At 41.2% G+C, this 121,896-nt stretch overlaps 1 protein-coding gene across 1 annotated transcript; it reads right to left on the bottom strand.

The window, feature by feature from the left end:
- Positions 1 to 3,748: 3,748 nt before the first annotated feature.
- EIF3E (eukaryotic translation initiation factor 3 subunit E) lies at positions 3,749 to 61,693 on the bottom strand. The gene is made up of 13 exons (XM_084618360.1): positions 61,534 to 61,693; positions 55,183 to 55,297; positions 49,842 to 49,959; positions 40,082 to 40,124; positions 39,451 to 39,555; positions 36,422 to 36,547; positions 32,232 to 32,356; positions 24,677 to 24,803; positions 21,931 to 22,032; positions 19,108 to 19,217; positions 7,692 to 7,794; positions 5,862 to 5,996; positions 3,749 to 3,921 (listed from the first exon to the last, which is right to left on the bottom strand). The coding sequence occupies exons 1-13, from the start codon at positions 61,621 to 61,623 to the stop codon at positions 3,883 to 3,885; spliced, it is 1,338 nt and encodes a 445-aa protein (XP_084474486.1). The 5' UTR covers positions 61,624 to 61,693; the 3' UTR covers positions 3,749 to 3,882.
- Between the last annotated feature and the right edge of the window lie 60,203 nt (positions 61,694 to 121,896).

Below are 121,896 nucleotides of genomic sequence, written 5' to 3'. Positions count from 1 at the left end.
TCTCCAGGTGCACGTGTACCAGCAGTTCAGTGGCGGTTTGTATCCCAGCCATATCAACGTAGTGACTAGGGACGTGCACCAAGAGCAGGAATTACTCAAGAATCAGCATCTCCAGCATGGTATTGACATCATGTGACCAGAACAACCTTGCTAGCTCAGTGTGTGAATATATTTAGGTTGGCATAAATCCACCCTTTTCATGCTACATGGCTGCTTCTGTAAGGCTACATCAGTAATCAGTTTAATGAGCTGTCTATTCACCTATACAGTTACTTTAATATTTACTTTATTACTGCAGTAGAAGTAGGTATACGCATATTATTTCCTCTTCTGCAGAACGATCTAATTAGAATATAAGACTAGCAACATGTGCTTTGAGATTCTTATATATAAGGTGTTACCATAGTGTAATATTAGGACCTCAAGACCCTGTCTTTATCCCACTCCTTCAGGGTCCATGGCTTCTAAAACTTTGCAGAAGATACCTCTCTCCGATCACATTCTGATTCCTCTATCTTCCTGTTTTCACTTGTGCCTCCTGTGTCTCAGGAAAGCAGTTTACTTTACTCATTTACATTTACTCATTACTTTACTCATTTGCTCATGCTCAAATAAATTGGTTAGTCTCTAAGGTGCCACAAGTACTCCTTTTCAGTTTACTTTGGTTCATCAAGAATATATTTTTAAATGTTCCAAATGATGTGGCCCCAGAAGCAGGGGAGAAGGCTGTATTCGAATATAAGCCAGGCCGTATGGCTCTCTCTCCCTCCTTTTAGTTGACAGTCCACCTAAAGAGATTTGCGTCTGCTGTAAACTTGAGCTACTGAACTTGGTATTTTTTAGCTCAGGCACTATGAGCTCATACTTTTAGATCCAGAAGTCCTGACTGAATGCCTGCTGCAGCCAACCCTCCCAGGGCATACAGGTCCCACCTGTAACAATCATTCCTGGATCAGGAAGTGGCAGCAGGGATTGAACCGATGCAGGACATCTGGATTGAAAAACAGGAAATTCTGCTGCCTGAGCTAAAGCTCAACAGTCGCAGCAGACAAGCTTCTGTATGTGATCTAGTCACCAGAAGGCGACAGACCCACACTATTTGCCTGGATTACATTTAGCACATTTCAGTTAAGTTTGCAGAGATCTCCATGTCTTCCACTTCTTCTGGCAGCATCAGAAAAGGGACAAACCCGTGTCCATGACTGAAGCAAAAATCAGGAATAGGCCCCAGAGAAAGAAATGTTTACACCTCATTAAAAAAATAAAGGACAGAAATTATGCACACAAACACTGGTTTCAACCATCAATATCTGATTCCTAACGAAGACAGGATGTTAAACTGTTTACTCTTCAGCCATCCGAAATTTCCACTAAGCTTACAGGTAGAATATGGCTGCAATGGATTAGGGAAGAAGATGCGACTCCTGAAAAGGTCCATTTTAGGCAGGTGTACATATGACTAGCAGGACAGGGATCAGAAGCAAAGAGCAGCCTCATTACACAAGCAGGAGGTGAGACTGGCAACTGGGTGAAGAGCAGGAACTAAGTAGATCAGCAGTGGGCAAGCCTGCGGCTCGCATGCGGCTGATCACGGTAATCTGATTGCAGGCTGAGACACATTTTGCTGACATTGACCATCCACAGGCACAGCCCCCCGCAGCTCCCAGTGGCCGCGGTTCACTGTTCTCAGCCAATGGGAGCTGCGGGAAGCAGCAGCCAGCATGTCCCAGTGTCCCTCTGCTTCCATTGGCCAGGAACGGCAAACCGCGGCCACTGGGAGCTACGGAGGGCTGTGCCTGCAGACGGTCAACATCAGCAAAATGTCTCGCAGCCCGCTATCAGATTACTCTGATGGACCGCACTCGGCCTGTGACTGTAGGTTGCCCACCACTGAAGTAGAGGGTCCATGCAGCAAGCACAGGCTAATGAGATGGCTGCACGTCTTTCACGGAGGTCACTGATTCCGTGACTTTCTGGGACCTCTGGTGCAGCTGATCCCACAGCTGCCTGAGAGGCACTGGTAGGGCCCAGGGTGGCTACCCTTGCCCCGCAAGCACCTAAGATTTAGTCAGGGGTATTTATAGTACAAGTCATGGACAGGTCACAAGCCATGAATTTTTGTTTATTGCCCATGACCTATCCATGACTTCTAATAAAAATACCCATGAATAAACTGTAGCCTTACTAATGAGTGTATCACTTTGCTTTGCTCACTAGCTACTCTCCGAGCGAATTTATGATTTTGATATTTGAAGCTCTTGATTGTGACCTACATAGACAATTCCAAGAGATAAATTAATTCAAAAACATGGATGAGATTACGGACACATGAAAAATTTTAGAAATTGAGGTAGAGCGTAAAAGCATATTTGACAATACCAAAATGTTCTGTGATTCTAAGTTTTGCCAAATTGTTTTGGCCAAAAAGCTAGAACTTTTCAGAAAACATCCAAATGCTTTGGCATATTTGAAATAAACTTTTTTAGTTCAAAACAAATTGTTTTAGGAATTGCTTTCAGTTTTAACAATTCAAAAATATTTGAAAAAATGCTTGAAATCAAAATCAAATGTTTTGTTTTGAAATATCTGTTCAATCTGAAATAATTTCTTTTTTAATTCACCAAAAATTAAAAAAAAATTTTCAATTTGACCCAAAACACTTTTTTCCCATTTTTTAGAATGGCCAATAGGGGTGGGGGGGAATCAATTATTTCCACAGCTCGAACTTAGCCCATTTTGCATTTACGTTATGTAAGACTAATACTACTCACTAGAGTATAAAGAAATCTAGATAGTCAAGCCATGCATATGGAAAGCTGCAAGCATGAAAACCATATCCAACCCAGGGAAGAAGGGTAGAGCACAAGAAAACAGACGACGACTCCAGGTTGAGGCAGCCATAAAAGCATTCCAAGAGATAATAGCTCCCTGCCCGTCACACACACCAAGGGGCAAACTGGTATTGCTGTGAAGAGGGACAATAGGTGACGAGACAGAAAACATGTTATTTGCTTCAAGTGGTGCTTACTCTCCCCCTTCAGAACTGAAAGATTCTCTTCTTGCTTCATATTAGAAGCTAGAGCAAATTAACAGGATTCAGCACATTACATGTGCAGGAAGTAAGATGACAGAGCAGAGTGGGTAGAGCTTATGTTTACATTGGGAAGTGTGACAGAGGTCTTCCCTCCTCTTTTCAGGTAAGTAGAATCATAGCATAACAATGCTGCTTTTATTCTAGAAGGCAGAGAACTGATAATTTATCTTTAAATTACTCCTAGAAGTATTACTGAGTTTAACTCAAATCCAGTTCCATGATCCCCCAGAAATTTCACTGTACCTTCCAATATAATATGAACCCTCAGTCAACATTCTGCCTAAAAGCGTCATGTCAGGTATGGAATATAGGCAATGTACTCTAAGGTTGTCCAACAGTTTGTACCATTCAGGAACGTGCTTCTAACATTCTCTCGTCTTGGACCCATAATCTACAACTTTATCTGATGATGTGGCTGTTGGCAATATACAAAGAAATAAATAGCTAGAAATAGAATTCCCATGTTTCCAAGCAGAGATGGATGCAAAAACAGACTTGATCTTGGACCAAGTGGAACTTGTGGCCTATTGTAAAAATGCAGTCAACATTTAAATTTTAATTTAAAAATATGGAGAATTGAACTATATTGTAGCAAATTTTATCTTGTAGCAAATTTTTTAAATGTGTAACTACTCAAATTATAAAGCTACACAGTTAAAAGTACCCAATTTTATTCAACTCATCATGTATTACAAATTCCCAGAATTAGCTCTTTGAGAAAAGGTACACAATATATTTATCTTCTCCTCTCAAATGAAAATTTGATATTTCTCCCCCTCAGAACTGTTTCAGTAGAAGCCGGAGTCTTGAGTAGCCCAGTTAGGTGCCTAAAAATATATAAAACAAAAAAATAAGGATCAGCAGGAAAAAAGAAAGCCATTTGTTTATGTTAGCCACTGAAATGTTAACAGCATATACCACATTATTATTTGTAATAACTTTTTAAAATAACCTATTCGTAAAGTTAGATGGCTGCTTCTGTAAATACCACGCAACAGGAATCAGTTTAATAATCAATCAAGTCATAATACATGGATAAATGAACTGCTTAAACATTTATCAGCATCAGAGTGTTTAATAGTGATTCATTCCCACATACCATATTTTTAAAGTTAAAGTAAACTTGTTGTGACATCCTTGTTCTATTAACAAAGCTACATTGCCACAAAGATTTTCCCTCGGTTCAGAAAGGCAGGAAACAAAGTATTTTTGAACAGTCCTGAAGTGTCTCAAAGTAACACTATTTCCAAATTTTGTTACTTGACCTTTACATGATTTTCTACTGTGTTAAAAACTTATCTACCTTAGTTTGTCAGAATGGTCCCTTCAGCCTTAGTGATAAATGCCAATTAAAATTTTATTTTGTATTTTTTTTAAACTTTAGTAGAAATTTTCAAAAAATCTGTTTTATCTATGGGTTTTCCCCAGAACATAACCATATCATGTAAGAATGTCTCAGGTAAATTAAATCAATATAGCACGATCCCTGGTGGACTTCATTGAGTCTTCTGCTTTTCTCTCTTCCTTCAATGTAAGAGACTTGGGAGCTTAGACACTGGCTTCCTCTTTTCCCCGGGGGTGCTCAACCCCACTCGTCCCCCAAGCGTGCCCTGTCCCCGCTCCTCCCTAGCGTCTCTTATATGCCAGGGAACAGTGGGCGGGATGAAGATGGGAAGAAAGCTGGTGGGTGCTAATTTTTTTCTGTGGGCTGGAGCACCCATGGAGTCGAGGCCTATGCTTGGGAGGCCAAGAGAGTCTCTCTCTCTCTATGTATATGTATTATGTTGGAGCAGAAGACGTTTCCTTCCTTTTAAACTAATCATTTATTTTCACTCTGGTTATACTGAAAACCATGTAGTTAAGCTCATCAATACAGCCTCTAGTCCTTAAACAAACTGATTCAGACAGTCTTAGAATTTTACACAACCATTCAATTTCCACGTTTTAACGTCAGTCTCATTTTTTCTTCAGGTGCATGGCTGCCCATAGATTAAGGGAGGTTTGTATTCTAACTATATCAACTTAGGGTATGTCTACACACTGCAGTCTGACACCCGTGGCTGGCCCGCGACAGCTGACTTGACCCTCCCACCTTGCAAGGTCCTAGAGCACAGGCTCCAACCCGAGTCTGGACTTCTATACCGCAAATAAACAGACCCCTAGCCTGAGCCAGCTAGCACGGGCTAGCTGTGGATTTTTAACTGCAGTGTAGACATCCTCTGAGTGACATGACTTCAAAGGCATGACTTACTAAAGAACTGGCATCTCCAGTATGGTAGCAAATAATATCTCACAACCAGGATGACCTTGCTAACTCAGTGTATAAATATATTTAGGTTAGCATATATCCATCCCTTTTCATGTTAGATAGATGCTTCTGTAATGCCACATCAGGAATCAGTTTAATGAATTGCCTATACCCCTATAAAGTACAAGAGGGCATTGTTAAAGGAGGACGAGAACCAAAACAGAGAATGGAAAGAGGGATATGGAACTATGTGAGGGGTGAAAGGAAGAGCTAGAAGAATAAAGTAGGAATATAAGAGATGAAAGAAAGCAGGAACTATTGCCCACTTGTAAACTCATGGCAACAAAATAAATCCTTTTCAATTTAATTCCAGTGCCACACAGCAGTTAAAAATGTCACTGAGGGAGTGAGAAGCAAAGAATACACAGTGTATGTTTAGTGACAATAACAAAAGTCTGTAGTTTTCTCTCCAAGTTAGAAGAGGATATGGAAATACAGACTCGTGTAACTGGTACTTACCTCAGCCCTACTGCTCTGGTTCAATTTTTTCTCAGTGTTCATAGCCAGCATCTGACTCCGGAAAGACAGGCTTTTGGTCTTTTCTATCACTTGTTGGTAGGGTGAGACTGCATTGTTACCCATAACTACGTGGCCCTAGAAATTAAATAGAAAACACTCATGAGGGATCATACTTTAATTTACCAAATATGCAAAAACATTTAACCACTCAAAAGTGATAAGAAATGCCAAAATTAAGGTTGTAAACAACTAACTCTGCCCTTAACACACACATATTCAAGTGGAGAGTATTTCTAAGATCCAAAGCAGTCTTCATTCAATTGTGTATATCATTTTTTGTTCTTGCATACTTATACTAGAGAGCTGTACAATCCACTGCTTATGTAGGCCAAGCTCATTGCACACATCAGGTACTACTTACACCATTCTATTCTACACACAAGCCCTTTTGTCCCACTCTCACCCATCCCCCTCTGTTTCAGAGCTGCTGGCATGAGGGTAGATGTATGTGGGGGAGGGAGAAATGGAGACAGCGCCCCTCCCATGGAGAGCAGGGTTTGCAAGGAGTCGCCACAATAGAAGTGAATAAGGAGGTAGGCCAAAAATCTCTGGGCCAGCTTTTCAAATCCTCAGCATCCACAATAATTGTCACCAGATTAGCAAAAGACCTCAGCTCCCATTTAGGCACTCAAATAAGGGCCAGATTTTCAAAGTCACTCAGCATTCAGAAGCTTCTTAGCGGGATTGTGACATCAAAGGCAAGTCAGCCAATTAGCCTGAGTTTAGCGGAAATCAGCTTTTTCCGTTTTTACCAAAAAAATCAAAAAGGGATGGAAACCCATTGATATCAAATTCTGGAACTGATCAGATGTGTTTTACACAAATTATCACATTACAACAGACAAACAGAGAAATGCCATTAAGTGCAGGACCGTACTTCACTTGACCAACTACACCTCTACTCGATATAATGTGGTCCTCGGGAGCCAAAAAAATCTCACCGCATTATATCGAACTTGCTATGGAGGGCCGGGCAGGGAAGGCTGTGCCTCCCCAAACAGCCTGGCCCCGCCCCCATCCGACCCCCACCTACTTCCCGCCCCCTGACTGACCCCTCAGAACTCCTGACCCATCCAACCCCCCTGCTCCCGTCCCGAGACCCTCTACCTCTTATCCAACCCCTTGAACCCGGCCCAGCCCCCTTAACACATGCTCAGAGCACCCATGGAGAAAAATTGGTGGGTGCAGAGCACCCACCAGCAGCTCCCCGCCCCAGCTCACCTCCGCTCTGCCTCCTCCCCGCTTCTCCCTACCTCCCTCCAAGGCTTGCTGCAAATCAGCTGTTTGGCACAGCAAGCCTCGGGGGGATGGGACGGAGGGGGGGAGGAGAAATGCTGTACTGCATTATATCCGAATTCGTGTTATATCGGATCACGTTATATGGGGGCTAGAGGTGTATTTTAAAATTTCACTCATAGTCCAGTTAACTATAAAGGATTAAAAAATATTACAAGCCACTGTGAGTATATCCAAGATTACAAAAAAGTATGATTTACAACTGAGACAATGTAACTTTAACCATACCATGACAAACAGGCTTAACTCCTGCTCTCAGAACTAGTATTAATGACCTCTATACCTGTTACAACAACAACTGTCTGTGCAGTGCCAAAATTGGTAAAGGAAGAACACCATACTTCAGAATCAATAGAATAAAAAATATGTAAAGATATATTAGTATTACAAACACTGTTAGCAACAAGTATGAAAGAAAATTATGATAAAACAAATCAAGCTGGACTCTTCTACACAATGAAGTACAAAACTTACCAATTTTGAATCTAACTTGGCATCAAGTCTTGCATTTCGAATTAGATTGACAATCCATCGTTCAGCTTCTTCAGGGGTCATATTTAGTTTATCTGCCAGCATACTGACGAAAGGAAAAAACAGACTGCTCTCAAAAGACAGAAATAATCATCATCTCTCGTGTTAGTGTAATACTTGTCATGTCAAGCACCAGGGGTCACTTAACAGTGATCACGTAAGCTGACAATTTCAGTAACAACAAGAAGATGCAAATTAGCAAAAACATTTATCATGTGCTAAATTGTGTGTGTTTGGGAATCATGTTTTCATTTGACTTTGAAATAATTTCATATACCACAGGTTTTGTCATAAGAGTATAGTCATAACTTTCTATAGCATGCACAAGCAATTACACGAAGTCTAAGCAGGAGTATACTCAATCAGATGCAAGCAAGATGCAAGCACAGTCCTATGAATTAAACTATACTATTTTACATGTTTGTCTCTAGATAATTAATTTTCAGCATACTGGCATGAAACTGAAAATTATCTAAGATTTATTTGTACTTTTATGTGGACACCTACTGGATCCAATTTCTGAAATAGTGTGGAATATATTATTGTGTAGAAATAAAAAATGCTAGAACAGTTTTGTTTGTTTGTTTTAAACTTTTAGCCATGCATCTCCCTCTCAATGGCACAAAAGTTAGAGCAGATCAAAGGCTGAATTTGCACCAGCTGCCTATGGCCCCAAAGAGCCTTCTTAGGAGCTGGGGATTGCTATAGACTATAGATGCTCTGGCCACATTGTTATGCCAGTCGCAGGGGAAGGAGCAGTGTAGCAGCTACAGCAGGTCTATGGCATATAAGCAACTTGCTACCAGGTAAATCAGTTTTGCGGCAACTCTATCCCATAGAATGACATAAAATTGCTCCAAAATAGCTGAGAAGATGGCTCATAGTATGCAAAACTAACCACTAAATTATAGCCACATTCTTAATGAAGAGGGCCTCTTCTTCAGGAGCCAATCAGCATACAGTAGCCAAGAGCGTGAACCTGAACGATTTGAAAATCTTGATTGGCTTGTGAGGTTTCTGGTTGACAGCAATCAAATATTGCATATGACAGTGTGTGTGCAATCCAAAAATAATCTAAACAGTACGTTCAACAAAAATACAGATATACCTACCACAAACCCTCCTTCATGAAATAAAATAATGATTTTTAACAGATTAAGACACACGCAGGGCTAAGACTCCTTTGCTTTATGGTTCCATCACTCATACCATTCAGGACACAGTCAGTCGTACTCAGTTGTAGGAATGGAAATAAATACACAGGAAAAAAATTTATAGTAGACTACCCCATACAACCAACCCAACACTTACTGACATGCTACAATTACTGCCAACACACTCACTGTAAGATGAAAGCCCCTAAGTTTGTTTGACACTTAAAAAGCCAAGAATGATACATGCTGTAATAAATAATTTAATATATTATTTAAAATCTGATTTTACATTCCACATGCTTAGTCATCCAAATGTCATTTCATAAATGGAAAAGGTTCAATGTTGATGAACAGTTACAAAATTTTATTATATCATGACTATATATTCCAGAAACCAAAGGTATTAAATAAGATTAGGCGCCTAAGTAATCTCACCACAACATAAAACGGCAACTAACACTATAAAGAGACCATCTGAGCTGCTTTTCCTTTTCTTGAAGGCTGGCTGGATTTAAATACAGTTTAGATAATTGGTTCAGGGAAGTGTTTCACATTAACTCAATTAGCAGTAAAGCACCACACAGCTGGCAGTTCACTTTGATGTGCTGTGTCATGACACTTGTTCCTGAACTTCAGAGGATTTCTAATATAGAAGATTCGTGACAATTTCATCACCCTCTTGAGGACGATACACTTTATCCCAAAAAGAAAAGGAGTACTTGTGGCACCATAGAGACTAACCAATTTATTTGAGCAATCCCCAGATTTCTTGCAATTTCTCATTCTTCAAGGAAAAACGCAAGTGGGGATGTGTGTCATTTTATTTAGTGGAACAGGCACTGTTTTGACCAGCCATAATTCCTCCAGCTGGTGTTTCCTGTGGCTTTCCAATAAACTCCCTGCATTTCCTGCTGGAGCTTGGCTCATTTTGGAGGCTTATAAATCTCATGCTTCTATCAGTTTCCAGACTTGGCTAATGTCTGATGCTTTTACCTGACATTTCTGACCCAAAAGCAAATGGGTAACAAAGTTATAGAACAGCCCCTCCCCCCTCTTTGTTTTACCACTTCCTGTTGCAAGCAATTCATCTTTTAATTGCCAAAAGAGTAGTCAGTAACTTTCTATCCAAGCCAGTTAATAGAACTCACACTAAACATATTAACTTAAGCACAAAAGAAAAAGACAAACATGATGATGGCATTCACTTTTGACATGCAGTTTTTAGAAAACTTAAGAGGGTAAAATATGCAGTGTATTAAGTAACTTACTTTGGGCCACAGTAATATAATTCATTTTTATTTAAAAAAAGCTTCTGCTGTGGAACAGATCATCAATTCACACTGACTAGGTATCTGCAATGCAGATTACCAAATATTTCAAATTTTAGAGTAGCAGCCGTGTTAGTCTGTATCCACAAAAAGAAAAGGAGGACTTGTGGCACCTTAGAGACTAACACATTTATCTGAACATAAGCTTTCGTGAGCTACAGCTCACTTCATTGGATGCATTAGGTGGAAAATACAGTGGGGAGATTTATATACACAGAGAACATGAAACAATGGGTGTTACCATACACACTGTAATGAGAGTGATCAGGTAAGGAAATTTTCCCACTGTATTTTCCACTGAATGCATCCGATGAAGTAAGCTGTAGCTCACGAAAGCTTATGCTCAAATAAATTGGTTAGTCTCTAAGGTGCCACAAGTCCTCCTTTTCTTTTTGCAAATATTTCAAGTTAGCAAATAACTAAAATAAAATGTCAAGGATAATGCACCACAAAGAACTTTATTTTTGTAAGTACTTGGATATATGTACTGTAGCATAGTTTAAAAGTTAGTGACATTTAGCAACGAAACCTCACTATAGCTCATATTCTGCAGACTGAAAATACTATTAAAAGTGGCAACACCACTCTCACCACCTTTTAGCAAAGATCTAATAGCAAACAGAATTAAAAAGATTGTACTGCATAAGGCCCTGATTCAGGAAAGCACTTAACTTTAAGCACAAGCTGAAGTCTTTTCTTGAATTAAGATCTATATGGCAAGCAAACTGTGTGTACTTATTGTAATACAAGTTTTCTTATAAGGTCTCTTCCAGTCTTGGAATGACTATTTCTTTGGAATCTCAGTCACTGTCCTAATACAGCAAGCAAACAACCACACTTCAGTGAAATCAGGATATTTGTGCTTAAAAATAAAAAACAAAAACACACTTCAGACCTTATCTACTACAATTTGACACTGTTCTTTTAACAAAAAGAAAAGGAGTACTTGTGGCACCTCAGAGACTAACCAATTTATTTGAGCATAAGCTTTCGTGAGCTACACTTCATCGATGAAGTGAGCTGTAGCTCACGAAAGCTTATGCTCAAATAAATTGGTTAGTCTCTGAGGTGCCACAAGTCCTCCCTTTCTTTTTGCGAATACAGACTAACACGGCTGTTACTCTGAAACCTGTTCTTTTAACAGAGCAGTGCTCTTAACATGTGTGCTAGCTATCTTAGTTTTTTCTATAGCTCCCACATGCATAGTACTTAAGCTATAATTTGCATTTTGCACTTCATATGATAGGTGGATTTTACAAAAACACAAACAAAAACCTTTTTGAATTTGTCAATATCCAGCTCTACCCTGCTCTAAGTGCCGGTGTCAACAATAGTCAAAGGAAGAGGTTTAAGGCACATAATAGTGTATATTTTCAAACACTACATGCCAAAGAGTAAAAAAAATATTTTAAGACAAGCTCTGAGAGATTTTCCAGTATCTTAATGACATCTTAATATTTACATTCCTCAGGTAAGGTCCAGGCTTTTCAATGGAGTTTCCTGATTTATGATACATTCTGTCTGTAGCTGGCTTTACTCAGAGCAGGTGTTGTCTATCTACAGTAGGCCTACCTGCTAAAGGCCCAAAACAAGATTTTTTTTTTACTTACATGCTCAATGTTGTTCTTACACTACTTATTTGAGACATTTACAAAATATATCTGATGTTGTCTTTTTGTTGTTGAAATATATTTGCAGGTCACATTTAAAAATTAAAGCTCAAAATGATATGTTCTTTTGAAGCCTGTTGCTAAATGCAAAAAAAAATTAAGTTTTCTTTAAAACACTAGTTTCAAAGTGTGCTTTAATGAGGAACATGCAGAAAAAGTTTCATTTCAAGAATGAAATGTATATGATTACAAATCAACATTTATATTTGATTTTCCATTAACTGCATTATGATAATAGAAAACACATTTGACTGCAGAATGGCTGCAAAAAACATCTAATTAGTCCAAGTGGCAAAGAGTCCTGTGGCACCTTATAGACTAACAGACGTATTGGAGCATAAGCTTTCATGGGTGAATACCCACTTCGTCAGCCACGAAAGCTTATGCTCCACTAAGTCTGTTAGTCTATAAGGTGCCACAGGACTGCTGCTTTTACAGATCCAGAATAACATGGCTACCACTCTGATACTTAATTAGTCCACGTCTTTTTTAAGCTTTATATCACACTGCACTTCTAACCTTGTCCACAGTCATTTTACATTGAGTATTTTCAAATGTGATGTAAATTTGTAGTCAGTGTTCTAGTTTACAACTTTCCAGGCATCTGGCTCAGCAGCCTCTAAGAGAAAACAATTTGCAAGCTGCTCCTAAATAAACATCAAGAAACCATAGTAAGTTAAATTCAGTGTTCTTAAAACACACATACAATTTAAGCAAACAAGAAGATTTGCTAACAAAACAAAGTATTCAAACTGATTTTTTATTTAATAATTTCTCAAGCCAAAAGCACAGAATTCCTGCCCATTGGGCACACCTCAGCACCAGCTGCAAATGCTGGTTGTAAAAGGATGATCATTGTGAAAGACTAAGCATATTTTTAAAGGTAAACTTGAAAATTAAGATTAGCAAAAGAGGTCAGTTTTATGGCTTTCCTGAATGTGTGGCTAGAGCCAATAATTCAACGGTAACTACAGAGAATAAAGATGAAATGAAACTAAACTACTGACAATAATACACCTTGCTCAATAAAAGTGCCCAGAGATTCAAAGGGGGTATTTTTCTTGATATGATCAACTGAATTAATTCACAATTATAAGCCATCCCTGCTCTAATAAAGAGCAGAACTGAAACTAATGTGGGTTCTAGATCATCATTTTTAAAAGTGCCCACAGTTGCAAGTGCTAATAAAAGTTTTATTATAGTAAGTAACTTAATACTTAGAAAATGTAAATTCATATTCTCTGTCTCTTTTGTCTCAAACAAAAACTTTGACTTTGACTAAAACAGCTTCAAGATGCAACTCTTCAGATCATTTTGCCTAAGTTAAGTGTCTTACAACCTCAACTCCATTTGTTCATTTTACACTGAAGGCTTTCCCCCTATTTAAACAGTTTACAGAATTGCAGATATAGAATTAAGGATTCAAGATATTTAAAATACACAGATCAATTGAAACAGGTTTCTTTTGCACGAAGTTTATAGTGGGGCCTGGAGAGAACACGGGGGACTAAATCACTAGTATTCAGCTCCTCTACTAAATAAAGACATACGTTTTAAGCTAACCCACCCACATTTTGAATTAATTTAATCCATTGTTCACCATTAGGCATGATTGCAGGATGATTTAGGAAGTAAAATTTAAGTTACAACTAACAAAGTAATTGCATCCTTTGGAAATGTCAGCTGCCCAACAGATGGAAATAACAGTTAATTTTTTAAGTAAGACATCTATTTTTCTCTAACATATGGAAAAACAGATTTCCCACTAATTGTTTTCAAATTTGCTCTGTATAATTAAGCAATACTACCAAGCAATATGGTGTGGGTAAGTAGTTCTCAGGTCCAGGAACAGCACTGGGATTCACTTGGAGTCATCGTCTTTGGACTCCAAAATAAAATGGTCAGCCTTTCAATAAAAAAAATCCCTTAGCTGACCAATCCACGGAACTATGGAGTCTGCTATACATGAAACACTTACATATTTCTGTAAGAAGCCCACAATCAGTTTTGTTATGCTGTACGCAGAGTTGAGATTTGGGCTTCAAAATGGGAGTAGGACTAACAAATGATTACCTACTGAACAAAGCAGTGAGGTGTGTGAAGAGGTGACTGCCTGGGTCAACACGTGACAAGGAAATCCACGTCCAGACTCCAAAATAAAAAACTGAGTAGACCCAATTAGTCTATCTCCTCCAGCCAATAAAGGCTGCTGGACAACATAACAAAAATGATCCTCTCTAGTTAAATTCTGAAAGTTTCTCACCCTTAAGACAGCAAAATGCTAGTCTTCCAGTATAAACACACGCACTCATATATATACACATACACACATCACAACCAATACAAAGAACTTAAGACTCATCTACTCACATCAAGCAGAGTCAACCACGTGCCTGTTAACTACAAGCTCAGTTTTGGTAGTATTCTACTCAATACAGGTTTTTATACAATGCTCATCACTATAGTATCTGAGCACCTTCCAATAGTGCATTAATAACGTGACTACATGTCACGTTTGTTCTCTCAGCCCCTTCCTGAGGGGGAGAAGTATGTGCAGTGGAGCATCATGTTTTGGTAGGGATTTAGGAGGTTTGGTTTTAAATACATCTACTGCTGTGTATTTGTTAGAGAAGACATGGTCAAAGAAATGTGCCTTGCACTTGGAGTGCAAAGTGGTGAGGTTTGTGATGGTCCACAGTTTTCGGGTGAGTTCATTTTACAGTCTCAAAGCAGCCCCGAGGAAGTTCTGTCTCTTGCAAAGACAAGCTTTACCCTTCTGGAGAGCTCCATTGTGCTACAGAAATCTTCAACCATGGTTTTCAACCCAGAGTTTATGTGATCTTCTGGATATCCTGGGCCTGAGCCATGAGCAGCTCTTAAGACCTTGAACTTGATTTGAAAGTCTATGGGAAGCAGGCATAGAGAGAAGAGGACATGTCTAATAACCTTGCAGTAGCCTATGTTGCTAAGGAAAAAACTGCAGCATTCTGTACTAGCTAGAATTTCCTAAATGCTGAAGACTTTGTGACCAGGTAATCCAGCCAAGAGATAACATAAGCATGAATGACTGAAGACAGGTCTGCCAGGATGGGAAGGAGCCTCTAGGTCAACTGAGGATACTGCCATGTAAAAGCTTAGTGTTAGCAAGAAATCCAAGAGTACATCTGAATTACAAACCAAACTGACTAATTGTGTATGTGTACTTTTAACCAAAGGAGACTGCACTGTGGCTGCAAACTCTTCAAATGCTTTCTTCTGCCCACCATACCTCTGTCTTGCCTAGATTAGCTTCAACCAGCTGTTCTTCACTAATGAGCTGATCTTGTCCAAGCACTGATCCATCTTGGTACCAGTGGCACGGCCAAACGCAGGCTTGGAAGGATTAGATTTGTATCGATATAGGTCAGTAAACTTCAATTTCATTGCCATACACAAACCGATGAAAAAAATATTTCCATCAATAATTGAAATTTAGACAGGCAAAGAAAGAAAAGTGCTGCTTGAGAACTTACTAGTTTGATTTAAGGATGTTTACACTTTGTATATTTGTATATTTTGATATGTGATGACGGCAATGTCTTTATTGATTTATTGTTATAAAGCTTTAACTTTTTGAATCTCAATGTCTACTATCATTAAATAAATTATGGTCTGATCCCTCCCATAATTTTGTGCAACTAAAAAAAATCTGAATATACAAAAAATCGAAAAAAAGCTTAAAAACAAACCGATATTATCCATCTAAATTATAAAAAAATTCCAATTCTGCCAAGTCCAGTCTTATGTGGAGAAGGAAAGGTAAAGCTGTGTCTCATCTGTATGTTGTGGCACTTGAGTCCATGTCATCTGCCAAGTTCATCTAGTGGCTACATGTAGATACTGAAAAAGACTGGAGAGAGAATTGACCCTTGAAAGGTCCAGAGGTAGAGGTGCAATTTCCAGTCACTAGCCATTGGGTACGCCTTCCAGCACTGAAACACTTTGGCACACTTCCCTGGATCCCTGCCACCTCTCAGGTGAGACATCATCTCATGATCAGTGTCAAATGTTGCAGAAGGTCCAGGAGGATGAGAATGGATGTTTGCCCTCTATCTGCTGACAAGAGGAGATCATCCATCAGTGCCCCTAAAACAGTTTCAGTTCTATGTCTTGGCCAGAATTCAGATTGTATCAGGTCTAAACTTTTATCTTCAATCAGTTGAGCTTGTAGTTAAGACTGGCTATCTTTTCCATAAGCTTGCTCAGGTTTGACACCAGGTGGTAATGGACTAGAATGAACAGAGTGGGTTTCTTCAATGTTGGTTGGACTATTGTGTTTGAGAAGGAGAAAGGGAAGATTCCTTAACTCACTGATGCACTGGCTATTTTGGTCAGGATGGCACTAGAGTGGAACTACACTTTATAGAAGACATTTCTTTTGCTTCTCCAAATAGAAAAGCGGCATATGAAGAACGAACACTTTAAAATGTGAATATACAAGAGAACATAAATGCTAGATTAAATATGACCAGCATATCATAAAACTAACTGATTCATCAAGTGAAACCTTCAGCTACTTTTGCACGAGTGATCAATAGTTAAATCCTTTTTATAAACGTAAATATTAAAATTCTTTGAAGTATGCTAAATAAAATGTTCTGTAGAGTATCTTTAATGAGAAGAGACTCTTTGCTTAGTCCTTGAACTCTGAGCTAACTTGATCCTACTAATAATCATTAACATTTAGATATAAGTAGGCTCTCTAAAGTCATCAAGAGAGCTCAACTGACACCAACATTCCGGAATAGGATTTTAAGAAATACAAAGCTAAGATCTGTCAAATGTACAACTTTTACAGTACTGAAAATTTGCAGCCACTAGCAGAGCCCCATAAACCATCCTATATTTAGCAGGAGCTAATCCTTAAGAGTGTAGTACTTTACAACAAATTATTTTATTTATTTTTTCACTTGAAGGAATTTTAAGCATTCATTAAAAACTTTTATACTCCTATATCAGCCATAACTGATGTAAAAATACTGAAGCGAAATAAAAATCCTAACTTGATACATAGCATCTAGTGCAGTTTAATAGCATTACAACTTTGCAATTAATATATGCATCATTAAGTAGGGCTGATTAAAATTCTTATGCCTAATTTATAGGCAAATGAAAACAACAGTATCCCCACTAATCTTCACATTCTTAATTTTAAACTTTCATCACAATCTGTTAAAGACTTCATTCAATCTGACTAATAAGGAATCCATATAAAATAAATACTAAAGGCAGCAATTATCTGGTAAACATGAATTCCAGACATTTAAAAACACTTTCAAAATCAGTTTATGAAGACAAATTATGCTGAATAATGAAAAATAGGTGATGAAAAGCATTTAGGCAGAGATTGCTGGAATAAAAGTTACTTTTTGTCCTGTTATCTACTATAACTACAAGAATAGGAAAATGAACTTTTTGCTGACTTCATAACATACTAAAAAGAGTCTTTTGCCAATTCCATCTCTGTTGAAGTTAAACATCTTAACTGTTTCTTTAACAGAGTGACACAAAGGGATGCAGAAGCATATTTTCAGATAAGCGCTTAAATACCACTTCCATATTCTGTCTTTATCTGCAGTTGAGAATTCTTCCAAGTTTCATTTTAGAGCTGCTTTTACATTTCAAAAACACATGATATATCTCAAAGTAGTCAGCTTCACTATCATTGTACCACTACATTAATAATTTCTGGCAAACATTTCCCTAACAATAAACTGATTTCTAATTTATCCTGAAAATATGCTACATAAAAAATACTTGCTAGAATACATTTTGATGAAAATCTGTATATCCTAAACACCATCAGTCTATGGATGTTGGTCCACTAGTACATATAGTTCCAATTTCCATCACTGGTGCTGGGAACCACATGATATTCAAAATACAGAGATTACTGGTAACATCAAACAGGGCTCAACATTTGTTTCTTTTTTAAATCAGTTTCCCTACTATTCCCCCTCCCCCCCAAACAAACAAACTGTTCAAAAGCCTTGAACTACAGAGGATTTTTAAATGGTTATGGGGTACATGGTTAGGTTCCAACTACACAACAACTTAACCATACTGGCCATGACCTGGTTACAACTATGTCTAACCCCAGCCTTGTGCCTCAACATTAGTTGGAGAGTAAACTAGGGGCTAAGATTAGATTCAAACCAGGAACTGTGTGCTAGAGATACTAGTATCACTTGAGACCCTCAAGGGAGGTTATACAATTGATATGATATGGAATGTTGCTGATGGTGGCAAGAGGATTTAGTGATCGTGTTTATAATAAACTCCATCAGCTCAGTGCTACAATCTACCTGGTAATATACTACATAAAAATTAATCCACTCAGAACTGTGCTGGAATAAACAGATCTGTTTTGCTGTGAAAGAAGTTACCTTGGTTATAACAGAGTATGGGAAATATAGTTGAGGTATTACTACCTCCAAAAGCCGAAAACAAAGATTTCATTAGATGAACTAATAAAAAGCTAGGCGCAGTGTGTATGTAGACAGGGAAGTGAAGACAGTCAGCAGCAGGCCAGATAGTGTGTGTATATCTCCAAGACTTCTGTGGTGATGCCAAGCAGCACAACTTCATTAGGATCTGGCAAATCAGAAGATGTCTACAGGGCATGCTCAGTGGTTCTTCCCCCCCCCCCCCCGCCCACAACAAACTGAGCAAAAAGGCTACTCCACATGTAGCTAGACCGCTAAGTTTTAAAAACTTTCTTTAAAAAAAAAATACAAAAAAAAAATAAAATAAAATACAAAGAATGCATAGCTTTCATACAGTGACTTTCAGATCAAATTTGTTCCACTAATGAGTAAAAGTTGGTTCCAGCTGCCAGCCCTACCAGTTCAATATGGGCTCTGAAAGCTTCCATACTGCCAAAAAAAATTATTTACCTTTAGGCAGAGACCAGCTTTATAGGAAAGTTTTTCAAAAAAAGATAAATGCATGTAAAAACAGGGAATTATAAATATTTAAATATAAATGCAAAACTTATTGCAAACTAGAAGTGAATTTTTCATTTGTATTTATTTTAGATAATGCTTTTCCTTTTCTCTGACAATGGTGGACTCTTATTGGAACACAAACAGACCTCAATTGCCTGAAACATAAATTAATGGGTTAAATTTAAAAAAAGTTCATTACTACGTGTTTATGGTTTTCTTACCTAATGCTGATACATTGATGAATACGACAGAAAGTCTCAAATATAAAAAGACGAGCATTCTCAATGAAGTCTTCAAGACATGCTACCAAGAAAAAGTCATTCACAAGCACCTGTAAGAACAGGGGAAAAGAGAATAATGATGGAAACAATATCTAAAGTAAACGTACTCATGCAGATAGCCTCAGTAACTAAAACCAGTGATTAGTATCTTCTGAAGCAGTTTCTGGAATATTTTAAAACATACCCAGAGTTTTACAGATTAACAAATTTGCAGAACATAATCTGCTAAAACCCAATTATCCTGTCCACTGTATATGTGCAATTTCTATCCAAGTCTTCTTCCAGTGAGGGGACAATTAGTCCTCCAAGTCTCAAGATTTTAATAAAAGCTTTCTACAGCAGTAAAAACAATGTATTTATTTCCACTTCCACTTTTGCAATTCTGGGACAATATTGAGTGGACAGTGACCTCAACAATTCTGCTAATGTGCATGCCAAAACAGACTCTAGCTCATTCTCCCACAGCTATATTGACTCTAGTGCCATCAAGAGGCAGTTCACAATTGCACGAACACAATATTCCATTCTCTATTACACGAGCCTTAGATTTTCCATCAGATAATTATGGTAATAGATTAAATTTGTAACTATAGGAATTTTCATCCCATCCATGTATCAACACTGAAATTTAAGTACATTGTTTCAGGAGTTATAACCTCTACTGACAAAGCAGATTACTCTGCAGAGCAAATGAGGTTATTTTGCAGCTACATATTAAAATTACTAATACCAAGTTTGGAGGAACCAAGGTAAAATAACATAGTTACAGAATCTATACCTATTTCTCTTAACTTAAAATATTTATAACTATGCTATTCCACGGCAACCAAAGTTTCAGAACTGTAAACTCAATCACAGATGATTCATTACAAAATCTCTCTGATCTATGAATAATCTGCTTCAGTTCTTTCTACAGACAATATAAAATTTACTTTTTTGCAATAAGCTTAGCAGATACATATGTGAAAATATGCCACACACTATGTAGCACAAAAATTACAAAAACATAACATGTACTAAATACTAATACCTACACATTAAAATAGCGGAGAAATTTCACAGTTCAGTTTTAGCAACTAGCCACAAATCCCAAAAGAACACAAAATTTAAATTACCCTGTGTGACAGGGTGTTGAACAGCAAGACTGCAGAATCAGCCCCCTGCCACACCAGCCCCATTTAGGTGAATAAAGTGGAGCTGGCTGGAAAGACCCTGCCCTAATTGGGGAATGAGAGTCAGTTGCCAGACCAATTAGCCCAGATCTATATAAGAGGCTAGGAAGAAGGAAGCCAGGATGGTGAGACAGAGCAGAGCGAGGGAGTGCAGGCAGGGAAAAAGCCCTTCCTTCCTGGGTTCAGACACAGAACTGTGTATGGTGAGAAGGTGGTGAAAGCACAAACATGTAAATAAAAACACCAGTGGTTGCAGAACCCAAGGGTCTCTGAGTGACTTTATCTGAGCCTAGCAGAGGCAGGAGCCAGGAGGGCCAGCTGCACTCTGTTAAACCCTGGTATACTTGAGTCATATGAAATTGCAAACTTATGAACTTTTGCTTATCCTTTTAGTAAAAATGACAGTCTTTACAGGTGAAAAGCCCACAGCCCATCTCTTCTCTCTGCAATCACCACAGATTTCTGATCATGCTCAGTAGTACACTTCCTCCTGATAAGCCCACCTGACAATGCATTACTTGTGTGGTTGATATCATCTAAGCCCTTTCTCCTATCATAGAGGCTGTTTATAAATTGGAAAATGCATTGGGCTAGAAAATGTATTATAAATATTTTAACTAACATTAAACATAAGTCTTCCTTTATTGTTTGCAAGGGCAGCTGTGTTTAAAAATGTTAGCTAGCTGTAGTTAACGCTACACAATTATCTTTGTCTACACTCAAGGCAAAAATCACATTTTCTAATACAAAGCACGTTCCATATATAGACAAGGCTTGAGTGGAATCTTTGTTCTATTCATATGTTCTCTTCCCTCCACATGTCAAGCTCAGTGCTGTTTTGCTCCATCAACTGCTCTCAGGCTCCTCTGATGTCCGTGTTTGGTGGTCAGGAAATTTGTCAATAACTTGATCAGATTGTACTTCATGTTCTGAGAAAAAGGATTTTTTCCCAGCCTGACCAATTTGGCAGCTAAACTTACTACCTTTCAGTATTTTTCTTCTTTTGGAAGGTTTTATATGATCTATAGAGAGTGAGAAGCTAAGATAGTCATCTTTGCGGCTGATAACCAGCTTGAAAACCCCAGAGTAGTGCAAAAAAAACAAAAGCAGAGACATTATTGTTGTGGAAATATATATTTTGCATTATTTAAATATTTTAAATTCTTCTGAAAGAAAATCATTCCTTGTTTATGGAAAGCAGACATTCATACCAGAGTGCCCAAAACTGCATGGGATAGTGGCCCTATTGCGCAGGGGGGGGGGGGGGGGAAGGGAGGAGAGAGAGAGAGAGAGACACGCGCTAGCTTCCTCTCAAAGTGGCAGACCCATGTTTCTCTCAACCTGTACTATCTAGCAGACCTGGATGGCCTCTCACCCCATGACAAAAACAGTTGTATCTGTGATAGCTGCTTCAAAAAGTGTGAAAAAATGGGTCCAAATTAGTCACAGGAGTTTTCATTTAAGAAAGGTGAAAGATTATTTACCACCAGATTCACTGAAAGAATTTTTGTAAGACTATGTTTAGTATATTTATGTTGCCAACATCTGAAACTTACAAAATTGTTAAGTTTACACAAGCTAAAAATCTTACCGCTTCACACTCCCTCAGTTTTTTCTGGGCACCATCGAAGTCAAAATTAACATACAAGCATTCTACAAATTCTGTAATGGGGTCCTTGTATGTGTAGGATTCCTGTCAAAGTCATTCAAGAATATTAGATATTTCAAGAAATAAACATCATAATATTCACAAAATCAATTAAGAGTATATTTTACATTTCTTAAATGAACCAGCACTGACAATTTCCAATTTATTTCCAATTAAGATAAATATTTAAATATCTTATTTAAAAGAATACTTGTCAATTTAAAATCATTAAACAATTTTATTTAACTTAGTAACTAAGTCCACCTAAGATTATTAGAAATGGAAGAACTGTTACTATTGATGCCACGTTTATTTTTTGCAGCTATCACACCTTGGACAATGAAAATTAATCAGTTTTACAACCAGTGCTGCAATATTTGGGCTGGTAATACTTCAGTTGAAATGTTCATTAAAAAAACACTATGTATTTTGTTTCATTTCAAAATACGTAGTTTCTTCAAAATCTAAGTTTGGGGACAAATCTGAATTGGCTGTATTTTCATTTCAGACCATAGTTTGATACAGGATATTTGATTAGGAATGATCTCCCATTTTACAAATGAGATGGTGTCTAAATGTTAATCAAAACCATTTTGTATTTTTAATAAACTAAATATTTAGAATTACTTTTCATATTGAAACATTACAAAAATAATTTCTTTAATTACAAGGAAAATAACCTGATGATAGTAGCCCTGAAATTAAATCCATGACTTTCATAATTCAATTACGAAACACTTTCAAGTACTTCTCAAATAAGAAGTTTAACTTTTAACATAGAAAGGCACCATGCAACTTGTTTACTTGAAAAACGATACTTAAGTATTACAGACAACTGGCAGTTTAAGTGAGCAGTAACTAAGATGTACAACTTGTAATACTAAATAAATAAAACTTTCCTTCTTTGAAAGGAAGCTACATAAATTCTCAATACTGGATGTAACAAATTATAAATCTTCTCATTTACAATCCTGTTTCGCAACTATTAAATTTTGTGAAGTACTACATTTGTTAATCAATTTATTGATGCCCATCATGTAATTAGCAAAGCTTAGAGTCCTGTGGTATTGCAATCTAAGGAAGTACAACAGTTGGAGGCCAATATATCAGTTTCTGAAAATTCTATAACCTTCAAGTTTAGTCCACCAGTTAGAGGTCTTCCCCATCTGTCAAAGCAGGATAACTGCTTTGAAATCTATATATGAAAAGTATTACTTCAGAGCTAATATTATAAACACAGAAGTGACTTAACAGCATAAAAAGACTGTTGGAATACTTATTCCCTGAATGGTACTGAGAGGTTTCGTTATGTATCCTACATATTTTGGTTTGGTAACATAAAATATGTTCTACTAATGTATTTTACGTCAATCTTTATTTAGTTTGAATAAGAAATATAGATAAAAAATTTCCATGCATAAAAAATTGTTCCAAACAATGTCAGAATTCTTAACGCTTGTAAAATTCAATGCTGATCCTACTGCTTCATTTCTTTATGTTGTCTTTCATTACTGCATCAAGATTTCAAAGATTTTATGTACTGGAACCCAAGGTAGAAGTTGGTTCTTAATGTATAGTATTAACATTTCAAATTGATAGAAATTAAGTTCTCTAGGCACTAATATCAAATGTTTTGAAAACCTGTAGCAATACTTCAATTTTTACATTTTGTTGTGCATAGTTAACTAAGCTTATGTTTTAGATTTAGAAAAATCAGTTATATGTCCCCTATTGATTTCATTAGTATGTGTAGCACAACTATCAGACATATTAACATTATTTTCAAACATGTCTAAAAGACAAAGGTTTGTTTAACAATCAGTCATGTGGATTTGAGGTGCCATCTTTCCTACGAAAGACACAAAGGACTCCAACAATGGATCAAAACGTTCCTTCAGTAAGTATCTTGATTCTTTCATTATAAACATGGACTAAAAATATCTTGAAATAGCCACTTTGGTGCAAGTGTTGTTAGGGAAGAAGCTTGTTACAAGGGATATAATGCTTTTTAGGTCAGTGTATATTGACTCACGGCTTGTCTACTCTTGAAAATCTATAGCTGTACTGCTGTAGTGCTTTAGGGTAGACACTAATTATGCCAGGAGGAGGGGTTCCATGGGCACAGGTAATTCACCTCCCTGAGAGGTGGTGGCTAGGTCGATGGAAGAATATGTTTAACACCAGAGATTAAGTTAGTTTAACCACGTTGGTTTTGGGGGAGGATTTTTTCACACCCTTGACTGACATAGCTGGGTTGATCTAACTTTATAGTGTAGACCAGGCCTCGATGGCTTAAAAATTCCCTAAACTTGTTGGGTAAGCAAAGTTTCCTGTTCACTTTAACAAGAGTTGTAGTACAGGATATGTGAGAGGGAGCAACAGAGTTGGGTCCAAAATATTTTCATGTTTATTTTTTGTCCCCTAATCTCTCAGTAAAGCCTTTCATCTTTATTTGGGAAATGGGGGATTGAGAGAAAATATAATTATTCTTTCTTCTTGCAATTCATCCCACTTGATTTTTAAAGAGAAAATAGAACCCCAAAAGAGAAGAGGTGCACTGGAAGCAGCAAAAAGTAAAAGCACAGGATTCAAGTGTATTTTCAGAAAAATTTACACACCAAGAAAAACATGAAACTGAAAATTTTTTTCTAGTAAGATCGAACATATAAAAAGGGGTTTTATTTCTTACCTGCTGGATAACCTTGACTAAATCTTTCAGCACTTGCCTACGTTTTCGAACATCCTTGTTTGTTATGACTGCTGTAGTCAGATATCGAAGGATATGGGGGCACATAGTCTGTATTGCGTTAAGATACCTGAAGAAAATATTTCACTTGTAATTTTTATATATTTAATAATTAATTTTAATGGTGCAGTTTTACATCTAAGTGACATCAGAAGATAAAAACAGTTGACAACTTTATATAATGTTGTACTATTTCCTAAATGTGTGTAGATATACCAATAAAGTAGACATTTCTTTTTATTATTTAGGTTAACTGAATTCTCAGTTATAAAATGTTTTCAGAGAATTATGCTAAATTGGACTTCATTTCATATCATCATCACACATGCTTGCAATTTTTCTCACTCCAAACACCCAGTGAATAAACCCATAGAAGGGATTTATAAAATGGAAAGCATCCAACATACCATATGATTAACTTTGTAAGAATATTTATTCAAAAAAACAAAAAAAGAAAAAAAACAACAACAAAAACAAAAAACCCTGGACAATAAAAGAAATCCCAGTCTACTAATGAGTTAAGTCTACTCCTCATCTACACTTTCACACCAATATACCTTTACCAGTTTGTTTTTTCTGAACGTTATTATGAAGTTTTGGCCAAGCTAATCTTAATAAACCCAAAACGTGCTCTGTTGATACTGAACTGGATGGACAGAAATGCAGGTGTTAACTCAACAATCCAACCACTTTGTCTTCTGATTCTTCCTCTATTTTTCACCATTATGATGCAAACTGACAACCTCCTTCGCATAAACATTTGCACTAGAAATGTGCCTCTTCAATTTTAAATGACAGGAAAGAGTAAAGAACCTAACTTTATGATCCATCAGGCATTTTCCAGCCTCATATTCCTGTTCCCGGCTCAGCCTATTAGGTTAGATAATTGAGATCACTCATGTGCGCCAGTGTCTGAAAATGTCCATAGCACCTTGATTTTCAACCTTCTTGCGTAGTTCCAGTTTTGTTATTATCAGATCAAGCTAGAACTCCAATAAGACAAGAATAGCATCACCACATCTCTAATCTGTAGCTTCTCCAAAGCTTCCTTTACGTTATTTTGGTAAATTTAGAGCCCATCTGTAGAGTTCCTTCTACAAACAGCACACTATTTTTTCACCAAAAGTACTCCTCGTGTTTAGTGCAAACTTCAACATACTGCTGGTAATTGCATGTAAATGTAGAGAATATCTTCCTTTCAGTGCTTAGAGTCTTCAGAAAGCTGGAACATCAATCCTTTTTTAAAGGAGGAACCCTTAAAGATGACTGCAAAAGGTTTTTTTGTTTGTTTGCTTTTTTAAACTTCACAGTGTATTTTAGGACTGCTAGTTTTTACTACCAATTCAAAAAGCTTTAGCATGCTGAAAACCTACACAACAGAAGTTTAGGGTGACTGCTCCTAGCAGCAGTTTCATTTTATGTTAGTTGTCTGATCAAAAGGCAAAGATGATCAAATTCCATGGGATGGGCATGATATACAAAAACCGAAAAGGAATACTTTCTCTGAACTCTTGGAATACACCTTCAGCAACCTGGACACAATATTCTGAAATCTTCTTTTCATATTTAGAACAGAAGGCTCTAAATTAAGACCACACTTTTCCCTGAATAAATGTTTGTAGCCATTATTGGGTCATTTTGCATCAGTGTTAACAGTGACTTTCAGTTCTTCCTTTAATTTTGCCTGTATTTCTTTATTTGCAGTACCTAGAAGTAGAGCTTAAATCTTTCAGGACAAATACATCCAAGGCAAAGTACTTCTGCAATTTCTTAAAATTGATTATTTTGTGCTACAGTGAAGGCAATGATGTAAACAAAGTTGAATGCTGATCAAGTTCAAGTCTGTGCCATTTAGTTTTTACAATACCATTGCCAGTTATCTGATTTTTGGGGGTTGACAAATGCAGACTTGAATCAAGTGACTATTAAGAGCTGTAAGAGGCCTGGAATAGCAAATCATTATCATGGCTACACTTCTTTTACAAATGTAATGAAAATGACTCACTTACAGGATTAATCCCAATGCTCTGCTCTTTTATTTCAATAAAGTTTAATTCAATGGTACATTTGATTTTTCAGCACTTTCAGCACTTTTAGAGACGGCACGTATCTGTGCTAGCTTGCTATTTTTTACCTCGACAACATTTACACGCTTCAGAATTGTTTATAATTTCAGTCCATTCAACTGCTGGTTTCCTACCACTTTCTTTTAATTTTAGGCATGCTAAGAAAGACAGATCCTCACCAAACATCAGTGTATGAATTTAACACCCATTCATCAGTAGCTTTCACATTTACAACGGTTAGAATAAGGGCCTGTCTACACTTAAAACGCTACAGTGGTGCAGCTGTAGCACTTCAGGGTAGATATTACCTATACCAACAGGAGGAATTCTCATAACATAACTAACTCACCACCCCAAGAAGTGGAAGCTGTGTTGATGGCAGGATGCTTCTGTCAACACAGCACTGTCTTCATAGGGACTTAGGTCGGCTTAACTATGCAGCTTAGAGCCCTGAGCAATGAGGTTATGCTGAACTAATTTTCTAGTGTAGACCAGGTCTAAGAAACTACCTGAAGAAAATTCAGCTCTTTGAAGAATGAAAAATAGGGTGAGTGTTATATAGCTTTACATGGAACCGCTTTATTAAATGATCTGCATGCCTTCCAGAAGTTTCTAAAATTCAGCAAACCAAGACCCCTGAATAATTCACAACTCTTCCAATTTTCCTTCAATTTCAGGGTTCAAGACTGTTCTATAACTTTTGTTTCCTAATAGGAATAACATACTGATATAACAATTTGATACTTTCATTTACCTTTTAAGTTTTAAGAATAGGTAATATTTTTAGCCTCAAAAAGCCTTTCAAATATATTTTAATATTTATATTTCAGTTACAAGCTCAAAATATGTAAATACACTCAGTTTTCTCTCCAAAAAACTGTTTCCCCCCCACAACCCTCACATATTAACTAGTTCTCCTAGGAAGATGTACTCATGTATGCACTCCAGAAGTACATTCGTTGCTTGAAATCAAACAAGTAAAACTTCTCTAATACTAAATCCAAAACATATAATGCAATTTAAAACAATCTAGTCAGATCTGAACATGCAGGGAAAACCGTGAAAGTGATTATGCTCAAAGCTCTACCAAATAAAATAAAATTGAAAAAAATATATATAAAATTTCTCTAGTCGTTCAGTTATAGTAATCTTAGATGTTACTTGTAATAAAGCAAAAGAAAACTCTGTAAGCTGAGGCTGGCGTGCTGATGAATGCATCATATTAGATAGGGAGACTGGCCAACCAAAGCATTTAAGGCTGTGACTAGATTCCCCAAAATAAATTTGTTTTAATGATGTTCTGGAATGCCCAGTTTAATTTAGCTATTAGGGAAAATAAGTAAACATTAGCAAAGACATAGCAATTTCTTTTTTTAACTTTTTCAAGTCACCTATGAAATAAAATTAGATAAATAGGATCAAAACTCCTCTAAATATTTAAAGCTTTGAAAATGACACCATTCTCATCAACCACTGATGTGTAAGACACCCACCCAAAGTCAGGAGAATGAACATAATGTGTTTAATGTTTTCAGTGTGAGAATTTAAGAGTGTCTTATTTTTTGTTTGAGATGAAAATGTGGCTTGCAAACAGATGTTCAAAAACTGGAGGCTCCAAGACAGAAACTACTTATTATAAAAAAAGCTTTTGATGTGCAGCTGTCTTTTCTAAGCAGCATTTTAATTATACTTTATTGGACCTTGATCAGGTAGAAGAAAATTAAAGATTTAAAAGATTAATTAATTCAAGACTACCTTCTTTTACTGTTTAACAAACTGAAAAGCTTTAAATGCTCCTGTAACCCAAAGAACTTCATATGAAAAGAGTTAATGGAAAACTTTCTAGAAAACTAAGTCCATTTCTTATAATGCTGTTACAAGGAAAAAGGATTAAAAATCCAATTGCTAAATAAAAAAATTTGATTGCATTGCTATGACTCAGAAAAGTAATATCCAAAGAATTATGTTACAAATGCATTCTTTCAATAGCACCTGTATCTTAAGTCACTGAGGCAATGTTTCATCTCTAATTGCATCTATTTACTTGATAGCCTACATATTGTTTTACATCTTGACGAGATTCAAAAGCACAAGCTCTCTCCATTTACGAATTCAAAGTGAAATCAGGCAATGTTATCAGTGCATATGATGTAACCAATTTAAAAGTGCATTGTCATTCTATATTTATATTACAGTAGCAAATATGATACTTATTAGCTTTATTTGTTATCCACAGAAAAGGAATTCTTCCTAAATTAACTATCCCTTTGTTGCTTAATGCTCGTTTACAGTAATATTAGATTAATAAGTAACTAAGTGCATAAAACTAGTAAACTTCACAACTGTGGAAATCTTAGGCATCTCCTTACACTCTTCTGATCTCTTTACATTAGTTCCTTTCATGGCTGTACAACACAATGTAACATTATTACTAATTTACACATTTTAGTGGAACATTGAGTACTATGGTAATATAAATATTAAAATAGATATAGACAATAAAAAACACACAAAATTACTCTAACATCAGGAAATACTGTAAATCACAAGACCAAAAGATAAAAATAATGTAATTGTATTTGAAAGCATCAATTCAAGTCCTCCTTATCGGTAGTGACTGAAAAATGTTACCATATGATGGTTGTTTCATGGCTATAAGAGAAGTTAGCTGGAGGTCTGCAGTTCATAATGGACAGCTGTCCACATCATAAAGCCCAAATACAATTAACACGACACAATCTCTTTTCATGGTATATTTTCTGCAATTTAAATTTTTTGTTGTAATTGTTTGAGATGGAAACAAACACGCTGATATGGAGAGTAAAAGGGTTAATTTAATGGTCACTGATTAGATTAAGCCAAATAAGGGTTTGGGATGATTCACCTGGAGTTAAATTAGTTGACAACACCATGTTTAATTATCCCAGCTAGATTACTCCAAGACATTAAATCTGCATTCTACATGTAAGAATGAAAACTAACAAAAGCCATCTCTAAAGCCTCCTCCACAGAGCTGGTGGTTAAAATGCTGGCAGTAGGTCTATATTAGCTCTCCCAAAATTGCTACCACCGCTGATACACCAATGATGGGAAATTTTAAGAAAAATGTTAATTAGATTTAGCCAAAGAGCAACAGTTTGGAGGGCCTGCTGGATAAACAATACTCCCAGCACTTGGAGAGCCAGACATTTAAGTTAATAGGTAAAGGATTTTTCATCAACCTATTAGATTGGCTGACAAAGTGCAGCCTCATTTTTTCTCAGAGAGGAATGAGATAGTCCTACATAAGGGACAGCAGAATGCATTGGTCCATGTGCTTAGAAAAGCAGGCCCATGTAAGCTCATTATGCCTGTGTCAATTCGCTTCAATGGGTTCCCATCAGCTCCTGGGTGCAATTCAAGGTACTGGATTTAATCTGTAAAGTGATACAGACCTTGGAAACAGGTTACACCCCCCTTGCTCTACTACACATTCATGACATCCAAGATTACCAGAGGTGTACCAGAGCCCTTTTTTCAGAAATATATCAAAATAAGTCCACACCTAAAACCAGCAATCATCACAGTTTTTACTTGCACTGATATAAGTTGTATCAGCTTTATTATGTAACCAAGATTTCATTTTATGATTTTTTAAATGATTTTTATTGTACCAAATATGGTTACAATCTGGCAGACTGTACTAACGCTAACAACAAATAAAACAGCATTCATTGATTCACACTGCCGCTTTGGGGACGAAACCAATTCTTTCCAATATATTATGAGTCTTTAATACTATTGACCATTAAAGTGATGTTGATTCTCACGTTCTCTCAGAGATCCCAGATAGTTCATCTATTAAGAGGGCTTTCATGTGGACTTCCTTGGGTATGTCTACATTGCAATAAAAGACCCATGGTTGGGCTGGTCAGCTGACTTGGGCTCATGGGGCTTGGATTGCAGGGCTATAACACTGCAGTGCACATGTCCAGACTCGGACTGGAGTTCGGGCTCTGAGACGCCGCAAGCAAGCAGGGAGGGGGCCAGCCCGAGCCCAAACGTCTACACTGCAATTTTATAGTCCCGCAGCCCAAGATCTGAGAGCCTGAGTCAGCTAACCCAAGCCAGCTGTCGGTCTTTTACTGCAGGGTAGACATACCTCTAAGGACTAAGTTTTTTTCACCAGTTCTTTTTTAACCTGTACATGAGCTGCTGAGGGACTTACTGAGACTCCTTGGCTTGTGATGCTTTTTACTGTGCAGAAGAGAATTATCCAACCTAGGGAATTGAGGAGGGTATAGATTCTGCCTTCCCTGTGCCTAGCTGAAGAAATAACATGTGTGGGGATCAGCTGGACTGCCACAGCAATTCCGTATATCCCCCAGTCTATATTCTTCCCTGCTAGGCTCTCCTGGCTCACTTGAAGCTCTTTGACAACAAGTCTCAGAAGAGGCGCAGAGTGGCATCTGTGCTACGGAGGCTAACTCCTCCCCAAACTGACCACTGAGCGTTTCAGGAACGGTTGGAGTGATATGAAGGCATTCTCCAAATCCACAATTAGCTTTCCAGCTCCACCTCAATGATGTGGAATACGTGCCAAGACTCATCAGCAGCACGTAGTGCTGTGTGCTACCTATTACCGCTTTCTTCTGTGGCTCAGAGCAAATGGAAGGACATCACATTGGTCAGATGCCTCTCCCTGATGGCAAACCAGGGGAAGCTTGCCAGCAGGAGAAGCTGCCTCAAGTCAGAGGCCTGTTACTTTAAAATAAATAACTAAACTCATTCAGGAGGCTTTATGTCCAAGTTAGCAAATATTTCTCTACAAAACTAAGCACATAAGTACATGTTTAAACATTACATCTAATAACAGTGTCTATATTAAATATTGCATTCTTCAGCTCAGACACACATTATGATCCTAAAGCAACTGTATCCAACTTGTGGCTCAGGGGCAACTGTGGCCCTTGACAAGGACCATCAAGAAAATATGTACATAATTATGAACTGAAAGTGAACCATACCATGAAATTGTTAATCAGGCCTATAGTTACAGCAGGGAAGGAGGGAAGCAGAAGATACCACATCTTCAGCAGCCCTAGCAGAAGGTTTGGGTGAAATAAGAGTGCTATGAATGGCTGCTGTCCCTTCCCTACTGGCAACCTGTTGTATCAAAGGGGAGGGAAAACGGAAGGAAGCAGCATAGTTTTCTTGCTGCTCCATTGCTGGCTTCCCTGTTGGGCTGTCAGTCTTAAGAAAAGCAAGTTAGGCATTCAAAAAGCTCTGATGGAACCTAGGCAAATAAAGTGTTTAATGCAGCCTCTGGATCTTTTTGAAATATGTTTGGCCCTTCGGCTGAAAAGGCTGAACATACCATTGTTAAATATTTTTGTCCTACACCCACTTTCTGCCTCAGTACAAGGTTAATGTCTACACTACAAGCAACTTACTGTGGTTGATAGAGAAAGAGATCAATGATGTTGTCTCTGCCTTTTGGGTGGTTGAAGAACACGAACAAAGACCAATGGATTAGCCATGTTCTCTGCTGAAGAGACTGGAGTGGGGAGCTGACTGACTGAAAACAAGACAAAATAAAATTTTAAACTGGTGCAGATAAGATGCAATGAAAACATGACAATACTATGGAAGTTCTCCTTGGATCATGATGGTAATGTCTAGAACGCTCCATCTCCCCTCTATCATTCTGAATTTGGTTCATGGCCCTCTTTTATAGGGGTTGATGGTGTAGAACAAGTGTTTCCCATACTGTTAGCCTTGTTCCCCACTACGCCATTTACATACTTTGTTTAGCTCTGCAATACTCTTAGAGGGTGATAATACAACATTATCACCCTACCCCAGGAATAAAATAAAAATTGTTAAACTTAAGTAACAGATCTGCCAGAGGAAGGGATTCAACTCCCCCACCTGCAAAAAATAATGAGTTTCAGCTCCCACCATCAGCACCACTTCATTGGCTGGTTAACTCAACAACCTCCAGCAGACTGGCAAACAATGGAAGCTGCAAGGTTATGACCATGCACAGTAGACCAGTGATCCTAGCATTAAAAAGTATGATCACAGTACTAGAATGGATATTCTTCCTTATGAAATTTCCCCTAGCTACCAAAGTCTAGCACAACCTGCTGTAACCATGTAGATTCAGAAGCTTTAAAAGGGGGGGGGGGAGGGGTTAGAAGATGAGGAAGAGGAACCTGCCTGGCATCAGCTGCCACCCACCTAGACAATGAATAACACATTTAAAAATGTACTAAAACCTTCAAGATTTCCATTTAGAGGGTAAATCACTTAAAAAATAGCCAGCTCTGAAATAGTTTCTCTCTCAGAATCACAGAAAGGACACCGTAAATCAACCCACTCTTCTCAGGTCATTTTTTGGCAATCAGTGCCACTGTCAGAAACTGAAGTAGTAGATATCTGACAAACAGTCCAGCAGCCAGATTTTCCCTCAGACTAACAATGGTAGTCACCAGAATCATGAGTGAATACTGCTCACTTCAAGAGTGAATGTTGTGGTGGCATAGTTGTAGAAACATAGCAAACTTTGTGTAGTGTCATTTCACCATCTACATACTTACACACACACACACACACTTATGACCACTCCACATTACTAAGTTACTATAGAGAAAACTACAATTTTTTCCATATTTCTCCTAACAAATACTTTAAACAAGTTTCCTGTACTCTGTCACAATTTTCATATATTTTTAGTTACCACTGTTAATTAATTTCTTAAAGGAATGTTTCAGAGTAACAGCCGTGTTAGTCTGTATTCGCAAAAAGAAAAGGAGTACTTGTGGCACCTTAAAGACTAACCAATTTATTTGAGCATGAGCTTTCGTGAGCTACAGCTCACTTCATCGGATGCATACCGTGGAAACTGCAGCAGACTTTATATACACACAGAGAATATGAAACAATACCTCCTCCCACCCCACTGTCCTGCTGGTAATAGCTTATCTAAAGTGATCATCAAGTTGGGCCATTTCCAGCACAAATCCAGGTTTTCTCACCCTCCAGCCCCCCACACACAAATTCACTCTCCTGCTGGTAATAGCCCATCCAAAGTGACAACTCTCTACACAATGACAGGTTTCAGAGTGACAGCCGTGTTAGTCTGTATTCGCAAAAAGAAAAGGAGTACTTGTGGCACCTTAGAGACTAACCAATTTATTAGAGCATAAGCTTTCGTGAGCTACAGCTCACTTCATCAGATGCATATCGTGGAAACTGCAGCAGACTTTATATATACACAGAGAATATGAAACAATGTGCATGATAATCAAGTTGGGCCATTTCCTGCACAAATCCAGGTTCTCTCACCCCCTCACCCCCCTCCCAAAAACCACACACACAAACTCACTCTCCTGCTGGTAATAGCTCATCCAAAGTGACCACTCTCCCTACAATGTGCATGGTAATCAAGGTGGGCCATGTCCAGCACAAATCCAGGCTCTCTTACCCCTCCCCCCTTTTTTTTTTCCAGGGACACACACACACAAACTCACTCTCCTGCTGGCAATAGCTCATCCAAACTGACCACTCTCCAAGTTTAAATCCAAGTTAAACCAGAACGCCTGGGGGGGGGTAGGAAAAAACAAGGGGAAATAGGCTACCTTGCATAATGACTTAGCCACTCCCAGTCTCTATTTAAGCCTAAATTAATAGTATCCAATTTGCAAATGAATTCCAATTCAGCAGTTTCTCGCTGGAGTCTGGATTTGAAGTTTTTTTGTTTTAAGATAGCGACCTTCATGTCTGTGATTGCGTGACCAGAGAGATCGAAGTGTTCTCCGACTGGTTTATGAATGTTATAATTCTTGACATCTGATTTGTGTCCATTTATTCTTTTACGTAGAGACTGTCCAGTTTGACCAATGTATATGGCAGAGGGGCACTGCTGGCACATGATGGCATATATCACATTGGTGGATGTGCAGGTGAACGAGCCTCTGATAGTGTGGCTGATGTTATTAGGCCCTGTGATGGTGTCCCCTGAATAGATATGTGGGCACAGTTGGAGAGTGAATTTGTGTGTGTGTGTGTGGGGAGGAGGGGGGGGTGGAGGGTGAGAAAACCTGGATTTGTGCTGGAAATGGCCCAACTTGATGATCACTTTAGATAAGCTATTACCAGCAGGACAGTGGGGTGGGAGGAGGTATTGTTTCATATTCTCTGTGTGTATATAAAGTCTGCTGCAGTTTCCATGGTATGCATCCGATGAAGTGAGCTGTAGCTCACGAAAGCTCATGCTCAAATAAATTGGTTAGTCTCTAAGGTGCCACAAGTACTCTTTTTCTTTTAAAGGAATGTGTTACCGAAGTGTTAACTGTGTTGTAGTGGAAGTCAAATTATGCTGTAAGAATAGTAGAGCTATTCTTCCATGCTATGACATATAAATGCAACTCTGACTTAAGGAAAAATCCAAGCCCCTTTGAAGTTGCCCAATCAATCCTATCTCTTAAGACAAGATGGACAGCATATTCCCAATAGCAAATCAAATACAACAGATATCCTTGTGACAATTCAAACATAACAGTGATGGATACCCACAAACTACAGGTAACATAGGTAAAATTAAGTGCCAGATTTCCCAATCTGCTGAACTACACTATATTTTTGTCATCATTTGCAGAAATAGCACTTCCAGATAGCTCTTGAAATATTAGTGTTAGAACTATTGATTGACTTCCTTAAAGCCCAGTCTCTTAGGGAGATTACAACAGCTACTTAGATGCTAACGCCAGGATCCCCTTTCTTCAAAAGACAGAAGAAACTAACTGAACAAAGTTATGACAAATACTGAAAACAAAAATAAAGAAATTTTCTCAAATCTTTATCAGGTAGTGAACACAGATTAGTTTATACTGTTTTCAGACAGATGTTATTTTTGTGCCCAAAGTGGCCTTGAAAATTGTAATGCATCGTCATGCCTTATGGAGACAGGAAATAGTAATACTATTCAGTACTCAACCAGAAAACAACTTCTACATGCTGTGATGCCCCAGCATGTAGACGATACCCCACGCTTAATTTAATCCTTCTGGAGGCTGCAGACAGGCCTGTACGATAGGGATTTATCTTAATTTTAGTTTAAGGGAAGCATCTTTCAAATTCACAAACATTTTCAAATTGGATGAAAGGGAAGCGTGAACAATTTTAAGGAGTAAGATTTTTACTTATATGACAATTCAAATAAAATATTTTATTGCACTAATTTCAATAAATCAGTGTCTATACAAACAATCTCCTGAAATTCATTTATTTCCTCCTTGTGGCTTAGATTTTGTACTAAAATCCCACGTATGTCTGAATCGCTACAGTCTCTTCTCAAGGAGTCTTCCAGGACCCTCTTTAACTCCTTTTGCTCTTTTCCCCTTTTCTACTGCCCCAAAAAAGCCCACACTTGTGATCTTCTCTTCAACAGAAGAGGATTGGACAAGGCTCACGATGCAAATACTTCTTGGCAATGTCAACCATAGCTTCTCCTCAGAGCAAAGTATGAGAAAGCTCAAAAAAAGAGATAGTGTTTTTAAATAGCAAAATTTCTTCATGTTTTTCTTAGCCTGTCCGTCCTTCACCTTAAATTTACTAATATGCTCAAATTTTAACTCACATTATTATCTACAGTCTCTTTCAATCTTGTAAGATCTTCCATGGCTGCATCCCAGTTCTGCATTAAAATTTCAGATGCCAGTTTTCCCCAGAGTGAGCTCAAAGCATTTCTATCTGTTGATGGAACCTGTTCAAAGTAGTAAACAAAGTTACAATAAGCACAATAATTTAACACTTTTACTTGGTCAAATGTATTAGATACCTGCTGGTACAATTTTTTAAAATATCAAATTCCACACACTCACTTGGCCTAAGTTTTTCTAAATAACAAAACTGGTTAATAAAAAATATCGCGCCATTCATGGGGGTGCAACTGGGGGCTAGGCCAGCCCCCAATGGGGCGGACAGCGAGCTCCACTGAGCTCTACTCCTAGCCCTGCACCCAGGGCCCCACCCCCAGCTGTGGCCCCAGCCTGAGCCCCCCTCACCCTAGCCACATCCCGCCCTCCTGGAGTCATGACCCCACTCCTGGCCCTGGCTTCAGGGAAGGGCAGGGCGCGAGGTAAAAAGTTTGGGGACCACTGATCTAAAACCATTTCAGGACTAACAAAACTATTAACTATATTAGAACTGCTCCTTATAAAACAAAAAAGTCTGGTAAAAAAAAAAACACAAAAAGCAAGATTCCAGGCACACAGTGATGGTACCCAAAATGACAGCAAACCAGAAAAAGAACTGAAATGGTTGGTGACCACTTGGCACTTTAATAACTTTAGCTCCGAATGTTTGGTGCCATACAGAGCTGCTCATGCAGCCTTAACAAGCAATGCTTTTAGAAGAGGTTCCCAAAACTCAATGGCCCTTAGAGAACCACATCCCCCAAGTGAGAATATGCAAAGACCACCAGAAAGAAGTAGAAAATCCTTTCAGATAAAATCATGTGGCAAAAGAAACATGTCCTACTAAATTAGGCAGTATGTCCCTGGCCATATCCAACCCCCCTGAAAGCTATTTTTCTCAGAGCAGTTCACCAAGTTTGTTTCAAGTAAGGGTAGTTCTCGGGTCAATCAGGTTTAGTTTATACAATACTGAACTACACTAGGTCATTCAGAGTGTCAAATTCTAATCTCAGATCATAGTTACAATGGTTCTTTCATGGCTTATGTTTCACTAACTATTACTTTAAATGAATCTTCTCCCACCAAAAGGAGTAACATAAGTATCCACTCAAGACTTAACCAGAAGCACACATTATTTTTACTAAAACTGCTTTCAAGACTAATTTTTAAGAACAAATTATAGCATTTTATTTTTAACATGCTCAAATTCTGAAACACAAAGGAGAGGATTTAGGACAACTGCCCATGAAATAGCATCTCTATCCGAAACAAAACACAAAAAATAGTTCTCTGCAAACACATAAAATGTACATTTCATTGAACAGGTTATTGTATAAAAAGGTTTGATGAGTAATGGGTCACAAGATTCCTCCTGTCAAAAGCTATCTCAATACTGAAATATGTTCTCCCTACTCTTTCAGCCTTATTTTGATAAATGAACATTGTATTATTGTTGTGAAAACTATTAGTTATTTGCTTTGGAACCCACTTAACATCTAATTGTAACCAATTAACAGAATAAGTAGTGTCTGATTTATTCCAGAACCACTGAATTTAATCCAAAAGATTAAATAAAATATAGAATATAATAAAACAGAAATATAGATTAACGGCAAGAAATAAAATACAGTAAATATACACAATTACTACGAATTACTTTGCAAATACCATTCATACATTCTAGAAAGGGACATGTTATTAGAACTACACATGCTCCAAGTGACAATGTGAAAAGCTTTTTGCTGCACTTTAGCAGGAATTTTTTGCTGCTAAGGTTCATGTGCACTATTTGGCTCAACTCCAGGTCATTACAGTTGGCTCTTCATAGAGAACGGCTTTCAGTGATGGATATGCTAGAATAGTTTCAATATCTGGATTTTCCAGCAGTTACCTTAAATTTCCATTTGCTAGCAAAACAGCACAGTCACTCACTGACCAGCAACAATAAATTTACTGTGCTGGGATTCTAACAAGACACTAAATCTTCATTCTCAAAATTCACTCCCAGCATTAACAAATGATATGAATAACCAACTCTTTTCATGTAGTTGTAATGAAACCATGGCTCTGGTTCTACAATCCTTGTTTAAGCTGTTAACATTTCTAAAGCACAACTTTTACTCTTCTAAATCCTCCATAATATTCAAGGGAAGACAGATGGAATTCTCGATAGGAAGCTGTAATCACTGATTACTTTCAATTTACCTGTAAACCTTTCACCACCACTTTTTGTGCACAGGAATTAGATTGCAAATGCTTATGCTTAGTTGTTACAGTTTATAATACTCTTCCAGTTTAGATTTATAGGAAGAAACAGGAAGAATCTAATACAGTTAGTTACAACTTTTAAAATTTTAAAACTTAAATTAGAACAAAAATTAGCACTTGAAAATTTTGCTAATTGTTCATTTTTAACATTGCAATTCTCAAGATCATAGTGAGGTGTGATAAGACTTAAACATACAAACTAGGTGTTGGTCTATTCATGCATATGACATACTGAGAAACGTTTCTGTTTCACTTTTCCATTCTTGAAATTAGGCAGGTGTTTTACATTTACTTCTAGCAGAGCAGAATTCTTGTAAATAGAATGTGCTATCTGATCTCAAGAACAGAACCGATGAACGTGACTTAGTGACTGAAAAGTTATTTCCCAACAGTTACTACACAGTATCATATTATTTGTGCTCTTGGCATTGTGCAAGATGCAAATGAAGACATGTCCCCTGACAAAAGGATCTTGCAATCTAAATAGATTACTTACACAGACCAGAGTTTCCCCCTATAATCACAAACAGAATACGAAACTGTTAGCAAATAACTAATTAGAATCACTAATTCTGAGCTTGTGTATCTTTTCAGTATTCCTCTTGTACTGAATAATTGTCTCAGGAAGTTTATAATCAGGATATTTAGAATTTTTACAGAAAACAAAGTGGCCTAAATACTTAAGAAAAAAACAACTACTTACCAAAACCCTAAAAAAGTAGAGATATTCTGCAGCTCCTGAATAGTTGCCACATTCATACTGGAACTTTGCATACCTGTAGAGAGTGTCTAGGTACTCCTGTCTAAACTGAGAAAGAATACAAAATGTTTGTCTTCATTATGAAAGAGATGTAATGGCAATGGGTTGTGAAATGACTCAATAGTGGGTAGTCACATTTAATTACAAATACGTAAGTAGCCTGTAAAGAGCTTCAGGGTCTTTGGATGATAAGTGCAATGATAGCAGTGACCAGAGAAACTAAAACACTGAAACTGAAATAATTACTTCATCCTTTATCCATTCTGCCGAATACAGTAATAACACTAATGTTAGAAGAAGGTACTACAATAATTAAGCATAACCACAAGTTTTAAGGATGCAATTAATATCCAGATTTCCTTGCTTTTATAAGTTTGTAACACATTTAGTTCAATTTAAGCTTTTAAACATTTTCATGCAAGAAGTTTTGCACATCAGCTACATTTAAGCTAGAGAGATAGGCCAGGATGCCATGTTCTTGATATTGCAGGACTGTTGGATTGAATATAATTTAGCCTGTTACTCTTACGTATTTAAAAATGTAAAAATAAAATAATAATAAAAAAAAACTTACACCATGCTTGTCAGCTAGATAATCAAAGAGCATTCGACCATCCCTGTAACAAAAATAAAGATCTGTAAAACAGGTTTAAGCTGATCATCACAAGTTAATGTGTAATACTAAATAAAGCTATTAAAAGGAACACACAACAGTCTCTTTTTTAAACTTCTCCTGAGTATCCCTATAATCTGTTGCTGTGTGAAAGGCCCACACAAACCCAGGGGACTGAGTATACGGAATAAATTGTGAATCTGAATAGCCATGATGTGCTGTCAAACGAACTAAAAGAATTTCACATTCACCATAACAACTCTGGATATTCTTGTTCTCCATATAAACGTCCAATCCCTCCAAATATTGATAAGTTCTTGGGATGATGTCCCAGACCCACTGAACTCAGTGGCAAAACTACCATGGACTACAGCGGAGCCATTCGCCTTTGGACTCAAATTACATTCTAAGTCAACTGAGTTCTATCTAATTATGCAGCTGGTGAAAAAATATTTCCCTTTGGTCAGTTCTGAATTTGCACCTTTCCATTTCACTGAGTGTCCCCTTGTTATGCAACAAAGAGAAGAGAAGCACCCAAGCTTCATTCTCTACCACTCATGACTTTATAAGCTTTTATCATGTCCCCTCTTATTAATCTGATTTCTTAGGTAAACAACCCCAATCTTTTCAACTGTTCTATACAGGAGAGTTTTCCATGTCCCTACTCTTATCTTTCTCATCACCTTTCTCGGAACTCCCTTGTTTCCATCAATTTACCAAGAAGAGATGCAAGGCTTACTGGTCTTCCCCAGATCACCCCTAGAACTTTTTTTTTTAATATACAGGTACAACATTTGGTACCCTCCAATACAGTAGCTCTTCTTAATGGGATTGTACATTTTTGCTAGCTGGTCATGTTTCAGATTTTTCAGAACTCTTTAATATATACCTTCTGGGTCTGGCAACTCGTTAAATCATCAATTTGTTCCAGCACTTCTACTTCCGACACCTCAATCTCTGGCAGCACTTCATCTTTATTACCAGAAAGAGAGCAGGTCCAATGTAGACAGCTCCCTAATATCCACTGCAGTAAAGAGTGATGCAGAGAAACAGCTTAGCTTCTCAGCAAGTTATTAGAAGGTGAGAAAAATGGACTTGCATTTTTTAAGGAACACAACTGTGCGCTGCACTACTGCCACTGTTAGCTGAAAAAACAACCATGCCGTTAATAAGAAACAACCCCCTGCATACTAAGAACTTGGGCATGGGGGAGTTTTGCATTCAAATCAATTAACAACATTATACTGCATTTATGAAATTACTTCCAAAGGATCTTAAAGCACTTTATAGACAAATTAATATTCATTCAGGATGTTTATCAATTTACAAATTTGAGACCACCAGTATTTTTCAAGGATCTCCAGGAAACTATAAACAAGCCAAGGACTTTTTACTATCTTTGGTGTTGTACCAGAAATTAGCCATGACTTGTTCAGAGCAACTACAGTTTGGATATGTGCAAAACAGATTTAAAAAAAATATTTTTTTTAAACTCAGACTATATACAAAGACTTACTCAAAAGGTCGAATATACATTAACATTTTAAAAGCTGAAAAAATAAAGATACGGAATTGATCAAAACTGTGCAGTTATTGATACTTCATTTACAAGAGCAACGGGGACAAAGATAATTGACTTAGCTGTGAATTTTCATTTTAGGGTCCTCCACATCTAACAGTCTTGACAATGGATCATTTCCTAATCCCACAGCAACTGGAAACAGGCCAGATTTTTGTTCCAAGCCTGGGCTTAAGACAGTCCGTCAGGATGAACTCTCCCAAACGATAATATTTTTCAGCATTGGAAACATACTATATAAAAATTTAATATTGTTATTCAACTCAAATGATTTGCAGCAGCACACTGACATGAAATGTAGGGATTTCTCAGAGGAAAACCTTCCTCCTTTCAAATGTGAGCAACAGCTAGAAAAAACCCTGGACATAATGCAGTCCTCTGTGGGAGAGGCTGCCTGTGACACAAAAGGTCCTAGAATGAAAATTCACAGACAAAACAAAATTTTCCTTCAGTTCTCTCCACATCAGACAGTCTTTATAGTGGACTGTATAAAGCCATAAATAATCCACTGGGAGGGAGAATTCAACTTACCCACAGAGAATTGAAAGAAGCATAAGGGCTATTGGGGCACCCTGTTCCATTACACATTTCTTCCAAACACTGCCATGTTTCTAAAGATTGGTATCAATGGTGGCTGGGCCCTATGTAACATAATGAGAAGACTGGCCAGACAAGGGTAGTATCCCTTTCACATGAAGGGAGGGATCACATGGTATTCATTAATACCCAGGCAGAATTTACAAGTCCAAAAGGGATGTATTCTATTGAAAATGCTTCTTATTGTAGCAGAAGCTGATGTATCCATGTGACTCACCCCAATCATATCCTTAATAGATCTCTAAGAGGTTTATTTTCATATTCTGAAGTTTGGGGAACAATGCTGTAATGATAGCATTAGAGTATTTCCCCTGGAATATCAATCTCCTTGTTGAGAGACCTGAGATATAAAAAACTGGACTGTATACCATTGTTTCTCTTTGTACCACAAATAATTTTGTGCCCTTTTCAAAATCTCTCTCTCTATGGTTCTAGTTCTCTAATGTGTAGGAGATGGACTACTGAACCCTTCCTCTTCAGATACAAAGGTTCTTGTTGAGCATGGTTTATTTTAATTTACTTTTGGGAAAAGGATAATCTTGTTCCTGGGACAATGTGAGAGTTCTGTTGAATATCCTTCCCTGATTGTGTCAAGCACCCATTTGCTTGGGTAGTTTACTCCCATGAGAAGCACCCCTCATTGGGAGGAGAAAGCTTCCCCACCTTTGGAAGCTCAAGAGAGAAACTTTAAGGGTTGGATGGTTTTCCAGAGAATCTCAGCCGTGGTATTCCAACTCTCAGAAAAATGAGCAATGGCTTCCTCCTAATGGGCAATCTTTATACTGGAAAGAAAAATGGCTTCAAAGGGAACAAAGAGATACGGTTGTTTGAAGACTCTCCCACTGGGAGGGAGGGACTTAATCCAGTGTCTAAAGCATCAGTGCTCAGTGACTGCTTTGTCTCTACACTCCCCAAAGAGCTTATCAACAAAATATTTGGAAGGATATCAGGTGATATTCTGCAACTCTGGTTTCTTACCATGGCGCAACAGTTGTCCCCAGAAAAGTCTTTGGAAGTTTGAATGTCAGCACATCTTAGGTGATGCATCAGTCATGGAAAGTTGCTAACGAAATCTCATTAAAGGTAGATTTATGTAATTTATTTATTTAGGAACATGCTCAACAATGGCCTCCGAGTTGAATAACGACCTCCACGATAAGAGAATGCAGACAAGAGAATACTCTCAAGGCTTATGTGGATGTATTAAAGTTGAGTTTGAGTGATGATCTTATTTCTCCAGTCTGTGGGTTTGGCAGGAATACTCTGTCAGCTGATATGATTATGCCCTTTACTAAGGAAGTTGCAGCAGGCAGATTAATGAAGACCTTTTAGTCCTTAGTCCAAGGAATTTTCACGTCACCTTACTCGCACCCTCAAAACAGGTGAGAAAAAACTAAAGCTCTCTTTCCATTTCCAAGTTAAAAAAACCAAACAGGTCTTTCATTCTCTAAAAAACATAAGCACCTGTAAAGTTAGACCCTCATTTGTGTGCTTAATTCTGGGAAGGTTAGCCAAGTCTGAGGTACCATGCTCAAAGCCCCAGTTTTAGAGATTTCTCCTTCATTTAACTGATTGTGAGCAACATAGTCACCAGTCCCTGGGCCAAACCCCGAGACAAAGGGTAAGGAGCTCCTGTGAGGGGGAGAGTGCTTTACCTGGGAGTCTGAAACAACAGTCTGCAGGCATGTGTCCTGCATGCCTCCCTAAAGAAAACAGCCATTTCATGGCCTCCTGTGGGATGCCTGGAAGGGGAAAGAAGGTAAGCCCATCTTCCAGGGAACGGGATTGACCGCACAGACTGAGCAAGCTATAGTCACTGCAGACAACTAAATCATTTGTATCAGAGGTCACAGCAACTGGTTGGTATCTCTTATGCAGCTGAGCCCTCACAAGTAAAATAGCTTGTGGGAGAGCGGGTGTGCTCAACTGCCTCAGCACAGATCTTGTCTGCATGCTGGCTGGGAGCAGGAGTTTTTTCCGTCTGTGAGCTTCAGTGATTAAGAAAAGCTCCAGTGAAACTTTCCTGTTTGCTCTGCAAGCTATGGGAACAGGGGTCCAATATGTAGGTGAGAAGCAGGGAGCGGTTTACAAATATACCCTGGTTCAATGCTACCGATTCCAGCCTTGTCTCAGGGAAGGGAGCTTTCGGGTGGTCTGCTCAACCATCTCAGCATAGACCTCACCCACATAGCAGCGGAGAGCTGAGTTTGTGCGGCCTACTGTCTGTCTAGAAGAAGTGTTCTTCAAACCCTCCTCAGGAGGCCAGAAGAATATTTTTTGAAGTTTAGCAGTTTTTGAGAAAAACCTCAAAACTGATGAGGAAACAGACATTTTGTTAACAATCCTGTGGAAGCTCTGCTACAAAGAGATCTGGAATCTGCCATATGTGCTGCTTGGAGAAGAAAATCCTCCTGAAATGTGGTCCAAAACCCAAGCTCAAAGCAAAGAACTGGTCTGCCTACAGATCTCATGGAGACGAGAAACACCCCACTGCAAAGACAAACACGGAAGGAACTGACAATTAAGAAGTTTCAATTGATAAAGAGTGTTAAAAACCTCAAATACAGAGGAAAAAGATTAACAATTTCACTCATGAGTTTTCATTCAAAAATGGGGATTTTTTTTTTAATAAAAATTAAGTTCTAATCTAGTCTCGTTGTGTACTCCCCAGACACCGAACTAAGCAGTTTTACATATTAAAAATTCATTGCCTCGTCAAAGTCAGTAAGTATATACAGTTTGTCGTCTACTATAAGCAGATATTTATCTGGGAAGAATAAAGCTGTCATAGATTCAGTCTACAAGTTCCTCCCTTGTGGGAAAAAGCTTTTTTACACATCTCCTGTGCGAACGTGGAAATCATGAGACACTCAAGACCCTGGAAGGCTACTACAATCCCATATACCCATGTGAATATATACTTCAAAATTGAGACGTAGACTGGTTAAACAGCCATGATCACTTCACCATCTAGAAGGTAACAAGGACCAATCCCCTGAGCTCCCTCAAAGAAATCTCCCTTGTTTGGTCAAACTTTCAGATTTACAAAAAACTCAACACCCTCCCCATCTTGAGTACTCATAACATTATGATTCTTCTTTACATGAGACTTCCACCAGTTCAAACTACAGCAGTGAATGTCAATAGTGCCATATACTATAAGAAAAAGACATCTAGTGGGTGAACTGTACCCCTATATGAAACAAGAAAATTCCCCTTAGTTGCTGCTGACAATTTTGAAGCCTAAACTATAAGAGCAGACCCTTCACAACCATGTGTGAAACACAACAGTATATTTGTACATCATATTAAGGAAATAACAATGTAAAAAATAAAATCTGATATATGCACCAACTCAGTACACTGTACTGAATTCCACAAGAGAAAGGATGACAATATCACATTTTAGCATGCAGTTTGTAAGACCATTAGCCAAGCAGAATATGGATGCATTTATCCATGCTGAAAGCTTCAACAACTTATGTCACAGTATTCTGAGGTTTTCAGGTCAGTAAAACGAGCCTTTTCCAGTCCTGGCAAGTATCCCTTGTGTGGCTTTCCAGGATACATAGGGCTTGATTCTCAACTATGCCTAAAGCCAGCAGGAAATCAGACATAGCAGACCTTTGATCCACCACATCCCCTTGCCTCCTCTTCTGCCTCCCCTCACACAGGACGTGGTAGAGTTCTCACACAGATTCCTCCTAGACAAGGGAAGTTTTCCAGCATAAATATCTGGCTGCTTTCAATTCACTTTGTGCCAACCTTAAACATCTAAGCAAGAGACCTTGAAAAACATAAGTCATTCTGAATCCCCAACTTACTGAGTGCTAACTGATCTCAGTAAGGCATTTTGTGTAACTGACTAAATCAAACAATGATATTAAGTGTCTTGAGTTAAATTAAAAGGTTCTGTTCCTATTGTGCACCTTGCCACAAAATCTCTGGAAGGAGGCTGCCCGAGCCTGTGGCTCCCAAGGCCACACTTGTATGTGCTCTTGTAAGCATCTTCTAACAGTATCTTGTTCTTGTACCAATTCTTAATCAGAGATACCTGTGTGAACAAGAGCATCCTTAAAGTCTTTGTATTGTCATAAGATACCTTTCTGTCCACGCAAGAATGCATGTGTGAACTGAAAAGACAGCAAAAAATATCCATAGATTTTCATGATGGGAATACATCATAAGGGAACATTTAAGTAGTCAGGTGCCCTGGTGACCGACCTTCCAACATCTGAGGTATGCAGGAAATCCCTCAGAACAGCTCTGAAGCAGTGAGGGACTTCAGGCAATGAATTACTAGAAACAGGATTCCCTTCAAGACAGTACAGATATGGTGTGCAGCAATTCACAGCTTATCAAGTGCAAACACTATCAAGATGTGCAAGTAGAGAAGGAAAAGACAGCACCATTTACCATTATAACCTCTAGTCAGCAGATTTATCAAGAGAGGAGGGTAGTCCTTATACAACTTTAGAGACGCAAACTCCCTAAAGATGTGGTGACAGCTCACAAGTTGGGAGAGTCCTAAACAGATATACCATAGGGAGCTTATCCCTATGGCTTAGTGGCAAGTCACACATGAAGCAGATTCAAACTGAACAGCAGATGTCTCATCTGACAAATAGAAAGAAAAAAGAATGCACAAGACGGTGACAGTTAAACAAAACAGCTATAACTGCCTGAGGTACTAATCAGCACAAAGCTATTTCCTACTACTTGTTAAACTACAAACTGAAGCAAAAAAATATATTTAGTTAATTTAAGTCCCAAGGAAAGCCTCAGGACATTTCTATTTTAACTGCTTTTAGTTGATTTTATGACTCGCGCAACAGGCATAGAGAATTATATCATCAGCAAAAAAAAAAGATGAGCACAGAAGACAGAACATACCCCTTTGCTGTGGGTTTTTTGGGAAATGAGGTGAACTGCTGCCCTCAAAACTCAAATTACATGGGGGTCCTAGTCAGCTGCACAGCACCGACCCAAGATTGGGGAGCAATACAGTTACTATGAAGTAAGTTACTTTAAGTTCTCACCTCTGAATATGGAACTGCGTATGTCATATGGTAATTTATAGTTCTAAAAAACCCCAAATCAGTAAAATTTATGTATACATAAATACATTTTAATCATTTTAGTCTGCCATTTCCCAAAATACAGCCTGTCTCAGTATAATGTGAGAACAAAGGCAGACTCAAAAAGCAAAATTCTATTCCTTCTGGAATATCAGACACCACAAAATTTCACTTCCAGTAAACTGTTATTAACTATACTTTTTACAGCCTATTTTTTCCTAGAATTCTTAGAATAACTTAGCTTGAGCATTACTTATTAAGGCTTTAAGAAAATTGAGATTTTTTTGGTTCAGAAGTTGTCCACAGTTGTTACAGTTGTGTTTTTGGTGCCTTTAGTTCAATTACCATAAAAAAGACCACAAGGACACACAAAGTGTGTGCAAAGGTGCCCTCAAAGAAGAGATGTGGTAGGGTTTGCAGGTTAGGGCAGCCTTCAGGACAAAGGTGTGGAGGTCTCTCAGGGCAGAGGTGTGGACGGTGCAGGTGTGTGGGGGCAGCTCGAGGGATTCAGGACCCAAACTCTTTGTTTGTAACTGGCTAGATGTCAAGTTGGCATCAGGGTCCTTTATCAGGAGCTGGATACTCCCCACGCATTCCTCCAATTCCGGGGTGGGGGGGCACACCCAAACCCATGCATCCTAGAGCTGGCCCCAGTGCAGAGATCCCTGGAGGCTCCCCGTCCCAGCTTCACATCCTGTGGAAGGCACAAGACCCAACACCTACCTGGCCCCACTTACCATGAGAGGCAAAGTTGCTCAAGTCATGCAGGAGACACTGAGGCTCAGCAAGCCTGACCTGCACCACTTGGCAGAGGCAGAACCACACTTGGGCAAAGTTTGAGCCCTCCAGGGAACACAACCCCAACCCCACCTCCTCCTCTTCCACCTCTGCCCCCAACATGTTCACCAAGTCACAACACCACTCACTGAAATTTGGCCCTGCCACCCCTTCATCATGACCACGTTTCAGTGAGTGATATTGTACAAAAGTTGTGGTGAGAGTTGTTAGTTGCAGTGAGTGTTGAAAGTTGAAGTTTTTACAACAAAAATCATGGCCCACAATTTTCTTTCAGCCTTATGTATTATAAATATTTGCCATGGTCCTGCAAGCAGATCCATGCAGGAATACATGTTCATGTTGAGCTTCACTGAGGTTAAGGGGATTCCATGTGGGTGCAAGGTTACTCCCACATGGCTTCAACTGCAGGAGGAAGACCTTAATAATTAGATGCATCAATATATTTTATTTTCATTGTTCACTGTAGTGTATTGGCAGGACGTAATTTAAGATATTTAAGAAATAAGCCCATTTCATATGGGTTAATGGGAATAACTGTGCTTTCTTTGCAACTGGTTATATTAATTACATTTTATGCCCAGAAATATTTGAACAACTCAAAATTTATCAGAGTACTGAAATGTTAGCTTGCCATTCTGTCCATGCCATTTATCATGAGTACTACAAATATTAAGGAATTGCAATGATATGCTGCATTAAAAAAATATTTCTTGGGGGGGAGGGGGGTGAAATTCAGGTACGGCATTTTTTGAAACTCTCTAATGAAAGCTACTGAACAACTTGGTTCAGGTGTTGCACATAATATAACATTCTGAACTAAGGAGAAAACAGGCTGCAATTCTCAGGGCTGGTCTTCACTACAGGGAGATCAAAAGTCAATGCAGCAGAGATCGATTTAGCGGATCTAGCGAAGACAGGCTAAATCAATGGCAGAGCGCTTTCTGGTCGACCCCAGTACTCCAGCTCTCTGAAAGAGTAAGGGAAGTTGACCGGAGAGAATCTCCTGGCAACACAGTACAGCAAAGACACCGGGGTAAATTGACCTAAGCTACATCGCAGCTGGAGTAGCATAACTTAGGTTGACTTACCCCTGTAGTGAAGACAAGCCCTCAGACTCGCTTCTTGAATTGGCAGGCCTATGAAAGTGCCTCAGGTTGCTGATGCTTCTAGCTGTTTACGAAGTTACTTTCGTTACCTCTGAAGGTGATTACAACAGCAAATTATGTGCCTGGAAGGATGATACTTCAACATTCTACTTTGAAGGTGTTATGTGAAAAGAGCAGCAGAAAATTAACATATCACTTGGGCTTTTCAGGGATGACTTCAAAGGCCTTTCTAACCATTTCATCACCTAAACACAAATAATATTTAAATTATGACAAAACATTTCTTACAAGAGGATTTATTTTTATATTTAACCACTTTGGTTGTCAACATCCTGAAGTATAAGCTTTCCCTCACAGAGACATTATTAATGGTAAGCAGAATATCATCATATGGGGGCCAAGACATCACAGCATAAATATTAATATCCGGTACAGGCAAAGGGAGCAAAGATTTTCAGCTTTAAACTGACAACTGTTAATTAGAAAGCCTCTTTACACTGGTCCAACAAGGCATCTGGGAAGATGAACTCCTGCAATGTCTAGAGTATTAAAGAAAATATTACCTAGTAGATTGCATTTGTCTTGTAGTTTCTGGGTCTTCAAACATCTTGACAATTGGCTCAGTTTCTAACTGAAGCTGTTTCAGTTGTGCAACAACAGCAGTCCTCTTTTCACGCAAAGCTAGATAAAGAAAGAGTACAATGTAAAGTTAACATCTTCTCAAGCAGCCTGTAGTTATCTGATATAGAATCAGCAGTGTGCTGAGTACCTTGATATCCAAAAACCTCAGCTCATTTGTCCCCTCAGTCAAGCCACATTAACAGCCACAATGATTAATAAAGAATTAAAGGAATGTGATATAATTAATGCCAAACAACATGGCTTTATGGAAAATAGATCCTGCCAAACTAACTTAGTATTTTTTGATGAATTACAAGTTGAGCTGATAAAGGTAACAGTGCTGAGATAACATTTCTGTACAGCATTTGACTTGGTACCACATGACATTTTGAATTAAAAAAACCAAATGATATAAAATTAACATGGCACAAAAAATCAATTCAAAGCTAGCTAACTGATACATCTCAAAATAATTGTAAAAGACGAGTCATCACTGAATGAGTGTTTCTAGGGGGGGCCACACAGATCAGTTCTTGGCTCTATGCTATTTAACATTTTTTATCAATGACCTGGAAGAAAACAAAATCATGGATAGTTTGCAGCTGACACAAAAATTTGGGGAATGGTAAATAATGAAGCGAACAGGTCGGTGATACAGAGTTATCTGGACTGTTTGATAAATGGGCGACAAGCACACAATATGCATTTTTAATACGGCTAAATATATATGTATACATCTAGGAATAAAGAACACAAAGCATGCTTATAGGATGGGAGTCTCTATCTAATCACCTGAGCATGAGCTCCCAGTGAGATGCTGTGGCCAAAAGGTCTAATGCAACCCCGGGATGCATAAACAAGGGAATCTTGAGTAGGAATAAGGGCTATTTTACCACTGGATTTGGCTTTGACTGCTCCTGGAATACTTTGTCGAATTCTGGTGCTCACATATCAAGAAGAAGGTTTATAGATTGGAGAGAGTTCAGAAAAGAGCCATGAAAATAATTAAAGGATTAAAAAACATGCCTTTCAGTGATAGAGTTCCTTTAGTCTATTTAGCTTAACAAAAAAGAAGGTTAAGGGGTGACTTGATTACAGTCTATAAGTAGCTACATGGGGAACAAATATTTAATATTAGGCGCTTCAATCTAGCGGAGAAATGTATAATAAGATCCAACGGCTGCAAGTTGAAGCTATACAAATTCAAACTGGAACTAAAGTGTACCTCCACACTCTGAACAGTTGAAGTAATTAATCATTGGAACAACTTACCAAGGGCCCTAGTGAATTCTCCATCACTGGCAATTTTTAAATCAAGACTGGATGTTTTTTCTAAAAAGATATGTTTTGGGACTTATTGGGGAAATTTATGTCCTGCATTATACAGAAAGTCAGACTAGATGACAACACTGGTCTTTTGGACTTGGAATCCATGACTTATTATACAAGTGACTAGCTTAATAAAAAGTCACTATCTCTATGGAAGAGTTTTACAGCACAGTCGTGAACAACAAGATTTCTCACTCATCATGAAGGAAGAAACTATATTTTGGATACATTTGCTTGCTTCTGACAAAGTTGCAAAGGTGAAAAGCAACAGAAAGGAAGATGCTACATATATTCAAGGGGAATGGAATAATTATCTGCTGAACTGAAACTGTACGAAAAATCTTCTACAAATCTAGGCTAGATTTTTGTTCAGCAAGCACTCAAACTCTGACAGAAAACGTATTTGAAAAGTAAGAAGGATGCTTATAAGCAGCCTAATCTGCAAAATAACTTTCAAGCTGGTAGAAATAGTAAGGAACACTATAGTTTTACATCTAGTGCTACTATGTGTGACAGAGGAAACATTTAAATATCAACTTGAAGAAACCATGCTTTGGAACAGAGAACAGCCAAAGTTTGAGAAAAATCTGCTATTTGAGTATAGAACTTAATGGAGCAAGAGGACCCGCCAACCAATCCAGCAAGGAGACCAAGGGCGTGGCTACACTTGCAAGTTAGAATGCATTAAAGCAGCCCCAGGAACACTAACTCCTGATGTGTCCACACTGGCAAGGCACGTAAAGCACTCTGCAGCTGGAGCGCTCCTGGTAATCCACCTCCACGAGAAGCATAAAGCTTGCTACGCCCCGGCTGAAATGTCCAGGCATCAGTGTGAACGAGGTGTTGTATTACTGCGCTGTGATTGGCCTCCGGAAACATCCCATAATCCCCTGAAGTCAAGTGGCCACTCTTTTCATTGTTTTGAAATCGGCTACAGGAATGCGGATATACCCTTTCAAAGCTCCATTTCTGACAGCCAGCATGTTTATCTGCTCTGGGACAAAGCAACCATTACTGTGGAATGCTGCTTGCTGTAAGTGTGTGAGACAGAGAGGCGTGGGGGAGGAGGGTCTGCTGCTGTCTGAACTTACAAGACAGCATGCTGACACACTCAGCCCCCCCCCAACACCTACACACAACATGCTCCACACCCCCTCCACCCCCCACACATTTGAAAAGCACACTGCAGCCACTTGCACACTGGGATAGCTACCACAATGCACTGCTCTTTGTGGCATTGCAAGAGCTGCTAATGTGGCCACACCAGGGCACTTCCAGCTGACAGTGTAAACACAGTGCAGTGTTTTCCCTACTGCGGTCTCCGAAGGCTGGTTTAACTCACAGCACTCTACGTCTGCAAGTGTAGCCATGCCCAAAGGTAATGAAAAGAATGAAGTTGTCCCAACAACCACTGCAATCAACTACAGTATTAATTCCACAGAAGAATGATCCTGGGCATAATCACACCACAAATTTGAGAACGAGTTCTAGTGGACGAACTGGTAATGGTGAGTAATTCACAAGTCAGTCTAAACCTGAGAATCACTTGCCCGATAAGTGGTACTTCAATATGATGGAACTATCCACACCTTCAGTTGACTCTTGTGATTACAAAAATGAAGGTGGTGGGGGTAGAAGAGGGCAAAAGGAGAAACCATTCAGTTACCTTACTGATTATATGAAAGCGCGATCACCACTACAAAAGGTTTTTTCCTCCTGCTGATAATAGCTCACCTTAATTGATCACTCTCATTATAGTGTGTACGGCAACACACATTTTTTCATGTTCCCTGTGTATATGCATACATATATATCTTCCTACTGGATTTTCCACTGCATGCACCTGATGAAGTGGGTTTTAGCCCACAAAAGCTTATGCTCAAATAAATTTGTTAGTCTCTAAGGTGCCACAAGTACTCCTGGTTCTTTTTGCTGATTCAGACTAACACGACTACCACTCTGAAACATGTTTATTCTGTGACTCCTGCAGTTGAACAAGTTAAATGTAAGGAAGGCAGAAGAAAATATAATTATTAAATGTGTGTGAATGCATTTGTTTAATGTATTTTCACTAAATTTCTAGCTTTAACCAGTTAATACTGTAAAGTTTCTTAAGAATGCAACTCAGCTATAACCTTGGCAACAGTTATTCAGCTGACAGAAAGAGTGAGAGTTGCCCATATGTAAATCTTCATGGTATGGGTAAAAAGAATAATTTACACTACTTATAAATTATGTGTATAAAAGTAGTCTGTACAGAGAGAAAATTAAGTGGACAGAAGTGCGCCATAGGTCAGATTTATTGCACAGAGCACCAAGCAAGCAAATAGTCCTGAATAGTATTTGACTCTGAAAGTGTTACCTGCAGTAAACTTTATTTTACACTGTTAAATAAAGTTAATGATGGTTAACATTTGAATCATCATGTACAGAAGAAATTTTGTAGTGCAAGTTATTATAAGAAATATGGAATAGCAGTATAGCTGAATAGGTATCAAATTGTCAATAATACAGAATAGTTTATTTTTCAAGAATAAATTACATGCTCTAGAAAATGTAAAAAAAAAAAAAGGATAATTTTGGGGGAATGTAGCTGGATTGTGTGTGGAATGCAGGCAGAGGTGTCCCAATAACCAGACTTATTCCCTCAGCTTTCTTCCAGATATGAACTCTCAAACTTCAAGGAATTGTTCCTACATATATGTAAGCTATTAAAGTGAAACATTATCCAACTAAATAACTGCACATCAGCTGAAATGGTCTACTGTAAGACTGAAAAAAAACTTAAATAAAAATGTTAAGATTGCCAAGCAGGTACTCAAAAGTTAGGAAATGCTCGAATTGAATGCTTGTATATTAATTTGCTCCCCGGGCATGTTTGTGTAACAACATTCTAGCCTAGTATCAAAAGGAAAGTTTGTGGAAGAGCCAGGAGTAGAACCCAGATTTCTTTGGTCCCAGCCCATTGCCTTAAACACAAGAGAACTTTCTGTTACTCACTGCCTCATCTTGAACAATCAGTGAAGCAGAGGTCTTGTAGAACAAGCTTTATGTGATCCTGTAAAGACTAATGAAGTCATTCCTAACTTTTGAGTACCTGACTTTGGAACCTTAAGGATCCCTAAACAGTTTTTTTGTAAGTAACATTAGCTGCAAAGTTATACTAATTTACCTGTAGCCCCAATGCCTAGACTCTGGGTGAAAGGATAATTCACCCCTTGTTGCAGAACGTTTGACCTCTCTGTTGTTTTATGTTTTTATACATGACATAGGAACCATAACTTTGAACTTCCACACGTGATTAAACCTCAATCACAACTGACCTGAAATTCATATGCAGTACTAAAATGGAAATATCTTGTCTCTATGGTTTCCAAGATTGAATGCTTTAAAGGAAAGTTTTAACACAGCCAGCCAGCCCACCCTCCCTCCCCCTCACACACTTCTAAGTGTGCAATATTATATTTTCACAGGCAAGGAATATGTAACCAATAATATAGCATCAGGGGAGTTATGGTAATCCCAAAGTCTTTGTTATTGGTCATGAAGTACTCTTAATACCACTTTGAAACTAAATTTTTAAATGAAAGAAAATATTTTACAAGATTAGTGACAATAACCTTTTTTTGAACAAGGCACCTGCTTTCATTAATCATCTTTCCTTAAACTTAATACTGATACTTTTATTCCATAGGTACCAAGTACTGCATACACGTTATTACCAACTATCAGTGTATTCTTCAGAACCATACCAGAATACGGTGCCAAGCGAGCAGTGGTCAGAAGGAAAGGAGGACAAAATGACAAATGTTTTAAACAAAAACCACCACCATGGACAGTTTTAAGACCGTAAAATTGGCAGCTGTTGGAAAGGATTGTTACGATTTCATTCACTCAAGCATCTACTTGAAAACTGACTGCAAAATCCACAGACCCATTTATGACCAAGCTTACCATGAGGAATCTCATCTGAATAAAGGTTTTTGTACACATCCATAGCGAAATCCACCATGTTGGTATCACTAAGAAGCTCCAATTTTCCTTGAAGTAATTCTTTTTCATTGTATATCTGAAACAATAAGTTAAAAAGATTTCATATAACATATTGAAACATTCTTTAAATAAAGCATCTGATTACTTTTTAAAGATAGCTCTGCTTATTTATGAATAAGCTGGGAATAACATGACCTTAAATTTGACATTACGTAGCTTTTCAAAACTCCCCACAATTCTTTTCCACTAGTGGGAGAGTTGATAACCTTTTTGTATCTCCTATGATGACAATGATACATTATGCATGTTGTATTATAGTTGTAAAATGTTAAATATTTTAACATCAAAGAACATTCAGCTGGATGACCCTTAAAATTGTATCTGGTTTGATAATTTACACTCAGTAAGAACCATATGGCAGAAGTGTTGTGGTAAAAATTAGTGTAATATTTCCACGTTGGATTTAAGTAAAAATTAAGTAAGAAAGAAATTATTTGGTATTCTGGCAGCCTGTTTACCTACTTCGGAATTGCCTGCAGCAAAACTCCAGTCAGAAACCGTATGCAGTCTGACATACCTTTCAGCAACAGCTGTAGAACTAAATTTCCTGTCTATACTAATTTACAGCTACACTGCAGTTCATTGCATCAAAATGGTGAACTGTGGAAATAACATCAAAAACAACTGAACAGTAAATTCAAAATTTATATAGTTTTAAAGAGACGTGTCCCATTATCCAGCCACATTAGGATCAACTGAGCATGTTTTTAAAGTTTAGTAACTCCTCACTTAAAGTTGTCCTGGTTAACAGCGTTATGTTGCTGATCAATTAGGAAACTTGCTCATTTAAAGTTGTGCAATGCTCCCTTATAAGGTCGTTTGGCAGCCGCCTGAGTTGTCCACTGCTTGCAGGAAGAGCAGCCCTTTGCAGCTAACTGGTAGGGGCTTGGAACCAGGGTGGACCGGCAGACCCCCTATCAGCTCCCCATTCCCCTAAGTTCCCTGTGCAACAGCTGCCCAATAGGCTATCAATTGCTGGCAGTTCAGCTGTCCCAACCACTACTGCATGTGCTTCTCCTGCTCTCCGCCTTGGAGCTGCTCTCCAGAGCCTCCTGCTTGCTGGGAGAGGAGGAGGGGGGGCTAATGTCAGGGTGTCCCCCTTCCCCCTGCTCCTGTACCCCACTTACCCCATCTCCATAGAGCAGGGGGACACACACGACATGGCTCAGGAGGGAGGGAGCTTCCTGGCAGCAGCTGCTGCAGTCTCAGCTTGCTGATTAACTTAACAAGGTAGTGTACTTTAAGAGTGGTGTCAGCGAAATGCACCTCTCTCTCTCTCTCACACACACACACACACACAGGGTGTGTGTCTCTGTCTGCCATGCTGTCTTCCCTCCCTCCATTTGTGCTGCCTTGTAGAGTGTGAGGCTACATTAACAACAACGAGTTAACCCTTGAGGGCTCAGCCAATTGCTAGTTCATCATTTAGTAGTAAGGCATTCCCTGGGAAATATCACACCCTCTGACTCCACCACCTCAACCAAGCTTCACAATCATCATCGCTGTGTACAGTATTAAATTGTTTGTTTAAAACTTATAGTATGTGTCTGTGTGTGTACACAGAGACTTTTGTCTGGCAAAAAAAATTCCCTGACCCCACCCCACCCCCATTTACATTATTTCTTATTAGGAAATTGGATTCAGTTAACATAGTTTCACTTAAAGTCGCATTTTTCAGGAACATAACTACAACGTTAAGTGAGGAGTTACTGTATTTGGATTCATCTACTGCAGGGGTTCCCAAACTTGGTTTGCGGCTTGTTCAGGGTAAGCCCCTGGCGGGCCGCGAGACGCTTTGTTTACCTGAGCATCCGCAGGTACGGCTGCTCAGGTAAACAAAGCATCTCGCGGCCCGCCAGGGGCTTGGTTTGCAGCTTGTTTTAGGGTAAGCCCCTGGCGGGCCACGAGACACTTTGTTTACCTGAGCATCCGCAGGTATGGCCGCTCAGGTAAACAAAGCGTCTTGCGGCCCCCTCAGGGGCTTACCCTGAACAAGCCGCAAACCAAGTTTGGGAACCCCTGGTCTACTGCACAATTTCCTAATAGGCTAGGCATTAAAAAAAATAAAGTTGGACAAAATACATTGATATCTAAGGGTAGACACAAAAGAGTAGTAAGTAACTAACCAGTTACTCCTCTGTGAACTTGATTATTATGTGGTGTTTTACCCTACAGAACTGCAAGCTTTGCATTTAGACTATATGTATGTTTACTTTTCACAAATTAAGCAACTACAAAATGTGTCCTTTTTGTATTATTTTAAAAACTAGGTTTTTCTAAAAAATAAAAAACATTCAGTATATGCAAAACTCCCATTGACTACAATGGGAGTACTTCCTTATTCTGTGGAGTCTGCCAATTTGCTTGTGATGAGATTAACGATAACCAGATCTCTATGCAGGAAAAGCCTACTTTATTTAGGTTTCAACAAGTATTTTAGAAAGTTTTGTGGGTAGCTGTAGCTTTGTTTTAGATTCATATGTGCTGTCTAGGAAAGCTACACTAGTGCAGTCACTAGAGCTGACATGAGCAGCCAAAAGGGAGGACATTTATACTGGTGCTCTGAGTTCACGGCCCCCCCAAAAACTAGACACACCGTTTGTCCAATGTTAAACTCAGTAGTCTTGGTTTTCTAACATTAGCCATTAATATTATTGGCTAGAGATCCAGTACTCAGATAAAGCCACACTTGTTTTTGTCTGGTATCTGATGGGGGAACGCCATAATGAAAAGCGTGCTACTCTGTGCATGCAAGGTCATGCAGGCTGGGAAGTATGCTCTTCAAAATTGCAGCCCCCTGCTCCCTCATGTAGCATAACCTCACATGCACTCTGGGTGTGACATCATGCAGAGGTGGCCAAAGTCACACCCTCAGGCCTGTCCCAGGAAGTACCAGAACTGAGACTGGCCAACCTACCCAAAATCTCTATTGTCTACATAAATAAAAGTGCGTAAATAAAAGTGAAATAGGAGGGAGTGAGGCCCCAACACACACAACATACTAAGGCCCCAAATTTCTCTAGATTAGCCTGCAAGTCACAGTTTAGCTTTACACCAATGTGTAAGAACATAAGAACAACCAGAGTGGGTCAGACCAAAGGGCCACCTAGCTCAGTATCCTGTCTTCCAACAGTGGCCAATGCCAGGTGCTTCAGAGGGAATGAACAGAGCAGGTAATCATCAAGTGAGCCACCCCCTGTCGCCCATTCCCACTAGAAAACAGTGGCTAGGGACACCATCCCTGCTCATCCTGGTCAACAGCCATTGATGAACCTATCCTCCAAGGATGCATCTAGCTCTTTTTCGAATCCTGTTATAGTCTTTGTCCTCACAACATTCTCTGGCAAGGAGTTCCACAGGTTGACTGCATTGTGTGAAGAAATATTTCCATTTACTTAAAACTTGCTGCAATTAAATTTCATTTGGTGACCCCTAGTTCTTGTGTTAGGAGGAGAAAATAACACTTCCTTATTTACTTTCTCTGCACCAGTCATGATTTTATAGACCTCTATCATATTCCTCCCCCCACCCCCCACTTAGTCGTCTCTTTTTCCAAGCTGAAAAGTCCCAGTCTTATTAATTTCTCCTCACATGGAAGCTGTTCCATCCTCCTGATCATTTTTGTTACCCTTTTCTATACCTCTTCCAATTCAAATATATCTTTTTTGAGATAAGGTGACCACATCTGCACACAGTATTCAAGATGTGGGCATATCATGGATTTATATAAAGGCAATATATTTTCTGTCTTATCTATCCCTTTCTTAATGGTTCCCAACATTGTTAGCTTTTTTGACTACTGCTGCACACTGAGTGGATGTTTTCAGAGAACTATCCACAATGACTCTAAGATCTCTCTCTTGAGTGGTAACAACTAATTTAGACCCCATCCTTTTATATGTATAAAAAATCTCTAAGGATGAAGATTCCATTACTTCCCTACGTAACCCACTCCAGTGCTTCACCACCCTCCTAGTGAAATACACCTTTACCCTGATATAACGCGACCTGATACAACACGAATTCAGATATAACCCAGTAAAGCAGCGCTCCGGGGGGATGGGGCTGCGCGCTCCGGTGAATCAAAGCAAGTTCAATATAACGCGGTTTCACCTACAACGCGGTAAGATTTTTTGGCTCCCAAGGACAGCGTTATATCGGGGTAGAGGTGTAGTTTTTCCTAATTTCCAACCTAGACCTCCCCCACTGCTCCTTGTTCGGTCATCTGCCACCACTGAGAACAGCCTAGCTCCACCCTCTTTGGAACCCCCCTTCAGGTAGTTGAAAGCTGCTATCAAATCCCCCCCACTCTTCTCTTCTGCAGACTAAATAACCCCTGTTCCAGCAGCCTCTCCTCTTAAGTCATGTGCCCCAGCCCCCTAATCATTTTCATTGCTCTCCGCTGGACTCTATCCAATTTGTTCACATCTTTTCTGTTGTGGAGGCCCCAAAACTGGACGTAATGTGGCCTCACCAGTGCTGAATAAAGCGGAATAATCATTTCCCTCGATCTGCTGGCAATGCACCTACTAATGCAGCCCAATATGCCATTAGACTTCTTTGGCAACAAGGGCACACTGTTGACTCATATCCAGCTTCTCATCCACTGTAATCCCCAGGTTCTGTTCTGCAAAACTGCCGCTTAGCCAGTCAGTGCCCAGCCTGTAGCAGTGCATGGGATTCTTCCATCCTAAGTGCAGGACTTCGCACTTGTCCTTGTTGACCCTCATCAGATTTCTTTTGGTCCAATCCTCCAATTTGTCTAGGTCACTCTGGACCCCCATCCCTAACTTTCAGCATATCTACCTCTTCCCACAACTTAGTGTCAACCGCAAACTTGCCGAGGGTGCAATCCATCCCATCATCCAAATCATTAATGAAGATACTGAACAAAACAGGCTCCAGGACTGACCCTTGGTGCACTCCGCTAGATACTGGCTGCCAACTAGACATGGAGCCATTGATCACTACCCGTTGAGCCCGACAATCTAGCCAACTTTCTACCCACCTTGTAGTGCATCCATCCAGCCCATACTTCTTTAACTTGCTGACAAGAATACTATGGGAGACCGTATCAAAAGCTTTGCTAAAGTCAAAATGTATGAGATATGCATTTTGCCACCTCACAGTTTACCCCTTTTTTCAGATCATTATGAATATGTTGCATAGTACTGGTCCAAGTACACTATGGGGAGGCAGCACTATATACACCTCTCTCCACTGTGCAAACTGAACTTTTATTTCAACCCTTTCTTTCCTATGTTTTAGACAATTACTGATCCATGAGAGGACTTTCCCTCTTATCCCATGGCATCTTACTCTTCTTAAATGCCTTTGATGAGGAACCCTGTACTCTAAAAATCTAAGTACACTCTAACTACTTGAACACCCAAGTCCACACGCGTGCTGACCCCCTCAAAGAATTCTAGTAGGCTGTAAGGCATGATTTCCCTTTATAAAAACCATGTGAATGCTTCCCCAACAAATTATGTTCACCTATAACAGTTTTGGAGAATCAGGGGTTTAAACTGTAATGCAGACAAGGCCTTGGAGCCACAAGGCTCCTCAATAATACTAAAAGGTTTAGGAGACACAAGGCAAGGGAATAAGAGAGTGATGGGAAGGGAAGGCATGCCTGCACAGGTGCAGGTCCGGGGGAGGTTCCCTCGCCTTACCGGGGCGGGGGTGGTGGTACGCCTACCAGCAGCTGGAGAACAGGCCCCAAACCCGTGGACAGATGGGGAGGAAGTGCCTCCACCTTGCCACGTGACGGGGTCCACGGTCGCGGGCAGCTGGGGAAGGATCCCGCCCCCCTTGGTAGGGAACGGGACTCAAGCCTGCGGGGGCCGGGCAGGGAAGGATTCCCCCACCCCGCCTGGTGAGGGGACGCGGGGCGCAGGCCCGAGGGCAGCTGGAGGAGGATGCCCTGCAGCCCCTAGGGAGAGGACGGGAAGAAGAGCAGGCAGCTCCGAATCTGCTCTCTAGCCGCCCCCCGTTTTCCGCAGTGACTCCGGAGCGCGCAGAGCGGCCCACATGGGACAGGCCGCTGGACTCCAGGCAGCTCTTCCCGACCTCCCAGCGCATGGCCGCGGCCCGCCCAGCTGCAACGCTGCCCGTGAGGCGCGCCCATCGCTCAGGCCGGCAGCCCCGGGCCGGGCCTCATTACCGCCCTCCCCCCGAGAAGGAGCAGGCCCAAGGGCTGGTTTCCGCCTCCCACGTGTCGGGCGGGGGCGCGGCCCGGTCTCCACGTACCTCCTTGACGGACAGGAACTCGAGCAGCGGGAAGACCAGGTGCCGGTCCAAGAAGTGCGCGATGCGGGTGGTCAGGTCGTACTCCGCCATCTTGGGAAAAGGGGGCGGTGCCGCGCCCGGGCCGCTTCACCAACGCGCACAGAGACGCGGCCGCGGCGCCGTCATGGGGGAAGGGGCGTGGTCAGAGTGAACGTAGTGCGCGCGCGCGCGCGCATGTGGGCTGGCCGCCGGCGGGAGAGATGGTCTGTGCGCATGCGTGATGGCTGGGACACGTGCGGGCGTTCTGGGCGTGCTCGCGCTCAGGGCTTAGTGAAGAAGGAGGCTGGCAGCGCGCTGAGAGCGCCTCGTCTCCGTGAGGACACACGTGCCCTGCTGCGCATGGAGGCTGCGCGTGGCGGGCTCGCACTAAACGCTGGATCGGAGCGCACGGGGCTGCGGATTGGCGTGCGGTGGTCGGTTCGCACCGCTGCCAAAGTGGAGAGATAAAGCGCTTCATTTATTAGTTGTGCCTTGCCTTGGGCAAACCATTTCCCAGCCCTGCCTGGAAGTTACTGAAAACAAACTGCTCTGGCTACACCAGCAGGGCAAGTAGGGTGGTACCCTCCAGTATGCGGTACTGGCAAGTATTTTTTAGCGGGTATGGGGTACCAGAAAGACTTGGAATCATAGAATATCAGGGTTGGAAGGGACCCCAGAAGGTCATCTAGTCCAACCCCCTGCTCAAAGCAGGACCTATCCCCAATTAAATCATCCCAGCCAGGGCTTTGTCAAGCCTGACCTTAAAAACCTCTAAGGAAGGAGATTTTACCACCTCCCTAGGTAACGCATTCCAGTGTTTCACCACCCTCCTAGTGAAAAAGTTTTTCCTAATATCCAACCTAAACCTCCCCCACTGCAACTTGAGACCATTACTCCTCGTTCTGTCATCTGCTACTGCTGAGAACAGTCTAGAGCCATCCTCTTTGGAACCACCACTTTCAGGTAGGTGAAAGCAGCTATCAAATCCCCCCTCATTCTTCTCTTCTGCAGGCTAAACAATCCTAGCTCCCCCAGCCTCTCCTCATAAGTCATGTGTTCCAGTCCCCTAATCATTTTTCTTGCCCTCCACTGGATGCTTTCCAATTTTACACATCCTTCTTGTAGTGTGGGGCCCAAAACTGGACACAGTATTCCAGATGAGGCTTCATCAATGTCGAATAGAGGGGAACGATCGCGTCCCTTGTTCTGTTGGCAATGCCCCTACATATACATCCCAAAATGCCATTGGCCTTCTTGGCAACAAGGGCACACTGTTGACTCATATCCAGCTTCTTGTCCACTGTAACCCCTAGGTCCTTTTCTGCAGAACTGCTGCCTAGCCATTTGGTCCCTAGTCTGTAGCGGTGCATGGGATTCTTCTGTCCTAAGTGCAGGACTCTGCACTTGTCCTTGTTGAACCTCATCAGGTTTCTTTTGGCCCAGTCCTCCAATTTGTCTAGGTCCCTCTGTATCTTATCCCTACCCTCCAGCGTATCTACAACTCCTCCCAGTTTAGTGTCATCTGCAAACTTGCTAAAGGTGCAGTCCACGCCATCCTCCAGATCAGCTAGCCCCCTTCTCTGGAGGAGGTGGGTGGGGCTGCGCTCTGTTCCTTAAAGGAGCAGAACATGGTTAGGGAGGGTGTCCATTCTTTAACAGCTCAATGTATATGCTAGCAGGCTTAAACATAGGCTTTGTTTAAATTTGTTAGCATATGTATTGTGCTGTTACGTTGGTCAGGAGTCCTTAAGAGGGGAAGCGGGGGGGGAACGGAAGGTGTTTAAACAGTGTTTTTAATTCTGCTTCTCACCATTTGTCTGAATTATCCATGACATCCATACTCCATCACATCAAGTCCAATCATTAGAGGAATGCTTCTGCTTGCACTGACCAAGGGATATTTGTATTCTGATGTTAGCCCAGTTCTGCAGCCTGATAGGAATTAGGTGTTTTCCCCAGTGTACATAGAATTCTTTTTTGTAGCCAAACTAGTCTAAAATGCATTTTGTTAACTGGAATTGGAGCAGCAAAACAAAGAAAACAAGTGCCTCATTTTCCAGCTTGTGGGTGAGAGAACTGTAAGTGAAGATTATGATGCCAGATACTGATAGCCTTAAACCAGCTGCCTCAGGAATCTGCCAAGAACTTTGCTGAAAATATGTTCTTCATCTTAGCAACAGAGCTAAGATTTATCACACATCTGCCCACCTTTATTTGAATGAAGTTCCTTCTGATCTGACATCTCAGGCATTGTCAGTTTCGTTCACAACAATTTACAAACTTGGAACCTAATTCTGTAAACCCTTAATCATTTGATCAATCCCATTGAAGACAATGGGACTATCTGCATGACTTTGGACCACTTTCGTGGACGGGTAATAGTTTCAGGAGTCTGTTTCTGTAAAGGAAGTTGAATCTCCCATTAAAATGCAATGTTTGGGTACAATACCATAAAGCAGTTTAGGATACAGTTCTATTTAAAATTTGTCTTTTAATAAGTCATGTGCTGATATGGCACCTCACCCAACTTCCATTTTCCATATAAACAGACTGAATACTACATATTTGGGGGGAAAGTGAGTAATTAAGCATGTTGATGTTTGTATATACAAAGGTATTGGAGTGGATGGGGAGAGCGTGGGGGCCCTGGGCTGGGGGCAGGGCAAGGAGGAGTCGCATGAAGGGTCACGTGCCCCCCATCTTTGTGTCCCTCCCATGAGTGCAGTACTGGCAAGAAATTATTTCTACTTGCACTACTGGGTTACACTGAAACGTGTCCTGTGGGCTCTTGTCCCTGTAAGGACTGCACAGAATGCTGGGACTGCTCATATGCATTAATTTATGTCAGTGATCCAATCATGTAAAACAGCTCTTGGGCTGGGATCCAGCAGTCCCATTGAACTCAGTTAAGAATTAAGCATGTCCATAAGTGTTTTCCAGAGCATGTCTATACAGCAACTTGTGTCCTTGTGTACAACACAAACAAAGATGATACTTCAGTAAAAGAAAAATCCAGGGTAATGAGAATTAGTCTGGTCCTTTTCTTAACAGCAAAGATGAATCACTGCTTAATTGTTTTTGAAATCACAAATATTAAAACAAAAATTTGGATCAGCTGCTTTGTGGGACACTGGCACAGATGTGTATTGTCTGACAATCAGATGATAACACAGAAAATGCAGCTCCCATTTTAATGCCTAACAAAAAAGATAATTAAATGGCAAACAATAAGTTAATACACCGTTAAGATTGTCCTCCGATAGCTTGTGCCCTTCCAGAATGTCACATTCAGCAAAACGCAAAATGTCTTGTCAAGGTTCCTCCCCCACTCTGAACTCTAGGGTACAGATGTGGGGACCTGCATGAAAAACCTCCTAAGCTTATCTTTACCAGCTTAGGTCAAAACTTCCCCAAGGTACAAAATATTCCACCCGTCATCCTTGGATTGGCTGCTACCACCACCAAACTAATACTGGTTACTGGGGAAGAGCTGTTTGGACGCGTCTTTCCCCCCAAAATACTTCCCAAAACCTTGCACCCCACTTCCTGGACAAGATTTGGTAAAAAGCCTCACCAATTTGCCTAGGTGACTACAGACCCAGACCCTTGGATCTTAAGAACAATGAACAATCCTCCCAACACTTGCACCCCCCCTTTCCTGGGAAATGTTGGATAAAAAGCCTCACCAATTTGCATAGGTGACCACAGACCCAAACCCTTGGATCTGAGAACAATGAAAAAGCATTCAGTTTTCTTACAAGAAGACTTTTAATAAAAATAGAAATAAATAGAAATAAAGAAATCCCCCCTGTAAAATCAGGATGGTAGATAGCATACAGGGTAATTAGATTCAAAACATAGAGAACCCCTCTAGGCAAAACCTTAAGTTACAAAAAAGATACACAGACAGAAATAGTTATTCTATTCAGCACAGTTCTTTTCTCAGCCATTTAAAGAAATCATAATCTAACACGTACCTAGCTAGATTACTTACTAAAAGTTCTAAGACTCCATTCCTGGTCTATCCCCGGCAGAAAACCAGCATATAGACAGACACACAGACCCTTTGTTTCTCTCCCTCCTCCCAGCTTTTGAAAGTATCTTGTCTCCTCATTGGTCATTTTGGTCAGGTGCCAGCGAGGTTACCTTTAGCTTCTTAACCCTTTACAGGTGAGAGGAGCTTTCCCCTGGCCAGGAGGGATTTCAAAGGGGTTTACCCTTCCCTTTATATTTATGACAGGCTCGTTCACCTGCACGTCTTCCAATGTGATATATGCCATCATGTGCCAGCAGTGCCCCTCTGCCATGTACATTGGCCAAACTGGACAGTCTCTATGTAAAAGAGTAAATGGACACAAATCAGACGTCAAGAATTATAACATTCAAAAACCAGTCGGAGAACACTTCAATCTCTCTGGTCACTCGATTACAGACCTAAAAGTGGCAATTCTTCAATAAAAATCTTCAAAAACAGACTCCAAGGAGAGACTGCTGAATTGGAATTAATTTGCAAACTGGACACCATTACATTAGGCTTGAATAAAGACTGGGAGTGGATGTGTCATTACACAAAGGAAAACTGTTTCCCCATGTGTATTTTCCCCCACTATTGTTCCTCACACGTTCTTGTCAACTGCTGGAAATGGCCCACCTTGATTATCACTACAGAAGTTTTTTTTCCTCTCCTGCTGGTAATAGCTCACCTTACCTGATTACTCTCGTTACAGTGTGTATGGTAACACCCATTGTTTCATGTCGTCTGTGTATATAAAATCTCCCCACTGTATTTTCCACTGCATGCATCTGATGAAGTGAGCTGTAGCTAAATTTGTTAGTCTCTAAGGTGCCACAAGTACTCCTTTTGTTTTTGTGGATACAGATTAACACGGCTGCTACTCTGAAAACTGTCCTTTTAACGTCTCTCCCTGCACATTACTCTCTAACTCTTTTTAAGAGTCAGTTAGCTTATGAGATGTGCGAAGTGCTAAACAAGAAAAACAAAATCTTTTTGAAAAAAACTTTTAATTTGATTTCCCCCAGAGGGTTGTTGGGGTAACTTTGGAGTGCTGGACACCCTGGTGCAATGATCTCATCCCTAGTTTGATCACTACCTATGACCAAAAAAAGGTTGCTAGGATCTGTCTTCTTTAAGAAAAGCTGTTATTTGGGAAAGGGGCTGTATCAAATGTCCCCAGATCCGGACCACTAACAGAACCCCATGCAGCACAGCAAATTTCAAGGCACTCCACGTAACTGTAGAATTTAGCACACTTAGAAGAGTTGCGCTTTAAACAAAAAGTTGGTCTGAACCTTAAAACTGTAGCAGATGATGGTGTTTTGTCTCTCCTATTTGGTTCAGTAATGATTCAACTTAAGGCTTATCAAGGTAGCCAGACATCACAATGGTGGGTGTCCCATACATTCAGATAATAATAATAAATAATAATAAATAAAAAGTGTGGGGGGAGGTGCAGGAAGGGAAGCACTGATTTGAGATGAGAGAAAGGAATGAAGGAAATTACATTTATAGTCAAATGATATCAAATGTGATATATTGGAGAAATGTTCATTTTCCTCAACCATTAATTCATACTCTGTTCTCTCATTAGGAAACTTATTTGGCCTTCAGCCTTGTAGTTTATCCACTCAGGAACTAGATTATTGCCTTGTAAAATGTAGAATCTCCTTCTTACCTCTAGTTAAATTCTGCAGCTGCCTGGGTTACAGAGGCAACAAGGGAGATAAAAAATAATACACTGTTACAAATAGAAAGTATTCTTTTCTAAAGTATATTAGAAAAATATGTTTGATTAACAAATCAGATCTCTTGATTCATAACTTTGAATTTACCTGGCAATTGCAGTTGACAGTTCTGACATGAAAACAAGGATAAAATTTAGGGGCAGCTGAAATGGCAGGGTTGTTTTTTTAAACATTTTAAAGCTCAACACAACTTAAACTCACAACTGACACTGTACTTTTTAAAATCTAGATTTCAAGTAAAATTGCTGTGCTGCCTGTAACAGAAGCAGCTACAGTTGCATTGAAATGAATCCAGACAGACTCATGCCTGAATACTACAAGGTATGTCAGTTTCTAAATACCCTATGTGCTCAATCTGTGGAAATATCCCAGTGAGTCAAAGGGATGAGAGAGAGCCTATAAGCAAAATTAACTTTAATGATTTTGGAGGCTGTAGATCCAGATCTATAGAAACCCTATAGTTCTTTTTTAAATTAAGATTCTCAGCTAAATTATTGGCATGCCAGCTGCAAAATATCATTAAGAGCATTTGTCTTGATCAAAGACTATTCTGCCAAGGGTGCAACTCTCTGCCGCAGCATAAATTCATACATTTTGGTTTGCTCAAGGTATTGGCAGAAAATGCCTCCATTTCTCCAGGGGATTGGGCTGACCAGGAGTTTTTTATTAAGTTATCATGGAAACCTTAATTTTTAGTGCTATGTATTTACATGCTATGTAAATTTGGACAAATCACTCTACTTCTCCGGGCCTTAGTTTATCCTTCTGTAAAAACAAAACTTACCTCACCACAGGTGACATCCCTATATAAAGGCATTGTCTTGTTTATTGCTATTGTGTAACTAATGGTGTTGCATTCCTTTTTCTGGGTATAGTTTCCTTCTTTTCCTTCTCTTACTTTCAGACAAACGTCCTGACATGAGTGTCTTAACTAATCCTAAAATAGACGTTTGATACAGACTCAAAATCTTCATTGAAAAATGAATTCAAATGGGCCACACCGTCATGAATTGAAAATACAATACACATGCACACACAACTGTAGACAAAGGCTAATGACAAATGGCAGTGCATTTATTTCTGGAGATTGTATTGGTATTTTTAGGTATTATATGGATTAGTGTTAGAATATCTCTTAATTTAGCATTTATTTAAAGGCAACATTGCTGACATTTGCAGATGATACTAAATTGGAGGTGCTAAAAATCTAGTCACAATAGAGGAAAAGACATTAGAAACATGGGCAGAAAATAAAACGAGTTTCAATGTAGGTGAGAGGAGGGAAGGGATGTGAGGGAATACATACCAATACATCGGGGCAGGGGGGGAACCTAAAACAGATATAGCATAGGAAGGAGAAATCTGGGCAGCAGTAAAGCCAAAAGAGATCTAGGAACGAAAATGAAGAAATTAAACAGGGGTTTACAGTGTGGTTGAACTGCACAATCTGAGGCAGTTTTTGGCAGCATATGATACATCTATGGAACGGATGGTATGATGAAACTCCCTATAATGGCATGTGGCCCATCTGCAACTGCTAGTGGCAAATATCCCCAACTTCCAGAGATGGGACACTAGATGGGGAGGACTCTGAGTTACTGCAGAGAAATCTTTTCCAGGTGTCTGGCTGACATGCTCAGGGTCCACCTGATCGCCATATTTGGGGGTTGGGAAGGAATTTTCCCCCAGGTCAGATTGGCAGAGACCCTGGGATGGTCTTCATCTTCTTCTGCAGCATGGGTCACATGCAGGTTTAAAGTGGAGTAAATAGTGGATTCTCTGTAACTTGATGTCGTTAAAATAATGATTCTCTGAGGACTTTGGTAAGTCAGCCGGAGGTTATGGGTCTGTCACAGGAGTTGTTACCCTAAGATTTTAGATGCCAATTATGGTGCTTACAGCTTTTGTCTAAATTTCAACTAAAGGGTAAACAAGGGTGTGGCCCACCCTAAAGGAATTACCAGTGTATTACCAGGGGGCTTGTCTCTGACCTGTAGAGGGCTCTCTCCAGAGCAAGCTAGTCTCACTAAGCCCTGAAAGGATACAGCCTTCTGCTCAAGGATAGACACACCAGCAGCCGTTCTTTCAAAACAAATAATTGTTTATTTAAAGAAGTAAATAGTTACAGAATAAAGCAAAGAAGAGATATAAGGTATAGTAAAATACAATCGAATTAGATTTAAAATGGCACAACAGAATAAGACACATACTAAATATGATAACTATCACATCTAAGAAATACAGTAGTTTCAGTGTAACAGTGTAGCATACACAAAGATTTTTACTCTTAGTATTTGCAAAAAGAAAAGGAGGACTTGTGGCACCTTAGAGACTAACCAATTTATTTGAGCATAAGCTTTCGTTAGCTACAGCTCACTTCATCGGATGCATACTGTGGAAAGTACAGAAGACGTTTTTATACACACAAACCATGAAAAAATGGGTGATTATCACTACAAAAGGTTTTCTCTCCCCCAACCCCACTCTCCTGCTGGTAATGGCTTATGTAAAGTGACCACTCTCCTTACAATGTGTATGATAATCAAGGTAGGCCATTTCTAGCACAAAGCTTTGGGGAGGGAAGCAGATGGGGCAGATGTGCACTTCCGCCGCGAGGGGGTACTACAGGTAGATGATGTCCTCATTACCTTGCAGCGGGGAGGTGCCAGCAGCACCAGCGGTATCGCTGGCAGGTTCATCCTGGTGTGGGCGGGTGGGGTCGAGAGGTATCTGGCAGGGGCCTGCGGTCTCTTTGGGTGGTTTCGGAGGCTGGGCAGGCATCTGGCAAGGCGCTGGTGACCCTCTGGGTGGTCTCTGGAGAAATGCTGGTCCCATCAATGGAGATTCCTCTCTTGACGGTGTGTAGAGCAGTGAGAGCACCATCAGCGCCAGGGACCTGGGCAGCTGCGGGGGTGGGAGGTGGTCGCCTGAGAGCCTCTTGCAGTGGCAGAGTCGGGGGGCTCTCCAGTGGCGGCTGGTGTTGCTGGAGAGCGGGGGGGCTCTTGGTCAGCAGCTGCTCTAAGGCGCGGGGGCTTACCCTCGGCGGCTGGCTGCTGGGGAGCGGGGGGGATGTTCCTTCTGGCTGTGATGTCCTGACAGGCTAGCCTCCGAATGCAGGATCTTTCTGGAACAGCATCTCGGAGGGGGTCCTTCGAGCAGCCACTGGTCTTCCTCTTCGTGCTGCTGGTCTGTAATGTCCTGGAGGCACCGAGGACCTTCTTTGTAGTCACTGCTCGAGAGGCCTTCTGGGGAGCAGCGGCGGCGGTACACGGAGCAGCTGGGGGTGTCTCAGGAGCAGAAGGAGGATTTTCTTCCAAGGCAGCAGTGGTAGAATACACCTTCAAAGCAGCATCGATTTTTTCAAAGATGGCAGCCGGAGAATCCATCTTCGGCGCACGTGTTGCAACCGTTCATAGAAAGAGATTAAACTGATAAGAACAGATTTAATAATTTTATTAAGATAATGTTGAAATAAGAAACGGTACAGAGTTCAAGCATAGAAGTTTCTGGTTGTCAGGGAATAAGGTACAGATTATCAAGGGGTGCGAAATTCGATTTAGGAGCTGGTGGAGTAAGGATTACATAATAATCTGCAATCTCCCCGACTGAGGGTAAAAGTTTAACCGGTCAGAGTACAGACATTGAGATATGGGGGTAAGTTATCCATATAACGGCTGTGTTCAGGTGCGGAGTATAGTGAGTGGAACTATACTTGATCTTAGCCAAAAGGCCGAGAAGTGAAAGCTTATGCTCAAATAAATTGGTTAGTCTCTAAGGTGCCACAAGTACTCCTTTTCTTTTTGCAAATACAGACTAACACGGCTGTTACTCTGAAACTCTTAGTATTACATTTTAATCCTGTACTTAATACAATGTATTATGCGTGACTTCTATATACACATATGAGAAACCAGTATAATGCCCCAGATTTAAAGGAGACATTTACGTAGCACTAACATTCACATTTGACATTTAACATTTAATACCTAATGTAAATAGTTAATGTTAACATCTTGTGAAGGCTGATCAGGCTTGTCACAGAATGGGTAGGGGAGATCTCGTTCAAAGAGAGGCATCCAGCTTTATTGACAGGCAAGACCCACACATTCCTTGAATAATAGGTAGGAAGAAGATCAAACTTACATGGGTACTAAAATCCCTCTGATGGGTAGAATGGGCCTTCTGTTCTGTCACCGCAAGCTGATGTGAAAATCTTGTCTGGAGGTCGTGGCTTCTGCGACTGCTTCCCACCGGCTCTTGAGGTGGTTAACTGTGAGTTCGTTGATGAAGAGAATGTAGCTTGCTTGAAGGCAGTTGCTTGTTGCTGCGCCAATCATTAGAATTCTGTGGCTGCTCCTTCTTTTCCAGGTAGCTAATTTTTCTTGCAGGTAGCTGCGTTTCAGGTAGTTCGGTTCTTCTCAGATAACTTCTGCTTATTCGCTGGAAGCCTCTTACACTTTCAGTCTGCTGGCTGAACCCACTACACTCTTAGCCAGTTGGCTGCTGGCCTTATATACTGTTTGCTCTCTGAAGGTCAGCCAATCAGCTTCCAGCTTTTCAGCCCCCCCCATGACATCATCTGCTCTCAGCCAATCAGCTTCCTAGAATTTAGCCCTGTCCTTATGACATCATAGGGTCACATGTACCTACAAGTGCTTGGTCACATGTACCTACATGTGCTTTGTCTGTCGTTCTCTTATGATGTCATGTTTAAGTCCCTCCTAGTCACATGTACCTACATGTGACTGTCTGTTGCTGTTTTATGACATCATCTTTAAGCTCCTCCTCCTGATGCCACTTTGTTTACTAGAATCTTCCACTACCTACGTCATCCCCATCTTCGCCATTTTGGTCAGCCATGTTGGACTTTCTAAATTTAAACTAACATTAGTTTTTACTTAATTAGAGCCTTTATCTTAAAACTAATTACTGTTTCACGCAAACTAAAGTGTCCTGATACTGTCACCACCTTAATTATGTCCAATTCAGAGAAATGTAATTTTACGATATATAAACCGCTTCCGAGATTTTCTGCAAGCCTTCATTAAAGGTGCTGTAAGGTATTTCAAAGCAGCTAAAAGCAAAATCTTTTGGTACAGAGTGAGTGGCTGAGGTTCTCTGGCCTGCAACGTGCAGGAGGTCAGGCTAGATCATCATGATGATCCCTTCTGTCCTTAAAGTCTATGAGTCAAGGCATCATGTCACTGAGTAGTGAGGTAACAGTCCCAATTAACTAAATTTTTGGTACAGCTGCACATGGACACCATTTTGAAGGAAGGTCAGAGATGAGCAGCAAAAATTATTTTTTGTAGCCACGGTCTTGCAAGGATCTTGGACATAAAGGAAGAAATTTAATAAATTATAGTGAGCATGAAAGTGCCAGTCTCCTCATAAAAAGCATGCTTCCCCCCTTGCTACTTGGTTTAGATGTAGTGGGGCAACTGTCCATTCTTCCTTTATGAATCAGTCCACGGAATAAAACATTTGGAGAAATGATCGTGTACACATTTTCCTCCCTCCCATGCAGTTCTACTCATTTCCTCCTAGTTTCTCCCTCTGTTCTCTTCCCTTCCCCTTCTCAATTTTGTACCTTTTTCCATGCTGCTCCCTATGCTTGGAACAGCTTCTTAAAAGCACACACATCTGTTGTAAAATCTCCTTGCCAGTGTCCACACCATACCTTCTGTGAAACGTTATAGTGTGTATGTTATTTGCCTGTGTGAATTACTGAAAGAGCTTCAAGGCAGGGACCATGTCTTTTGTGTGATTGAAAAGGGCAATGTATTGTACTTTTATGACATTCCAAAAATAATATTTGGTTCTGGTGCATCAGGATTAATATTCTTTGTGGGAAAATAATTAAAATAAATTCTCCATCCTAGAGCAGCTCTCCCCATGGGATAGATCTCAGAACTTTTCGAAGGCTCAACCAAACTTTTTTCTGAATGGACTGGATGTGTTTAGAAGCCAAATCCATGACTTTAATTGGCTTCCACAGAACAGAAGCCAGCATACAGTGTCTGAATAGGGCCCTTCCTGTATATTATTGCAGACTGTTTTCATTACACAGATTGCCAATAAAGTCTTTAATTTCCATGAGACAAAGATTCTAGTCTCTCTTTTTTGCATGGCAGGAAAATTTTGATTGAAAGACAGTTAACTGAGCCATTCGCAATTCAGCTTTTAGATTTATATTTACTTCGAGAAAGGGTGTGAATGAATTAAGGAGAATCTTCTGATTTCCGCAGCTTGCAGATTCTGAACTTTGGTCAGTGACCGAAGTTAACATGGATTTTTGAGAAGGAAGGACAGCGCCCATTATTAAGCAGAGTAAATGTTCCCATAGAATGTGACTTTAGGATTCAGCTGTATCAAACTTGAAAATGCACTGACTGACTTGAAATACTTCCCCAAACATTATATTTTTGATTGAACGGGGTAGGGGAAAGTGTGGCATTTTGTTCAAGTATGACAAATTGCTTACAATTTTGCTGTCAATCAGTGGGGCCTTTTTCAGTTATTGAAAAGTTGTTCCTTATTTTTCTCTCTATATAGAGTTGCTTTTGTTTTAAGAAGTAGTCAGTGCAAAATGTTAATCAGATATATTTTCCATGTGCTGTTCCAAGCTTTATGAAGATAACTTGTATTTTGCTAACTCCAGAGGCAAAAAGAAAAAATACTTCTGGGGGAATTCTGTACCACTGCGCATGCTCAGAATTCATGTCCCCCGTAGATTTCTTTGCTTCCCCTCAGAAAAATGACTTTCTGACAGGGAAGCAAAGGGAAGCTGCAAGAGCAGTTACACACCATTCCCTAGCTGCGCAGGTACATTGTTTCAGGCACTCAGAGCAGCTGGTGGAGAGGTAAATCACCACAGGGCTGGGGACACCCCAGCCAGTGGCTCCTGTCCTGAGTCCTGTGTTAGACCCACCCCCAGAAACCTCCTCTAGCTGCAGGAAGCTCACCATCCTCCCCTGCTTCCTGCCCCCATTGCTCCTCAGCTGCTGGGGGAAGGGTCACTGTATGGGGAGTTGCTCCCCCATTCACCCAACCCCTGTGCATCTGGATCTCCCATACCCAGACACCCCTTCCAAGCCTCAGCCCGTATGCCCAGAACCCCCCTAGCCCTTCATACCTGAACCCCACCCTACTGAATCTCAACCCTTACATCTGGAGCGCCCTACGCCCAGAACCCCTGCCTCTGAACCCATAACCCTGCACCCAGACCACCCCCCCACACTGAGCTCCCTGCACTCAAAACCCCACCCTGATGAGCCCCACCACCCTGAGCCCGCACATCCAGACTCCCATGCCACTGACCCCAAACTAGCTGCATCCAGACCCCCACCTCACAAGCCCCACTCCCCCAGCCCAGCACTGAGACGACCTGCTGAGACCCCAACACCCAGACCCCTCCTCTGAGCCCCAACCACCTTCACCTGGAAGCCCCTGCAGAGTCCCATTGCCCCTGCACCTGGAACCCCCCCATAAGCCTCTGTGCCTCCAGATCCCCCCACACCTAGACCCCTCACTGAGGTGCCTGCACCCAGATTGTTCCACACACAATCCTCTCACCCCACACCAGGATCCCCCAACACTGAGCCCTTCCACACTTGGATCCTGCATGATTGAGCCTACCTGCCCCACACCTGGTGCGTCTGGCACAGAGGGGCAGTCCTGGGTTCTGATAGTCAAGCTGAAGTCTTGGTTGGATCAAGGGCTGGATCAAGCCCCTTGATAGCAGTGGGAGTCTTTCTGTTGACTTCAGTGGGCTTTGGTTCATGCTTCAAATATACACATTCAGCAGCCCAAATTTGGACCTTAGTTACACCTGTCATTTGTCTTCAAATTATGCCCCAACTGACATCTGTGCAATTGTATTGCCTTTAATGGGGTTGCATTGATGTCACTGTGTAGAACTTGATACACAATTCTGTTGTTTCACATGAAGGAATAAAATCCAGCCATGTTAGTTCTGCAGTACGAATAGAAATTTATTTTTGTCACTAAAGAAAGCAAAATAGGACTCTAAATATACATGAGAAACAAATCTGTTGAGTAAGAAAATGGAATTTTTGTTTTGTCACTTTTCAAAGTAGAACCACAGTTCAAAAAAGTTAACATTTGGTTTTATTGGTGAATTTTACAGTAGCTGACTTATTTTTTCTGATGTTACTCATATGCTCTATACTATGGAATCAACCAAACATTTGGGATTTTAAGAAGCTATGGGACCATCCTATATTAAGTTGCAGCATGAAAAGCAGCTCACTTTTACATGATTTCATAAACGATTCAGTGATATTCAAGAATATTAAGACATTGTTCCTTTCCTAAAGACACAGTTAAAAATGAAATGTCTTAAGACAGGATTACAGGGATGGAGTTCTTATATTGACTGATCTTTTGAATAACAGTGAGAGCTTCTGTGCAAGCAATTCTCTAACACCTGAGATTTTAAAATCTTTTCATTAGGTAGAAAACACCTAAATGGAAGGGTCACCTGGTAGATCAATTTCCCTCCCACTCATGGTTAGAATTAATAATTAAGGCTGTGAGTTTGTCATGGAGGTCATGGAAAGTCACGGATTCCGTGACTTTCCATGACCTCCTTGACTTCTACAGCGGCCAGTGTGCCTGATCTAGCGGTTGCACTAGCCGCTGCTGGGGCAGTCTCGGACCACCACACGCTCTTCGCCCAGCAGTGGCAGGAGTTTGGGTGTGGGAGTGGGCAGGGGCTTGGGGCATGGGACGGGGTGAGACTGGATGGTGCTTACCTCAGGAGGCTTCCCGGAAGCAGCAACTTCACTCTCTCTCAGCTCCTAGGCAGAGGTATGGCTAGGCATCTCTGCGTGCTGCCTCTGCCTGCAGGCACCACCCCCACAGCTCCCATTGGCCACGGTTTCCGGCCCATGGGAGCTGCAAAGCTGGTGTTCTGGGCAGAGGCAGTGTGCAGAGCTGCCTGGTCACGCCTCCATCTAGGAGCTGAGCGAGGGGGATGTCTCTGCTTCCAGGGAGGCGCGGAGTCAGATAGGGAGTCTGCTGGCCCCACCAGCCCCCAGCACCAGCGGGGGTCCTGAGCTGCATGCCACTACCCCTCCCCAACCAGTGAGGTCCCAGGCCACGCACCGCTGCGCCCCCTCTCCCTACACTAGCACCCACGGTGCCCTGGTCCCCACCCCAGAGCACCTGTAGCACCCCTAGGCTGCCCCTCCTCCCCAAGATTTAGTCAGGGGTATATATTAGAAGTCATGGACAGGTCACGGGCCGTGAATGTTTGTTTACTGCCGTGACCTGTCCATGACTTTAACTAAAAATACCCATGACTAAAACATAGCCTTATTCATAATTACATAAAATCTCTCTCCCCCAGTCCATATTTATTTATTTATACACAGTGAAACCGTGTCAACAGGAAAGATTGAGAGGGCCCTGCATCAGAATATCTCAGAGCCCCATGGTTAGGGCACTCTCTTGAGAGATGAGAATAACTCATATTCAAATCCGGCACTGGGAAGAATTGAACCAGGATTTCCCAAACAATGAGGGAGTGCCCTAACCTCTGTGCTAGAGGTTATATGGGAGGGTGTGGTAGCTGCTGTCTTCTCCTCAGCCATTTTGGGTGGGGTTAGATGTGCTTTGAGAACACTTACCATTTTGAGGTCCACAGATTTGAGGATCATGCTGGACCTCAAGCATGAGATAGATGCCCAAGTGCCTATGGTGAAGTGTTGTGCGCATGCCCTAGCAACAGAAACGTAGGCACCTTGGGGACTTTTTTGGTGAAAATTTAGGCATTGAGGATTTTAAGCACCTCCAGAGTTAGGTGGCAACTGAGCTGGAAGGTTGAGAATTTCAGTGGTGCCTAGATTTTGGACTTAAGCATAGAAGTCTTTTTATGGATCTGGGCCTTTGTATTGTTTTAGCTTCTTTAAATGAAATTTAGCAGCTAGAAATAGAAGGAGAGCTAGTACACTGGAACCAGACCACCAGCGCGTGCTTCATGGATCACAGTTTGGAACCCTCTGCCTTAACAGGTTAACATAAACACCACTGTAGAATTCGGGATGCCATAGGTTTATTATATTTTTTTTAAAAGGCAATTGTTTGAAGCTGCTCTGAGGTTTGAATGACAGAACTAGTTCTGCCACAGATGAATTAATGGGAAAGTTTGTGTGAGGAGTAAAAGGTGCATGATATAACTTTTCACATGACTGCAGTTTATCTCTTCTTCTATACAGGACGTAACATGTTTACGATTGTGATAGACCCAGGCCAGTTAGGTAGAACACAGTAGTAGAAGGCAGATATACTGGCCACTGGATTAGCAGTTTTCTGTTCCCTGACTGACCAGAGCAGGGGCTGCTCCAGGCTAATGAGAACACCTGACTCCAATTAACCTGCAAAGAGTCAGGTGAGGCTATTAAGTTAATGTGAACACCTGACTCTAATTAAGGCCTTTCTGATACTATAAAAGGGCTCACTCCAGTCAGGCTGAGGAGAGCTAGGGAGCCAGAGGAGAGGAAGTGTGGTTGAAGGGCCAAGTAATGAAGACACCCTCAAGCCATTGGTAAGGGTGAAGAAAAGAGAAGCGGGACTGCTATGGGGAAGTGGCCCAGGGAAATGTAGCAACTCTGGCAGTGAAAGGTCGGCTGCCAACAGCTGCTGCCATTAGGGTCCCTGGGCTGGAACCCGGAGTAGAGGGTGGGCCCGGGTGCCCCCCAAGCCACCACTACAGAAACACCTCCTGGGAGGGGAAGATAGGTCCCTGTCAGGACAGGAGGCTAAACTATTATGGAATAAGCCCCTAGGGACAACAGAGACTGTGGAAGTTCTCTCACCAACTTCCTTGCTGGCTTATGAGGAAAAGGGTGCAGTAGACTGTAACCCTGGCCCTAGAGAGAGAAGGGCTATGTGGAGGGTTGCAGTGAGCCTCTGAGGCTAGCATAAACTGCCTGGAAGCACGGGACCCATGGGGACAAGGTCTAAGCTCTGCGTGTGCGCTCTCTCTCTCTCTCTCTCTCTTTTTATATATATATATATATATTGTCCCCCGTGGGTATAATTTTCAGACACTAATAAACAGTGAAAACTAATCTGTATATATCTACAAGAGGACCCAAAATTTTGCACAGTGGCCATACCATTTTTGGATCTCAGTAGGTTTTTTAAAATTTTTCATAATTTGATTTGTGAAGAAGAATACAGAATGGGACATTTAGCTGTTGAATTTAATTTCTTTTAATGTCTGAAACAGTTTGACATTTCCAAAAAGCTTTTTAAGCAAGGACACTTTGTATAAAAGCACACAATAGACTGAAGTCGTGTTCACAGAAGAATTCTATAATTCTACCAGCTGTTAAAATTTCAATATAATATCACCAAACCAAGGATCCAGACACAGCTCTGCCAAAGTACTTCAGTCCTGACCCATATAACTTTTGCTCTTACCATTCCTGGTGCCTTTTGGTGAAGAAATTGCCCGTTGTCTGGAACTGCATGGTGGGTTTTATGTTGTGGATTAATGTTTCTTGGGGGACTAGCCCATATGAAGAGACGTAAAGAACCTGGCTGGGCGTGTGCATGCTGGCAGAGAGAGGGTAACAGCATCTTACAACATTCTGTGTTGGGCTTTAAAACATGTTTGAAAACCATTTGAATTGGACTTAAACATGGAAAGATCACAGCAGCATACCCTAAGTGCAGAAATTGTCATGGCATCAGGGTTTGGCCAGCTGTGGTGAATTAAATAGTTCCCAAGCACATTATATTATAAGAGGCCTGTGCTCTGAGGAGAATCATAGAATATTAGGGTTGAAAGAGACCTCAGGAGGTCGTCTAGTCCAATTCTCTGCTCAAAGCAGGACCAACACCAACTAAATCATCCGAGTCAGGGCTTTGTCAAGCTGGTCCTTAAAAACCTCTCAGGATGGAGATTCCACCACCTCCATAGGTAACCCATTCCAGTGCTTCACCACGCTCCTAATGAAAGTGTTTCCTAATATCCAAACTAGACCTCCCGCACTGCAACTTGAGACCATTGCTTCTTGTTCTGTCATCTGCCACCACTGAGAACAGCCTACCTCCATCCTCTTTGGAACCCCCTTCAGGTAGTTGAAGGCTGCTATCAAATTCCCCCTTACTCTTCTCTTCTTCAGATTAAATAACCCAGTTCCCTCAGCCTCTCTGCGTAAGTCATGTGCCCCAGCCCTCTAATCATTTTTGTTGCCCTCTGCTGGACTCTCTCCAATTTGTCCACATCCCTTCTGTAGTGGGGGGACCAAAACTGGACGCAGTACTCCTGGTGTGGCCTCACCAGTGCCAAATAGAGGGGAACGATCAAGTCCCCCGATCTACTGGCAATGCTCCTACTAATACAGCCCAATATGCCGTTGGCTTCTTGTCAACAAGAGCACACTGCTGACTCATATCCAGCTTCTCATCCACTGTAATCCCCAGGTCCTTTTCTGCAGAACTGCTGCTTAGCCAATCAGTCCCCAGCCTGTAGCGGTGCATGGGATTCTTCCTTCCTAAGTGCAGGACTCTGCACTTGTCCTTGTTGAACCTCATCAGATTTCTTTTGGCCCAATCGTCCAATTTGTCTAGGTTACTCTGGACCCTATCCCTACTCTCCAGCATATCTACCTCTCCCCTGAGTTTAGTTTCACCTGCAAACTTACTGAGGGTGCAATTAATCCCATCATTCAGATCATTGATAAAGATGTTGAAGAAAACCGGCCCCAGGACTGACCCCTGTGGCACTCCACTTGATACCAGCTGCCAACTAGTCATCGAGCCATTGATCACTACCCGTTGAGCCTGACAATCGAGCCAGCTTTCTATCCATCTTTTAGTCCATTCATCCAATCCATGCTTCTTTAACTCGCTGGCAAGAATACTGTGGGAGACCGTATCAAAAGCTTTGCTAAAGTCAAGGAATAACACGTTCACCGCTTTCCCCATTTCCACAGAGCTAGTTATTTCATCATAGAAGGCAATCAGGTTGGTCAGGCATGACTTGCCCTTGGTGAATCCGTGTTGACTGTTCCTGATCACCTTCCTTTCCTCCAAGTGCTTCAAAATGGATTCCTTGAGGATCTGCTCCATGATTTTGCCAGGGAGTAAAGTGAGGCTGACTGGTCTGTAGTTCCCCGGGTTCTCTTTCTTCCCTTTTTAAAATATGGGGACTATATTTGCCTTTTTCCAATCATCCAGGACCTCCCCTGATCGCCACGAATTTTCAAAGATAATGGCCAATGGCTCTGCAGTGACATCAGCCAACTCCCTCAGCACCCTTGGATGCATTAGATCTGGACCCGTGGACTTGTACATGTCCAGTTTTTCTAAATAGTCCTTAACCTGTTCTTTCACCACTGAGGGCTGCTCAGCTTCTCCCCATACTGTGTTGCCCAGCGCAGCAGTCTGGGACCTGACCTTGTCTGTGAAGACCGAGGCAAAAAAAGCATTGAGTACTTCAGCTTTTTCCACATCATCTGTCACTATGTTGCCTCCCCCATTCAGTAAGTGTCCCTGACCACCTTCTTGTTGCTAACATACCTGTAGAAACCCTTCTTGTTACCCTTTGCTAGCTGCAACTCCAGTTGTGCCTTGGCCTTCCTGATTATACCACTGCATGCTCTAGCAATATTTTTATACTCCTCCCTAGTCATCTGTCCAAATTTCCACTTCTTGTAAGCTTCCTTTTTGAGTTTAAGCTCCCTGAAGATTTCACTGTTAAGCCAAGCTGGTCGCCTGCCATATTTTCTATTCTTTCTGCACATCAGGAGGCATAGGCCTGGCTGACATTAGGTGCCAGCTCCTCTGTTGTGGAAAATGTTATCTGGAAAAACCCTCTTTTGCAACAGATTTAAACGTTGGTTGCACAGCCACGCTTTTCAGATAAATTCATTTCGAAACCAGACTCACTGAAACCATTTTGAACTCTTAGTGTAAATACCTGACTAGGGAATTTTGTTAGGCAGTAGGACTTGTGGATTGATGAGTGGACCCTACCCTATTGTGAGGCACCACACCTGTTAAAGATCAAATTTATTGTCCTTTGTGTCATCAGACCAGATTTGAATCCAGATATCCAGAAAGAAAAAGACAGTGCATTTACACATGTTCCGCCTCACTTCTGGAGTGCAGTTTTTCAGTTGCTGCATATTTAGCACCTGTTAGTTTCCTCCACCAACTCTGTCATTTAATTAGAACCTGTCATAAGAAAAAAAAATCTTCAAACTGAAGAAAACCAACAAATATACATCTTGCCCTGGGTGGTTATTTTTTATTTGTTGCTTTCCTCCCAATTCCTCTCAAGAAGTGGGGGACCATTGTTTTTCTGTTTTAAATATTGCATTCCACTGACATGATCTGTTTTATCTTATTGCTAACAGTGTTAAAATTAAACCTTTTGTGATTAAGCAGCATCCTGTGATTATCATCACACAATCAAATTAGGGACTATCATCTCCAACTCACAGCAAAATATTGTTCCTGCTTGTTATGTTGAAGGGCAAGTAGAACCTATTCACGTCTTTCTTCCCACATCCCTTTATTAAAACAGGAAAATACTGATATAATGCACATTTCCTACAACTAATTCTTGTCTAATAGTTTCCACTTTGGGATTTGAAACTCAGATTTCTGTGGGTGAGGAATGTGGATGACTAGGTTAAGCCCGAAAGTTCTGTGCACGACAGAGCTCTAATGGAGTCACAGTGGAGTGGAGTGGGGTGCATAGCATCTCCTGCTGTACTCCCAAGCTGCAGCAATGGTCCTGGGGCATGTTGGGTTGCGAGGTCCATAGCCCCCATTTTGTTCACATGCATCTTGACCATATTTTCAAACTTTCAAGTGGGTCACTGTCTCTGCCCACTGATAATTTCCCCCCGCTCCCTCCCACATTATTTCCCCCATGTTTTGTGTAATACTTGATCCTATTTCCTGTAGGGGACTCCTTTACTTATCTGCCTTCACCTTGTTTAGTTCCAAGTCCTACCTTACTTCTTGCTCCTCTCTTATCTGTATTCTCCCTCTTTTTCTTTTTCTTTCTTACCTCTTTGGGTCTCTTGTGCCTATTCCTCGTATTGTTTCTCACTCAGATTCTCCTCACCTCTTCCCTCTTAGTCATCTTCGTATGACTTATTTCACATTTGTGTATGACCATTAGGCAATATTGTGAGACAACGCTGCCTGTGATTCCAGGAATACACTGACAACATACAGCTCTATGTATTTCCTTCCAGCATAAACTGTCTCCCAGGTATCTCCGTGCATGTATCAAAATGCAGCCAAGGTAAAGAACAGCTGATTCAAAATGAACTCTGAAACAAGTGAAGTGATACTAGTTAGAAGAGATAAATGCTTCAAGAAACTGACAAACTCTACCATTCAGCTCTGCCTTCCAGTAGTTAAAATCCTAGACAGTTTTGACTCTGTTCCCTCAAATAAACAGAAGTCACTAAATCCAGGGCACTAGATTGGAGTCAGGAGACCTTGGCTTCTATTCCTGCTGTGTTATTCTAAGCAAGTTACATCAACTTTCTGCCTCAGTTTCCACATCCATAAAATGGGACTAATGATACTATCCTTAGGAAAATCATTTGAGATCTACAGACAAAAATTATATAAGAATGGAGTTGTTGTTGCCTTAATTTGCATGATGACTCACTCTGTTCCTGGCGGACAATGACTTGGCAACAGTACTGTGCATTCAGCACCTCCAGCTTGAATTAGTGCATTCTAAGTTGGCGTTCTGCAGTCTGCAATGGCTCCCCCATCCCTGCTGCAGCAACTTCATGTTTGTGGTACCGACCTGTAAGGCCCTTGATATACTAAGCCCATGCTATTCCAAGGATTGATTACAACTGCATTGCATTCATCTTGCTATGACTAATAGAGCCCAGATATATGAACTAGAGGTATGCCCTTCTCAACAGCAGGTACAAGGATCTGAATATCCTCCCAAACAACAAGGAAGAGTTCTACACTTGGCATCCTCAGGTCCATGCTGCTTTGTCATAATAGTCCCTAAAAAGCCAGCGCAAAAAACCTAGCAGTCTACTCAAACGTAGAAGTAAATCATTAAAAGGAAAAGTAGCCTGGAGATCATATATAGTTTTAATGAGAAGCACATAGATTGTCAGGGTCAAGTTGTTAATAAATATAAATCACTTTATAAAGGGACTGTTAGAAAGGAAAATGGAAAACTGAATGTCCCTTCTCACAATTAGAGAGACAAGGTGGGTGAGGTAATATTTTTTTTTTTTGCACCCACTTCTGATGGTTGAGAGAGAGAAGCTTTTGAGCTACACAGAGCTCTTCCTCAGATCTGGGAAACGTATTCAAAGTGTCACAGCTAAATACAGGGTTAATGCTCTGAGATGGGACGCTTTACTTTTTCATCCACTTGAATAAAATAAAACTCCAATTTCAATGAGACACCAATTTTGTCCTTCCAAACCCAGATAGCCCTGTCATAGCAGAATGGCTGGTTCTCTTATTATTGTAGGCAAAACTCTATATTCAAGATTTGCTCATAGGAAGCTTCATCCAAAGCCTACTGAAGTCAATGGAAAGACTCCCACTGACTTCAGTAGCTTTTGGATCAGATCCGGAATGAGGATTTGGGTCTGAGCATTAACTCAACCGATGGCATTATGGTCTGGGGTATCACTGCAGTTCCTGCAAAAGAGAACTAAATCCTCATGCTAAAAGTCCTTATACATTCTTCATCAAAAATCACTCTCCCATTTTATTTCTCCCCCAATTAAAAATATTTTAAAAATTTAAATAATATTAATTAATATTAAAAATGTTAAAAACAACATGAAACTAATAATTTAAAATGATGTATTCATGAAGTAGAAGTTGTGAGAGTCACACAGAGGCATCAAACCATTGTAAACTAGCATGCTTCTATTTTATAAAATCACTGAAGTCACCCAGGGTCTGAGATGTTACATGTCAAGTTTTAGCCTGCAGTGAATTTTTTTTTACAGCTGAGTTATAAAACTCTGAAATATAGAAGTGCTGACATAATCTGAACTAGCGTTTCCTGAAGGGTGATGCTATAATAATATTCTAGGAGTCAAATAAGTCCCATTGTGAGAGTAATTTGTCATTCTAACTCTACTGGCAAATTTGTAGAGGTCAGTGAAAACTATTTGTCAAAGTTAAATATATCAGCTGTTTAAACTTTTATTTCCAAGATATGAATAATTAGATCATATTCGGAGCTCTGTGTTCCATTTTTAAAAGTAAAATGTAGTTTTGAATTGAACAGATGGAGAAAAGTGTCTAAACAGTCTGAAATTGTTTGTCTAATTTATGCTGAATTTATGCAACGTTTCATTCAAGAGAATTAGTGTGGCCTCTTATAAAACACATTAAACAAAGGTCTAATATTCAAAACACTGCAGAAACCTTAATGATACTCAGGGTATGTCTACACTACGAAATTAGGTCGAATTTATAGAAGTCGGTTTTTTTGAAATCGGTTTTATATATTCGAGTGTGTGTGTCCCCACAGAAAATGCTCTAAGTGCATTAAGTGCATTAACTCGGCGGAGCGCTTCCACAGTACCGAGGCAAGCGTCGACTTCTGGAGCGTTGCACTGTGGGTAGCTATCCCACAGTTCCCGCAGTCTCCGCTGCCCATTGGAATTCTGGGTTGATATCCCAATGCCTGATGGGGCTAAAACATTGTCGCGGGTGGTTCTGGGTACATATCGTCAGGACCCCGTTCCCACCCTCCCCCCCCCCGTGAAAGCAAGGGCAGACAATCATTTCGCGCCTTTTTTGTCTGCTGCCAGCCAAAGATGTAAAGGATAGATGGAGTGGGTCAGAACAAGAAATAGACCAGATTTGTTTTGTACTCATTTTCCTCCTCCCCTGTCTAGATCACACTGCAGTCAGTCACAGAGAAGGCGCAGCGAGGTTAATCTAGCCATGTATCAATCAGAGGCCAGGCTAACCTCCTTGTTCCAATAACAACGATAACTTTGGTGCACCATTTCTTATTGGAACCCTCCGTGCAGTCCTGCCTGAAATACTCCTTGATGTACAGGCACACCCTTTGTTGATTTTAGCTCCCTGAAGCCAACCCTGTAAGCCGTGTCGTCAGTCGCCCCTCCCTCTGTCAGAGCAACGGCAGACAATCGTTCCGCGCCTTTTTTCTGTGCGGACGCCATACCAAGGCAAGCATGGAGGCCGCTGAGCTCATTTTGGCAATTAGGAGCACATCAACCACCACACGCATTATCCAGCAGTATATGCAGCACCAGAACATGGCAACGCGATACCGGGCGAGGAGGCGACGTCAGCGCGGTCCCGTGAGTGATCAGGACATGGACACAGATTTCTCTGATAGCATGGGCCCTGCCAATGCATGCATCATGGTGCTAATGGGGCAGGTTCATGCTGTGGAACGCCGATTCTGGGCTCGGGAAACAAGCACAGACTGGTGGGACCGCATAGTGTTGCAGGTCTGGGACGATTCCCAGTGGCTGCGAAACTTTCGCATGCGTAAGGGCACTTTCATGGAACTTTGTGACTTGCTTTCCCCTGCCCTGAAGCGCATGAATACCAGGATGAGAGCAGCCCTCACAGTTGAGAAGCGAGTGGCGATAGCCCTGTGGAAGCTTGCAACGCCAGACAGCTACCGGTCAGTTGGGAATCAATTTGGAGTGGGCAAATCTACTGTGGGGGCTGCTGTGATGCAAGTAGCTCACGCAATCAAAGATCTGCTGATATCAAGGGTAGTGACCCTGGGAAATGTGCAGGTCATAGTGGATGGCTTTGCTGCAATGGGATTCCCTAACTGTGGTGGGGCTATAGACGGAACCCATATCCCTATCTTGGCACCAGAGCACCAAGCCGGCGAGTACATAAACCACAAGGGGTACTTTTCGATAGTGCTGCAAGCTCTGGTGGATCACAAGGGACGTTTCACCAACATCAACGTGGGATGGCCGGGAAAGGTGCATGACGCTCGCATCTTCAGGAACTCTGGTCTGTTTCAAAAGCTGCAGGAAGGGACTTTCTTCCCAGACCAGAAAATAACTGTTGGGGATGTTGAAATGCCTATATGTATCCTTGGGGACCCAGCCTACCCCTTAATGCCATGGCTCATGAAGCCGTACACAGGCAGCCTGGACAGTGGTCAGGAGCTGTTCAACTACAGGCTGAGCAAGTGCAGAATGGTGGTAGAATGTGCATTTGGACGTTTAAAGGCGCGCTGGCGCACTTTACTGACTCGCTTAGACCTCAGCGAAACCAATATTCCCACTGTTATTACTGCTTGCTGTGTGCTCCACAATATCTGTGAGAGTAAGGGGGAGACGTTTATGGCGGGGTGGGAGATTGAGGCAAATCGCCTGGCTGCTGGTTACGCGCAGCCAGACACCAGGGCAGTTAGAAGAGCTCAGGAGGGCGCGGTACGCATCAGAGAAGCTTTGAAAACCAGTTTCATGACTGGCCAGGCTACAGTGTGAAAGTTCTGTTTGTTTCTCCTTGATGAAACCCCCCGCCCCTTGGTTCACTCTACTTCCCTGTAAGCTAACCACCCTCCCCTCCTCCCTTTAATCACCGCTTGCAGAGGCAATAAAGTCATTGCTGCTTCACAGTCATACATTCGTTATTCATTCATCACACAAATAGGGAGATGACTACCAAGGTATCCCAGGAGGGGTGGTGGAGGAGGGAAGGAAAATGCCACACAGCACTTTAAGCACAGCACTTTAAAAGTTTACAACTTTAAAATTTATTGAATGACAGCCTTCTTTTTTTTGGGCAATCCTCTGTTGTGGAGTGGCTGGTTGGCCGGAGGCCCCCCCCACCGCGTTCTTGGGCGTCTGGGTGTGGAGGCTATGGAACTTGGGGAGGAGGGCGGTTGGTTACAGAGGGGCAGCAGTGGCAGTCTGTGCTCCAGCTGCCTTTGCTGCAGCTCAACCATACACTGGAGCATTCTGGTTTGGTCCTGCAGCAGCCTCAGCATTGAATCCTGCCTCCTCTCATCACGCTGCCGCCACATTTGAGCTTCAGCCCTGTCTTCAGCCCGCCACTTACTCTCTTCAGCCCGCCACTTACTCTCTTCAGCCCTCCACCTCTCCTCCCGGTCATTTTGTGCTTTCCTGCACTCTGACATTATTTGCCTCCACGCATTCGTCTGTGCTCTGTCAGTGTGGGAGGACAGCATGAGCTCGGAGAACATTTCATCTCGAGTGCATTTTTTTTTCTTTCTAAGCTTCACTAGCCTCTGGGAAGGAGAAGATCCTGTGATCATTGAAACACATGCAGCTGGTGGAGAAAAAAAAAGGGACAGCGGTATTTAAAAAGACACATTTTATAAAACAGTCGCTACACTCTTTCAGGGTAAACCTTGCTGTTAACATTACATACATAGCACATGTGCTTTCGTTACAAGGTCGCATTTTGCCTCCTCCCACCGCGTGACTACCCCCTCAACCTTCCCCCCTCCCTGTGGCTAACAGCGGGGAACATTTCTGTTCAGCCACAGGCAAACAGCCCAGCAGGAATGGGCTATACTGAGTGTCCCTGAAGAAAAGCACCCTATTTCAACCAGGTGACCATGAATTATATCTCACTCTCCTGAGGATAACACAGAGAGAGAAAGAACGGATTTTGGTTGAATGCCAGCAAACATACACTGCAATGCTTTGTTCTACAGTGATTCCCGAGTATGTGTTACTGGCCTGGAGTGATAAAGTGTCCTACCATGAAGGACGAAATAAGGCTGCCCTCCCCAGAAACCTTTTGCAAAGGCTTTAGGACTACATCTAGGAGAACCGCAAATGCCAGGGCAAAGTAATCCTTTCACATGCTTGCTTTTAAACCATGTATAGCATTTTAAAAGGTACACTCACCAGAGGTCCCTTCTCCGCCTGCTGGGTCCAGGAGGCAGCCTTGGGTGGGTTCGGGGGGTACTGGCTCCAGGTCTAGGGTGAGAAACAGTTCCTGGCTGTCGGGAAAACCGGTTTCTCCGCTTGCTTGCTGTGAGCTATCTACAACCTCCTCCTCCTCCTCATCTTCTTCGTCCCCAAAACCTGCTTCCGTATTGCCTCCATCTCCATTGAAGGAGTCAAACAACACGGCTGGGGTAGTGGTGGCTGAACCCCCTAAAATGGCATGCAGCTCATCATAGAAGCGGCATGTTTGGGGCTCTGACCCAGAGCGGCTGTTCGCCTCTCTGGTTTTCTGGTAGGCTTGCCTCAGCTCCTTCAGTTTCACGCGGCACTGCTTCGGGTCCCTGTTATGGCCTCTGTCCTTCATGCCCTGGGAGATTTTCACAAAGGTTTTGGCATTTCGAAAACTGGAACGGAGTTCTGATAGCACGGATTCCTCTCCCCAAACAGCGATCAGATCCCGTACCTCCCGTTCGGTCCATGCTGGAGCTCTTTTGCGATTCTGGGACTCCATCATGGTCACCTGTGCTGATGAGCTCTGCATGGTCACCTGCAGCTTGCCACGCTGGCCAAACAGGAAATGAGATTCAAAAGTTCGCGGTTCTTTTCCTGTCTACCTGGCCAGTGCATCTGAGTTGAGAGTGCTGTCCAGAGCGGTCAGAATGGAGCACTCTGGGATAGCTCCCGGAGGCCAATACCATCGAATTGTGTCCACAGTACCCCAAATTCGAGCTGGGAACGTCGATTTAAGCGCTAATCCACTTGTCGGGGTGGAGTAAGGAAATCGATTTTAAGAGCCCTTTAAGTCGAAATAAAGGGCTTCACTGTGTGGACGGGTGCAGGTTTAAATCGATTTAACGTTGCTAAATTCGACCTAAAGTCCTAGTGTAGACCAGGGCTCAGATTAACATGAGCATCACTCCATTAGTGGTAAATATGTGTATCCCAGTCTTTCAATTTGTTCTTCTTTGAAATGAAATTAACTGCTTGTTGTTATACACACTAACATACTTTTGCCTATTTCAAATTGTCATACATATAGGTGAAAGCCAAGGGCCCAATCTAGCAAGTTCCCCTTGCCTGGAACTCTTGTTCAATTTAATAGATCTTCCACACACCGTTTGTTTACAAGATTGGGACATAAGGCTGATGTGGGAACTTTACATGAGAATTCTCTGTTCTGCCTTTGCATTAACAAAAAGTGTTGGGGTTTTTGTTTTTTAAACAGGTAGTTCTGTTATTACCTCTTTAAAAAGCAATCTTTGATACAAATATTTCCTGATGCAAAACTTATTTCACTTAACTGCAATATCAGAATTTAGGATTTTGTAGAGAGTTTTGCAAGGCCCTTCCTTCATTTAAATTATGTGAACTCTGGCTCCCTTCATTCCCCTCATCCCCAAAAATTCAACAATGGGTTTTTTTTTTAAAGAGTCTCTGACAGGGAAAGGGAGAGGGTCTAGCTAGCCAGATGCTGAGTTCACAAGAAGTTTTTTTTTTTTTTGCAGATTCATGAGTTCTGGTTTAACCAAAGTAACACTTAGATGGCAGAAGTCCTTCCATGCAGCTTTATAGTCAGTAAACCACAACACACAAAACAAATATACAAGCAATAGAATAGTTATGTCTTCCCAAAGGTTCCTGACTATTGATCAGAAAAAAACAACAACAAAAAAACCCATCCACAAGCTGGAATCAGTCTCCTCTTTAAGGTCCAGAGCATAACTAAATTCAGCTGAAACCTAATTATCTCACAGCTGGGAGAATCTCTGTGTGCTGACTCTGAACCTGTGCTGGAGATTAGCCCACCCCGCAAATGCAAAAAAAAAAAAAAGTAGTAAAAACCACCAGACCTGCCTGCTTCAGAGTAGCCTGCCTTCAGGATACCACGAGGTCATGATGTAGCAGGGGTGTAGGGTCCCGCCCCTTTAGAAACAAAAAGTCTATGTCCTGTCACATATACTCTAAAACATACTGAAGTGATCTATTAATTCATTACCTCATCAACTGTGTAGTATTAATTATATTCCCTAAGAAGGGTGTTCTGAGATTAGTGAATTAAAATTAGTAGAGTCCATGGGAGTGCCTCCCATGGAAGGCATTGTAGAAGTATTATTATATCTATAAGCAATACCAAAATCTGTCCTGTACCTAAAGCAATTATCCAGTCAATTACAGATGTCAAAACTATATCCTGCTTCCTTTCTATTGGAGACAAAAGTCCTCATGAAGCAGCTTGCGTATTAATGAGTTAATAATGTAATACCATGCAGTTGAGACTAAACCTATCCATACTTGTATAAACGTAAGTTAATAGTACAATAAACATAGTATTAGCATGTTACATATGAAAAGCTTAGAATAAGGTTTTAAGAACTAAATGTTTTTACAAGATTACTAACAATTTGTTCTAAGGAAATCGTGATTTTATGACCAGATAATAACCAAAAGGTGGCAGTATTCTATTCAGTATTCATTTGCAAAACAATTTGAAGAGATGTATTTATTTATTGACATTTGATCTGCTTCTTCCACAATAAGCAGTGAAATGAAAGCATATGTAAAAAAATATAGCTTTCTTAGAAAGAAATGTTTAGAATTCGGTTACACTGAGCAATATTTCTAATTTATAACTGAACGCATGCAAAATAACAATAGGAATTTACAATAATTTGTAATGTTTATTCTATATTAAATGTTAAGAGTCTAGTGTATCCTTGATATGTCTATTGCTAGGTAAAGGTGGATTTGTATAGAGCTGAGGCCTGATGTGACCTGAGTAATTAACACATGGAGGGAGGCGTCATTTCTTGGAGGATAGAATTAGTGAGGTAAACAGATCATTAGGCTGAAAACAGAACTTTTTTGCTAAATCAGATAAGTAAATAGATAAGTAGGCTAAAAGGACAGAATGTCTGAGCCAGTTAAGATAAGAAGGAGAACACCCAGGGAACCATGTACTAACAATGGACAATATAAGTTAGTAATGTAGAGATGAAGTAAACTGTAGGTGGAGCATGGATAAAGCATGCTGCATGGGGACTGGTTCCTGCAAAATAATCAAGCCAATCCAAAAACATTTGATGCAATGTATAGTAAATGGAATGGAATGTGTAAATGTATATAAAGGAAGAGGTTTGTGGGATGCGCTATACCTGCCCCCTATTTCTGAATCTGATCAACTCAGCATAGCTCTGCTGTATGCCAAATAAAGGAACCTGAGTAATGAAATCTGGAGACAAACTGAGGTTGTTGTTTTTTTTTTTTTTATCCCAGAGAACTGGATGTAGTGTTCGCCCAGAACTGGACAAGGTTTTCTGGATAAGCCGAGTGGAAAATGTCTCGGAGGAAATCCCAACATTCTGGTCTAAGTATCATTATGGAACATGTAAGATCATTGGACCTAGTGGTTCAAGTGCTGGCAGGGTTGACTCCTCTTACTCTCTGAAGGAGATAAATTGAGCTCCAGGCACTCTTAATGTGAACAAGGTCTACTGGATAAAGGACTGTTTGCTTTGCATTGACCTAAAGATCCTATGGCACTTTTCATAAAGAGAGGGGTGTACCCCTGGGTCTTTGGCTCAAATTTTCCCATTGTTACAGTACACTGAAGAACTGTGGAGGCAGCTGGTTACCTGACTATCACCCCATAGGTAGTTCAGCTGTATTTCAGAGGTGGAGTTTGTAAAATGCTTTGAGGTCCTTTGAGATGAAAGTTTTGGTAGCAGTGTAAAGTATTACTCAGGGGAGAATGCTTGTAGGTGAAATGGATGTTGTTTAACAACTGATTCTGTATCATTGCTGCTTTTGTGCTATAATAGTTCTATATTTACTTGTCCATTTTACTTTGTCAAGCCCAACACAATGGTTACATGGTTTTAATTTAATACAACTTCTAAAAAATCCCTTGATGTTTCAAGGAAAACAAAAATGGGTAAGACTCAAAGACATCTCTCCAAAATGCTGGCCAATGTACTTATCTATGGGGCATGTTTTGTGCTTTCCAGTGGTGAAAAACATTCTACGTGGGATGGAAGAAAATTTGATTCAAAGAGCAGGAGCAGGGAAATATGATTTTAATGAGAGTGACATTTAATATAGTTCCATATTCAGGCCCCAATATGGATCTATATCCATATATCCTCCTTTCAAGTCACGCAAGACTGTAAAACTCAGCTGGTGTGATTCCTCAGAGAGCTGGAATTAATAGGACTTGAAGCTCCATACTTCTCTCCTCTCTTTCAGCACTTAATTCTCTGGAGAGATTGGCATGTCATAGTGACTGTGTCTACGGAAGTTGTTTCTTCAGGAAAGGATATAAGACATCTTAAGATATTGAAACAATTCACATTCTTGGAGATAAAAAATCATACTCTTGGTCCTCAGTTTAATATAATTGATGAGAAGCTTGTTCCTTGATTCCTACCAGTGTTAATCCACCAAGAAAAAAGTGCTGTTATACGTCGTTATTTATTTTTGCAAACAAATTGCACTGCTTTGTAATTAAACCCATTAAACCCTTCTGGCACCCCATCATGTCTTTATTATGTTGTTTGTTTATCTAGAAAGGTGAGCAAGCTAGGGATGTTGTGGAGTTCATGAGCTGTGCAATGCACTGGGCCTGGAGGAGTAATAATAAATAACTACACAAGATGCAGAGCAGTGGAGAATCAGGCCCATGGTTTATATCTGGAGGAGGAGGAGGAGGAAGTCTCTGACACACTGTTAGAGGGTTGATAGGGAAGGTGAAATATCTGGTTCATATAGAGAGAGTAGACTGTGATGTACAATAAATAGATTTTGTTTCTAGATTGTGTGTGTGTGTGTACTGAAGTATGCGGAATCAGATCTGCTGCTTTGTGATCATTTGTGTGATCGGAGAGGGTTGATGTTCTGGTCTGTACATTATTTATATAAATCTCTGTGTGAACTGATACGATAGTCTGGGTGTTCATCACATACACTAAAATACACAGTGTTAAATACAATGTAAAGGACTGTTCATACTTAAATATGGGAGGCAGAGAATCGATATATGGTGGCTAATAACTGGTGGTTAGTAAACTGGAGAATGGTTTGTGGGCCACATGGTGGGTGGGGATTTGTCAGGGTTTTTAGCTCGTATTGAAAATACATATGATGTGGGGTGGGTATAAGGAAATTTCTGATCTGATGCTTAGCTGAGGATGTTTCTTTGTAATGTGCAATATATTTCACACATGTACATTTATTTAAGAAAATGCATGAAGCATGTTGGAATGGTTATCAACCTTCTCTTAGTTGCTCATTTCCATACCTTTAAATATTTAGATTCTTAACTAACCCTTCGTGATAATAATCATTCATAGTTATAATCTTAATGTAAGTTACTAAGCTCTTTATCTGTTAAGAGTAACACAAGCTTATTGACTTGGATTAAATTCAGCATTTTCTGGCATCTACCCCACCCAAGGGGAGGATGCAGACACATTTGCTGTCCCTGGGTTGGTATGTAGGATACAACCAATGTGCAACCCCAATGCAGGGGTTTGCTCATAGGCATAGTTTGACGTCTATATTTCTGGGGGGTGGCAACTCCAGTCAGACCACGGGTAGGGGGGCAAATTCCATGTCTCTCCGAGGCAAGCAGTTAGGGTGGGGGGCAACACCTCTTTCCCAACTATGCCCATGGGTTTGCTTCCCATGTACTCATGGAGCTAAAAGTACAGATTTGCCCCTCCTGTGGTTTACCGTAAAATACTCCCTGCCTATGCACTAGTTCTTGGGAGCTGCTGCAAAGTCTAGTTCTGCTATGCACAAGGGATGTGGAGTCCATCATGAGTCTGTTCCACAGCCACCCCCTTTGTATGAATCATAGTGCCTCTGTTTTGGGGGCCTTCTATTGTATATAGACTGCTTGGTGAATTTCACCATTTGCACTTCTGAGAAAAGTGAATAATTTGCAATTAATCAGAATGGAATTCCTTTTATGTTACGAGACCTGTTTTGGCCTGTGAACTAAATATTGAAACTAATATGTAGTTTTGGTGTCTGATCCCTGCCAGTTGATATGGATTTGTTTTGTTGGTTTTATAGTAGACCTTTTTGTGGAGAAAATGTTCTTTACTGTTTTATATTTGTATTCTTATCAGCTATTTTCTCCAGTTTAATTTTTCATTGACAAATGATAGACAAGTGTTTAGTATTCTTTTTTAAAATGTTGGAAAAGTATGTTAAATAGTTAAAAGGTAAAAATGCCAATAAAATATTAATAATCATTGTATACCTTTTATTTAAGATTAATATCTGGATATAAAATGAAAAGAAGTAGGTTTTAGTACATTTTATGGTGGTTAGGGATTTTGGTTCTGTTTAACTCTGGCACAAAACCCAAGTGAGTCTACAGAAGATATATTATAATTGCATTCATATAGGTTCTTATTCAACGCCCACTGAAGGCAACAGGAATCTTTTTCAATGACTGAAATGGAGCTGGACTGGCTCCACTGTTCCTTTGAAAATATTGTGAATTGCTTTTGACATTACTAAATAGCATAAAGTAAATGGGATCCACCCTGCACTGCTTACATAACTAAAGCTTCTGCTGAAGGGATATAACACTGCAGTTTTAGATTTCCTAACTTTTTAGTTGTAGGTGATTACCATACCCTTTTCTTAAATGGCATACATACAGTAGCACAGGCTGGATTTCACAAGAGGTTGCACTTTCCAGTGCTGCTAGAGAGATTATATTAGAGATTCTCGAGTTCTGAATTTTTCCATTCCCTCTTTTTGACATTCACAAACCCACAGAACTTGCAGTATGAAATCTGGTTGATGCCATATACTTTAAACAAACCCAAAACACACACACAGCCTCCTTTCACTGGAGTTTTTTAATGGCTGCTTACCATTTCCTGTTGGGTGGGATTGTATTTTTAAATTTGTCTTTTTCCCCCCTTACACTCAGAGGCCATTTCAAGCAGATGTCTTTCATTTAAAGCAAAGAATTGTTTTTAAATGATTGGGGCCCTTTATGGGAAATGTTCTGCTATAGGGATTTCAATAACTCCATACAGGGGGGATTTATTTTATTTATCCCTTTTCATCCTACAGACATGGACTATTAGCAATTGTAGATAGATCCTCAAATGTGTGGTTGTTACCCACTACTCAGGCCCCAATCCTACAATTTGATTGCAGATGTGGACCCCTGTGCAGTCTCATTTTTCTGTGAGGGTGTAGAACTGTGGGATTGGATCCTAGGTAAATTATCAAAAAATAGAACCACTATTGTTGACAGTGTTACCTTCTAAGAGTTTGATCTTGCACAAACTTAGGCATACCAGTAACTTTACTCATATGAGTGGTTCCACTTACGTCAATGAGATTACTCACATTAGTAAAGTTACTTGTATGCTTCAATCTTTGCAATATTGGGCCCTAAAATAGTAATGTATGTCTCAGGAAGGGCGACCCATACAAGAAGAGCAGGACACCCCATACGGTGTGTTCAAGATCCCCTTTCTGAGAATAGAGCTCTTTAACAAAAATGAACTTTTCTTCCTCTTCACGTGAACATGGACATATACAGATAGTTGAAGGCTCTGGAGTGGGTCCTGAGCACACAGTTTTTAAAGATCTCCATCACAGCATTGCAGTATATTTTCTGGTTCTAGAGAGTAATAGTTGAAGTAGCCAGTGAAATGTACCAAATATATTCCTAAACATATGCTATGGGTGCTGATGGCTGATATTTAGAGCCCCTAATATATTTAGGGATATTTAGAGTCCCTAAAATCTAATCTCTTTCCATAGGCTAAAAATATTTGATATATATGCACTTGGAAATCTGTGTATATCTTGCTGCTGTTTACATGAACCTCTGTGCTGAAATTCCAAATACTTGCTATTTTGTCTGGAACTTACTGTAAATGCTTATTTAACTTAACAGGTTTTTGTAGTGAAAAATAATAATATGAAAGCACTTCTATTAAAAAGACAGACACTCTCCAGGTGATTAATAAATATCTTGATTTTACTAGCAGCTACTCTATCACTCAAGTAAATATTTGGTAATCCATCTCTGACTTCAGGAATTGCTGAACTATGAACAACATGGGAAATCATAAGGATGGAAGTGGACCAGTTCATTTAGGTTTTTCCATAGCGTTGAAATCCACTAAGTTAACTGTTATATTGGATCAGCCATATGGCTCAGTGGAGAGGTATGTGCACTGCTATCTGAGAGTGACACTTTGAGATCCTGATCCCTTGAGCTGGAGTTGCGAGCATAACAAAAATGTGACTCTCCACTTCCTTAGGGAGGAGATGCATGCCTCTTGCTTTCACACCTCTGTGTGGGATAGTTACAGTCTCAGAGGAAACTGCTTGTCCTCCCATTGGCAAAATTGTGTCCAGTGATCACAGCTGTTGCTATAAAAACTGGAAAAAAATCTGTAACTACATCTCCTGAGCAGAAATAAAGTCAGGCTGACGTAACCTGCCTTGTGCTATTACAGAATTTAATATAAACTACACTGCTTCACATTGCCTTGAGATAATGGTATGTAAAATTTGAATCCCATGCAAACCTCTACATATATACACAGAGTTTGATGATAACCTTTAATACAAACTTTATGCAAACTGATTTACATAATGTTTACATAAATAGAAGTAATGTCTGCTTTTTGTATACAAGACAATAAAATGATTGCTCAACCTGGTAACATAAATACATAGGAAACAGACCCAAATATTTTACAGATATTAAGCTCACAAAATTTACATTCAGATTTAGTTTGCAAATTTCCCATGTACCATATGATGCCTTATAAGTTACTTGTAAATTTGCATGCAAAATGGCTTTCAAAGTTCTTCTCCCTTAAAAGTTAATTTTTTTTGTGGTTTACTAATATGATCATATTGAATGCATTGGTTCGTTGACACTGTTCTTTTTTAAGACTGATAATGCTTAAAGGCTAATTTAGAGTCTGAAGTAGGATCCATAGATTAAATTGATACTGCACACTGGCTAATAAACAACCATGCTCAAAGCTCCACAAGGTAAGCTTTGCCTATTCTGTTTTTAATCAGTTGGAACAGCTGTAAAATAGCTTTGACCACAACTCTGTATCTCAGTTTTGCATAACCAATTTTAGTTATTTGTGTCCTCTACTCAGTAATTTTCATTGTTTTATATTTTTATTCAGATTTTTAAAAAAGAAATATCACTGCAGATTATAGAAAAATAAATATTCTAATTTAGTTCAAAATTAAACATTAATAATTTCACTGATGTGGTGGCCCCAAGGAATGAACAGGAAGACTTCTGTGAAGAGGGAGCAAAGCTATGTCAGAAAAAGAATCAGCAAGGCACCAAAGTATGTCAGTTGGCTAAGGACAAGGGTGATGTGACAGTGGGTGCAGAAACATCAGGTGACCAAGCATTGGAATATGGAATGAGAAGGAAACAGAAAAGCCCTTAATGACCAGAGGGCTGTAAGATACTGTGAAAAGCCCTAATTGGGCACAATGGAGATGATGAGAAATACCCCAAAGAAAAAGGAAGATAAGAGTATCCCCACTATACTGAACATCATTCACCAACTACTGTGAATACAAAAGGAACAAAATGAGTGTTGCTGAGTGAGCTACTAACAGCTTTAGGCAATACTATGCAATGATTAGTTTTTAGGACCCCAAAAGTAGTTTGAACATAGCTTAAATTGTCCTCATTTCTGAGGTGTGTGTGTGTGTAGGCATACCAGGAGCACTCTTCTCCAAAAGATCAAAGGTAGTCTTAACACAGATTAAGCAGCATGAAGTGCCAGTTTTGAGGACATTAGAAATGGTTGTAGGATTAGATAGTCTGGAGGCCCTGCATATTATAAATTATTATTTGCCAAGGACTACAGTGAACTATGTTCACCAGATGAGGTACCTGCAGCAAAGAGGAAGCCAGGCCTGGTTTTCTTATTTTGGTGATGAAGACAAGGGCATTGCTAAGAAGCAAATGGACTTTCTTGCAGCAGCTGGGCAGGAAGAACACCCTGGCTGGAGGTCATGACCGGTGTTAACTGTGGTCAAGCCCATCTTTTGGGGCATAAATTGGTTCTGGGGTGGGGGGAAGAGGGGCACGATTGTGACAGGGTAGTCTGCTTCCCTAAGGGTAGTAATGTTTAGTGGTCAGGCCACCCCATCATATTGCGTGGCCCTTTAATATTTTGGAAGGTCTGATATATATACACACAAGGAGCTAGGAGATAATGACAGAGAGGAAACAGTCCCAGGAATAAGTGGTACTTGGGAGACAATCCCATCACTGTGTATTTAAGGGATTGGGGCCAAGACCTTGCAGAGTGGTGGGGACGCAAAGCTCCCCTCTCGCCCAAACAATTGGGGATGAGCTGGGAGAAGGGAAGATCCTGCCTCCTCCCTCATAGCAGGAAAGACAGTGGAAGGAGAAGTCTGGGTTGGCCTGTTGAACCCTTTGAGCCTGATAATAGGGAGGAAAGGGGGACAGCTGAGGGGGAAGCTGGTGAAGGCCCTATAGCTAGCCTAAATTATAACCTAGCTCCAAGGAAGAGGGACTCCCCATTTGAGAAAATGACCATCGGAAGTACAACCCCAGCTCCAGGAAAAGGGAGCTGCGGGGTCTCCTAAACGGGGGAGAGAGATGACCAGGACTCATATATGAGCCTCAGAGGGAGGTAGACCTAGGGCAACTAATGAAGTAAGTTACTTTGTAGAAAGACTTAATAAATCAGCCCCCAGGAAGTGGGTACTTGTTTTGAACTGACCTCAGTGTGGATAATTGATTGAAAGAACCAAAGGGGGTGCTGAATACAATGCACCTGCAGGGCCACAAGGGGCCACATGAAAGCATGCTGGAGGGCAGTGCCCTATGACATGGTTCTTCAATCTAGCAGACAAAATATTAGCAAAATCCAATGACTGGATTTTGAATGAAGCCAGACAAATTCAGACAGGAAATAAGGTGCACCTTTTTATCTGTGAGGGTAATTAAGTTTTGGAACAATTTACCAAAGGTCATGGAGGATTCTCCATCTTTGGCAATCTTTAAATCACGGTTGGATGTTTTTCTGAAAGATACAATCTATTCAAAAAGGAATTAATTGAGGGAAGTCCTGTTCTCTGAAAATCAATGGGAGCTGGTCATCCAAGCGTCCCATACAAGCTTTTGAAGATCTTTCCCTTTGTGTGCAGGTGGTCAGAAAAATCTAGACTAGCTAGTCTGAATGAGCAATAAAATATACCTCTTGAATAATGGTATCATTTTCTTGTGTCTACTGAACATATATTTAAGCAACTCTTTTGTGCCCAAATTCTACAACCCCTGTATGACCAGACTGTCTCATTGTTGTGTAGCTGTGTTGGTCCCAAGATAGCAGAAACACTATCTGGGTGGGTGAGGTAATATCTTTTATTGGACCAGCTTCTATTGGTGAAAGACCTGAAGAGCTCTGTGTAGCTCAAAAGCTTCATATTAGTCCCACGATAGAAGTCTCCCTACGGGATGGGGAGCAGGAGGATACCAGACGGTGTTGGTATATAATACTCGAAATGCTCTTCATTGATTACAAAACAAACCTTACTCACTCCACATTTACACCCCAAACATACTATAGAATCATAGAATATTAGGGATGGAAGAGACCTCAGGAGGTCATCTAGTCCAATCCCCTGCTCAAAGCAGGACCAACACCAACTAAATCATCCTAGCCAAGGCTTTGTCAAGCCGGGCCTTAAAAACCTCTAAGGATGGAGATTCCACCACCTCTCTAGGTAATCCATTCCATTGCTTCACCACCCTCCTAGTGAAATAGTGTTTCCAAATATCCAACCTAGACCTCCCCCACACTGCAACTCGAGACCATTGCTTCTTGTTCTGTCATCTGCCACCACTGAGAACAGCCAAGCTCCATCCTCTTTGGAACCCCTTCAGGTAGTTGAAGGCTGCTGTCAAATCCCCCCTCACTCTTCTCTTCTGCAGACAAATAATCCCAGTTCCCTCAGCCTCTCCTTGTAAGTCATGTGCCCCAGCCCCCTAATCATTTTCATTGCCCTCCACTGGACTCTCTCCAATTTGTCCAAAACTCGATGCAGTACTCCAGATGTGGCCTCACCCGTGCTGAATAGAGGGGAATAATCACTTCCTTCCATCTGCTGGCAGTGCTCCTACTAATATAGCCCAATATGCCGTTGGCCTTCTTGGCAACGAGGGCACCACTGCTGACTCATATCCATCTTCTCATCCACTGTAATCCCCAGGTCCTTTCCTGCAGAACTGCTGCTTAGCCAGTCAGTCCCTAGCCTGTAGCGGTGCATGGGATTCTTCCTTCCCAAGTGCAGGACTCTGCACTTGTCCTTGGTGAACAACCATGATTTGAGGACTTCAATAGCTCAGACATAGGTGAGAGGTTTTTCGCAGGAGTGGGTGGGTGAGATTCTGTGGCCTGCATTGTGCAGGAGGTCAGACTAGATGATCATAATGGTCCCTTCTGACCTTAATATCTATGAATCTATGAATCATCAGATTTCTTTTGGCCCAATCCTCCAATTTGTCTAGGTTACTCTGGACCCTATCCCTACTCTCCAGTGTATCTACCTCTTGCCCCAATTTAGTGTCATCTGTGAACTTGCTGAGGGTGCAATTAATCCCACCATCCAGATCATTGATAAAGATGTTGAACAAAACTGGCCCCAGGACCAACCCTGGGGCACTCAGCTTGATACCGGCTGCCAGCTAGACATCGAGCCATTGATCACTACCCGTTGAGCCTGACAATTGAGCCAGCTTTCTATCCACCTTTTAGTCCATTCATCCAATCCATGCTTCTTTAACTCGCTGGCAAGAATACTGTGGGAGACCATATCAAAAGCTTTGCTAAAGTCAAGGAATAACATGTCCACCGCTTTCCTCATTTCCACAGAGCTAGTTATTTCATCATAGAAGGCAATCAGGTTGGTCAGGCATGACTTGCTCTTGGTGAATCAATGTTGACTGTTCCTGATCACCTTCCTCTCCTCCAAGTGCTTCAAAATGGATTCCTTGAGGACCTGCTCCATGATTTTGCCAGGGACTGAAGTGAGGCTGACTGGTCTGTAGTTCCTCAGGTTCTCTTTTTTCCCTTTTTAAATATGGGCACTATATTTGCCTTTTTCCAATAGTCCAGAGTCCAAAGGTCAGAATGGTCCTGATGGCCAGTCGAGATTCCTTCCGATCATAAGATGCAGGGAGCTGGCGAAAACCACATCTATATCCACATGGGACTCTGGATCAATAAACTACTCTGATTTGCAGAAATCATAGACAACCATTTATAGTCTTTTTCATCGCGTCATCAGTTCTTTGCCTTTGTTTACTAGGCCTTCTACCCACAGAATTCTAAAGAGAGAATCCTGGGTGGGCCACCATGATCCAAGGCGTGCCATTTGCTCCAATTCTTATACAATTTTATATCAGTCCAGCTGGTGTTGTTTCCTTTTCTGCTGATTTTCCGTATTTTTCTCAGAACATAAGATTGTTTTTGCACAAATAGTTCTAATAGTCTTTGACCTTAAGTTCTTGCTTTGGTTTCTAACTTGCAACGCACGTATTCATGTCAAACACGTGTCATTCATACCAGGCCTCAATGTCCTATAACATATTGCATGGATATATGAATCACAGTGTATATTGATACAGATCCCAACACTTTTGCTAACAGAAGTTGGTCCAGTAAAAGATATTACCTCACCCACCTTGTCTCTCAAACTCTCTGATGCTTTTTTGACCTTTAACTTGGTTTTCTATATTTATTAAATTTGATCTAAATGTCAAAGCAGTGTATGGGAACATGATGGCAAGAGATTTGATTTAAACAATCGTTCTGAGAAACCCAAGGATTTTTTTAATAGCAAAAATAGATCTTTGCATATTAAATACTTTTGAATAATTCACGCAGCATATAGAGGTTTGCTTCAGAGGATTTTGGATAGCTCTAGTAATCAGTGATGAAGTGATGAGCATTTCACTTCCAAGAAAATATCAGCCCTATATTCTTCTATGCACTAGTGCAAAAGCCATCCAAACTGGGGTGGTAGGAGGAAATGTCTTGCACGTTTTACTTCTCTCTAATCCTCAATGCCCCTCCTCTATCAACCTCCACGGGTCTAGAGGCGGCATGTTTCCCTCCTCATATTACAGACTCCAGGCATATATCCTGGCAGAGATTAATACTGCTCCAAAAGGCATTATCTCCTACTCTGCATCTGCACTCCCTTTGAAGAGGAAAGTGGGTTTTTGCAGGTGGGCAAGCCAATGTGAACATGCTTTTAAGGGAGCTACATTGACATGGGTATGGGACAGGCAGCTTTGTTGGGGGACACTCTCAGCTGGGTTATTGCTTCCACTCCCTGCAGCTCCTTGGGATCCATTGAACTTGGAGACTGCACCTTCTGTGCCCTCCTCCAGCCCTTTTCCTTTGAGTCTCCAAAAAATGAACTTCACAGAGAGTATCCTTGGCCCTTTATCTCTCTCCTGCAGGTTTTTCCATAAGAGTGTACCTTAGGGCTCTATATTTTAATATATATTTTAGCAGAAATCCTTCCTGTGTAATAAAGTTTCAATTAGGTACATGAATGAAAATTTCCTCTACCTGCTTATACCAATATGGGGGGTGGGTAGGAATTATTTGCTTTTGGTGGGTTATTTATCTAATTACCCACAAATATTTGTTACTCGAGCTATCAAATTATCAAAAGTCAGATCCTTATGTAAGCATTGCCACTTAGAATTAGGCATTTTCCCCTGAAATTTAATTCTGGTTAAAGGGGATGCTCCACATTTCTGGAACAGGGATAGTTTGCTCAATGAATCATTATAGCCCACTTATCCCAATGAATATTTGGAGTAAGACCATTAACTCCAGACTAGCTACAGAGGAATTACTCCAATTGACACCAACATAAGTGAAGACAGTTTCACCCACTGTCTCCAGCTGCATGTGAGATGTGCTAAGAAGAAACTGTATGATGGGCAAATTCACATATTTAATAGCAATATTTGCCAAAATTAGCCACAACTGCCATTTTACTTTTCTTATCAGTTAAAACAATGTCTCATGTTACTCTTATGATCACAAATGGGCTCCAATGTGATGCATAATAATAAATAATAATATAATTAATATGTGGCCTGATCCAGCTATTCTTATTCATAAGACCTTTAAATCTGCCTTGAAGTCACTGGGAGTTTTGCCTGAATAAGACTAACGAATCTAGACTGCAATATCTTACATTTAGATAGGATTCTCTGGGATGAAATATCCTAAATATTTTACAAAATATATAGAAATTATTTCATGCACCACTGAAATGCAGTTACCTCAGGTGAAACAGTAGTTTTAACCATTCCATAGCAATAAATTCTGTAGGTCAATAAAATACTAGTGTGTCAATCTGAAATTGCAGCTTCCATGTGTGCACAATAAACAGTTTGCCAAAGTCTGTGTAGTATTATGACACCTGAAAACTTGAGTGAAATTTCAAAAGCTAAAGTGAGACAGTCTAAGGGGTTTTATTTTAAAGGCCCTCTAAGCATTATGGAATGGCAAATTCATGACAATATATTGCAACTAACTCTTAGTTTCGTAATTATTAGGGTTGTCAAGCAATTAAAAAAATAATTGCAATTAATCACAAGATTAAAAAAATTAATCGTAGCTAATCACAGTTTTCCATATTTTCAAATATAGGCTTTGGGCTTGGATCTCTGGGATTCAGCCCCCCTCAGGGTGTGGGGTGCAGGGATTCGGCCCACTCCAGACGCAGCTGCCTCCGCAGCTCCAGACTGGGGCTTCAGCCTCCTCCCCACCCAAAGGTATGCAATTAACACATTAAAAAAAATGAGTTCATTTTGTTTTCAGTTAATTGCAAGTGTTAACTGCGATTAATTGATAGCCCTACTAACTGTCCATACTTTTTTTCTTTCCTTTATATAGGTGGTTAAACATTATCACAAGAAGCCAGGTTGGGTTAATAAGCAAGACTTTTCTGTCATCTACTTATCAACGCCCAACTCTTATGATGTCTTACAGGGACAAAAGGGAATTTACTGCTTGTCTGTACAAATGCATGTTAGTACCTGACTTGCCTGGCCCAATTAAATAGGTGAGGAAGAAGGTTTTTAAAGTATGCCTGTGATAGAGGAGTGAAATAATTGTTTGGGAGAGAGCTCCTCAGATGTCTTCTGAATAGAAGTTTTGAGAGGCCTCTTGAGGGTTGGGATGGTCTAACCAACAGAGCAGTAGAATCAAAACTACTCTTGGTTCTCCTTAGCACTCAAACACAGCTAAACTAGTGATTTGCTGTGTAGCCTAGATAAGTCACCTGGGTAGGTCTACACTGCAAGAAAAAAAAAAAAGCCCATGATCCCAATCCTCAGAGCCTGTGTCAGTTAACTCAGGCTCACGGGTCTCAGGCTGCAGGGTTAGGAATAGCAGCGTAGATGTTCCTGCATGAGCTGGAGCCTGGGCTTTGAGACCCCGTGAGGTTTTTATTTGAAGTGTGGATGAATCCTTAGGACAAAGTTTTAAAATCTGTGAGTTAAATCTTGGTCCTACTGAAGTCAATCGGAATTCTGAAAGCAATGGGGTCAATGTCACTCTGAGTGCCTGGAGTTAGGCTCATAAATAAAAGTGGTCTGATGTTTTCAAAGGTGCTGAGCACATACAGGGCCTCTTGACCTGAGTGGAACCAGTCTTGGTGTTTCTACCTTACAAAGCCAAGAACCTTGGATGCTGTATTATATGTGACATCTCTGAGCTTCTGCCAGATTGCCTTAGTGTCTGTGGAATTCTCTGGGACCTCAGCTAATGCAGTCTCCAGGGTCTGTTCTGACTTTGCTTGTTTGCTGGGGCGTTTCATGGCAGTCACACTGATTTTCTTTCGGGATTTGAGGCATCTTCTGGGGTGCTTTGGTGAGAAGTGTAGTGACATGAGCTTCTCACAAACCAAATATCTGACCAGCATTTGGCACCTCAAAGAGCGGGTAATGTACACATCTTTGATGTCTTTAGACCACACAATTACATAGTCCAGCATGTGCAACTGTTTTGACCTGGGATGCATCCATGTTGTCTTATATTTGTTGGCCTGTTGGAAGACTGTGTTCGTAACTCTGAGATTGAACATGGCACACTTGGAGAGAAGTACTTGGCAGTTGGAGTTGCACCTTCCAATGATGTGATGGCCTAGAACCCTGATCCAAGTGTCAGAGTCAGCTCCCACATGAGCATTAAAGTCTTGAGACAATGAATATGTCCTGGTGTGGCACCCTGCTGAGATCTTCATAAAACACTTCCTGTTGACTGTTAGAAAGGGCTCTAAATACTCCAGACAGTACTCTAATATGCTAAATAATGAAGATAGATAGTGAGATTACATCTTCCATTCACTGTCCAAACATTAAAGTACAGTTATTAACTATTAAGTTTAATTCAGCCTATGGTGCTTTGTCAGTTGTTAATTTCCACCAAAAAATTCTGGGAAAATGTTATAAGAATATAAATACAGCCTTTTGCTAGTGATGTCATTGAGCTAGTCAGTTCGGTTTATCTTGTAGGGGTGCCCTATGCTCACTGCCTTATCCTCTGGCTACCTGATACCTTTAGATCAATGGCTTTCAACCTTTCCAGACTACTGTACCCCTTTTAGGAGTCTCATTTGTCTGGTGTACCCCAAAGTTTCACCTCACTTAAAAACTACTTACTTTCAAAATGAGACATAAAAATACAAAAGTGTCATAGCACACTATTACTGAGAAATTGCTTAATTTCCCATTTGTACCATATAATTATAAAATAAATCAATTGGAATATAATTCTTGTACTTACAAGTCAGCATATAGTATATAGAGCAGTATAAGCAAGTCATTGTCTGGATGAAATTTTAGTTTGTACTGACTTCGCTAGTGCTTTTTATGTAGCCTCTTGTAAATCTAGGCAAATATCTCGATGAGTTGATGTACACCCTGGAAGACCTCTGAATACCCCCAGGGATACGCGTACCCCTGATTGAGAACCACTGCTTTAGATGAAAGATGGACATAAAATTAAAGTCCAGTGACAGGAAGGTTTCATGTATATACACAGCATTCAAAAGTTAAAAAAAATTGAGCCATAATATGCTCTCTTTGGCGTGATCTACACTAGAAAATTAAGCCGGTTTTACTGTCAGTCAGGGGTGTGAAAAATGCACACCCCTGAGCAGCATAGTTAAGCCAACCTAAGTTCCCATGTAGACAGTGCTAGGTCAATGGAAGAATTCTTCTGTTGACCAAGCTACCAGCTCTCAGGGAGGTGGATTACCTACACTGATAGGAGAACCCCTTCCATCAGCATAGGTAGCATCTACGCTGACACGCTGCAACAGTGCAACTGTACCATTTTAGCATTTTAAGTGTAGAGTAGTCCTTAGTGTTATCCACACTTGTAGTGTTACTCTCTGGCCCTCTCTAGTGGCTGGATCACCGAGATTGCAGTCTTTTACCACAGGGGCCACAGGTTCATACTTTTAGATCCAGAGATTCGATGTTCATTCGTGACTGCTAACAACCCACCCAGAGCTGTTGCATTACATTAGCAATCCTAACCACAATACGTATATGCACTCATGTGCACATGCAGAAACACAAGGAAGCCAAGTACAAAGTGCTAGTGAACCAAAAAAACCACCTCAAAAACCTACTTAAAGCAAAACAAGATGTCTTGCAACCAGGGATTGCATTGAAAAGGAACTAATGGGAATTGAATTCCTCTTATTGAAATAAATTAGTTTAATAGACCTGGCTAGAGGGAGAGGGTAAGGGGTATTCTCCTTATTAATATTCATTGTTGGTGTTCTATTGACAGCCAATAATTGTGCCAGCAATAAGATTTGTTAATGGAGTAGCAAACTATCACATCCTATTTAGTAAAGCTATTCATATGAGCTCAGAAAACATATGCAGCAAAGATTGACTTTTCTCTGAATAATAACAGAGGCCGTATAAAAATTCAAGCAGATTTTTCATAAGATCCATTTTGAAAATGTTTTAGTCAAGATCAGCTGTTCTAATTTTACATCTTTAAAATTTCAATTTGATGTACATTTCCGCAATCATATACAGATTTGAAAACTAAACACACCCATGTTACTTACCTTTATAAACAGTAGACTCCATTTGTAATGAGCCCTTTGTTGAAGCCTTCTGACATATTGATCAGTTTTCTTCATGTCTTAAGAAGGTCCATCGCTGGACATTTTTCTTTACCTGTTCCATTGCTTTATAAATCTATGAACATGTCAGTAGGTGGTGTTCCATCGTTATGTTGGGTGGAGAAGAGGGACTATGAGGAAGTTAAAACCTGCCTATATGTATTGGAGTTGTTAATTGCAGTGTTCCAATAATTCCTTGGATTACTATAAACTAGTTGTGAAGGATTACCTCCCCCCCCTGGTGCCACCTGATGTACTGGGGTACCACTGAACCCGTTCCACCAACCTGGGCTGCCTTACACTGTCCTGCTGAGTCAGGCGCTCAAGCCTCCTCCAGAACACACACAGGTAGGGACACAACCAGCTACAGAAAGACACAGACACTGAAATCAGCTCTGCATGGGAAGACTCATCTAGGGAATTGCCCAGCACTCAAGTGCACACCCCCTCTGGAGTGTAAACCCAAAATTGTATTGTCCTGCACTGCACAGAGAACTGTACTGTGTAAGTTCATAAAATTCACTTCCTCATTCAATGTGGAGGATGATATGCACAGCTTTTTGCCCCCCAACAAAACAGAGAAAACAAAAACAAGTTTATTAACTACAAAAGATATATTTTAAGTGATTAAAAGGGGTAGCAAACAGATCACAGCAGATTATCCAGAAAATGAAACAAACATGCAAGCTAAGCTTAATGCTAAAGAAATTGGTTACAAGTAGTAATTTCTCACCCTAAATGTTGTGTTAGGCAGATTGCAGAGGTTCTTGAAGGCAAGCTGCTCTTGCTTGCAGCTTAAAACTCCAGGTATTTCTTTCACAGGCCAGACACCTTTCTATTCTGGGCTCAGTCATTCTCCCCACTTTGTCTTTGTTTCTTAGAAGTTTCCAGCAGTCATCCTGGGCGGGGATTCAGAGAAGAGTGAACCCCTATTATCTCACTGCCCTGTCTTAAATAGGTTTTACATTTGGCAGGAATCCTTTGTTTTCCAATTTGGTTCCTCCTGAGGTATTCTATCGTGGAATCCAGTACCAGCTGACATGATCCTGTAGTGTCAAAGCAGCCATGAGTCAAAGGCCGTTTGTAACATCCCAGGAAGGTGGGAGATTAGCATCTTCAAAGATCTATTATTCTCCCTAATGGTTTATTGACTTGTCCCCAGTTAACCAGCCAGACTGATTGCATTTTGTCTGGTGGACATTCCCCAGGTGCAAACACTTTTGTAGTACAGATGTCTAGTCAATATTTCTAACTTTAGATACAAAAATGATACATGCATACAAATAGGATAATCATATTCAGTAAATCATAACCTTTTCAATGATATCTCACATGACCCATCTTGCATAAAACACATCTTAGATATGCTATAATCATATTATAACAATATTTCTATAAAGAATATGGGGCGTAGTGTCACACTAGTATTACAATACGCATACATAGGTGATATGTAGCCAAGTAGTAAAAGAAATAACAAGGAGACTTCTATCTCCAAAGTCTAGGATTGTATGGTGAATACCTACGCTTCATCGAAACCACAGGCTTTCAAACTGTGGGGCACTGCCATGAGGTTACCAGAGGACATAAGGACCTGACATTAAGTAGATAGTTCCTGCATGCTTGCTTCTTTCCGGGGAGCAGGAGCTGGTGAAGGCAGCACCTCTTAGCAGGAAGGCACAGCAGCAGCTGATGCACAAGGGGTTGCTTTGGTGGAGGGGATGGAGAGCAAGCCCACCCCTGCAATGCTTGTTACTGGCCTGGTGCAGAGGGGAAGCCCCAATGGGAGGGGTTCGAAAGCAAGCTGCCACTCCAGTGTCTGTTACTGCCCTGCCCCCATCTCACACCCCACCCCACACGGTGCCCAGATGCTGGGCTAGTGGTAGCAGTATGGGGAGAAGGGTGTGGGCAACAACAACATGGGGAAAGAGGCACAGCCTGGTAGGGATTGCAGCCCAATCATATGGAGAGAACAGCTGGTTTGAGCAACAGGCTGGGAGAGTAGACTACTCCTGTATGCACATCCTACACACTGTTACAAAGATATTTGTACAAAATATGCCTTGTGAGATATCAGTTGAAAACTAATAACATTCTGGTCAATAATATCATTGTGAAGTGTATGTGAGAACCCTGTATGTGGAGTTATGGATGTTCTCCGATATTATGTTTTCAAGTCTGTATTTGAACAAACTAGAAAATAGGTCTGCCCATGTCTTGAATACAAATGAAGCAGGGTTGATCAACAACAATGGGATTGCAATTTACACATGCTGTGATCAGAACCATCAACACCCACAAGGTGGTTGGGGAGTCAGCAGGTATGGATCACAGAGGAAGGACAACTCCTAGTCAACTGGGATCAGAAATTGCTACAGGGACATTTATATTGTAAAATTGCAGCAGGAAGCATCACATTGGAACACACCAGGGGACACCTTAATCAAGACGGAGTTGCCCCCCCCCCCTCCAGAGGAGGAAGAAGAGTGAACCACAGGGGATCAATTTGACCCTTGGAAGAAAGTCAGCTTTTGAGATAAGGACATGTAGAAAGACTAAGTTATTGTTGAAATTACTGCAGACAGATTTCTCTTTTTCTCATTGCTTTTGGCCTGCCTTCAACTTTTATTTTTGGCATCTGACCCCAAACTTTGGGGGTTTTAAAGCTGCTACCCCTAAGTGGTCTCTGATTAGCAAACATATACATTAAATTTACATTTCAAAGGTAACTAGCAGATCACATACTGTGGCTATTTCTGAGAAGTCTGCAGCAGGACTTGGATCCTCTCTATTTTAAATTGCTCATTAAAACTTTTATTAGGTCAGCAAAATGTTTTGTTTCCGTGAGAGTTAATGAAATCCCTCTGGGTAATGTGATAGAATAATTAAGGATTTTTATTCATATAATTTGTGTTGCTTTAAATATTTTCATCATGGTTTAATTTTGTTTCTTGCCAAAGAACACTCTTATTTTTACGGCAACTGCTGTTTTTTTCTGTATATGCATGAGAGATAGAGTATGTTGGAACCAAATCTTTCAGTCTTCACACAGGCAAAATTCCCATTAATTTCAGGATCAGGCCTTTGTAATTAATAATAGTTTTTTTAACCTCGGTGAGGATACAGGGGTAAATATTTGAATAAATGCTTTAATGGAACCATTTGTTCTCTCGGAGTTAAAAATCTAGCAGAGTGACATCAAAAATGGTGCCAGTGAAACTGATTTATACACACTTCCCACCTGGTGCCAGGAAAGCAGCATTCATAATACTGTGGTCACTGGCTTTTAACCTGGTATTCTGATGCCAGAGAACGTGATTTATAGCTACCTGGCACCAGAATCACTGCCCTACATTGTAGGTTTGCTAACTAGTATTTAGCATGACACCGTAGTTACGGCTGATATATTAATGTCTGTGAGGTCTGAAGCTTCCCCCCACCGTTGTTGCTAGAGAGGGCAAAGCAGGAAGAGATGGAGCATTGAGCACCAAAGGGGCTTTTGGGGGGACAAAAGCAGTGGTCTTTGCATACTTTCTTTACTTCCTTTCTGTGGTTCACAGAAGCCCTTCCACCCTCATTCTGTGGGATTAAGGATCTGAGAAGCAGCTGCTTCCTGTTGTACATTTTCCTCAGTAGCTTCCAGCTACCCAGAAGGCTTCCTTTTCCTGTGCAGAAATTACTAATGGGCTTAGTAGCATTGAGTCCTATTCCTTGTATATTTTTCCCCAACACCACCCTTTTGAGGATATATGGAACTACATATAGTCAGCTCTTCAGGCAGCCTCTCTGAGGGGTTAATGCTTCCTTTTTTCCTTCCCTGTGAATCACCAGGTTTCATGAAATTTGGAAGTTATATCTACTACATCTCCACATCCTCAGTCCTGAACAGCTTCCTACCCAGAGAGAATCTGTAGAAGGCCCAGGGAAGCACAGCAGAAGGCGCACGTGTCACATACCCTTATTTTAAAGAAACGTTTGCCTAGTTTGACACAGGTATTTCTTTTCTTTAAAAAACTTCTTTATCCATAGTCACCAATTCATGCTCTCATTCACACTGCTGCTATTCCTTTGATACTGACAGAATTACTTTCACTGTTGGTCAGGCACCTTTCACTGAAGGTACATCTGCTTTTACTTTCTTCCTTGCAGAATGGAAAAAACCAGTTACCTACCTTCTCGTAATTTCTTCTTCAAGATGTGTTGCTCATGTCCATTCCAAGTAGGTGTGTGTGCGATGCATGCACAGTCATTGGAAGAAGAAAAGGAGTACTTGTGGCACCCTAGAGACTAACAAATTTATTTGAGCATAATGACAGGTTTCAGAGTAACAGCCGTGTTAGTCTGTATTCGCAAAAAGAAAAGGAGTACTTGTGGCACCTTAGAGACTAACCAATTTATTTGAGCATGAGCTTTCGTGAGCTACAGCTCACTTCATCGGATGCATTCAGTGGAAAATACAGTGGGGAGATGTATATACACAGAGAACATGAAACAATGGGTGTTATCATACACACTGTAATGCATCCAATGAAATGAGCTGTAGCTCACGAAAGTGTATGCTCAAATAAATTTGTTAGTCTCTAAGGTGTCACAAGTACTCCTTTTCTTTTTGCGAATACAGACTAACACGGCTGCTATTCTGAAACCAGTCACTGGAAGATTTTTCCCCTAGTGGTACCCATCGGGGAGTTGTGCCTTCATGATGGTGTATATAGGTCCCAGCCAACTTGCTTCCTCTTCAGTTCCTTCTTGCCGGAGCACTCCAACAGAGGGGTAGGCGAGTGGGTCTTGGAATGGACATGAGCAACACATCTCAAAGAACAACAGTTATGAGAAGGTAGATAACCGTTTTTTCTTCTTCAAGTGCTTGCTCATGTCGATTCCAAGTAGGTGACTCCCAAGCATCTCCTAGGAGGAGGGGTCGGAGCTCAGCAGGTCAGAAACTGTAGCACCGCTCTGAAAATGCAGCATCATCTCTGGCCTGCTGAATAATGATGTAGTGCGAAGTAAAGGTGTGGACTGACTACCATGACGCTGCCCTGCAGATGTCCTGAATGGGGACTTGCACCAGGAATGCCACCGAAGATGCCTGTGCCCTTGTGGAGTGTGCCGTCAGTGCAAGGCCAGGAATCTTTGCCAGGTCGTATCATGCCCTGATGCAGGCCATGATCCATGAAGAGATTCTTTGGGATGACACTGGAAGCTCCATCATCCACTCTGCAATCGCAATGAAGAGTTGTGTTGATTTCTGAAACAGCCTCATTCTTTCAATGTAAAAGGCTAATGCTCGCCTGACATCTAGAGAGTGGAGCATTCGCTCCCGGTTGCTAGCGTGTGGCTTAGGAAAGAACACGGGAAGAAATATGTCCTGGTTCATGTGGAATTTCAAAACTACCTTAGAGAGAAAAGCGGGGTGTGGCTGCAACGGCACCTTGTCCTTATAAAAGACAGTATATGGGGGCTCAGAAATTAAGGCCTTAAGCTCAGACACCATCCTGACTGAAATTATAGCCACCAGGAAAGGTAGAGAAGAGAGCATGTTGCTAGGGGCTCAAAGGGAGGACCAATCAGTCTTAAGAGCACCAGGCTGAGATCCCATGGGGGGGATTTGCTTTCTTACTTGAGGGTATCTCCTCTCTAAGTCTTTGAGGAAGTGGCCAACCATGGGGTTAGCAAAAACCAACCGGCCAGCAGAACCAGGATGGAAAGCCGAGATAGCAGCCAGTGCACCTTTATTGACAACACTGACAGGCTCTGCTGTTTCAGGTGTAGTAAATAGTCCAGGATAAAGGGAATCAATGACTGTAAAGGTGGAGTGTCCTTTTGTAATGAACAAATGGAGAATCTCTTCCACTTAGCCAAATAAGTAGCCCTAGTGAATGACCTCCTGCTGCCAAGGAGAACATCCTTAACAGGGTATGAGTATGTGAACTCCAAGGGGTTCAGCCACGGAGTTTCCATGTTGTGAGGTAGAGAGACTCTAGATTGGGATACTGGAGGTGGCTGTGGTCCTGCATGATCAAGTCCGGGGCCAGGGTTATGGGCATGTCCACCAACAGGTCTAGGAGTGCGGTGAACCCATGTTGACGTGGCCATGCTGGTGCTGTTAAGATCATTGATGCTCCCTCTCTTCTGACCTTTAGCAGGACCTTGTGTATAAGTGGGAAGGGTGGGAATGCATACAGCAGGTGATCCTTCCAAGGGAGGAGAAAGGCCGTCCACAAGCGAGTCCAGGAAGGGCTGTCATTCAGGAAGGAACAGAACTGCTGACACTTCCTGTTGTGCCTTGTTGTGAACAAGTCTATATGGGGAAATCCCCACCATTGGAAGATGTTGATCATGACATCCAGGCAGAGGGACCACTCATGATTGTGAAAGGACCTGCTGAGATGATCAGCGAGCTCGGTCTGAGAGCCCGGAAGGTATGATGCCTCTAGATGGATTGAGTGCACAATGCAGAAGTCCCACAGTTTGAGGGCTTCCTGGCATAGGGGAGAAAAATGAGCACTACCCTGTCTGTTTATATAGAACATCGCTGTTGTATGGTGGGTCAATACCGATACACATCTGCCCTCCAGATGGGTTTTGAACATGTGGTGAGCAAGACGAACCGCACACAGCTCCCTGATGTTGATGTGCAGTGAAAGTTCTGCCTGGGACCAGAGACCTTGAGTCTATCTAGGTGCACCACCCCTCCTCACCGCCACACCCTGCATCCCATTGCAGAGACAGCTAGGGTTGGGGCCTGGAGAAGGGTACTTCTGCATACACCTTGTTGAGCCACCACAGAAAGGACTCAATAACTGGAGGAGGAAGAGTGGCTATCTTGTCTAGGCAGACTTGGTTTGGCCTGTATACTGAGGCGAGAAAGGATCCGGGATTATGTCTGGTGCATCACCCTGGGCGTACCTTCAAAGGTTTTGCTTGGGGCCCAAAGACTGCCTCGCCAAGCCCTGGCTCTGGTTGGAAGAGGGCTGAGGTGGCCTTCTCCTATTATTCCTGCCCCGCTTCCTGTTGTAATCCTGTCTAGGATAAGTAGGGTAGAAGCATGGGGGAGGCTGAGGGTTGCAATACTTCCTTTGTGGGGCTGGTGTATGGAGCCCCAGAGATTTTAATGTCACGCATGAGTCTTAGAGTTTGTGGAGCTTGGAGTTCATTTGCTCCAAGAACAGCTCTGATCCATCGAAGGGCAAGTCCTGAGTTGTTTGTTGGACCTTGTGTGGGAGGCCTGAAGCCTGCAGCCATGAGCTCCTTCACATGGCTATAGTGGTTGAGGCAAGAGCGGCTTGCAAGGAGGTCCTTGCTATAACCTTGCCCTCGTTGATGATGGCCTCAAATTCTGAGCAGGACTCAGTTGGGAGCAACTCCTTAAACTTACTCAGAGTGTTCCAAGAATTGAAATTGTAGCAGTTGAGGACCACTTGCTGGTTTGCAGTCTGGATCTGGAGCCCTCCGGTAGAGTATACCTTTTGGCCGAAGAGGTCCAGCTTCTTTGCATCCTTTGATTTAGGCATTGGTCTGGGCTGCCCTTGCCTCTCTCTCTCATTTGCAGCCTCCCTGACTAATGTGCCCAGCTGAGGGTGGGTAAATAGATATTCATACCCCTTTGAGGGTACAAAATACTTTCTTTCCACCCCTTTGGCTGTGGCGGGGAGAGGCGGGAGTCTGCCACAGGGTATTGGTGGTGTTTTGGATGGTTTTAATCAGGGGAAAAGCCACTCTTGAAGGACCCTTGGGTGTCAGAATATCCACCATTGGGTCAGTCTCCTCTGATACCTCCTCTGCCTGGAGCCCCAAGTTCTGTGCCACCCCTGAGCAGCTCCTGATGGGCTCCATTGTCCACAGCTGGCAACATGGAAGACAAGCCTGCTACTGCCTCATCCGGGGATGATGAGGATGATGCCCTCTGTGGCACTGGGTCCTCTTGACCCTCCAATTCACGGAGATCCCCCTGTGGTGATGTCTCTTGCTCGGTCCTGGGGGTGGTACCCACGCTGGTCTAGGTGCCAGCTTCGGTGTCAGCCTTAGTAACAGCCTCGGTGCTGGTCTGGGTGTTAGTCTTGGAGCCTCATGGTGGGGTTCCCTGGCCATAGAGGATGTCAGGAGAGCCCATCTTTCTGAGGTGACTGACAGAGATCTGGAGCCTGGTCCCTTGGCTTGGTGGTACACCCATGGGGTCTGGAAGGGCCACTGTGCCAGCACCTGCCATTGCGGTGGCCAAGGCATCATGGGGAACTGCTGTCCCCTGTCTCAAATGGTGCTGTCTCCTTTTTGAGACATATGACTATGGCTCTGAGTCCAAAGATGATGCCGATCAGGGAGACCCATGGTAGTGCCGAACAGAGTGGTGTCGGGGAGCAATGTCAAGGGGAGGGTGACTGGTGCTGCTTCATGGCCAGTTTGCCCTTGGAAAGCACGGTGCTTCTCTGCGGTGCTGGTGCCTGCGGAGCTGTCATAGCTAGAAGTGCCTCAGACATGTCCAGGGTGGATGGAAGATCCAGCTCCTCTACCGGACTCTCCCATTCGGGGAATCCACCAGTACCAGACTTGACGGACCTCTCTGCAAGGCCAGAGATGACGGTGCCAGCTTAGCCAGAGCAGGGTCTGAGTGTCCCAGTGCAGGACACACTCTGCTAGTGCTTTCACGCTCTCCTGCTCTAATTGTGGGTGAACACACCCTCTCGGCTCTCCTCTGCTTCTTGCGCATCATTGGCGAGTGCGAGCGGTGCTGGGTAGCCACGGTGGAGGTTTTTCGGTGCCAGGGAGTGACGATGCCGAGGGTCTGTGGACCCTGAATCTTTTTTTGGCACCACAGTCTCTCTCACCAAGGACGATGTGCTCTGCACCAAAGTACTGGGCTTTGAGGCCAACATGGGGCTGTGCCAGCTGGGGACGGAGAGCTGATTCCATGAGGAGTAGTTTTAATCTAAAGTCTCTCTCCTTTTTGGTTCTTGGGCAGAAGCTTTTGCAGATCTTTCATCTGTCAGTCTGGTGGGCCTCCCTCAAGCACTTTAAGCAAGAGTCCTGGGGGTGGCCCCTGAGCATAGGCTTCTGACAGGACCCACATGGTTTGAACCCTTGAGACCAAGTCATGCCCTGGTTCCTGGAGGGGAGAACACAGTGGATGAAACTCCAACAGAAACTTATCTGACTAACTCTATAAACTACTTGAAACACTAACACTAAGTTAACTATTTACAAGTACAAAGAGAAAAGGTACTGCTTGCCGTAGCAAGAAAGAAGCAGCAGCTCCAACAAATGTCATGGGTGGTAAGATGGAACTGAAGAGGTGGCAGGTACCATATACACTGCCATGAAGGCGTGACTCCAGGGGGCTCCACAGCTGACCCGACGGGTCCCACTGGGGGAAAAACCTACTGATGACTGTGCACATGGCATACATACACCTACTTGGAATCGACATGAGCAAGTACTCAAAGAAGAACAAATGTTTACAGACCCAGATGGTAGAAATGATAGGGTGATGATGACATTGATTTATAAATTGGAAGCCCAGACATTTTCCCTCAGCCACTCTCTGGAGGGGAGGACTCATGCCTAGCCACTCTACAGGAGTTTAATTCCTGGGAACCTACAAGACTTAGCTCAGATCTGGATTGGGGTATACCCTCCTTGGGAGCAATACCCCAGCAACAGCCTCCTTGTAGTATTTACTGGTTCAGTGTTTCCACCGCTGGTAGTGAGATGGGAGTGGGCTGCTTTTTAATGAGAGAGTTACTCTCTTATACTGTGAAGAGCCAGTACACCTAGTCATGGGAGCATAAGTCAAAACTGCTGTATCATCTTTCCCCTCCCTATGGGTTTCACAAGAGCAGAGTTTTCTATGGTCTTATAGACCTTTGAAGTAGAAAGTTTTTGTGATGCCCCCCGCCCCGGGGTGTCACCTGGAACTGGGGTTCCACTGAGCCCTGTGTCTCACCAAACTGGGCTCCCTCTCACACTGTGACTTGTGACAAGCTGCAAAGTCCTCCAAGCTTGCCCTCACACAAACATCCAGAGGCAGGGCCCATAAATAGCTGTGTTCATGAATGCTCTGCCAACCACTCCATGAACCAATAGAGAGGCTTCAGTTAAAATACTCCCAGCTCCCCAGCCTAGGATCCCCAGAACTATACTGTCCTGCCCTGGTCAAAAGCTGGACCAGTATGCATTTAATATCCAGTCTGCCCCTCCCTCAATGTGGAGAGGAATATGCACAAAACTTTTGTTAACTGAGCTGAGATTTTCCCAAAAGACTTCACTCAAACCACACTGGTTTAGGTACAAAATATAAAATAGATTTATTGACTACAGAAAGATAGATTTTAAGTGATTATAAGTGATAGCAAACAGAACAAAGTAGATTACCTAGCAAATAAAAAAAATGCAATCCAAGCCTATACTACACAGGATTTGAATCAGTGTCTCACCCTGGTATCTAGTATAAGCAGTTTGTAGAAGTTTTATACACAGGCAGGGTTTTCCTCTTTCCTGCCTGGGACCAGCATTTCCCCATTTCAAAGTCTTTGTTCCTAAGGTGTTTCCAGGTGTTGAGGTGTAGAGAGAGTGAGGCCCCTAGTGATGTCACTTCCCCCTTTTATAGTTTCTTCCATATGGCAGGAGCCCTTTTGTTCCAAGCCAAGTTCCCAGCTCAGTTTGTGGAAAAATACAGGTACCATAATGGAGTTATCATGTGGTCTAGTCACATGCCCCTGCATGTTTGATGAGTCATGGCAGCCATTATCCATAGGCTGTCTGAAGCGTCCCCAGGTGAGGGCAAGCCTTTTCCACGGCACATTGTTTTCACTGATGAGCCATTAGCACTGTCTAGCTTCTTTACTGTTGTACCTGAAAGGCTAGTTGTGGGTGTTACCCAGGACAAGCACATTTGAAATACAGATGCATAGTCAATATTCATAACTCCAGATACAAAAACGATTAATACATACAAATAGGTTAATCATATTCAGCAAATCATAACTTTTCCATTGACATCTAACGAGACACATCTTGTACAAGATGCAACATAATTATATCATAACCATACCATAATCATATACTTCGGTGAATATGGGGTGCAGACTGTCACAGTATTATTTACCTATAACAACCAAACTCCATTCACCCACTCTGCTTCTCCAGGAAATTGCTAGTCAGCTTCCTGGTCTCACTCTGCCTGAAACTTGAAATCATGAGCAGTATGCAGTTCTCTACTAAATATTTAACAATCTAAGACGCTGAACTCTAGATATGACAAGCATTCATGGGTCTGGAACTTCCCAAAGAAAACTAAAAGCAACTGCATTTTGACCTCTGATTACACATTCAATTAAACCCAGTTAGTTCTGATTCTGCTCCACTTACACTGGTTTTAATACTAACTTTAGGGGCATTATTTCTGATTTACACCACTGCAAGTGCGAGGAGAATTGGGGGCCCCCACAGTTTGTGGTCTCAAATACCTGTGAGAACATTCAAATAAATACACTCAGTTCATTTATTTGAATGTGCAATGGTTCAATCACTTAAATAAATGTACAGACTGTGTTAGTTTGATTGTCCCTCATGCATTCTGTTTGAACATGTGCTCAAACACACTTTTTCCCTGGAGGAAAAAATGAAATGAAATGCAAAAAGACTTATCATAATGCTCTGGTTGAGATTTTAAACACACAAATGCCAAGACATTGAAAATTATGGTTCCCTAGGACCTGTAGCTCAGCCACACTGTGAATGTGATAGATATTAAAGCAATGGTTCCCTCCTTTTCTTTCTGTTCTTTTTTCTCTTCTGTGCATTTTTCCCATTTTCTTTTTGCTCTTTTACACCCATCTGACTGACTCTTCTCCTCCTCTGTCTATCCCCACTCACCAGAAGGTTCTATGCCACTGAGGTGGGGATGCCACTAAAGGCACAGGTGACTGCCCCAGGGTCAAAGCAGAGAAGCTTGGGCTGGCAGGCTGCCACCTGAGCCTGCAGTCCTGTCAATTAGTGCCGCTCCAGTCACAGGCTACTTTGGGGAGCCACAGCAGGAGCAGAGAGCACAGGTGGGTGGCTTCCAAGGAGATGCAGCATAGTTTACAGCATGTGTGTGGGAGATGGAGCTGGGGTCTTTCCGTTGTCCTGAACCCCCAATCAATCCTCTGCTCTGCCTGATAACTTCCCCACACTATAGCTCCCTGCTCAGTCTGGGGAGCACTGTATTAAGATATACACCATGTTCTAAATATAAGGTACGTGCTGAAAAATGGCTGATATGAACATCATAACTTGAATTTCTGGACTTATGTCCCTTACAAATGTTGAGCAATATATTAGAGTTCCTTTCTATTATTTTTTTCATGCATGTGTAATTCTATTGAATCACTTCCTGGACGCTCTTTTCACAGCTCTGGCACGTTCTCTCCAGTTTAGAACAACAGTACGTTTTATTCTGTTGAAATGTTAACATATCATTACCTCAGATGCCTCAGCTGACCTGTGCGTGTAGTGTCACAATATTTTTCAAAACCCAGAATAAGATTAAGTTGAACAAGGATGAAGATTGGACTTGTCCGATGATGCTTCTCAGCATTCACCTTTGCAAACCATATAAAAGGTATATGTGCAGCCCCACTATTTTATTTTTTATTTCTTGGTATGCAGCAAATACTTCCGTACATTGGTACTCTGTTGTGCTCAACTTTTATAGATATAGAAAATGTACCATATATATTTTTATGTGGATGCAATTGCTTTGCTGGTTTTATAAGTGATTTCTGTAAATTCTGACTTGGAACAATAAGACTCACCAAAGTGCCTTAGCAATATATGATTATGAAGGCCTATAGGTGTAAACTGCCTGTAAAGGGGCACTCACCTCTTGAGTGTGTCCAAGCAGAGAAGTGTGGTACCACAATCCCTTTGGCACCCCTGGTGCTCCCTGCAGGCCAACCTTGGTCAGTCATCAGTGGCTTGAAGGGCTTTAAATTCAGCCCTTTGTTCAGGCTCCCAAATAAGACCTGTCCCCTTCTTGGGCTTTACACCATTTTGCCTGTAGCTGTAGGGGAACCCAGGCTCACCCACTATTCCAGGTTCTAGCCCAGGGACCTGCTCACCTTCCATCCTTCACTCCTATTTCCCTGGGCTTCTTCCTACCAGCCCCATCTCAGGGCCAGCAGCCTCAGGTTCATCTCTGTCTCCAGCCCCAGCCAAGAATTGAGGTGCTAAGGCCCTGCAGCTCCTTTTAGCTGAGCCTGCTGGTCCCTGATTGGCTGTCACTAGCCCTTGGAGGACCAGGTCTATCTAGCTGGCTGCCAAGATGGTTGCCCCACTGAGGCCTCTCTAGGCAGGCCTGGAGAACCTACCTGGCTGCTTCCTGGATTGGGGTGTAGCAGAGCAGTGAGACATCCAGCAGGAACTATGAATGCCTCGTACACCCCATCATGCTGCCCCTGAAGAGAATGTTGGTTTGTTTACAGTGCTTTAGGCCAAACTTCAGCAGTGGAATAACTTGTCTGTCCAACAGCCATTTTCTTTGTTACATGCTTGTATCATGACACCAGTATGTGGACTTTACCAACAAGAATGTAATTGAAAGCGTCATTACTTGTTAAAAGTTCCTGTTCATTTGGATCGATAAACATTAGGAATATTAAAATGTCAGTACAAATCCTTTAGAAATAGTAGTTTGGGATTGGGTACTGCTAGTTGAGCACTTATAGCAGTGCAAATAAACACTTTTCTGTTTGAAGTTACAAAAGAAGGATATTATTTCTAAGATCTTCAAGGCAGGGATTGTGCCTTCCTATATCTTCACATAGCACCGGTGCCAGTGGGGGTCTGATCCTGACTGGGGCCTTTGGATGCTACCTTATTGTAAATATTAAGTGATAGTGATAATGCACCTATTTAAAGGGGAAGCATAGAGTTTGAGTACGGGAAATCTTATGAATGCAAGCAACCTATTGTAAAAACGTGAGATCTTTTCCTGTGTCAACCCCCCACCTTTCTATTGTCTCCAGTTTCTTGTTTCTGCTATTGCTCTCTTTGATCCCACTGTTAACTGTTGATCAGAAAAACACAAAACTGTCTGCCAAAGATTTCTGGACCAACACATGAAACACAGATACTTCCAGAATTAACCACAGGTCTATATGCAGTTTTCTATACAATAGTTAAAGGATCAGCCCTGCCATTGAGGCCCAGCGCTACGCTAAGGGTGATGGGAATCCTCACTGCATTAGGGGAAATTGTGAGAGGAATGCTGCCTTGGGTGGAGCTCTGAGAGAGGATTTTTGTGGCAAACAAGGAGAGGATGCTACTGTTACACTCTTTCAGGAAGTTCAGCATACTCTTCCCAGTGTGCTAGGCATGTTCCTCAGTCCTGTTCTCTTTGGAGTACATGAAGGGACTGTGATTATGACAAATC

The sequence above is a fragment of the Lepidochelys olivacea genome (assembly GCF_965140295.1).
Source record: "Lepidochelys olivacea isolate rLepOli2 genome assembly, chromosome: 2".
NCBI lineage: Eukaryota > Metazoa > Chordata > Testudines > Cheloniidae > Lepidochelys > Lepidochelys olivacea.
The sequence above is the reverse complement of the archived record's forward strand: the minus strand, read 5'-3'. Positions and strand labels throughout refer to the sequence as shown.

What these genes read in the sequence shown, in the direction of transcription:
- EIF3E (XM_084618360.1), bottom strand. Translation starts at nt 61,623, where the DNA reads ATGGCGGAGTACGACCTGACCACCCGCATCGCGCACTTCTTGGACCGG. An exon ending in ATCTAGCTGACAAGCATGGT is followed by an intron (nt 39,556 to 40,081) that starts GTAAGTTTTTTT and finishes ATTCTTTCTCAG; the next exon opens with TTTAGACAGGAGTACCTAGA. An exon ending in ACCAGAGCAGTAGGGCTGAG is followed by an intron (nt 3,922 to 5,861) that starts GTAAGTACCAGT and finishes ATATATTTTTAG; the next exon opens with GCACCTAACTGGGCTACTCA.